Raw genomic sequence first — 133,870 nt, forward strand, 5'->3', positions numbered from 1 at the left:
AAGAGTCGGCCCGAGAATTGAACCCTGTTGCACCCCCATAGAGACCGCCAGAGATCCGGACAACAGGCCCTCCGATTTGACACACTGAACTCTATCTGAGAAGTCGTTGGTGAACCAGGCGAGGCAGTCATTTGAGAAGCCAAGGCTATTGAGTCTGCCGATAAGAATGAGGTGATTGACAGAGTCGAAAGCCTTGGCCAGGTCGATGAAGATGGCTGCACAGTACAGTCTTTTATCGATGGCGGTTATGATATCGTTTAGGACCTTGAGCGTGGCTGAGGTGCACCCATGACCAGCTCGGAAACCAGATTGCATAGTGGAGAAGGTACGGTGGGATTCGAAATGGTGGGTTATCTGTTTGTTAACTTGACTTTCAGGCAGAGCAGGATGGATATAGGTCTATAACAGTTTGGGTCTAGAGTGTCTCCCCCTTTGAAGAGGGGGATGACCGCGGCAGCTTTCCAATCTTTGGTGATCTCAGTCAATAAAAAAGAGAGGTTCAATAGGCTAGTAATAGGGGTTGCAATAATTTTGGCGGATAATTTTAGAAAGAGAGGGTCCAGATTGTCTAGTCCAGCTGATTTGTAGAAATCTCGATTTTACAGCTCTTTCAGAACATCAGCTCTGGATTTGGGTGAAGGAGAAGCGGGGGGGAAGTTGCTGCATGGGGTGCAGAGCTGTTGGCCGGGGTAGGGGTAACCAGGTGGAAAGCATGGCCAGCCGTAGAAAAATGCTTATTGAAACTTTCGATTATCGTAGATTTATCGGTGGTAACAGTGTTTCCTATCCTGGGTGCAGTGGGCCCTGAAAAGTTGCATATCGCGGGTGCTATTCGATACTAATGCAGAACGTCACAGGATGTTTTTGTGCTGGTCAAGGGCAGTCAAGTCTGGGGTGAATCAAGGGCTATATCTGTTCTTAGTTCTACATTCTTTGAATGGGGCATGCTTATTTAAGGATGTGAGGAAAGCACTTTCTCATTCTTGAGATCGAAAAACTGTGCAGTGGTGTAAAGTACTTAAGTAAAAATACTTTAAAGTACTACTTAAGTAGTTTTTTTGGGGTATCTGTACTTTACTATTTATATTTTTGACTACTTTTACTTTTATTTCACTACATTCACGAAGAAAACATTGTACTTTTTACTCCATACATTTTCCTTGACCACCAAAAGTACTCGTTACACTTTGAATGCTTAGCAGGACAGGAAAATGGTCAAATTCAAGCACTTAATCAAGAGAACACATGGCCATCCTTACTGCCTCTGGCCTGGCGAACTCACTATACACAAATGCATTTTTGTAAATAATGTCTGAGTGTGCCCCTGGCTATCCATACATTTTCCATACATTTTTGCCGTCTGCTTTGCTTAATATAAGGAATTTTAAGTGATTGATACTTTTACCTTTGATACTTAAGTATGTTTTAGCAATTACATTTACTTTTGATACAAAAATACATTTAAAACCAAATACTTTCAGACTTTTACTCAAGTAGTATTTTACTGGCTGACTCACATTTACTTGAGTAACTTTCTATTAAGGTATCTATACTTTTACTCAAGTATGACAATTGGGTACTTTTTCCACCACTGAAACTATTGAATGAAAATTTGGCTATTTGAAAAACGTTTCTCACACGCCTAATGCAAAATCACGTTTCAATATTGCTGTCTGACCTTTCGGAGTTCCGTAGGCGTTGTTCATAAGCTGTGATAACAGCGTCTACAATCCAAAGCAAAGGGCCCTTTTCTTCTGATCGTGTGAGGAAAAAGGTACATTTCCAGAAAACTATTCCATATTAGCTAGTTGTTTTTGAAAGAGAAATATAGCTAGTTATGATATTATTTTAGTAAACCTGTAGCTTGCATTACCTTATGACTGTTATTCTTCCAGCACACTAACGTTAGCTGGCAGCATGTAAGAATGCTTGCTACACTACAGTAACTACTAACGTTAGCGTAGACAAGTGTGTTGGTGTTTTCTCAGCAATAATCAATACCGATGTTATAATAAAACCCACACAATGGTGAAATCGTTTGTAAATTAGCTAATATAGCTAGCTTGGTCGATTGGCTAACTATATAGCAAGCCTATATGGATATTTTGATTAAGTAACGTTAGCTAGCTAACGTTAGTGTCTGGCTACTAGCTAATTCATCGCAGACTTCCACCGGGTTGTTTTTCTCATGGCGAGTTAGCTAACGTTAGCCAGCTAAATACGGATTGATTTCTGTTAACGTGACATAATATGTTGATAAAATATTTAATCTATTTATATTTGTTGCCCTCTGTTCCAGCCAGCTATAATTCAATTCAATGGGCTTTGTTGGCATTGGAAACATGTTTACATTGCCAAAGCAAGTTAAATGGATAAACAAAGTGAACCGTAAATAATACACTCACACAATATTACAGAGCCACCAAAAATGACAACAGCCGCGAGACCGACGTTTGAGCCAGCGAGAGGAGGGAGAGGGAAGGGAGAGGGCGATCTCAGTGCGTTGTCCAAACAGTACTCAAGCCGAGATCTGCCTGGTCACACTAAGATTAAGTACAGGTGAGTGACACAACACCACCTATCCTTGTGGCATCTTGGCATCAGTCTTTGCCCTTATGGCTAAGTCTTGCACCAGTAGTTGGGAACAGGTCCCTCTGGTTAAAGATAATGTGCTGTCTCATCCAGTATGTCTCCCTGTGTGATCCCCTCAGGCAGCTCACCCAGGATGCCCCCGAGGAGGTGCGTGCCCGGGACTTCCGCAGGGAGCTGGAGGAGAGGGAGCGTGTTGCTGTCCGGGAGAAGACTAGAGAGAGGGGACCGAGAGGTGAGTCTCCAGGCATACAAATAAACCCAGACCCGAGATACATTTTGACCTGAACGTAAAATATGTCTGTGTTTAACTGGGTGTAAAGAAGATCAATGGGATTTTTGCATCTGACATACTATTATGCCCAAAGTTTGTTTTGTTTTGTTGACATAGGTCATCTGCAGGGGATTCAAGCCAGCATCATTAAAATGGTGGTTTGTTTCTTTTCAATTTTCAGAACACACCACATCCTCATCCTCTAAGAGGCCCAGACTAGATCAAATCCCTGCTGCCAACCTGGATGCAGATGACCCTCTCACTGATGTAGGTGCCACCTGTTCATCCACCAGTCACCTTAAAGTCTGTGCTTTTTTTGAAAGCTCAGCCTCTAACCTTCATTGTTTTGTGGTGTAGGATGAGGAGGAGGATGATGACTCTGAGGAGGACAGTGATGACGATGACACTGCGGCTCTGCTGGCTGAATTGGAGAAAATCAAGAAGGAGCGGGCTGAGGAGCAGGAACGCAAGGTAAGTTGCTACAAGACAATAAATCGCTGCTGGGTCAGTCACGCCAGTTGAGTCCAACCAAGTGCAAATTAATTTTTCAGGTGTTGCTGAGTAGGAGCAGCGAATAGGGCTCTATTGACTTGTTAAATTAATGGATTGTTTCGTTTGATATTATCTCTGACATTTTCAGACTTTAAAGGTCATCTAATGTAGAGATGAGCATCTGTTGTGTAGATCCAGCCTATTTTACCTATTCATTTGGGATTGAGGCATTTAGCTAGAGTTACAAAACAGATTGTGGGGAATGTGAAATCATTCTTGATTTAGATCACTTTTGAGGTCTGAAAATATCGAACATAATTTGATCATGTGAACTGTAACATTCTAACGGTGTAATTAATACATTTCATATATGCTATCGCAGAAATAATAATTTGGCTGTGTTTATGAAGGTCTTAGGTAACATTAGAATCTGAAAAATATATATATTTCAAATAACACTAGTATTTGTATTAGTTTATGTTATTGTAGACTATATTTAAAAACACAAAGATTCAAGTGTTCAATCAGTTTTATTCGTGGAGTGCCTTTGGGCCCATTTAAAAAAATGACTTGCCCTCCTAAAACTGGTTATAGCTCCAGTTCTGTTTGTGATATTAATATTCTAACGACAGTGTGTTATACAGACTTATTTAGGAAAAATCATGACTTCAAACATTTTAGAGTAATAAAAAGTTGTAGTTTGGGCCTCCCGGGTGGCGCAGTGGTCTAGGGCACTGCATCGCAGCGCCAGCTGTGCCACCAGAGACTCTGGGTTCGCGCCCAGGCTCTGTCGCAGCTGGCCGCGACCGGGAGGTCCGTGGGGCGACGCACAATTGGCCTAGCGTCGTCCGGGTTAGGGAGGGTTTGGCCGGTAGGGATATCCTTGTCTCATCGCGCACCAGCGACTCCTGTGGCGGGCCGGGCGCAGTGCGCTAACCAAGGCAGCCAGGTGCACGGTGTTTCCTCCGACACATTGGTGCGGCTGGCTTCTGGGTTGGAGGCGCGCTGTGTTAAGAAGCAGGGGGTTGTGGTTGGGTTGTGTTTCGGAGGACGCATGGCTTTCGACCTTCGTCTCTCCCGAGCCCGTACGGGAGTTGTAGCGATGAGACAAGATAGTAATTACTAACAATTGGATACCACGAAATTGGGGAGAAAAGGGGGTAAAATTAATTTAATTTAATTTTTTAAAAGTTGTAGTTTATGAGCAGTCCAAATGACCGCTTTAGCAGTTCTAGCGTTAAACATGTTGACCTTTTTTGTAGATTTTAATTTTTTATTAGATCAGTTTTTTATAATTTTTTTATTAGATCATCTTTAATCAAGGCCAATCAGAAAGCGTTGCTAAGAGCAATACTTCAGCGAATGAGAGCTTTGCACCTGGTCCTCTCTGACCAACATGTTTCGTGTCCTGTGCCAGGAGCGGGAGCAGAAAGCAGAGGAGGAGAGGATCCGCATGGAGAACATCCTTAGTGGGAATCCTCTGCTCAACCTGGCTGGACAGCAGCAGCAGCAGCAGCAACAACAGATAGTCCCCACCCCGACTGCCTTCAGCGTCAAGAGAAGGTGTTGAGAGACACACACACACCACTGCTTAGGGCATGGCTGTGGATGACTGTTGTTTTACATCCTCTCCTGTCTCTTTCTCTCTAAGGTGGGACGATGACGTCGTGTTCAAGAACTGTGCAAAGGGAGTGGATGAGGCACGCCGGGAGAAACGCTTTGTCAACGACACTCTGCGCTCCGAGTTCCACAAGAAATTCATGGAGAAATATGTGAAGTAGGACTTGCAGCTCTGCTATGAAGGTGTTCCATTTCTCTCTGCTCTGTTCCCAGTTCTAAGAGGACAAGGAGGACGTGATAGAGATTGGTCTGAAAACATTGAATGAGCCTGAAGAATGGTGTCATCCGTTGACATGGAACACGCACAAAATCCTCTGTATATAAAGTAATCTAATGCCTGACCTGAAAACAAATTTCAACTAGTTTTGTTTCGTGTATAATAATTTTCCACCCCTGAAAGGAATGGTTGCAATAGTGACATCATCAATGTCAACTTGTTGTTATTTAACTTTTACCTTTTTTAAGCGCCAATGTCAATAAACAACAACAAAAAAGAAAACCCTATGTCTGTGAGAGGGCCTTGATGCTTTTTTCAATGATTTCAGCTTTGTGCCCGGGAGTTAGAATTCTGCAATGACTTCCATTAAAAGCTCGGCAGCAAGCCTTTTTTTCTGTCCTTTAAAAAAAACAAGGGCTTTTAATTGAGGAGATGAAGAGGAGGTTCAAGCCTTTCTGTAGAGGATGTTAAGTCTAACTGAAGTGAAGTTTATGTTCAATTTAGGCTAAGATTCAATCAGTTCTGGAGCTAACCCAGGATAACTGACAACTGCATAGAAGTTGCATTGTTATTATTTAGGCAATGTCGAGGTGTAACTGCGTTGAAACTATCAAATCTGTGAGCGGCTGCTCTTGTCATTGTCACGAAACCACATCCGTCCTTAAATCCCTCTCGCGTTAGAAGTTCAGAACGAGAAAGTGTAGGCTATATGGAAATCGTGAAACATAATAAGGGTTGATATCAGCCTAATTGAGGTGTAGATTACAACACACATTCCAGTGTTTGAACTTGTAACAGGCTGCGTGGGATTTATCCTAATGTGACTTGTGCATCCAATGTCAATGTCAACGATAGGTATAATGGGAGCCACTTGCTGATTTCACAGCTCCAACACAGTTACACACCCAACATCGCCTAAATAATAAACAATGAAACTGCTATGCAGTTGTCAGTTATCACGGGTTAAGGAGGATCTGATTGAATCAAGCCCACGCCTGTGAGCCCAGAATTAGGACTCTGGGGTAGACGTAACATAATAAATGTAAATCTGTCTCCATACATTTAGTATATGTTACATACTGTATGTATTAATTCATTAAAATTCCTAAGTGGTCCGTGATGAGATTCAAACACGCAACCTTTGGGTTGCTAGACGTTTGTTTTTCTACGCCCCCACCCTGACCAACCTCCCTCCTTTTTAGTTTTTGCCTCAAGTAACCTGTCTTATGTAACTATGTAACCAAATGTTTAAAAAAAATCTTTGTCCCCTTGAGCAAGGCACTTAACCGTGATTGCTCCTGTAAGTCGCTCTGCATAACTAAAATGTAAATGTAACGTGACATACTAATTTGAGTGTCCCGGATTTATATTTGCTATGTTATGTCTAGTCTGAGACCAGGCTGATATTGTTCACCACACAGTTCAACATTGCAGAGAAACATGAAAAGATTCAAAGAGAACTGTTGTCTGCTAAGCTGTTCCCACTGAATAATGGTCTTTTTAGAGCAAAGGTATGGTTTCTCGCATGTGAATTTAAGCTTGCCAGAAATAATTTTGTCTCATGGTGAAAATGGAAAGCCTCTGTATATTTGTATATATACTGAACAAAAATATAAACGCAACATGTAAAGTGTTGGTTGCAATGTGTAAAGTGTTAGTTTCATGAGCTGAAATAAAAGGTCCCAGAAATGTTCCATACGCACAAAAAATGTATTTCTCTCAAATTTTATGCAGAAAGTTGTTTACATCCATGTAAGTGAGCATTTGTCTTTCGCCAAGAAATCCACCTGACAGGTGTGGCATATCAAGAAGCTGATTAAACAGCATGATCATTACACAGGTGCACCTTGTGCTGGGGACAATAACACCACTCTAAAATGTGAAGTTTTGGCACACAACACAATGCCACAGATGGATTTGAAGTTTTGAAGGAGCATGCAATTGGCATGCTGACTGCAGGAATGTCTGCCAGAGAATTGAATGTTCATTTCTCTACCATAAGCCACCATACACAGTTTGGATAAGCCACCATACACAGCAATTTGAATGCTCAAACATACCGTGACTAGATCCTGAGGCCAATTTTTTTTTTTGTTGGTATCTGTGACCAACAGATTCATATCTCTATTTCCAGTCATGTGAAATCCATATATTAGGGCCTAATGAATTTTTCAATTGACTGATTTCCATATATGAACTGTAAAATTGTTGAAATTGTTGCATGTTTATATTTTTGTTCAGTATACTTTTTCAGCTCCTAGTGGAGCAAAGGTCCTCAGCGGTTCATCTTCACTCCAGTGAACTCTGTTCTACGCGGTTTTCTGGACTTCATTCCATGTGGTTCCTGCTTTCATCTTCTACTTACTTCAGTGGTAGTAGTAAAGAATGGTACACACTGTTTTCGGGAGTATGGGAGTATGTCTTTTGGCGAAACATAGCAAAATTGTTTACTGGCTGAATGCAACCCATGTTTTGGTTTGTTCAATTATGTTTTTCAGTAAATGTACAATGTTACTTTGCTAACCTAGTAAACAAGGTTTTCAACCATTTTCAGAGGAAATGGAAATAAAATAAGAGCGAATTCACTTCAGTTTATTCTCTAACCATGCACTTTGGTAGGTGAGGACAGTATGCTTTTTCCTTGTCACTTAACAGAAAAAAGTTTTGACTGATAATCTTTGGTATTCTAATACCCACAGTCCTCAGATGTATAGGAATCATTATATTCTCTTTTGTTCTCTTTCACTTTCACTCAAAGGATGATCACTAATCATAAAACGATTTGCTGCTTTAAAAAAAAAGATATAAAATGCCATTTAAATCGGTATAAATCAATAACTAATTCACCGTTTGTTACAGAAACATAACTATGTATGATTTATTCTATAAATGTCTAGCATACTTTTACAACCTTTGTTTTGAGGAAGAATTACAGTTTTGATTTAATAGAAAAACATAAAATCTATAAAATGCCATTTAAAGCGGTAAAAATCAATAACTAATTCACCGTTTGTCACAGAAACATAAAACTATGTATGATTTATTCTATAAATGTCTAGCATACTTTTACAACCTTTGTTTTGAGGAACAATTCCAGTTTTGACTTGATAGAAATACATAACATCTACAAGAAATCTGCATCCAGAAATGAAAGCTTCTTCCAAGTGGGTGTGTGACACACCTACTCCCATTGCCTGCTGCACTGCTGCTTGGATTCCACCTGGCGATCTGTTCACCGTCTGCCCTGGCCTGTCTCCACCAATCTGGTACAGGTACCTCCACCACACTCACCCCTCTCTCCCGAGCTTTCTCTCACCTCCAGCACACACTCACTGTTGGGGCGAGTGACTCTGAACTTGGCTAGCCCCAAGTCATTATATATATATTTTTTTCTTGTACATTTTGCTATTTGCCTCATAACCCCTGCATACTTTGTTGACTACAAACTTTCTTTACCCAACCGTGGGACAGACTATGTTCCAACACTCGGGACTCATACTCTCTATTGGTTACATGGACTTTTGGCCTCCCATCCTATTCTAACCACCTCTCGCCAACTTTTATATTCATGTTACCTGGTGAAATTGCTGTACAATATGATCTTGTTGCCATCTGATGCACATTGTCATAAATCAGCACTGCAGAGCTCTCCCTGTACTATGCCGTGCCTTGATTGTATTACTGTTGATGATATCTGGAAATGTGCATGTACACCCTGGCCCACCTACTGTTGCTAGCCCCAATTCTGACTTGTGCTCTGATATCTGCTTCACTGATTTCTGCTCTCGTAAAAGCCTGGGTTTTCTGCATGTTAACACTAGAAGCTTATTACTTAAAATGGATCAATTGAAAGTGTGGGTTCACAGCTCCAATCCAGATGTGTTGGTCATTACTGAGACGTGGTTAAGGAAGAGTGTTTTGAACACTGATGTTTACCTTTCTGGTTAAAACCTTCTTCGGCAAGACAGATCTTCCAAATGTGGGGGAGGGGAAATCTTTACCAAGGATCACCTTCAGTGCTCGGTTGTCTCTACCAAGTCTGTCCCCAAACAATTTGATTTGCTGGTTTTAAGCATTAAACTTTCAAATAGCTCTTTGTTGACTGTTGCTGGGTGCTATCGTCCTCCATCAGCACCGACCTGTACCCTACCTGCCCTAAGCTCTCTCCTGGCCCCTTACACTAAGTCTGAATTTGTCCTGCTAGGTGACCTAAACTGGGACATGCTTAAACCACCTGACCAAGTCCTAAAGCAATGGGACTCCCTAAATCTTTCTCAGATTATCACCAATCCCACAAGGTATGACTCCAAACACCCAGAAAAGGCTACTCTCCTCGATGTTATCCTCACAAATAATCCTGATAGGTATCAGTCTGGTGTTTTCTGTAATGACCTTAGTGATCACTGTTTTACAGCCTGTGTTCGTAATGGCTGCTCAGTGAAATGACCTGTCCTGATTTGTCATGGACCCTTGCTAAAAAACTTTCATAAGCAAGCCTTCCTTCATGAACTGGCCTCTGTAAATTGGTATAGAATCAGCTTGATCCCCTCTGTCGAAGACGCTTGGACCTTCTTTTTTGATATTTTCAGTGGTACAAACACCCCCATAAAGAACAGGTTCAGCCCCTGGTTTAACCCCTGGTTTGTCCGTGATCTTGCAGAGTTACTCCACATCAAGAATTGCATTTGGCGAAAGGCTCGGCACACGCATACTCAGGCTGACTGGCTATTGTTCAGGCAAATGAGAAATAAGTGCACTCAGGCTTTCCGAAAGGCCAAAGTTAGGTACTTTAAGGAGCAGTTCTCTCTCTGTGGGTCCAACCCCAAGAAGTTCTGGAACATTGTTAAAGACCTGGAGAATAAACCCTCCTCACAGCTGCCCATGTCCCTTAATGTTGATGATGTGGTTGTTACTGACAAGAAGCACATGGTTGAGCTCTTTAATCACCACTTTATTAAGTCAGGATTCCTATTTGACTCAGCCATGCCTCTTTGCCTGTCCAACATTTCCTCATCTCCCACCCCTTCTAATGCAACTATCCCCGATGCTTCTCCCTCTTTTTCCCCTGTTCCACTACAGTTTCTCCCTGCAGGCAGTCACTGAGTCCGAGGTGCTAAAGGAGCTGGGTCAGACGGTTTAGACCCTTTCTTCTTTAAGGTTGCTGCCCCTATCATCGCAAAGCCTATCTCCAATCTTTTAAACCTGTCTCTCCTTTCCGGGGAGGTTCCCATTGCTTGGAAGGCAGCCACAGTTTGTCCTTTATTTAAAGGGGGAGATCAAGCTGATCCTAACTGTTATAGGCCTATTTCTATTTTGCCCTATTTATCAAAAAAGTTGGAAAAACTTGTCAATAATCAACTGACTGGCTTTCTTGATGTCTATAGTATTATCTCGGGTACGCAATCTGGTTTCCGCACATGTTATGGATGTGTCACTGCAACCTTAAAGGTACTTAATGATGTCACCATTACCCTTGATTCTAAGCAATATTGTGCTGCTATTTTTATTGACTTGGCCAAAGCTTTTGATACGGTAGACCATTCCATTCTTGTGGGCCGGCTAAGGAGTATTGGCGTCTCTGAGGGGTCATTAGCCTGGTTTGCTAACTGCCTCTCTCAAAGAGTGCAGTGTATAAAGTCAGAAAATCTGCTTTCTCAGCCACTGCCTGTCACCAAGGGAGTACCCCAAGGCTCAATCCTAGGCCCCACGCTCTTCTCAATTTACATCAACAACATAGCTCAGGCAGTAGGAGGCTCTCTCATTCATTGATATGCAGATGATGCAGTCTTATACTCAGCTGGCCTCTCCCCGGATTTTGTGTTAAATGCTCTACAACAAAGCTTTCTTACTGTCCAACAAGCTTTCTCGACCCTTAACCTTGTTCTGAACACCTCCAAAACAAAGGTCATGTGGTTTGGTAAGAAGAATGCCCCTCTTCCCACAGGTGTTATTACTACCTCTGAGAGTTTAGAGCTTGAGGTAGTCACCTCATACAAGTACTTGGGAGTATGGCTAGACGGTGCACTGTCCTTCTCTCAGCACATATCAAAGCTGCAGGCTAAAGTTAAATCTAGACTTGGTTTCCTCTATCGTAATCGCTTCTCTTTCACCCCAGCTGCCAAACTAACCCTGATTCAGATTACCATCCTGCCCATGCTAGATTACGGAGACATACTTTATAGATTCGCAGGTAAGGGTGCTCTCGAGCGGCTAGATGTTCTTTACCATTCGGCCATCAGATTTGCCACCAATGCTCCTTATAGGACACATCACTGCACTCCTCTGTAAACTGGTCATCTACGTATACCCGTCGCAAGACCCACTGGTTGATGCTTATTTATAAAACCCACGTAGGCCTCACTCCCCCCTATCTGATATCTACTGCAGCCCTCATTCTCCACAAACAACACCTGTTCTGCCAGTCACATTCTGTTAAAGGTCCCCAAAGCACACACATCCCTGGGTCGCTCCTCTTTTCAGTTCGCTGCAGCTAGCGACTGGAAAGAGCTGCAACAAACACTCAAACTGGACAGTTTTATCTCAATCTCTTCATTCAAAGACTCAATCATGGACACTCTTACTGACAGTTGTGGCTGCTTTGTATGATGTATTGTTGTCTCTACCTTCTTGACCTTTGTGCTGTTGACTTTGCCCAATAATGTTTGTACCATGTTTTTGTGCTTCTACCATATTGTGTTGCTACCATGTTGTTGTCATGTTGTGTTGCTACCATGCTGTGTTGCCATGTTTTGCTGTTATGTTGTTGTCTTAGGTCTCCCTTTATGTAGTATTGCGTCTCCCTTGTTGTGATGTGTGTTTTGTCATATATTTATATTGTATTTAAAAAAAATAATAATAATAATCCCAGGCCCCCGTCTGCGCAGGAGTCCTTTTGCTTTTTGGTAGGCCGTCATTGTAAATAAGAATTTGTTCTTAACTGACTTGCCTAGTTAAATAAAGTTTAAATAAAATATATACAAATAAAATGGCATTTAAAGCTTTATAAATCAATAATGTTTTCACTGATTATGACAGAATCATCAAACTACGTATGAATTATTCTATAAATGTCTAGCATACTTTTACAACCTTTATTTTGAGTAGAAATTCCAGTTTTGACATGATATAAATACATAAAACCTATAAAATGCCATTTAAAGCGGTATAAATCAATAACTAATTCACTGTTTGTCAAATAAATATCAAACTAAGTATGATTTAGTCTATAAATGTCTAGTATACTTTTACAAACTTTTGCTTTTAGTATAAATTTCAGTTTTGATTTGATAGAAATACATAAAATCTCAAATATTGCATTTAAAGATGAAGAAATCTAATTCAGTGATTGTCTCAGAAAAAAAGTGAAAATATGCATACATTTGCAATAACTTTAAAGAAATTTTAATTTCAAATGCAATTTGTTCTATATGAAGTTAGACACTGTTTACATAAAGTTGTACAATGTTTACAATCTTAAATTGTATGCCAAATCAATTTTCGCATTTTGAGTGCAACAGTTCCACATTTTAAAGTAGTTTCAAGGCACAACAGTCATTTATTTATACGTCTCTAATTTAACAGCAAAGAGGCCCCTTCCAATCATTTTCTACTTTGCCTTTGTTGAAGTCCTTCTTTGTCATCTCCAGACAAGCTGAATTGTACCATCTCTGGCACACAGAGCATTCTATCTTCAGTATTAAAAACATAAAACAGGGTTATGTTTATTTACATGTAAATTACAGTTCTGGAATACCCACATTCTGTTACATGATTTTGCAATTAGGAACATTTTCAAATTGAATTGGATTTTTGTTAAATTCTTCAATTGACTTTAAATGACATGCATTTGACCACAACCCTGACAGAAGCACACATAACTGTGGTGTTAATCATCGTTGAGTATTCAGTCAATATAAATCAGATAGTAATAAAGGCATACATTTGCAAAAACGTATGTGTTGATAAAAAGGTATCACACATCAATGTTGTAATATTAAACATTACAATAATGGCAGTCTTTGAAGTCCAAATCAGTTTATTCGTCACTTGTTGCAGACACCCCTCAACCAGTATTCTACAAGAGCACAGACACAAGGGACAACAGACACACCGGTCTCTACATTGCAGATGAGCTGAAGGCAGTCATCAATGACCTTGGACCACAGAAGGTATTTGCACTGGTGACAGACAATGCTGCAAACATGAAGGCTGCTTGGTCTAAAGTGGAGGAGTCCTACCCTCACATCACACCCATTGGCTGTGCTTCTCATCCATTGAATCTGCTCCTCAAGGACATCATGGCACTGAAAACAATGGATACACTCTACAGGGGAGCCGAGGAAATGGTTAGGTATGTGAAGGGTCATCAAGTTATAGCAGCAATCTACTTCACCAAGCAAAGTGAGAAGAATAAGAGCACCACATTGAAGCTGCCCAGCAACACCCATTGGGGTGGTGTTGTCATCATGTTTGACAGTCTCCTGGAGGGGAATTGTCTCCAAGAAATGGCCATATCACAGTCTACTGATATGGACAGCCCCATCAAGAGGATCCTCCTGGATGATGTATTTTGGGAGAGAGTGGTAAGCAGCCTGAAACTCCTGGAACCTATAGCAGTAGCAATTGCACTGATTGAGGGAGACAATGCCATCCTGTCTGATGTTCAGACTCTGCTTGCAGATGTAAGAGAAGAAATCCGTACTGCCCTGCCCACTTCACTGTTGCTCCAAGCAGAGAAAACTGCAGTTCTGAAATACATCAAAAAGCGTGAAGACTTCTGCCTACACGCCGCAGCAGACATGTTGGACCCCAAGTATGCTGGCAAGAGCATCCTGTCTGGTGCAGAGATCAACAAGGCCTATGGTTTCATTACTACCATGTCTGGCCACCTTGGCCTGGTTGAGGGCAAGGTTCTTGCAAAGTACACTTCCAAGCAAGGGCTTTGGGATGGAGATGCAATATGGCAGTTGTGCCAACATATCTCATCAACCACCTGGTGGAAGGGACTTTGTGGATCTGAGGCTCTTTCCCCTGTTGCCTCCATCATCCTCCAAATCCCACCAACATCAGCCGCCTCAGAGCGCAACTGGTCCTTGTTTGGGAACACACACACCAAAGCACGCAACAGGCTGACCAATACAAGGGTTGAAAAATTGGTGGCCGTCCTGTTAAATTTGAGGCTTTTTAAGCCTGACAACGAGCCATCCTCAACAAGGTTGGAAAGTGACAGTGAAGATGAGGCCTCAGAGTCTGATATTCAAGAGGTGGACATTGATGAGGTCCAGGGAGAAGACATGGAAGCCTGAGAGGAAGACAACCAAAGCTTTAGTTTCGAGACTATCATTTTACAGATGTATGTTAAAAATGTTTTTGGGAGATGCGATGGATCATTGGGGATCATTCAATATTCCCTTTGTTTTGTTGTTCAATGAAATCATCCCATGTGAAGAGTCAACTCACTTAATTAAAGTTCAATTCGTAACTAAATAGTTTTTTTTTCTATTGGAAGGATTTAATAATTTGCAATTTGTCTACTTATGATAAGGTTAAAGGTTTATGTTTTTGTCTCCATATGATATGGTAAATATATCCAATGCAAAAAACATCTACATTTAAATGGTATTAATATTAATTTGCATATATTTCCGTGAATTTCCATATATTCCTATATATTCCCGTTAATTCCCATGGAAAGTTTCCACCTCTGAATATTCCCCAAAATGTGCAACCCTAGCAATAACACAAGGATAACCCTGATAAAAAAGTGTCAAGACAAAGTTTCATACTTCTAAATGTCTTGAAGGATGAAACTACATGAGTTTTCATAGCCTGCTGTTATATTACACCAAAACAAACCCATTTGGTCAGATGTTCATCAGTTTTCTCTGGATGATGCAAAGCACACATTGAGCAGTCTTGCTTCGCATTGAAGACTGGAAAAAAAGAGGACCACATTTTTATGCATTGTTGACACATTTAAAGATGCTTTCTGGAACGCATAGTTCAAAAAGTTGTGCTTCAAAGACAAAATCTGTCCCTCACAGTTGCATACTACATTGTTCTCTCACTGTCTGTGCTTTGCCCCCTTCCCACACCCTGTAGCAAAGGGTTCGCCAAAGATTGTCTTTCAGCTTTATACGACCCATTGGAGTCAAAAGTTTACCTGGAAAATACCTAGTCAATCTTGTTGTAAGCTACTGTAAATTTGAGAATCTCCCTCCTTTTTTCTATATTTCCTGTTAGGCTAATGCAGAATAAAAATAACACCTCCCCCTAGTGGCCAAGACATAAAAACAGCAAGGTTCCATGAGATCACCATGTGGGATTTAGAAATACAGTCGTGGCTAAAAGTTTTGAGAATGACACAAATATAAATTTTCACAAAGTTTGCTGCTTCAGTGTCTTTAGATATTTTTGTCAGATGTTACTATGGAATACTGAAGTATAATTACAAGCATTTCATAAGTGTCAAAGGCTTTTATTGACAATTACATGAAGTTGATGCAAAGAGTCAATATTTGCAGTGTTCACCCTTCTTTTTCAAGACCTCTGCAATCCACCCTGGCATGCTGTCAATTAACTTCTGGACCACATCCTGACTGATGGGAGCCATTCTTGCATAATCAATGTTTGGAGTTTGTCAGAATTTGTGGGTTTTTGTTTGTCCACCCGCCTCTTGAGGATTGACCACAAGTTCTCAATGGGATTAAGGTCTGGGGAGTTTCCTGGCCATGGACCCAAAATGTCGATGTTTTGTTCCCCGAGCCACTTAGTTATCACTTTTGCCTTATGGCAAGGTGCTCCATCATGCTGGAAAAGGCATTGTTCGTCACCAAACTGTTCCTGGATGGTTGGGAGAAGTTGCTCTCGGAGGATGTGTTGGTACCATTCTTTATTCATGGCTGTGTTCTTAGGCAAAATTGTGAGTGAGCCCACTCCCTTGGCTGAGAAGCAACCCCACACATGAATGTCTCAGGATGCTTTACTGTTGGCATGACACAGGACTGATGGTAGCGCTCACCTTGTCTTCTACGGACAAGCTTTTTTCCAGATATCCCAAACAATCGGAAAGGGGATTCATCAGAGAAATGACTTCACCCCAGTCCTCAGCAGTCCAATCCCTGTACCTTTTTCAGAATATCAGTCTGTCCCTGATGTTTTTCCTGGAGAGAAGTGGCTTCTTTGCTGCCCTTCTTGACACCAGGCCATCCTCCAAAAGTCTTCGTCTCACTGTCCGTGCAGATGCACTCACACCTGCCTGCTGCCATTCCTGAGCAAGCTCTGTACTGGTGGTGCCCCAATCCCGCAGCTGAATCAACTTAAGGAGACGGTCCTGGCGCTTGCTGGACTTTCTTGGGCGCTCTGAAGCCTTCTTCACAACAATTGAACCGTATCAGTATTTCCTTTTTCAGGCTTTTTTCCTGGTAATAGATTCAACGGTTCAACACTTACAGCCAAATGTTTAATACCCTGGGTATTCCCAGAACACATTCTGGAAAGTCTACAGATTCAGTCATCACTTTATTAGGTACAACCCCCTTTGCATCTGGAACAGTGTGAATTCAAAACAGTTGATGAAACTGGGAAAGGAGATAGACTGTTTTTAAGTCCAGTGTCACGCCCTGGCCTTAGTATTCTTTGTTTTCTTTATTATTTTAGTTAGGTCAGGGTGTGACATGGGGAATGTATGTGTTTTTGTATTGTCTAGGGGTTTTGTAGGGTATATGGGTCAGTGTCTTGTCTAGGTGTTTGTATGTCTATGGCTGCCTAGATTGGTTCTCAATTAGAGGCAGCTGTGGTTTATTGTCTCTGATTGAGAGCCATATTTAAGGCAGCCATAGGCATTTGGGTTTTGTGGGTAATTGTCTATGTTGTACGTTTGTAGCTTGTGTGTGCACTTACGTCTATAGCTTCACGATCGTTTGTTGTTTTGTTTCAGTGTGTTAAAGTGTTCGTTGCGTGTTTTTTCCTTTCTCTAAAATAAAAGAGAATGTATTTTGCACACGCTGCGCCTTGGTCCACTCTCTCTCAGCAAGACGATCTTGACAGAATTACCCACCTGAATCGGACCAAGCGGCGTGTCAAGCGGCAACAGGAGCAATACACACAGGATTTATGGCAAAGGGAGCAGGATATGGGCTACACTACGTGGGAGGAGATCGACAGGTGGGCGATCGACCCAGGGCGAGTGCCGGAGCCCGCCTGGGATTCTCTGGCGCAGTGCGAGGAGGGATACCGGCGAAATGGAGGCAGCACGAAGACGCGGTAGGAAGCCTGTGAGTCAGCCCAAAAAATGTATTGGGGGGGGGCTAAAAGGGAGTGTGGCGAAGTCAGGTAGGAGACCTGCGCCTACTCCCTGTACTTACCGTGGAGAGCGAGAGTACGGGCAGACACCGTGTTACGCAGTAGAGCGCATGGTGTCTCCTGTACGTGTGCATAGCCCGGTGCGGTACATACCAGCTCCTCGTATCGGCCGGGCTAGATTGAGTATTGAGCCGGATGTCATGAAGCCGGCCCAACGCATCTGGCCACCAGTGCGTCTCCTCGGGCCGGCTTACATGGCACCAGCCTTACGCATGGTGTCCCCGGTTCGCCTACATAGCCCGGTGCGGGTTATTCCACCTCCCCGCACTGGTCGGGCGACGGGGAGCATACAACCAGGTAAGGTTGGGCAGGCTCAGTGCTCAAGGGAGCCAGTACGCCTGCACGGTCCGGTATTTCCGGCGCCACCTCCCCGCCCCAGCCCAGTACCACCAGTGCCTACACCACGCACCAGGCTTCCAGTGTGTCTCCAGAGCCCTGTTCCTCCTCCACGCACTCGCCCTATGGTGCGTGTCTCCAGCCCGGTACCACCAGTTCCGGCACCACGCACCAAGCCTCCTGTGCGTCTCCAGAGTCCTGTGCGTCCTGTTGCTGCTCCCCGCACTAGCCCTGAGATGCGTGTCCCCAGCCCGGTACCACCAGTGCCGGCACCACGCACTAGGCCAAATGTGCGTCTCCAGGGTCCAGTATGCCCTGTTCCTTCTCCCCGCACTAGCCTTCAGGTGCGTGTCCCCAGCCTGGTACCACCTGTTCCGGCACCACGCACCAGGCCTACAGTGCGCCTCAGCCGGCCAGAGTCTGCCGTCTGCCCAGCGGCGCCTGAACTGCCCGTCTGCCCAGCCCCATCTGAGCCATCCGTCTGCCCAGCGCCATCTGAGCCATCCGTCTGCCCAGCGCCATCTGAGCCATCCGTCTGCCCAGCGCCATCTGAGCCATCCGTCTGCCCAGCGCCATCTGAGCCATCCGTCTGCCCAGCGCCATCTGAGCCATCCGTCTGTCCCGAGTCATTAGAGCCGCCCGTCTGTCCCGAGCCGTCAGAGCCGTTCGTCAGTCAGGAGCCGCTAGAGCCGCCAGTCAGCCAGGATCTGCCAGAGCCGCCAGTCAGCCAGGATCTGCCAGAGCCGCCAGTCAGCCAGGATCTGCCAGAGCCGCCAACCAGCCAGGATCTGCCAGAGCCGCCAACCAGCCAGGATCTGCCAGAGCCGCCAGTCAGCCAGGATCTGCCAGAGCCGCCAGTCAGCCAGGATCTGCCAGAGCCGCCAGTCAGCCAGGATCTGCCAGAGCCGCCAGTCAGCCAGGATCTGCCAGAGCCGCCAGTCAGCCAGGATCTGCCAGAGCCGCCAGTCAGCCAGGATCTGCCAGAGCCGCCAGTCAGCCAGGATCTGCCAGAGCCGCCAGTCAGCCAGGATCTGCCAGAGCCGCCAGCCAGCCATGAGCAGCCAGATCCGTCAGCCAGCCATGAGCAGCCAGATCCGTCAGCCAGCCATGAGCAGCCAGATCCGTCAGCCAGCCATGAGCAGCCAGATCCGTCAGCCAGCCATGAGCAACCAGATCCGTCAGCCAGCCATGAGCAGCCAGATCCGTCAGCCAGCCATGAGCTGCCGTCCCTCAGTCCGGAGCTGCCGTCCCTCAGTCCGGAGCTGCCGTCCCTCAGTCCGGAGCTGCCGTCCCTCAGTCCGGAGCTACCCCTCAGTCCAGAGCTACCCCTCAGTCCGGAGCTACCCATCCGTCCGGTGGCGCCCTCTGGGATGGTCTTCAGTCCGGGACTTGCTACAAGGGTCGCCGCTCCAGAGGCGCCACCAAAGCGGGTATTGACAATGGTGGAGTGGGGGCCACGTCCCGCACCCGAGCCGCCGCCATAATAAGGCCCACCCCGTACCCTCCCCTTCAATGTCAGGTTGTGCGGCCGGAGTCCGCACCTTTGGGGGGGGGGGGGGGGGGTACTGTCACGCCCTGGCCTTAGTATTCTTTGTTTTCTTTATTATTTTAGTTAGGTCAGGGTGTGACATGGGGAATGTATGTGTTTTTGTATTGTCTAGGGGTTTTGTAGGGTATATGGGTCAGTGTCTTGTCTAGGTGTTTGTATGTCTATGGCTGCCTAGATTGGTTCTCAATTAGAGGCAGCTGTGGTTTATTGTCTCTGATTGAGAGCCATATTTAAGGCAGCCATAGGCATTTGGGTTTTGTGGGTAATTGTCTATGTTGTACGTTTGTAGCTTGTGTGTGCACTTACGTCTATAGCTTCACGATCGTTTGTTGTTTTGTTTCAGTTTGTTAAAGTGTTCGTTGCGTGTTTTTTCCTTTCTCTAAAATAAAAGAGAATGTATTTTGCACACGCTGCGCCTTGGTCCACTCTCTCTCAGCAAGACGATCGTGACATCCAGTTGGAGTTTATTACAGTCAGTACAAACTGAGTGTTGGAATTATTACAAAAACAGTTTTGGAACTTTTCTGGTCACAAAAGACCATCACAGACTGTGCTGTCGTTTTGCACATTCTAAAGTTCAAACAGTAACAGAATACCTGAATACTTCTCTTCATGCTTTAGTGTCTAGCAAGCCAAGACCACTGGACTTGGTGTATGTAGGAGCAATTTATTTTCGTGAATAGGGTGGTGAACCTAATAAAGTGGCAACTGAGTGTAGAAATCACAAACAACTCCTTTTGACCAGTGTCTGTCTGTTATATGTTTGATCAATGGGTATAATGGTAAATATGATCCCCAAGATCCTCATAGGCTCACTCATATATAGATTTGGAGGTAAAGAAAAAAACATGAAACTAGGACATTAAAACACTGACAGAATTCTTTCATCCACATCCATTCACATAAAATATGTATTTTAAAGTATAAATACCCTTCTAAGACCACTGTCTTTCTGGACGTTTTAAAAAGTTTGCAAATAGTTATTTCTGCAAGGAATGAGAATTGAAAGGGATTTGGTAATACCTATGTAGGTGACGTAGTATAATGTGTGGTAGTTGCACACCTCTCTGCTGAATTATGTAAAGCTGATTTGGGCCAGTTGATTTTGTTTTTCATGATCTTTTGTGAAAAAACAAATTTCACATAGGCTTTGTGCAAGCAGTTTAAGAGAGCAAAGAGCATAGGGACAGCCTGGTTGAAGTCCTAGTTTTTAATGGTTAGTGCCAGTAGATTGCAGCGGGGTTCACATACAGTTCAGAGGCAAATCATAATGTATACATTTAGCCCAAAAACCAAACATGTAACATCTACCTCTTATAATAGTGCTTTTTTTTGTTATCCACCCTCTGGTATCTTTCAATACCCATGCTAATATATATATATACAATATACGTATGTTATGGTTGACTCTTAGTTTTCCTTATCTCCATTGTGGAATGTCCATGTTGATCCTCATGGTTATCTTGGTCCTCTTGATCCATTCACCTGTCTTCTTTGTTAGTCAGACCTGACCCCTTCATCCCATAGTTTTTTCATGTAATCTAATTGAATATGACTGAAGATGCAGAATTTTCTGCCAGGCCCCTTCCAATAGGGTATAACAGACTCGTTTGAACTTTTACCACACGCCCTCTAAACGGACCACACGCTCTCTAAACGGACCACACGCCCTCTAAACGGACTACACGCCCTCTAAACGGACCACACGCCCTCTAAATGGACTACACACTCTCTAAACGGACCACACGCCCTCTAAACGGACTACACGCTCTCTAAACGGACTACACACTCTCTAAACGGACTACACGCCCTCTAAACGGACTACACGCCCTCTAAACGGACCACACGCCTTCTAAACGGACTACACGCTCTCTAAACGGACTACACGCTCTCTAAACGGACTACACGCCCTCTAAACGGACTACACCCTCTCTAAACGGACTACACGCTCTCTAAACGGACTACACGCTCTCTAAACGGACTACACGCCCTCTAAACAGACTACATGCTCTCTATCAAATCTAAACTGGAATTTTTCCTCGAAACAAAGGTTGTAGAAGTATGCTAGACATTTATAGAATAAATCATATCTAGCTTGATGATTCTGTGACAAACTGTGAATTAGTTATTGATTTTTACATTTTAAATGGCTTTTGGCGAATGTCTGTTGAATGTCTGATGAATGTCTGTTGAATGTCCGAATGTGTGAAAACAAAACCAACTTTACCTCGGTAACAGCAACCGTCTAATCGTTTTTCTCTGACATTCGTCTTGGCACTCTCAAAATGAAGCCGGGAAATTAGGATAGCTTTTCTCAAATAGCTTTTTTTTCACCAAAACACACATTTCTACAAAGACAATCACCACTACATTAACTTTCTTTGCAGAGAATCCAATTAGATGTAGGAGCAATGCCATTAAAAAACGAAGAAATTGTTAAACTTACAGTTAAATCAAATGTTAAAACAAATTCAATTTGGTGGAAATGTTGGGTTTTTCCTACCAAGGTCATTGCTAAGGTTTACCAATTTAGAGCCAATCATTTCCAGACACTACATGTCTCTTAGCCGAGTACTTCAGTATTACAAAAGGAAAGGGATTCCATGATTTGTATTGAAACACAATTGGCCGGTCTCTCTCCAACTCAGTATCCTGTCCCCTTTCTGAGTTATCAAGGCTGAACTACAGTAAGACCACAGTGATCTAATGTCTGTCCCTCCTCGACTACCTGGGTCCCTCTGTCAGACCACAACAAACTCAGATGTTTTCCCTGCATATTAAACTCTACTATTACCTCCTCACTCCTCATAGACTGGTTTTTGCCCAGGCACACCAAGGTAAAGAAAAGAGTGTCACCTAGTAGGGATTGAACTCTGATTAAGGCTCTATTCAATCTGTATCACTGAAGCGTTATAGATTGCACGATGGACATCAGAAGGTCATTTCCTATTGAGGCAACATATGCAGCGTTTACCGTGAACGCAATCTCCGCTAACGTGGGAACATTGCCTTTCAATCACGCTGTAATGCTGACCGTCCGACCTTAATGCTGACCTTTCCTTTGTTTACATAGTAGGTTAGGATAACTAACATGGCAGGTTAGAGAACTAAAACAGCTGGTTATGTAAATTAAGGTAGCAGGTTATGGAAATGGGGTTAAGGTTAGGAAAATGTTTAGGGTAAGCTACAATGCTAAATAAAGGTTACAAAATATTTTAGTAAAAAGCTACAATGCTGTTAACAACTGTTGTCCCCGATGCGCCCACTAGATGGCGTAGTAGATTTAGGCTACTCCATCTAGCCACAACCATAAAAAAAAACTAAACAAACCATCTGTGGCGACAAATCATCAGTATCTTATTTAGACTATGTACAATCGGCCCATGTCTATTCATGTTGTTCCAGTCCCAATATATAATTTATCATGGCATTAAACAAGATTGTATGCTACTGATTACGGGATCCCATGGCCATTTCACAAAACAGTGAGGGAACTGTCCTAATATGAACCATATTAACTTTCCAAATGAGAAACTCAAGATCCTATTCTATAATCTCCCTGAAGTACCCATAGTCCTTCTCGGACTTTGCTATCAAAGCAGGACTCTTTGGTGTGCATGGACCTTGTGGATATCGATTACCACACGTAATTGCATCCTGGGAGGAACAACAATAAACACCTTAACCAGCTTACAGCAGATGGTTCATTCAACCACTTTCCCTTTCTTCAGGGGGCTGGAGGTCATACTCGAAGCCTCACCAGTCCCATTTGCGTTAGAATTTCCGTACGAGAAAGCGTAGGCCAGAGGTGTGGACTCGAGTCACATGACTTGGACTCGAGTCAGACTCGAATCACAAATATGATGACTTGACTTTGACTTTAACACCAATGACTCATGACTTGACTTGGACTTGAGCCTTATGACTCGACCTGACTTGATACCCTCCCCAAGCCCAAATGCTAAAAATGATGATATTAAAAAAAGTGTGCAGCGCATCAACTCTTCATTTAACGGATTACAGTTTGAATCGGACAGCAGCCAATCAAATTGTGCCAGCTGAGAAAAAGTTGTGCGGGAGTGCAGAGGAACGTCGGTGGGTGAATTCAGATGGAGCCCTTGGAAAGATGATACCTAAAATTATTATTTTCGGATATAAAGAAGATGCTGTATCAACAAAAAACGGATTGCAAGACTTGCAAAACATGCGGGAAGAAAATTACAGACGGAGGCGCAACAATTTCCAACTTTGTTCGACATTTGAAGCTGCACAAAGAACGGTAAGTCGTGGCTAATATAGCCGACAGCTATATATTTTATTACTTTACTGGTGTATCATGTAGTCTAACGTAACGTTAAATCAATGAGCCTCCACACAGTCAGTCAGTGCTGGAACGTGATCATTGCACCCAAGATTGAACTACAACTGGCTAGGCAGTTAAGCGGTGAGGCAAATTCTTTCTGTACCGTTAATTTAAGTGTTCAAAGTTCACAATCATTCACTAATCTCTCAGCTGTTCCTCGGATAGGACATGTGGTATCACAGATCCTGTGGTAATTGTGTATTGTATTATTTTGCATAATATCAATGACATTAGCAGCAGAAAAACCTGCCAAATTACATTTGGTTGATCTCCTATTTACAATCTCAGCAGTGTACAGTCGTGGCCAAAAGTTTTGAGAATGACACAAAGATAAACTTTCAAAAAGTCTGCTGCCTCAGTTTGTATGATGACAATTTGCATATACTCCAGGATGTTATGAAGAGTGGTCAGATGAATTGCAATTAATTGCAAAGTCCTTCTTTGCCATGCAAATGAACTGAATCCCCAAAAAACATTTCCACTGCATTTCAGCCCTGCCACAAAAGGACCAGCTGACATCATGTCAGTGATTCTCTTGTTAACTGACAAATCAACTGTAAATTTCGGTGTTCCTCACGGTTCCGTTTTAGGACCACTATTGTTTTCACTATATATTTTACCTCTTGGGGATGTCATTCGAAAACATAATGTTAACTTTCACTGCTATGTGGATGACACACAGCTGTACATTTCAATGAAACATGGTGAAGCCCCAAAATTGCCCTCGCTAGAAGCCTGTGTTTCAGACATAAGGAAGTGGATGGCTGCAAACGTTCTACTTTTAAACTCGGACAAAACAGAGATGCTTGTTCTAGGTCCCAAGAAACAAAGAGATCTTCTGTTGAATCTGACAATTAATCTTGATGGTTGTAAAGTCGTCTCAAATAAAACTGTGAAGGACCTCGTCGTTACTCTGGACCCTGATCTCTCTTTTGACGAACATATCAAGACTGTTTCAAGGACAGCTTTTTTCCATCTACGTAACATTGCAAAAATCAGAAACTTTCTGTCCAAAAAGGATGCAGAAACATTTATCAATGCTTTTGTTACTTCTAGGTTAGACTACTGCAATGCTCTACTTTCTGGCTACCCAGATAAAGCACTAAATAAACTTCAGTTAGTGCTAAATACGGCTGCTAGAATCCTGACTAGAACCAAAAAATTTGATCATATTACTCCAGTGCTAGCCTCCCTACACTGGCTTCCTGTTAAGGCAAGGGCTGATTTCAAGGTTTTACTGCTAACCTACAAAGCATTACATGGGCTTGCTCCTACCTATCTTTCCGATTTGGTCCTGCCGTACATACCTACATGTACGCTACGGTCACAAGACGCAGGCCTCCTAATTGTCCCTAGAATTTCTAAACAGCTGGAGGCAGGGCTTTCTCCTATAAGGCTCCATTTTTATGGAATGGTCTGCTGATCCATGTGAGAGACGCAGACTCGGTTTTAAACTTTAAGTCTTTACTGAAGACTCATCTCTTCAGTGGGTCATATGATTGAGTGTAGTCTGGCCCAGAAGTGTGAAGGTGAACGGAAAGGCTCTGGAGCAACGAACCACCCTTGCTGTCTCTGCCTGGCCGGTTCCCCTCTCTCCACTGGGATTCTCTGCCTCTAACCCTATTATAGGGGCTGAGTCACTGGCTTACTGGTGCTCTGACATGATCTTCCTGTCTGGGTTGGCGCCCCCCCTTGGGTTGTGCCGTGGCGGAGATCTTTGTGGGCTATACTCGGCCTTGTCTCAGGATGGTAAGTTGGTGGTTGAAGTTATCCCTCTAGTGGTGTGGGGGCTGTGCTTTGGCAAAGTGGGTGGAGTTATATCCTTCCTGTTTGGCCCTGTCCAGGGGGTATCATCGGATGGGGCCACAGTGTCTCCTGACCCCTCCTGTCTCAGCCTCCAGTATTTATGCTGCAGTAGTTTATGTGTCGGGGGGCTAGGGTCAGTTTGTTATATCTGGAGTACTTCTCCTGTCTTATCCGGTGTCCTGTGTGAATTTAAGTATGCTCTCTCTAATTCTCTCTTTCTCTCTTTCTTTCTCTCTCTCTCTCTCGGAGGACCTGAGCCCTAGGACCATGCCTCAGGACTACCTGGCATGATAACTCCTTGCTGTCCCCAGTCCACCTGGCCGTGCTGCTGCTCCAGTTTCAACTGTTCTGCCTGAGGCTATGGAACCCTGACCTGTTCACCGGACGTGCTACCTGTCCCAGACCTGCTGTTTTCAACTCTCTAGAGACAGCAGGAGCGGTAGAGATACTCTTAATGATCGGCTATGAAAAGCCAACTGACATTAATTAAGTCTTGAAAAAGAAGGGTCAATACTGCAAATATTGACTCTTTGGATCAACTTCATGTAATTGTCAATAAAAGCCTTTGACACTTATGAAATGCTTGTAATTATACTTCAGTATTCCATAGTAACATCTGACAAAAATATCTAAAGACACTGAAGCAGCAAACTTTGTGAAAATTAATATTTGTGTCATTCTCAAAACTTTTGGCCACGACTGTATTACATGTAATATGCCTCATAGGAATGGCCACCCAAACTCCAACACCTGTCCACTGCTTTGAGCTGCAGGTGACTAGTCCTCCTCCCTGGTACAATTATCTAATGGGATAATGAAATACATGTAATATATTTAGATTTATTCATGTTATGCTGAAGTCAGTCAATTTACAATATTTCACAGTGTGTGTGTGTACTTATGTGATTGGACTATCAAAATGAACAAATACCTGCAGAAGGAGCCACTGGCCTAGATTTGGTCATGAGTCACTGAAATTCAGAGATATTAATTGGAGTCAGATTATAATACCTTCAATTATAATAATTAAGTTTCAAGTAAAGTGAAATGTTTAACTTGCAAACCCTACCCAACCCTACCAATTGTAATAAAATAAGAAATAAGAGAGAAAGCTATATACAGGGTCAGTGTCAGTACCACATTTACATTGTGCAGGGATACTGGAGTATTTGAGGTAGTTGCAGTGCCTTCATACCAATTGTTTCTTCATACCAATTGATTTATTCAACGTGTTTCAGCCTGATTTCAAAATGGATTAAATTTATTTTTCTCTCTCACCGATCTACACACAAAATCTCATAATGACACATTCAAAATATGCTTTTAGAATGTTTTGCTAATTTATTGAAAATTAAATACAGAAATAACTAATTTAAATACAGTACCAGTCAAAAGTTTGGACACACCTACTCATTCCAGGGTTTTTCTTTATTTTTTACTCTTTTCTACATAGTGAAGACATGAAAACTATGAAATAACACATATGGAATCATGTAGTAACCAAAAAAGTGTTACACAAATCAAAATATATTTTATATTTTACATTCTTCAATGTAGCACCTCTTTGCCTTGACAGCTTTGCACTCTCTTGGCATTCTCGCAACCAGCTTCATGAGGAAGTCACCTGGAATGGATTTCAATTAACAGGTGTGCCTTGTTAAAAGTTAATTTGTGGGGCCTCCCGGGTGGTGCAGTGGTCTAGGGCACTGCATCGCAGTGCTAGCTGCGCCACCAGAGTTTCTGGGTTCGCGCCCAGGCTCTGTCGCAGCCGGCCGCGACCGGGGGGTCCGTGGGGCGACGCACAATTGGCCTAGCGTCGTCCGGGTTAGGGAGGGTTTGGCCGGTAGGGATATCCTTGTCTCATCGCGCTCCAGCGACTCCTGTGGCGGGCCGGGCGCAGTGCGCGCTAACCAAGGGGGCCAGGTGCACGGTATTTCCTCCGACACATTGGTGCGGCTGGCTTCCGAGTTGGAGGCGCGCTGTGTTAAGAAGCAGTGCGGCTTGGTTGGGTTGTGCTTCGGAGGACGCATGGCTTTCGACCTTCGTCTCTCCCGAGCCCGTACGGGAGTTGTAGCGATGAGACAAGATAGTAATTACTAGCGATTGGATACCACGAAAATTGGGGAGAAAAGGGGAGAAAATTTTAAAAATAAAATAAAAATAAAAATTTGTGGAATTTCTTTCCTTCTTAATGAGTTTGAGCCAATCAGTTATGTTGTGGCGATTTTGGCATGTAAGTCTTGGTGGGGGAAAAAATAATAATTGTGGAATGCATGCCAGAAAAGCCACAACACAACACTAAACAATACATTAATTGCACAATAAAGGTGACAAACGGTGCCCCAAAAACTGTTAGGCCCAACATGAAGCTGCCCCAACATCTTACCACTGCTACACCTGGCCATCAGCGGAGCCTTATCTGGCAGCGAGACAGTTCAATCAGCCTCATTTACTGATATGGCTGACTTGCTTAAACAAATGTGGTTTCTGAAGACAATTGAGAGAGATGTACAAACTATGGCATAAGGGGATGACAAGCGGATAAGAGGAAATCCGTTATTTCGATTAAGACATTAATGAGCGAGCTAGGACGTAATGTTCATCAATATAACTATTTATTTACCACTTTTGAAATGTACAGCGACAGAATTCAGAACATGGGCCATTCTTGCAGTGTACACTAAGTCAGAACCGTAGGATAAATAAAGGGGGCATATTAGCAGACAATGAAAGCTCTTACAATATTTGATGATTACATTTCTCTAAAACAGGTTCAAGACTACAGTAGAACAGTCAGAACAGTAGTCGAAATTAAGAGGGGTAAATAGACCAAATTATTAGGGTGAGGCACATGGGCTACTAACATCTTACTACACAACATACACTTAGTAACTTTCTTAGCTACAGTATACATATCTCCCTGGCATATTACATCATTTACGAAGCAGCATACAATACAAGTCCTGCTTCATTGACAGCATGGCCAATGTTGAATGTTTATCATTCTAAACTTGGAAAAAAGCACCTTTATCCCAGATTTGGGACCACACAGCCACTGTCACTGATTCCTTCCAAACCACTCGTTGAATTTGCGATTTCCAACTTGTTGTGTAGTGTTTATGTCCAATGGCCAATGAGCAATGATACGTTTTATCTATAATTTCTCTTCATTATTTATCTTCATATGACACAGATTAAAAAGGATTTGCCAGTAAATTGTCGACTTGATTCATGATGATGACTGCTAGCTAAGATTGTGAAAGTATGATGTTGATATTATCAGTCCAATCAAAGCTACTGTACATATAACGTGATTTGACGTCATTTATCTGTGGCCAATGACCTTGAGCCTTCTTGGATGGGCACTTTTATGGCAGCAGCCAAAGGGCTAAAATGTTCAAGGTCTCCTCTTACACATGGCAGTGATGTAAAGTCCCCGTGAGTGATAGAACACTGAGCCAATCACAGCGCAACGCTCCGTATTTTCTGTTGGCTTGCCCCACCACCACAGAAAGCACTGAGCTAAGCTGAAACACCTGCATTTAGGAGCTGCCTTACTCAAGAAAACAAAAAAGAGACCTGTTTGTATGCGGCTTTCAATGATATATATTATTTTTTACATTGTTTGCAAACTGATATGTGACACGTATTAATGCCAAAATAACATGCCAAACAGGCAAGCCACACCTGCCCTGAATGACGGGTCGCCATTGGTTGTGACAAGGTAGGGGTGGTATACAGAAGATACCCCTATTTGGTAAAAGACTAAGTCCATATCATGGTAAGAAAAGCTCAAATAAGCAAACAGAAACGACAGTCCATCATTACTTTAAGACATGAAGATCAGTCAGTACAGAACATTTCAAGAACTTTGAGTTTCTTCAAGGGCAGCCGCAAAAACCATCAAGCGCTATGATGAAACTGGCTCTCATGAGGACCGCCACAGGAAAGGAAGACCCAGAGTTACCTCTGCTGCAGAGGATAAGTTCATCAGAGTTAACTGCACCTCAGATTGCAGCCCAAATAAATGCTTCACAGAGTTCAAGTAACAGACACATCTCAACATCAACTGCTCAGAGGAGACTGTGTGAAACAGGCCTTCATGGTCGAATTGTTACAAAGATACCACTACTAAAGGACATCGATAATAAGAAGAGACTTGCTTGGGCCAAGACACACGAGCAACGGACATTAGACCGGTGGAAATCTGTCCAAATTTGAGATTTTGGGGTACTGTAGGTGTGTCCAAACATTTGACTGGTACTGTAACTTGTAACAAAATGTTTTTTTTACCCCCAACTTTGATGTTTTGAATACTTCTACTCTATTCATTGTAGCTTTAATAGCATTTGAAATTGCTTGAGATGTATTCTCAGTCCATCTGCCGTTATTTTATTTGCCCAAACACTGTCTTATCATTCCTTATGAATAACTGAACATCCAACCATAAATACCCTTTTGATATGCTGTAGTGCTGTCAGTTTTATGCTTGTGTGGGGTGATTTCATAATCAAAATGAACAACTTGAATCAGACTTCAATAAGCCTCTATTTTTATTTAAAAGAACAAAAACATGTTTAAAACACTTGAATATCCTTTGTCATACAGTACATTACCTATGAAATCAAAAGTGCGTGGTGATGTTACTTTACAAAGAAGTTGGGACAGTCAGTGCATAATTTTGTCTGTGGCATATAAGACACAAAAATAACAACCAACAGGACCATCCATCTACATTAATATGCAATTGAAATAAATAGCAACTAATATCTAACATCAATCATTATGAAACTGTATAAAAACAGACTAAGAGCAACATCTCATACTCATTTTCAAGGATTGCTTTGAAGTATTGCTAAATAACATTATTAACATAAATACTGCACCATTAGAGTAACACTAGCGACTTTCTCTACAGTCTCTTCCATTCCACATGCACTTTACACACAAACATGTTTTATACTTCAATGCACATTGGCTGCGTTTACACAGGTTGCCCAATTCTGGTCTTTAAACTAATCTGATTTTTTTGTTTTGTTGAGACGATGCAATTGCTCAAAAGACCAATTAGTGGAAAAAAAGATCCAAATTGGGCTGAATGCAGCCTTAGATACTTAGTCCTAGATTCAATCAGATCACGTGTTGACCGGCGATAGCTAACACCCACATAGCTGGTCTTTTCGCGGTGTCGGATGTGGAACTGCATTAGAGCTGTCAAATCAGAGCGGATGCTCGTGTGGTCATTGTCACGAAGCCACACTAGTCCCACTTACATTAGAAGTTCAGAAGGAGAAAGTGTAGGCTATATAGAATTAATGACACTCAAATTGAAAATCATTAAACTAAATAAGGATTTACACAGTGTACAAAACATTAGGAACACCTTCCTAATATTGAGTTGCACCCCCTTTGTCCTCAGAACAGCCTGAATTCATCGGGGCATGAACATTACAAGGTGTTGAAAGTGTTCAACAGGGATGCTGGCCCATGCTGATTCCAATGCTTCCCACAGGTGTTTCAAGTTGGCTGGATGTCCTTTGGGTGGTGGACTGTTCTTGTTACACACAGGAAACTGTTGAGTGTGAAAAACCCAGCAGCATGGCAGTTCTTGACACACAAACTGGTGCTCCTGGCACCTACCATATCCTATTCAAAAATCTTGAAAAGCTTAAATATTTTGTCTTGCCCATTCACCCTCAATGGTACAGATACATAATCCAAGTCTCAAGGCTTTAAAGTCCTTCTTTAACCCGTCTCCTCCCCTTCATCTACACTGATTGAAGTAGATTTAACAGGTGACATCAATAAGGTGTCGTAAGCTTTCACCAGGATTTACCTGGTAAATTATTGTCATGGAAAGAGCAGGTTCTCCTAATGTTTAGTACACTTAGTGTATATCAGCCTAATCAAGGTGTAGATTATAACACACATTCCTGTGTTCGAATTTGTAACAAGCCTGCATGGGATTATTATTAATACAACTCATTGCATCCAATGGCAATGTCCGCAACAGGTAGAATGCGGGGAGCCGCTTGCTGATTTGACACCTCCAACGTCGCTACACCTCCGACATCGCCTAAAAACAATGAAAGTGCTATGCAGTTGTCGGTTAAGCGGGTTAACGCAGAACTGATTGAATCTAGCCCTTAGATGTATTGAGTTACTCAGATCCCCAAAGAATAAAATAATCTGCTATTCCTTAGAAAATAAATGGTTCAATATAAATATGTTACCACTTAGGTACCGAGGCTGAAGTTTGCTGGTTAAAATGAGGGCAAGGCTTTGTTTATGTCGCTAGCAATATTAGATAACTAATCACAGCTTCTTTAATAAATAATGACCCAGTCTGACAAACACCTTGTATCTCTGGCAGTAAACACAGAAAGAGAGCATCTCTATGGGGAAACTGTGGACCAGAGTTCTATAAACAACTTTTGTTTAAATTCCAGAGAACAAATTAGTAGGGGCTTGATCGATCCTGATAAGAACAAAAGGTACAATTTTATTGTACTAAGGTAGGTACGGTAACATAGCAACACAGCACTTAAAAAAAACAAAAAAAAACAAGCTATTGATCAGCAGGTAGCCTAGTGGATAGGGCCAGTAACCGAAAGGTTGCTGGTTCCAATCTCCAAGCCGACTATGTGAAACATCTGATGACATGCCTTTGCGCAAGGCGCTTAACTCTAATTGCTTCTGTAAGTCACTCTGGAGAAGAACGTCTGCTAAATGACTGAAAAGATAAAGACCCTAGTTCACACTTCAGATCACTCTCTGACGTACGTCTATTCCACCACAGCAGGTCTTGTCCTTGTTGTCTTTCTTCAGCCCGTCGTCCAGCCACAATGTAGAAACATCTGAAAGGAAACAAAAAGATCAGACTGAACATCTCAATCTGGCCTATGGTGTGAGGAGGTTGACCATACCTGAAAGAGAGCGACTATCCAGTTGGGCTGGTCTGTGACTCACTGACACCTTTCCCGGTCAGAAGAACAAGGCAACCTCAGAGAACTTTATTTCTAGAGGACATATGAGATGGATCTGGTTCTATCCACGCACTCTTGTCCACTTGGAGAGAGACTGAATAGGCTCTGACCTGAGCAGGCAGAAGACCTGTCAGGTGTCCTGCCCCCTAGTAGCAGAGGTCACTGGGAGTTTGGGGAGACAGTTGTATGATCCTCATAGTCTCTCTGGCACCGTCAGGAGATGGGTGGAGTGAACTGCATGAAGTTATAAAACTCACAGGCAGGGGAATCTATAATAATACCAATCAATTTGTGAACCAATAACCTAGTCTACCCACCCACTCACACACCTCTCAGCTCAGAAGAGTTTGTGTCCTCCTCTCCAGGCTTGGTGCAGTCTTTGCTGTCCTTGTATGAAGTGGATTTTTTCCCATCCACCACATCTGTCTTCACCTGGCCCAGAGTCTGCAGCAGACACATAGTGTCAAAGGCCTCACCGCCTCCTTCCCTAAGCAGCTCCAGCACCTGTAGCAATACACCTCACATAAATAGACATGCCGATACCTCAATGTAATACCAGACATAATGTCTCTCTGGGATAACATAATTCCAAGCATATTTTCCCAAGTGGACACTACCCAAAGTTGTCCATTGTGGTTACAATGACTCAATTAGTTGGAGCACAACGCTTGTAAGTTATTACTTAAAAACCTAAAATGGGCAACATATGGTCACTGCTGAATGACCACCGGCCTATCATATGACTAAACATGTATAGTAGTGTTGTTACCCACCTGCAGACACTTATAGGACTTCAGCTCACTGAGGTTCTCCTCCAGGAAGAGCAGGTACACGCTGAGGTCGTTGTAGAAGGGTGTGTCCAGGTCCAGAGCTCCGAAGGCCGGCAGCATCTCGTAGGGCCGGAGGAAGCGGGAGCCCTGTCTGGCCGGGCCCAGGGCAGCGTACACCAGCAGGGGAGCCAGCAGGAGGTACACCCCCAGGTTGATGTAGCTTAGCAGCCTGAACACCCCCACCGCCACCAGTTTACACTGCACCAACACCGCACTGTTGTTCCTCAGCACCCCTGTCCGCACATCACAGGCAAACTCATCGGTGATGGAGGCTAGGCGAATGTAGTAGCCCAGGTAGAGGCAGGCTAGCAGCAGGGTGAGCAGGGTTAACAGCCGACACGCCAGGTATTTCACCACCAGCCAGCGGGAGAAACGCTTGGTCTTCAGATACTGCTCCACCAGAGGGTATTTAAAGCAGCCTTCGGTCAGGTCCAGGGCACTGCCATCACACAGGGAGATTAGGTGGGACAGGACAGTAGAAGTTCCAGAAAATGGGACCAGCACTCATGATGCAGTTGCGTCAATTTTGCGTATTTTTATTCTCCGAGCAGACACACATCAACTTCATTTTAGCGTATGTACGTATGTGTACAGAAAAATAAAGAAAAAGTCAACTTCAAGTGAGTGCTGGATCATTTTTAAATAATTGCACTATTGCACTTTTAAGAACTGTTTATTGAAGAAAATAAATGAGCATATTCTACCACTGCCCATTACTGATCTGATAAACAGCTCTGCCTATAATCACAGTTCAGACAGATACACACTGTATTTGACTGCTGACCCCAGCCAGGCTTAGTCTCCAGCAGTGCGAAGTCAAACGATTAAAAAAAATCCCTATTTAGTCCATTCGTCACTACCTGTGCTTCTAGCTAATAAGGTTTCGCTCTCCCTCTGCCTCTCAATGAAAATAGAGCATTTGATCTCATCTTCTATTCCCATGTACCAGTGTTTTCTGTGTGATTATATAGCGAGTGTTCCCGCTCTGGTATTGGCATGTGTACTCTGGCCAACAGCTCTGCAAAAACAGTACGGGTATCGCCCACATGAGATTATTATGGACAAAAGAGTGAGATTGTTTATTTGTCAAACGGCAGCCAAGCATAGATGATCATGTCACCAGAATAAGACCCTCTATATTTATTGTAAAGGAGCATCAAGCTTCACCATCCTGTGAAGTTCATCATTAATTTAATCTGTAGCCTAATAAACTGCATGCTTTTCCGACGAGTCATAGTGGGAGGACCACACAACATGTGTTTACTTCGATATGATGGTTATCATATCAATATATCCGACATTTCTCGCAGAATTTATTTTACAGACAAAAAAAATTCCACCTTGTCTAGCGTATTTTGTTTTGTTGACATTTGGTCATTTTTCAGACAAATTTTCTGTTTCCATCAGGCCTGTCGTGACATTTTGTATCTGACATGTACTTTACTCGCATAGAAATGTTGGATGGAAACCTGGTTACTGATATGAACTCATTGTCCTCTCATGGCACTACACTCTATAGATGGTGAACCTGCGGTTTCTCCCCCATTAGTTTCATTAATAGTATGGCTTGGTGTAGAAACAGCAGACAAACACAGCATGGCCTCTCTTTGCTACTCTAACTAGATCAACCCGTTTGACTGCATAGTTAGTGGGCTAGCCTAAGCAAATTAAAATTCATTTTATCTCTCTAGATTCCATTATTTGTCATTCTGTACCAGCCGTTATCACTAAACATCTTATAGTCTAACCTTTATTTACTTTTTTGTTCTTTTCCCACTGTGATTTTTTTTGGTAAACTCTGCACCTGATGCAAACTAGAGGTCGACCGATTATGATTTTTCAACAGCGATACCGATACCGATTATTGGAGGACCAAAAAAAGCCGATACTGATTATTGGAGGACCAAAAAAAGCCGATACTGATTATTGGAGGACCAAAAAAAGCCGATACTGATTATTGGAGGACCAAAAAAAGCCGATACCGATTAATCGGCCGACATATAATAGACAATTACAACAATACCGAATGAACACTTTTATTTTAACTTAATATAATACATAAATAAAATCAATTTAGTCTCAAATAAAAATGAAACGTTCAATTTGGTTTAAATAATACAAAAACACAGTGTTGGAGAAGAAAGTAAAAGTGCAATATGTGCCATGTAAAAAATGGCATAACATGAGAACATATGAAAGCTGGTGGTTCCTTTTAACATGAGTCTTCAATATTCCCAGTTGAGTAGTTATTATAGGAATTATAGGACTATTTCTCTCTATACCATTTGTATTTCATATACCTTTGACTATTGGATGTTCTTATAGCCACTATAGTATTGCCAGCCTAATCTCGGGAGTTGATATAATATTGAAGACTCATGTTAAAAGGAACCACCGTGTTTCTACACCTGCATTGCTTGCTGTTTGGGGTTTTAGGCTGGGTTTCTGTACAGCACTTCGAGATACTAGCTGATGTACGAAGGGCTATATAAAATAAACTTGATTTGATTTGATAGGCTTGAAGTCATAAACAGCACTGTGCTTCAAGCATTGCGAAGAGCTGCTGGCAAACGCAGGGATGTGCTGTTTGAATGAATGCTTACGAGCCTGCTGCTGCCTACCACCGCTCAGTCAGACTGCTCTATCAAATCCTAGACTTAATTATAATATAATAAACACACAGAAATACGAACCTTATATCATTAATATGGTCAAATCTGGAAGCTATTATTTCGAAAACAAAACGTTTATTCTTTCAGTGAAATACGGAACCGTTCCGTATTTTATCGAATGGGCGGCAACCCGAAGTCTAAATATTGCTGTGACATTAAACAACCTTCAATGTTATGTCATAATTATGTACAATTCTGGCAAATTAATTACGGTCTTTGTTAGGAAGAAATGGTCTTCACACAGTTCGCAACGAGCCAGGCGGCCCAAACTGCTGCATATACCCTGACTCTGCTTGCACTGAACCCAAGAGAAGTGACACATTTTCCCTAGTCAATATTGCCTGCTAACATTAATTTATTTTAACTAAATATGCAGGTTTAAAAAAAATACACTTGTGTATTGATTTTAAGAAAGGTATTGATGTTTATGGTTAGGTACATTTTTCGCGAATGCACTTTTGTTAAATCATCACCCGTTTGGCGAAGTAGGCTGTGATTCAATGATAAATTAACAGGCACCGCATTGATTATATGCAATGCAGGACAAGCTAGTTAAACTAGTAATATCATCAACCATGTGTAGTTAACTAGTGATTATGTTAAGATTGATTGCTTTTTATAAGATAAGTTTAATGCTAGCTAGCAACTTACCGTGGCTCCTTGCTGTACTTGCGTAACAGGTGGTCAGCCTGCCACGCAGTTTCCTCGTGGATTGCAATGTAATCGGCCATAATCTGAATCGGTCGACGTCTAATGCAAACGCTTAGTAAATTTGGCCACTAGGAGTCTTTGAGCTCAGGTGGAAGAGACAAATAAATAATCTAAAGAAGACAAGTCATCTAAAGTGGAAGGGAATAAGGCCCTTCATAGTGTTTACCTGGAGGAGTCGTCAGAGACATCTTTGGTGTCTATAGATGAGGCCAGGCTCTTGGCCAGTCTGATGGCTCGGTTATAGGAGCGGTCCAGCTCCTCCATGATGAAGTTGAGGTCAGAGGAGAGGTGTGGGGCGGCCGTGAAGCGCCAGAACAGAGCAGGGATGTACATGAGGATTGCCACCAACAGAAGGATGTAAGGGAAGAACTGGAGGAGGAGGGCAGAGGAATAAAAGAGGGTGAGAGAGGGAAGACAAAAGCAAGAATTGCATGACTGAGAAATAAGGACCAAGAAGATTACAATCCACATGAACTGATTGTAGAAAATACAGAACATTGGTGTGCCACACATTGGTATGACACACAGAAGTTTATTGTGGTGACAAGGCTTTTGGGAGCTTCCTTGTGACAGACCAAGTAAACCAAACTCATTCACATGTTCGCAGGAAGATGTTTAGAGGTGGGGGTGCTTTCATTTTGTAGACGGGGGGATTTTTTTATTTTGATTTATAAGCACCCCTACTTCCCGCGGCTATGCTTATACACCTGGACCTATGGCGATATCATCCACCTCGTCAAGAAATAGTATCTCTCCCAGTCGTCTGAGAAGAGGCTGCATAATTATAATTGTAAAGGGCTTTCATGTGGATGAAGAGGTTGACTACTCTGACAGTCTGGTCTGATTTAAAGTATGGCTTACTCCTGAGAGCTCCAAAAGGGGATCTCAATCATAAATATGCCAAATGTGATGCTGCGCCATGATTGCCAATGAGGAGTGTTATTCCCCAACTCCCCAGGCAGCCATAACTGTTAGAGCCACATTAACAGATCAATCTCACACTGACTGGCGCTGCCCTCTGGCCACTGACTGGATCTGCCCTCTGGCCACTGACTGGAGCTGCCCTCTGGCCACTGACTGGAGCTGCCCTCTGGCCACTGACTGGAGCTGCCCTCTGGCCACTGACTGGAGCTGCCCTCTGGCCACTGACTGGAGCTGCCCTCTGGCCACTGACTGGAGCTGCCCTCTGGCCACTGACTGGAGCTGCCCTCTGGCAACTGACTGGAACTGCCCTCTGGCCACTGACTGGAGCTGCCCTCTGGCCACTGACTGGAGCTGCCCTCTGGCCACTGACTGGAGCTGCCCTCTGACCACTGACTGGAGCTGCCCTCTGGCAACTGACTGGAGCTGCCCTTTTGGCTAACTGAGGGCTTGTACCTTGTGCAGCCATAGGGGGGCACCCTCGACGCCATCAACGCTGAGTTGCTGCTCCTGCACCGCCGCCCAACAGAAGGAGTCAACATAGGCTGCCTGTCGCCATGAGAAGTTGGTAGGGGCAAAACAGCTGATCTGGGTACCTGCATTCAGCCAAAGGGATTGGACAGGGTTAGAATGGGCCAGTCCAGAGTGGAAAGACTAGTAAGTGTACACAGCCTAATGTTCTTATTTTGAGTGAAGACAGGAAATAGGACCAGTGTGGGCTCCAGCTGTTATGTACTCCCAGTTTCCAGTGGACATTGAGTTTGTGAGTAACTGTCCCCTCCAGTTATTTATGTGGTTGTCCCATAGTGTATGGCATAAAACAATTAATTCGTGATTTCACTGTTATTTGCTTGATGTGTAACCTTTATATAACAACTGAAATGTTTTAATTATTGTTAGTAATAATAGGCTATTATCTATGTTATTACACATATTTGGACTGCACATCCACAACACAAATCAATTTGGTGAAACATATTGCCTGGATGGCCTATGGAAAGCACAGTCAGTCACTGCCACCCAAGTTCCATTGACCTCTGCCCAAACTGTCATGTAACAAATATTATATCTGTAGTCTGCTGGGGAATAGATTAAAAAGCAGGGACTCTTTACAGTGCTTATACCACAGAATTAAACTGAACATATACACTGAGTGTACAAAACACTAGAAACACCTACAAGGTGTGGAAAGCGTTCCACAGGGACGCTGGCCCACGTTGACTCCAATGCTTCCAACAGCTGTGTCAAGTTGGCTGGATGTCCTTTGGGTGGTGGACCATTCTTGATACGCACAGGAAACTTGAGCGTGAAAAACCCACCAGTGCTGCAGTTCTTGACACTCAAACCGGTGCGCCTGGCACCTCCTACCATACCTAGTTCAAAGGCACTTAAATCTTTTGTCTTGCCCATTCACCCTCTGAATGGCCCACACACAATCCAATGTTAATTGTCTCAAGGCTTAAAAATCCTTCTTTAACCCATCATCTACACCGACTGAAGTGGCTTTAACAGGTGACATCAATAAGGGATCATAGCTTTCACCTGGTCAGTCTGCCATGGAAAGAGCAGGTGGTCCTAATGTTTTATACATGGCTATACCCACACTGCCATGTGAGAATTATGACTCAGCATTAGGCTAAACTTATCTCCGTGGCGGAGATCTTTGTGGGCTATACTCGGCCTTGTCTCAGGATGGTAAATTGGTGGTTGAAGATATCCCTCTAGTGGTGTGGGGGCTGTGCTTTGGCAAAGTGGGTGGGGTTATATCCTTCCTGTTTGGCCCTGTCCGGGGGTATCGTTGGACGGGGCCACAGTGTCTCCCGACCCCTCCTGTCTCAGCCTCCAGTATTTATGCTGCAGTAGTTTATGTGTCGGGGGGCTAGGGTCAGTCTGTTATATCTGGAGTATTTCTCCTTTATTATCCGGTGTCCTGTGTGAATTTAAGTATGCTCTCTCTAATTCTTTCTTTCTTTCTCTCTCTGAGAGGAGCTGAGCCCTAGGACCATGCCTCAGGACTACCTGGCCTGATGACTCCTTGCTGTCCCCAGTCCACCTGGCCGTGCTGCTGCTCCAGTTTCAACTGTTCTGCCTGCGGCTATGGAACCCTGACCTGCTCACCGGACGTGCTACCTGTCCCAGACCTGCTGTTTTCAACTCTCTAGAGACAGCAGGAGCGGTAGAGATACTCTGAATGATTGGCTATGAAAAGCTAACTGCCATTTACTCCTGAGGTGCTGACCTGTTGCACCCTTAACAACCACTGTGATTATTATTATTTTACCATGCTGGACATCTATGAACATTTGAACATCTTGGCCATGTTCTGTTATAATCTCCACCCGGCACAGCCAGAAGAGGACTGGCCACCCCTCATAGCCTGGTTCCTCTCTAGATTTCTTACTAGGTTCTGGCCTTTCTAGGAAGTTTTCCCTAGCCACCGTGCTTCTACACCTGCATTGCTTGCTGTTTGGGGTTTTAGGCTGGGTTTCTGTACAGCACTTTGAGATATCAGCTAATGTAAGAAGGGCTTTATAAATAAATTTGATTTGAAATTATTTTCTCACGTGATTTTATGAATCAAATTATCTTTCTGCCACAAACCTGTTTCATTACCTATGCTACCTCTATTCAGTCACTATTCCATATGAATACCTTTTAAGGATAAAATATAACAGCCGAGGGGCGTGGATATGTGAGGTTGTGGAGCAGTGTTGCTATGTTCGTTGTTTTTGTACAAATTGGGCTAACTTTGAAAACGATGTCTCAGGTGAAAATGTATTGGTTGCGCGTTTTTGGTCTACTTTTAAGTTGCACCGTGGCCATCATGGCATTTCCCATTAAAAACATTTCACTGTGACCTGGTGCTGACTGTCTGGCAGTGTGGCAGGTTGTTGCTGAGTGACTGAGTGGTGTGCCACTTGTGTAACCTACCTGACAAACCAATTGAATAAATAGCCTATAAACTTCAGTTTATTGTTGTTGTAGACTTGTGTTATTATGCAATTATTAATGGACATGTTTAGTTAATTAAATTGGAAATGATCAAAACTCTATCGCAATTGCCAATCAGATGTTAGAACGGATTAGATTGATGTAACAGTGGTCAGATTAGGCTACAGGTAAAACAAATTTGAAAAAATTAACACTGGCTGTTGTTGACAAGCATATTCAGTTCATATACATATTATTCATATTTAATTCAGGGATTGAAATGATGACCCCATCCTCAGTAGCCTATTCCAGCTACCTCGAAATCACCTCGCTATTCATGTTGAATAATTTAGTCTGTTAATTTGAACTAAGCAAGCTGCTAAATTGTTCCATTTACATCTTGCCTACATCTTGTCTAGGCTAATGTAAACTATCTGAAATTAGATGTAGGCCTATAGGATACCTGCCTTTATCCAAGCAAACCATGGCAAAATTGAATGACAATCATAAACCAGATTTTAGACTGTAGCCTATGCCTATTGAAATGACAAGTCAATCTCGCAAATGGGCCATTTATAATGGTTCGTAGTCTCAACATCTGGCACATAATAATAGCACAATTGCCAGAAAATAACCTAGCATTAGTGTTTTTATACTCAGAGATTGAGAACCTCTGTCCAACTTTCATCACTCTCCTGTCGGATTTATCTATAGTTATGCACATGAGCAATGGGGATTTATTTACAATTATAAACCTGGTTCAAGCCCTGAATTTTGATTGGATGAAAGCCGTGGTATATCAGACCATATACCACAGGTATAACAAAACATGACTTTTTACTGTTCTAATTACGTTGCTACCCAGTTTATAATATCAATATGGCACACTTGGGGTTTGGGTATAGCTGTCTGGTATATATAGCTGTCTGGTATAGCTGTCTGGTCTGGTATATGGCCAATATGCAGCGGCAGGTAGCCTAGTGGTTAGAGCGTTGGGCCTGTAACCGAAAGGTTGCTAGATCGAATCCCTGAGCTGACAAGGTAAACATCTGTTGTTCTGCCCCTGAACAAGGCAGTTCGCCCACTAGGCTGTTATTGTAAATAAGAATTTGTTCTTAACTGTAACTGCCTTGTAAAATAAAAAATGTAAATACCATGGCTAAATCCAGGTACTCCTGGAACCCAAATTACTATCATATTCCTTCTTAATTGGCTCAATAACGTTATGGAAAATGGGTTTATTATATAAATATGCTAACACCCCTCTTGCTGTGAAAAAAAATTGTGTCTAGTTTTCGGGCATTCATGTTTTCAGTAGTCAATGAGCTAAAAATGTAACTTGACCTGCCAACCCTGTTGTGGAGTCATTTTCAAAGATCTACAATGTAACGGTTTCTTCACCGGGGCAGGCGGCGCTGTGGGCCTAATCTCGAACTCAAGACAATACACGAAGGCTACAATGTTACTACAACTGCATATTGAGAGACAAGCAACTCAGCTTTTCCAATAAATTAATAATTCTGCAATACAGGGCAGGATATTCCGGGGCGAAACAAATGCAATGCAATTAGCCTGTTTCCCGTTGACAGACGGCGGTAGAAATTGCAGTTATGAGGTTTATGGAGCAGACAAAGAACGACCCAGGGATTAGACATGTTTACGAGTTTATCTAATGAGAATCAAAAAATCCATTCGTTTTAGACTAACTAAAACAATTGAAGTAGGTTTTTATTCAGTCCTTGACTGCTCAAACCAAAAACAGAAAGCCAGAGTTTGTGCGTCGAGAGAAACCGATCATTTGCTCTGCTGTTACTGCTCAATTCAATTGGCTAGAGATAATACTATTTTATCAATTTCTGTTTGACCCTGATGCTTTTATTCGATATATTTGAACATGTTAGTTTAGTTTTAGTTCTGATAGTCTATCAGTAATTCAACTCACCTACTGACACCTCTTGTGCAAACGCGAGGGAAATGAGTAACAAAGGGAGACCAACCGCAATGAAAGTGACTATTTTGTCTACCGCAAGCTCCAGACGCACCCCTTTGTACTTCGACTCTGTTGGATCCTTCAATAAAAAGTCGGAGAAAACGTATTCTGTTGCAACGTGTGCAATCGCCATTATTCAATGTGAAATAGTCAGTGTAACAAATTTAAAATTAATAGTTATCCAGTTAATACAATTGATATATTATCTAAAAAACAAGCCGCGCTTTGTCCAAGTTTTTAGTCACATTATTTTCTATATAGATCTCGACAAATTAAGTTAACAAACATGTCACTGAGCCGAAAGTGCATCCAATAACGCCTGACTCATTAAGTGTGTTCGAATACTCATACTAATCGTATTATTTGTGACGTAAATTGAGTATGTATTATGCTTATTGGCCATAGTATGGATAGAGTTAGTATACCAAAAGTTCCCGGATGTCGTACTACATTCGCGAAAATACGAAGTATACAAGCAGTGCTCTTTTTGTAATGACCACCCAGAAACAGTGTTGCATCTTTTTTGGCATTGTATTCATGTAAGAAAACTGTGGCAAGACATCAGTAGATTTATAATTGAACACATTTATGAAGATGTTACACTATTGCGGAGAGATGTACTGCTTGGATTCTTTACATACGATAGAAATAAGCTGAAACATTTTTATGTAATTAATTTCATTATTCTTTTGGCCAAATGTCATATACACAAATATAAATTTACAAACAAAAAAACTAATTTTCTTACCCTACAAAAAGAAATTGAACTGTATTTTAAGACAATTAAATACTCTACTAACAAAAAAGCTGTTAGAATTATAAGTGTATGTATGTCCCTTAAGGTCCTTGTGTAATTGTAATGTGATATTGTACCCCCTAGCTCGATTGTCCATTGTATATAATCTATATATACTTGTGTTCCCTCATGTACTTTCTGTATTGATTTGTTGTTAATAAATAAAAAAAAGTTAAAAAATACAAGCAGTGGACACTATTTCCGTGCTTTTAGGGCCCATAATGCAATTCTTCCTAAATGGGCGTGGCTTCACAACGTTTTCAGATTTGAAGAAAATGTCGGAAATATGCAGCGAAATCCGACTACAGCGGATACAAATTAATTGCCTTAACTAATTGTGACACAAGTTAAGAAAATGTTGAGCTATGTAAAAAGTTATGACTTTTTAAATAAGTTATGCTACACCTTATGTTGGCTGACAATGTGTTGCCTACGCTATCCGTAAGAACCGCATAGCATATCATTACAGAAGTAGGTAGCATTTTGTTAGCTAACGTTACCTCCTTTAACGTAGTTGGCTACTAATAAATCGAATTTGCCAGTATATTAACAATATGCTATCTAACTAACTACCCAACGTTTATTGACTTATTCACGTCATTCTTAGTTAAGTGGTATAGTGGTGCGTTCTCACTGGACATAAATTCGCTCTGGCTATGTACTCCGATTTCAGAGCATACTCGTCTGTGTGCCAGACAGCGCAGAATAACTGATGAATTTATGAACGATCAACACCCATTGAATATATATATTTTTTTATTTAACTAGGCATATGGCCGGTGTCAGTAAATGTCGGCAAAAAAAGCATAATTAAATTGTTGCCAGCAGCACAGTTACAGTCACCAACCCTCTGGATAACATGAAAACAGCCTAACCAGCTCTGCTCGGGCGAATATAATGGTCAGAGTGAGGTGTTCTCTCATCTGTGTCTGGAAGTAGCTAGCCAGTAAGCTTGTGTGCTTGACTGCCATTGTGATGGTCAGAATGCTCGTGTCAGCCAGTGTGGGCAACCCTCAGAATTTAGAATGGACAATATGACACCGCTCTGAATATATGAGCGCACTCTGGCACTCCAGATTAAATTTAGAACACACTCGAATTCATAAAATGTCTAGCTAGTAATTTGTTATGCTAACAATCTATTTTCGATATTTTATTTATGCTAACGATCTAGCAAGAATGCTGCATAGCAACAGCATCAACTTCCAGTAGACAGGCATAGCAACAGGCGTAGCACTAGTATGCTCAACTGAAAGGATACTGTTCGTTTACAGTACACTAAAATGAACTAATAGTATGTAGTATATACTCATTAAGTATGTAGTATACAGTATGTTAGTATGGGTATTCGAACACAGCCATGGTCTAGACTTGCACGGATGGGCTACCGGCAAAGGAGCCATCGACAAGTGACACGTCTCAACATGCACAGCCTATAGCAGGGGTAATCAATTCTAACCTACGAGGTCCGGAGCCTGCTGGTTTTCTGTTCCACTGATAATTAATTGCATACACCTGGTGTCCCAGGTCTAAAGCAGTCACTGATTTAGAGGGGATCAATGAAAAAAAGCAGTGGCACTGGCTTCGATGTCCAGAGTTGAATTTGAGGGGCCTATAGGCAATCCTTCTTTAACAATGGAAGAGCAGTGACAGACTGCTAGTAACTCGCCTAGGGCCACGGCCTTATATGCACTCAAGGCCATGCACTGACTGAGTGTTATCTTCTCCAGAAATAAATTAGGTAGGTCAATTCTTAGCGTTGCATTGACAGTTTTATTTGATACACAGAATAGTGTTTTTTCCACTGCTGCAACTGTTGCCATGCAGCGGCTCGTGTGATGGTGTTGATGGGCAGGTACACGTTTCAGAATGTTTGAAGGTCCCCAGTGTGTTGGACTATCCTAGACCCGGCACGGCATGTGCAGCACCACGGGCAGTAGCTGGCCTCCCTCAGAAACTCACCCCAGATAAGGTTTACTGTCTCCGTGCTTGTTTTGGGTTTTGTGACTGCATCACGTTTTCCAGTATCCATCCCTCTATTAACCAGAAATAGTTTGAAAGTTCTTTCAAATCCCATTTACTGCAGGCCATGAGTGACCTTGTGTGTAAATGTGAAATACATTTGTGTAAACCTAGCCCCAAAAATACTGACAGACAAAGAGTTTCAGAGAGCGAGCTTGAGTTATTTAATGTGCTTGCTGAAAGCAAGACCACTAGAATTCTAACATATTCATATTATTCTGCCCACTAGTACAAACGATTTAAACTGTAAACACAAAACCAACTTAAATGTGCAGACAACCCCCACTTAGACTTCTTGAGAAAATGTTGAGAGCATTTACACTTTTTGTACTACAACAATATTTAAATGAGCCCACAATGCATTTCAATTGCAATAAAAGTGCCATAGACTTACTTGGAGAAACTTTGGGCACGCATCTCCTCTTACACCATTTAAGCTATCAACAACAAACCAACATTGACATGTTCTGACTGACCCAACTTATATTGTTTGTCGAAGGCTTTTTGATACTATTTATACTTTTTGAACTATAACCATTTAAAATTGGCATAGAAGCTCTATTGGCTAGAATTGTACATTTTTGATTTAGCACTGCTCTTCAACCGTTTAAGCTAATAGCACCAAACCTACATACAGACTGACTCAACTTAGATTGCTTGCCAAAGATTTTTGATACTATTCATACTTTTTGAACTATAAACATTTGCATAAATTAACATGGGTTTGAATGAGAACCATAAGAGTAGAGTGGTAGCTATCCAAAATGGTCCAGCTCCTTGGCCATTTCAGCTGCAAACCTTTGAAACTATCCTCACTTCAAATTCTCTCAAACCTTAATAAAATATCAAGCACAGATTTTCTTTAGGAAATGGCCTTTTCTAGTCTTTGAGGAAGACTTTGGTAAAACAATATATATATTTTACCTTTATTTAACTAGGAAAGTCGGTTAAGTTATTTTCAATGACAGCCTAGGAACAGTGGGTTAACTGCCTTGTTCAGGGGCAGAAGGACAGATTTTTACCTTGTCAGCTTGGGGATTCAATCTTGCAACTTTTCAGTTACTAGTCCAACGCTCTAACCACTAGGCTATCTGCCGCCCCTTTCAATAAAACAAATACATTTGGAGACTCGAAAAGATGTTGAGTTTTTATTATCTCATTTGCCTATGCAGACCTCCTACGCATTAGCAACTTTAAGTGACAGATTAATAGTGTAAATTACAAACGTTATATCCCCTTATATCCCGTTCAAACGTAGAGATTACATTAACATGACAACTTGACATTAACTTTCCTTTTTTCATCTGATTAATCTTTATGCAATGTCTTCAAAGAGGAATAATCAAAGAAAGTATATTATGATATATATCTGGTCTAACAGAAGAGAAGAAATTGCAATGAAACACTCAAATGTAGTTATGAGAGGGAGAGAAACATCTAGAAGGATTAGCTGGCCACGCTCTTGGTTGGTTGGGGCTGGAGGTCCTGGTGCCACTGTCTTAGACACTGTTGAACAGACTAAAGAAGTCATTCTTCTGGCCCTCAGGAGCCTCCTCCAGCTCCACACCCTCACAGAAAGATGGCAGATTGAATACTTCAGGGGCTTTCACCTCAGTGACCACTTCGGAATTGCTGTGAGAAGAAGAGAAAAATAACATTAACTTTTTGGGCATGCAAGTGTAGCGGACATGAGTCAGGCTCATTGTCTCGTGATATAGTAGCCCTGCCTGCAACTTCAAAATCAGTGTCATCTTCAGCACAATAGGACATTTCCTCTAGGTCTAACAGTCAAGACGTTGGTTTCTCCCGTGGGAGACCATACAAAACAAAATCTCCAAAATGTCTCAAATGCATCTAGTACTATGATATACCAAAGTATATAGTAGTAGCTATTATCCATTGCACAAGAAGGTTTCAGTGACCCTACAGCTGCATTAAACAAGTTAAAAGTATGCCACTCACCTGAAGAGGAGTGTCATGGAATCAGTTGAGTAGAAAGTGCTGAGTGGTAGACATTCTCCCACAGTAGTAGACAAAAAATACTGGCCTGGAGATCAGGCAGACAGACAGATGCTTTGATACATCCTAATAGCTTCACGATATAAACCCATGTTTACACCATTGCCTTCCAACATTATACTTCATTAATAAAAATCACATTTACAGGTTGACTCCTAATGCGTATCATACTCACCCTTAGTCTCTGGCACGGATCCCGTCCATATGTTCACTTTGATGTTCTCCTCCTGAACAGTGTCACTCCCCAAAAACAGCTCAACCTGATGGGCTGCACCAGTGGGGAGTTCAAGAGCGTGAGCATGAGAGTGCAGAGACATCTTCTTACAGGACTGGTTCTTCATGTCAATGTCATAGAAGACCCCCTGAGAGAGATGGTAGAGATGGAGGAAGCATCGGTTATGATGATGCTGTGTCATAACCATAGTAACAAGTGGGTTATGCAACTGTTATGTAGGCCATGTGATGTTATAAAGCAGCTATTCTGAATTACAATTGGGTTGAAATCTTGCCTTATATGTTTCTGTCAGTTGTCAGTGTTACCTCTTCAAATAGCATCAGGTAGTCCTCCAGATGTTCAGTCTTGTTGAGGTGCATCTCACTTTCAGTGAAACGTATCTTCTTGTCCGTAGAGTCGTAGCTGTAATGTCCAGTTGCCTTGATTTCACCTCCTGTAAGGGCCAGCTGTTTTATCAAGAGAGAAAATAGATCAAGAGAGAGATAACGATATATAGAGAGATTAATATGACCCAATTCTGTACCTGCAAAAACTAAGCCAACTGTGCCAATAGAGTTGTTTTTAGAAGAAAACATCAGTGGATAAAAACAGGGTTGCCTGAAAGGAGAGTCTGGTTTGGTTTAGAAATAATGCAATATAGCCACACAGTGTCCTAACATTACACTGGATATTGATAATGGTTAATGGACAAGAGGGCTACTCACCACAGTCAGGACCCCAGTCATATTAGGTGATGCTAAAAGACAAAGCCGGCAGTTAGACAGATTTTCAAACTCAGAGATCATGTGTAGACATATAGGTATACTTTAAGTTAGAAGAGACTGTTGATTTGATAAAACTTGACAATATTACCAAAATAGTCATACAAGTAACAGGAGTTTTCCACACAGTGCACAGCAAACATGAGCCTCAACAAGATATAAAGCAGATGATCCTTACTGCAGTGCTGTGGGCCGTGGGACTCTGCCAGGGTGGTGGCACCCAGACACAGCCAGATGGAGAGGGCAGCGACAGCAAAGGCCTGCATCTTCTCTTGGAGGGAGACTGAGGTTAACACTCAAACTGCACAACTCAGAAAGGATGATCACGACTCCAAGTGGTTCCAGGTACTGTGACAGGATGGATGGACACACTGGTCCTTTTTATCGGGTCTAACCACAGGATTAAACAGAACACCTCCATGGGTCCAACCCCCATAGTGTCTGTCTCAATGGAAGGATGTTGTGGAAAGAGACGGGGGTGGTTTAAACTGGCTGACTCTTCCACCTGGACCCTGACAAACAACATCTGCATAAACAAGGACTTAAGGACAAGCCACATGGAGTCACTGTGGAGCAATGGTCTGCTTTTTCATTGTGTCTCCTGTTCTGTCCTTGTGTATCCACTGTCCTGTCAGCATCTAGTGCTATAGAACCTATGCTATGATTCCTTGGGTACAGTCAACCCAGTTAGTTTGTAAGCCATGAGCCAATATTCAGCTCATAATGAAAGTCATGTTCAACAAAGACCAATTTATAATAATGCTTACTGCTTGCTCATAAATGTATTTTGATGTCCTTTCAACAATAAATTGTGTGGTATCATAGAACATGGTGCACTTTTCAAAATAGAACTGTGTAACTGTGTAAAATACATACCCTTTGTTCTTCTAAAACCTTACCAATGTGATGTTTATTGATAACAACCTTTTCATGCCCTTATATTAATAGTGCTTACTGTGCAGTTTCTGTCTCTATGGCCGTGAAAGATCCAGCCCCCCTCTGAAGAACTTAGGGGGGCGTCCAATCCAAACACTAAAGGCTCTGTTCAAATGAGGTCGGCCCTCTGTCGTCCTGCTGTCTGTCCTCTGTTTCCCTACAGCAAACAATATTAAACAATTTAAGACAAGATATTTGTTTTTCCTTCGAGAGGATGATTATGGTCACATCGCTGAAGGGGTTACATTCGACTAAATCTTCAACTTAAAAGGATTTGTTGAAAAAGTGGGTAAAATGGTGAGATCTAATTTTTACGTACAGCACATTTCACTGCTCCACAGCTCAGGTAACACAGCGTGTTGAGTGGTCTTTAATCAATGATCTGACATGACTCTGGATTCAATTCTGGATACATTGTAATAGATGGAATACAAATACTGTTATAGTTAGTAGTATGTGTACATGTACAACGTTTATACAGGATAAATATCAGACAGTACTGCCAATCAAAAATTCAGTCGCCCCTGGCATATAGAGAGAATGGATCATGTCCAAATAATAAGTTATCTCTCGGACAAGAAGAGTTTATCTTAGTGCATCTCGGCTCGGGTATGCAATCAGACTGAAATGGTTCCAGCACTCCCCCCAATGGATTTAGACTTACACTCAACTGTTCTTCAGCATTTGGACCCTCAACTGGAAGAACAACTGACAGAAACTCCACAATGATTTGTACTAAACGTTTTCCCAATACATTTCTCACTGTTACAAAGCCCCCGGAGAGGGATCAAAATTAGTATCCAAATGAATGTGGACAGTTTATGCTTGTTATGGTCTTTAGGGCTTCTCTATTCCAAATAATATGGCAGAGTATCGATGTACAGTGGGAGATTGAGATTGTAGAAAACCCTTACAATTGGCCATGAGTACTTCTCAGAACCCTCTCTCAAACTCTCTCTCTAGCCTTTAGAGATTAACTTTGGGACTTCTTATAGCTGAGGTAGGCTTCCAAACCCTGACCTCAGCCTAAAGTTCAAATGTCATCGCTAACTAGAGTCAAAAAGAATGCCTCAGCCCTGCTTGCTTGGTAGTCTCCCCAAGCGCTGTGTGGTATTACACTAAACAAGGCGGATTTCCTCTTTGGGTGGAATGCAACGAAAAGAGTCCGCAACCCTTAAAAACAGACTCCACCCACGAACACGCACACGTGTAGATCTATATATGTAAACCGTGACGCCGAGACAGTCCCGGGATCTAAACCGCCACCTCTTTCGGAGACCACCACATGGTGGCGCTCTTTTTCCGAGATTTAAGGAAATGGATTGCTGTGGTCAGGTACTGTCCACACACTGCAATAGAGCAGAGCAGAGCAAAAGTTTCAGTGTTCCGTGGTATCGTGAGTACCCTCTTGATTGCTAAAATTGGGAAGGAAAGGTAATGAAAAAAAAGAAAAAAGTACTGAAACTAAAAAGTGACCAAGAGATGGGGAATCTGTCAGTGTTCCTCCTAACTGTGAGAGCAGAGGGGGAAGTCACCAGAGTGAGGGAAGCCCTTCTGGAGAGTCATGATTTGAAAGGGGTAGTATGTACAGTATGTGATGCATATAGAGCTTCTCCCCCACAACACACACAAACATATACCAACATACTCCCGAGACCACATCCCTGTTAGGGTTCTCTGCTCACGAAAAGAGGAAGTAGGTACTGTATCTGTCCATCAGGACTGTTGTCCAGACCACTGACCTGTAGTTCACTGCCCACTTCCTCTCTCCAGGTCTGAACCTGACCTGTGTGCATGTGCCAGTTGGGCATAAACAGTAACTACACAGATACACACTCAGATAGTACCAAGGCTGTGTACAAAACTACTTGGCTGATTTTGACTGATCCCTAAGTCGATTAAGCAGCTTCTGTTTATTTTCCTATTCCAAAATCTCAATAGTAAATGTATATCTCTCGTTTGATTATGGTGATTTATGACCATGGGCCTTAGGGTAATGGCAGAGTGCCATTTCATCTCTACTATGGCTCTTAATAACAGAAAGTGGGATGGATAGTCATGATGGTCATGATGGTGGTGGTAATTATGGTAAAAATAGTGACGATGAAGTTCTGAGACATTCCCAGGGCTGCCCCCCTCCAGGCGGTTAATTCTGGGGCATCACCAGGAGATCGGCAGCACAGAAACTCCTCTCTCTGCTATTTCTGTCATGGTGAAATAATGGTGAATATGCCAACCAGTAACCACCTTCCACTCTCTGCACAACTGTGATGAAATGGCATGCTTCCACAATCAAGAAAATGACTAAGCTCTTTCTCTCATCATCACTCGCCCTCTGCCCCCCCCTCTCTAAATCCGCCCCCCCAAAATAACTGTTCAGTCATTCACAATTTGAAAAATTAAAACTAGTGAAAAGTCATTATCCAAATGCTCTGAAAATACATTACATGGCTAAAAGTATGTGGACACCTACTTGTTGAACATCTCATTCCAAAATCATGGGCATTAATATGGACTTGGTCCTCCCTTTGCTGCTATAACAGCCTCCACTCTCTGGTAAAGCTTTCCACTAGATGTTGGAACATTGCTGCGTGAACTTGCTTCCATTCAGCCACAAGAGCATTAGCGAGGTCAGGTACTGATGTTGGGCGATTAGGCCTGACTCGCAGTCAGACCGTCGGGTTGCCGGATGATGAAGCTAGATTAAATCACTCCAGAGAAAGCGTTTCCACTGCTCCGGAGTCCAATGGCGGCGAGCTTTACACCGCTCCAGCTGACGCTTGGCATTTCATGAAGCTATGAACAGTGTTGCAACCGAGGACAGACCATTTTAACCCGCTATAAGCTTCAGCACTCGGCGGTCCCGTTTTGTGAGCTTGTGTGGCCTATTACTTCGTGGCTGAGCCATTGCTGCTCCTAGACATTTCCACTTCACAATAGCAGCACTTACAGTTGCCGGGGCAGCTCAAGCAGGGCAGAAAGTTCCCGAACTGACTTGTTGGAAAGGTGGCATCCTATGACGATGCCACATTGAAAGTCACTGAGCTCGGGTGTGACTGAAATAGCCGAATCCACTCATTGTAATGGGTGTCCACATACCTTTGACCATGTCACGTATAAGGCGGTTCCAGAGAGAGAGAGCTGAGTCATTTTCTGGATACGGAAGCAGGCCTCTCTCTCTCTCATGAATGGGTGGTTGTCACTGTTGCCAAAGCAATTATACATGGACAAATATACACAGAAAGAAAACAACAGCAACAATTGAGAAAGTAAATCTACGAGGGCTAATGTGTATGACATGGTGGGAGCTATTGTCTCTCATATATTATAACAGGCCAGGACATAATCTGCTGCAAGATCTACTTTCTCTACGTTTTCTCCTAACAAAACGCAGATTTTCTCCTCAACAGGCAGTTCAAGAAAACCTGCAATTCTTTCTTTAAATTTCAGGAGATAAATACTTCTGATTGAGTGATATTAGAAGCAGTGGAGTAGGAAATGCTGCTCATTTTCTACATCACCCGACCCACAGTGCTTGCATAGTCTTTCTTCTATAACCTTTCATGTTTTTCTATGGTGTCCTGTCTCTATGTCCAGGCTATGGTCACTGAGTCTGTACATTGCTAATGTCTTTCTTTGAATTCTTTGATCTTGACAAAGTGTTGTGAAAATTTGATATCTCTATTTAGAATTTGGTAACATTGAAGTTTGTGATTAAATTGAGATTTCTATTCGATCTAATGTTGTTATTTGTGGTTGAATGGTTGAATTTAGTTGGTGCGTTTGCTAGTCTGAAGGGTCACTCTGGTTACGGTGTTTGCATAAAAAAGCCTTGTAATTCTAATATTCTGGATCACAGTGTGTTAGGTGAGTCCAGAATTTTGTGTCTCTTTTCTCAATTTGGAATGCCAGGGGGAATCTCCCAAGATCTGCACTACAGGCTAGGTTTGGGGCATTTCTGGGCACACCTAGAATATTTTGACAAAATTCCAGGTGTAAAACTTTGGTGGGGCATTTATCCCATGATGTATATTTTAAATTGTAAAGGGGGGCCCAAATTTCTCTGCCATATAGAAGGATTGGAGTTATGACAAATAATAAATCAAATAATTTAACCCAAATTCTAATTGGTGGGTTAAATTTATATAGGGTCTTTCTAATTGCAAAATATGCTCTGAGTGCTTTATCTGTTAGAGACTTTATGGCCATGTCAAACTGGCCAGATCATCTTCTAGTCAGACCAAGGTAAGCATAGCTGGTGGTGTTTCAGGGTTGTTTCTCCTAGGGTGAAATTATCTACTTTTCTGAGATCTGGACTTTTTCTGAAAGATCATTGCTTTGTAGTTTTTCCTGTTAATTCTTTCTCTCTCTTTCTCTCTCTATCGAGAGAGAAGAGAAAGGGAAGAGAGACAACTATTACTCAGTCAGACTGTGTATAACACACAGAGGTGACGCAATGCAATCTCAAGATGGCACTAACCTCTAGAAACCACTCATTTCGAGAGGGGTTGATTGTATCTGTTCTGTTCTACCATTCCTGGCTGGCAAAGTACCAGGATGTTGTCTCTATGTTTTCAAATTCAGTTCTCGAAATTCAGATTCAAAACCAATCTTAATGCATCTGAGGAGTTGAATATATGAAACTTTGGTAAACTTCAAATGATAGATTGTAAACTTGATACACAGACAATGAATGCAATGTCTACCATATTGAAACTGAATATATGCATTTTTTATTTAAATATAAAATATATATTCAATATATGTCAAACTAAATGCAATATTCATTCAAATCATGATATGCAAGTTCAATTTATGAATCCAATGATTCAATTTGTGCAAATCAATGTTGAGAAAGCAGAAGCAAAAATTCTGCTTTCTACACATTGATTTGACTATGCCAGGCAGACTTCGATATGACTTGTGCAGTAGGCTAGCGTACACTGCTGTTACTTGCCATGTGTACCATTTGATTAACTGTGCTGTCAGTCTCAAAGTAGTGACTTACTGTATTCTAGTGTGCATTGTATGGGAAATGCTTTTCATACTATATATCCGCCTAGGTGGGTTGTGCAGTATACATCAAAGTGTTATTGAATATAAGTCACTTTGGAAAAAAAGAGAACCTGAAGGAATAAAAATGAATATATAAAGTGTGTAGTATCTCAGCTTGGACAACCCACCCACTTATTTAAAAATGTCACAAGGATAGTGTGGTTTTGATTATACAGTTGAGACATTGGGGTGCTTCCCCATAGAGCACGCCACAACAACACAAAGTGTCGTCGATGAGAGTAGAGAAAAGAAACAACCAAAAAGATTGCGCAAAGGGATTTTCATTTCCGGGACTATTTTAGGCAGTGGTAAGTTCTCTATTTCTGGAACAAAATACTGTAATTGAGATAATAATGTTGTTTCATAATCTTCTTCTATAGCATCCATATAAATTAAGGTATAATAGTACATACATACACATTTATATATATACACATACATACATACACATTTATATATATACACATACATACATACATACATACATACATACATACATACATACATACATACATACATACATACATACATACATACACGCTATTATAAAGGGGTTTGTAAGTATGAAGGGATTTGTAAATAAACTGTTAACTATTAATTTTGAGTTTATACTACAATAGAAACCCGTTAGAAAATAATTTCACACGCTACTAATGTAAAGTATAAAGGAGTGATTATAGATATTTGAATCCCAGTAACTGATGAAGGGCAGGTAGCCTAGCTGTTATGAACGTTGGACCAGTAACTGATGAAGGGCAGGTAGCCTAGCTGTTATGAACGTTGGACCAGTAACTGATGAAGGGCAGGTAGCCTAGCTGTTAGGAACGTTGGACCAGTAACTGATGAAGGGCAGGTAGCCTAGCTGTTATGAACGTTGGACCAATAAGCAAAACGTCGCTGGTTCAAATCACCGAGCAGACTAGGTGAAAAATCTGTTCACGTGACCTTGAGTCGCTCTGGATAGGAGAATCTGTTGAATTACTAAAATGTTAAATGTCTACTAAACTCAGCAGAATATCATATATAATGACTAATTTGTCTAGATTGCATTTACACTGTAAAAAGTTACAGAACAGTTTGATAAAAATATGATAACATTGAGTAATTCTACAACAATGAACAATCATCATATTAGGCTCTATTCACCTCAAAATGATAGCGAAAAATGAAAAATGTAATTATGTGCTTACTAACCTCTACACTTAGGCAATTGGGCAGGTTAAATGAATCATATTGCTGAAACCGCTACACGAGCTGCTGAGAAAAACTCCAGACCACAACAGAAACTGAAGACATATATAAATATCAAAGGATGCAGCTAGGATGTGTCAATCACAGATTGCTATCTCTACAAGGTAAGTCTACTCTGTCTCTGTCCATCTCACTCTAGCTAGTGTTGAGCAGTACAGATGTTCCATAGCTGGACCACCGGTGGTAAACTCCTTTATCTCTATAGGGCTGGTTTAGATACTAAGAAGTCTGTGTTAGTGTGATAAGATAATGATACTAGCTGCTCTAGTCAATCTGTATAGTTGAAGCATGACAGATTATGCAATAGAAATGTAAAAGCAATTTCCAATTGAGCCGAAATATGCAGCTTTTACCGTGAATGCAGTCTGCTAACTCGGGAACATTGCCTTTAAATTTCAATCACACTAAAACTTCAGCGATATGGATTAAATAGAGCCCCGGTTAGAAAGCAAGGAATATGGAGCTTGGTAAATTCTCCAGTTTTCGATTGAAGGCTGGTGCTAAATTGTCCTGGATCTAACATTTGTATTGTGGTTGTTAAGTAATACATATAAGAGAGTTCCACAAGTTACCAACATGTATTGAGAATTGATTCAGATAAGGCTGGCTATATTTGTTCTGCATGTCGACTTTCATTCATTGACAAATGTTGACATGATTTTGCAATTTAGCAATCACTCATCCTGTCCCTGTCTCTTCCAGATGTCTGTTTGGTGGCAGGTTCTGTTTCTCCAGTTTTTCCTTACCCTGAGCTGTGTGTACCCATGTTGTGCATCCCCTCCAGGCCTACTCAAGTCCTACTCATACTCCCTCAAATCCATCAGATGCACCCACACTCGGGTACAGCAGCTGCTCAGGAGATATGTGAGTTGACTCCTCTGCTAGCCTCTATTACTGGTGGCTAGTCTGCTAGAGATTCTGTATGCCCAGAGATAACAGCTATCCTCCCCTGCTACAGGCTGTTATCATAATGTATCTTCATTTGTCTTGCCAGAAGGAGGAGCAGTTGGATAACAAGCAGTTTGAGGACAGAAGTCTGGAGTGGCAGACCCTACCCTCTCTCTCCACAGACTTCTACCACTGGCTTCAGATGAAGGTTTGTGTGTGACCTGTACCACCTGTTAACCTGCTGTGGTTTAATGCTTAAAAAATGTACCATAGAATAGGAGATTGTGATATTGTGAATAATGTTATGATCTGGCCTGTACAGGACTGGGAGCGTCTGAGTGCTGCCTCTCTAGACCTGCACACCTTCTGGGCTCACCTGGACACGAAGAGAAGGGAGATGGAGAGGGAGGAGGTTGGACAGGGGGCAGCCCACAGGATGGGGAGCAGGGGCAAGCCTAAACCCAGCATACCTGAGAGAATACAGCACATTCTGACAGACCTGCGGGATCTCATGACAAAAGTCAACTTTCAGGTACAGACAATGTGCGCCCTATACATGAACGAAGTGTATACTTATTGTCTCTGCGCACTATATTAGGTGTTAATGTAGCTACCCACTATGGCTACTCAGTAGCTACTGTATATACACTGTGGAGAAATGTTATGAGCGCAGTCTGATAAACCTCTCTGTGGTCTTTACAGTTGAGATGTGTGAACAGCTCCAATGTGAGACCCACCTCTCCCCCAGCCCTGACCCGTGCAGTGAGCCCTCCCTCCAGCCACCAGGCCCCATCAAAGTCCCTGTGGACCAGCCGCCTGGAGGGCTACGTCATCCTCAGGGACCTGGAGCGCTACCTCACCAAGCTGGCCAGAGACTTCATCCTCCTGAAGACCAAACACAGAGGTCCTCCAGGTACCTAGCCCAGGGGCAGATAGACATGGTATGCATGGATTCATATTCATAATGCAAACTAGTACTGCACTAGCCTGTGACGGGTTGTGGTTAGAGTGGCTTTTAACTTATTTTGTGGACTAGGGACATTGTTGGATGTGAGAATTTACAAATTGTAGTATTATGAATTATAACACAACAGTATTTTATGTAGTCAATGCACACAGTTTATTTCAGCAGTAACAAGGCAGCTAATAACACCAATAATAATGATATTAGTATTATTCATTATGATGATAATAATCAGCGTTATTATAAGGTGATAATAATGATATATTTCATTCAGTATTACTATGACAGAAATACAGTACTGTGACTCAATATTGCCAAGTGATGTCAATACCTGCTGTTGTTATTTCAACTGCATTAATGATAGGGTTCAATTAATCAGTAAGGCCCGAGGGGGTATAGTATATGGCCCTATATACCAAGGATAAGGGCTGTTCTTAGGCATGACGCATCCCAGAGTGCCTGGATACAGCCCTTAGCTGTGGTATATTGCCCATATACCACAAACCCCAGAGGTGCCTTATTGCTATTATAAACTGGTTACCAACGTAATTATAACAGAAACAAGTAGTTTTGCGTCATACCCATGGTATATTGTCTGATATACTACGGCTTTTCCGACAATCAGCATCCAGGAGCCAAACTACCCGGTTTATAATTTCTATTATTCCCTAAGATCATGATTTCTCATTGTTGTGAGATGCTCGGTTGACTTTGTTAGACTGAAACCAGGTTTACGCATAGTGTTACTGTATGTCTTACAGCCTTACTCTACTCTGGGTTTCTCCCTGAGTTTCCTTCTTTTCTTTCTCTCTCTCGCTGACTCTAACAGCTGAGAGCTGGAAGAGTGTTGAGAAACACTACCCAACATCCCCTTTCTCAACAGTCCTCACTTCACTGTACTTTCCAAAGATGCCTTTTTGCCTATTTATTTACTTATTTATTACTTATTTATTTGTAAAATGGTGTTTATTTTTGTTATTATGGAAATCTAAATATATATATATATATATTTTTTTTTACATACAAGAGCAAATATATTGTAAAGGACTACAAAATAAAGATGAAGCATAAGATTGAAAATGTGTTGTTTCATTTAATACGAGTTTTGTTAATAAACAACAAAGTATTATGAATTCCGGCAAAACCTCTGAATCCATTTATATAAGATAATATGTAATTTAAATCAATAACTATCTAAATTAAGATTTATAAGTTCAATTGTGCTAACGGAGAAAATAATAATTATCTTGTAGTAGGCAGTGTATGGCTGTGGTCTCACATTTAATGGAGAAAAATAACTTCTGTGTGGCTATAATCTGATTGGCTAAAGCAGGAAATCATCCTGTGGAATGATTGGTTCTCTGTGGATTACAGCGAGGTCATCATCTTGGGTTGAGTTGAGGGGCCGTCTGCAAAACAAGTCAATTCACACGAGGCCATTGTTAGTCCCTAATGTGGATTATTGGTCAAAACTTCCAGTGAAAATATAGAGATGAAAGAGGTAGCTATCTTTAATACTCTACTGCTTTCCATTTGACAATCCCAGCTCACCTCGTCCTCCATCTAGAAGTCCTCACCCTCCCTTCCTCAAGCCCTACTGTCCTCATAATAATACGTTTCCTCCTCTCCCGTCTCCTGACTCACCACCAGCAGGTGTCCTTTCTTGCCTTTGGCTACCTTCAGCTCTGGTCCACTGGTGAAATCAATGACCCCCTCCTTCCCCCGAGCCAACGCAAACTTAATACTGCACACAGACAGGAGGAGAGGATCAGAGAGAGGAAAGGAGTGATGGCGGTGAGATGGGATGAGAGAGAGGAGGGAATAAAATAGAAAGGTGTCATTAGCACAAACAGCGGATGACAGTTGGAAAGGATTGGCAAAAATTCTCTGAAAAAGGTAATGAAGCTATCCAGTGTCCAGATGATCAGAGAAGCTCGACCATAGAGATCCTATTCTAATTCCTAATTCTATGAGCCAGACCCACCTGTCCTGGCTGATGTTGACCTTGTTCTTCTTGTCCGCCATGGTGGCCAGCTTGGTCACCACCTCGATCACATGATCACACTGGAGCACCACATCACTCTACAGGGCAGACAAGGGGTCAGAGGTTAGGTACTGTACTTTATGGCACCATGGCAGTAAGTCACCATGACAACTGCTCGATAGAATAACCAGAATGAGGTCATCCTGTTACCTTCTGCTTGTTATCCTCACTGGGCACGTGCAGAACCATGAACCCATCAGTCAGAGAACTCACAGAGATGCCTGGAAAGAGAGGAATGGCACCCTGTTATACACTGCAAACACACTACCACTACCTTATAAGCAATGTTACTAAAAACTCCTGAGGCCTAACCATTTAAGTTCAACCCCCCTGCCCCCTGCTCCAGGCCTGCCCTCACCCCTCACCCCTGGCCCACCAGCCCCGGTCCCTCAATCCCCTATGGCTCCCAGCAGAGACTCACTCCTCAGGGCCACATAGTCGATCCTCTGCTTCAGCTTGGCCTCAGCCACCAGCACGGCAAAGGAGGAGGTGAGGAGCAGCTGGCGCGGCCGCGCCTTGTAACCCCTCCTATCATACTTAGTCACCGCAACTCCATACTGTCACAGACAGAAGAAGAGGGGGATGGAGAGAGAAAGAAAGAAGAGTGACAGTGAGAGAGAGGGAGGGGTTGTCATTTTTTTTACATTTACATTTTAGTCATTTAGCAGACGCTCTTATCCAGAGCGACTTACAGTAGAGTGCATACATTTTATTACATTTTTTACATTTCATTACATTACATTTTTACATACTGAGACAAGGATATCCCTACCGGCCAAACCCTCCCTAACCCGGACGACGCTATGCCAATTGTGCGTCGCCCCACGGACCTCCCGGTTGCGGCCGGCTGCGACAGAGCCTGGGCGCGAACCCAGAGACTCTGGTGGCGCAGCTAGCACTGCGATGCAGTGCCCTAGACCACTGCGCCACCCGTCATAAAAACCAAAAGTTGTCAAAGTTTCTGTATCAATATAGATTCAAAGCAATATATGACTTTGTAGATACAGTACACAGGAAACAGCCAATTAGCAGGATTTAAGTACTCAACCAACAACAAGAGAGTGACAGAGGTGAGAAGGGTCATGGTAGACTCCAGTCCAAACTGACACAAACACTCAGGGGGATAGTATTACAACATCATGTTACTCACTTTCACTTTGTCATTGCCCAGAGTCTGTATCACTTTGAGGTTGAACTCCTCACTGTCTGTGTACAGGAAAGAGCATCTGTCAGTGGTGTGTTTGTCAGGTCTGTGAAGTTTTGAAGTCTGTGTACCACAGGAGGCTGCTGAGGGGAGGACGGCTCATAGTAAAGGCTGGAATGAAGTAAATGGAATGGTATCAAACACGTGTTTGATGTGCTGGATACCATTCCATTTATTCCGTTGCAACCATTACTATGAACCCATCCTCCCCAATTAAGGTGCAACCAGTCGCCTGAGGTGTGTACCAAGTGTGTCAGTGAGTGTGTGTGCCCTACCTAGTCTGGAGGCCACAAACAGCTTGGGGACACTCTGGGGATAGCTGTCCTTCTGGTCCTGGAAGATCTGACTGGCTACCACCTTCTGCTCCATCTATAGAGACACAGAAGAGATACATGTGGAGTTGGAGAAAGAGACAGGAGGAGAAAAGGGGAGAAGGAATGGAGTAGGGAGACAGAGAGAGTGAGAGAGAGTGTGTGTGTGTAAGAGAGAATAAAATTAATAAAGTGGACAGAAATATCCTTTCTATGTGTTCCCGTCAGGTGAGTGACAGTAACAGACAGTAGTCTACCTGTTTCTTCCACTCTGGCTGGATCCTCCTGCAGTAGGCCCGCATCATGTTCTGCATACACAGCCTGCACAGGTGCTTTGACGCCTACACAGACATAGGGACAGATACAAATAAAACATTGACACATTGTATGTACAACAGTCAGACGCATTGCACCATCACACCTTAGCTTATGCTACATTTCCTTCAGTGTGTGTGTGTGTGTGTGTGTGTGTGTGTGTGTGTGTGTGTGTGTGTGTGTGTGTGTGTGTGTGTGTGTGTGTGTGTGTACTGTGGGGCTGCAGTACCTCAGTGAGGCTAGGTGGGGGGACGGGCCAGCTCTTGTCCAGGACACTCTTGGGCGGGTTCCTAACCAGCGTCATCAGGAAAGAGAAACGCTGATGGTCCAGGAAGTACTCATTCTCTGGACAGCGCTCATAGTGGCGGTAGATGAAGCCCTTGATGAACTTGCGTATGATTTCAGCAGCGTGTCTGCGGCGCCTTGCCTTACGGCGGGATTTCATCCCTCTCCAGGCAGACTGGATCACTAGCACTATATAGAGAGAAAACAATCAGTCATATCCCAGAAACACCCCAACAAGCTACAACTGTGCAGAGCTCAGAAGAACAAACAAAATCATATTCTCGGCCTTACTTCATTCAGCAGAAAGTGGCTGCAGAGTAATTGCTTGAGGAAGCAGTAATTGAGAAGCAGGTAAGAGTGTGAGCTGTTTGATCCCTCACCTGCGTTTCTGATGCGGTGGTACTTGGCCCTCTCTCTGTAGCCCCTCCATGAGGTCTGTAGGGTGAGAGCTAGAACAGCACAGGAACAGAGGAGACAAAATGGTGGACCACAGAACAGACTATATCAATTACATCCTTATTACATTTGCTTAGTGTATTATACATCCTCATACTTCTGCCAAGGGCAGTTCACTGTTTTCTACTGCTACTCTGCTGTTAATCATGTTATTTTCTTCAACACATTAATTCTCCCCAAACTAAACAGCCTTGTCATCGTCCTCTCTGCTGTATAGTCTCACCGAGGGCGGGCCTCCTGGCCTCCAAGGCATCTTCAGTGGTGAACAGAGTCTTTGGGAAGCGGATGAAGATCTTGGTCCTGCAAAGATATAGGGAATTACACATCAACAACATACCGTCTCATGTTTCTCCTCATAACATGACTAAGGCAAATGGAAGTCCCCTTACTTTCTGTTCTCCCTCCCTCCCCCTCTCTCTCTGTGTGTACATACTTTCCCAGTTTGTATTCCTCTGGTTTATAGCCCAGGTGTTGGACCAGAGTGGCAACTCCATCAGCCAGTCTGCCCTGCCAGTTAGGCCACGTCCCGGGACACAGAGACTTGTACCTGTAGTTAAATAAATGTATGTGGTTAATATAGAAACTGTGGTTATAGAAACGTGTAAACAGTCACATAATACAGTGCATTCAGAAAGTATTCAGACCCCTTCCCTTTTTCCACATTGTGTTACGTTACAGCCTTATTTTAAAATTGATTTAAAAAACAATTTTCCTCATCAAACTACACACAATACCCCATAATGACAAAGCCAAAACAGTTTTTTTTAAACATTTTTGCAAATTTATAAAACCATAAAAACATTTAAAAAATATATTTACATAAGTATTCAGGCCCTTTGCCATGAGACTCGAAATTGAACTCAGGTGCATCCTGTTTCCATTGATCATCCTTGAGATGTTTCTCCAACTTGATTTATTGGGCATGATTTGGAAAGGCACACATCTGTCCATATAAGGTCCCACAGCTGACAGTGCATGTCAGAGCAAAAACCAATCCATGAGGTCGAATTAATTCCCGTAGAGCTCTGAGACAGGATTGTGTCGAGGCACAGATCTGGGGAAGGGTACCAAACATTTCCGCAGCATTGAAGGTCCCCAAGAACACAGTGACCTCCATCATTCTTAAATGGAAGAAGTTCGGAACCACAAGACTTCCTAGAGCTGGCCTCTCGGGCCAAACTGAGCAATCGGGGGAGAAGGGCCTTGGTCAGGCAGGTGACCAAGAACCCGATGGTCACTCTGACAGAGCTCCAGAGTTCCTCTGTGGAGATGGGAGAACCTTCCAGAAGGACAACCATCTCTGCAGCACTCCACCAATCAGGCCCTTTATGGTAGAGTGGCCAGACGGAAGCCACTCCTCGGGTAAAAGGCACATGACAGCCCGCTTGGAGTTTGCCAAAGGGCACCTAAAGGACTCTCAGACCATGACAACCAAGATTCTCTGGTCTGTTGAAACCAAGATTTAACTCTTTGGCCTGAATGCCAAGCATCACGCCTGGATTGACTACTTGACTACTTTCTTATACCATTCTCTCTGGCACCAAAAGTTAAAAAAGTGTTGATAGGGGACAGAATGCGGTCGGATCATCACATAATTGGCATATATATTTCTCTTACAGAATTTCCACGTGGGCGAGGATATTGGAAATTTAATCAAAGTCTACTAGATGATAAATTGTTTAGAACTAGGACAGAAGATTTTATAACTGACTTTTTCAGACATAACATAGGTACAGCAGATCCCCTTATTGTATGGGACACTTTTAAGTGTGCCTTTAGAGGCCATGCAATTCAGTACTCATCTATAAAACAAAGGGAATTTAGATCAAAAGAGTCCATATTAACAAAGGAAATTGAAGGACTAACAGTACAGTTAGATAGCAATAAAAACAGTACCATAGAGGCACAGAATAAGTTAGAGGAAAAACAAAAAGAAATGGAGGAACTTATTCAAGAAAGATCCAGTGTAATATATTATAAAAATAAAGCGAACTGGATGGAATATGGGGAAAAATGCACCAAATTCTTTTTCAATCTTCAATATAGAAATGCTACCAAAAAAAATGTATTAAAACTTGTTACAAATGATGGAGTCACGCATGATTCACCAAATGATATTTTGAAAGAGGAAGTAAAGTACTTTAAGAATATGTTTTCGTTTCAGGCTCCTCCATCTCCACTAACTGAAACTAATTGTATGGATTTTTTTCCTATTAATAATGTAAAATTAACATCTGTACAGAAAGACTCATGTGAAGGCCAAATTACAGAGGAGGAACTGCTTGATGCAATTGGGGCCTTTAAGGATGGGAAAACTCCAGGGCTGGATGGCATACCAGTGGAAGTATACAAAACTTTTTTTGATATACTCAAAGGACCATTATTAGCTTGTTTTAACCACTCCTATATAAATGGTAGATTATCAGACACGCAACAAGAAGGTCTGATATCGTTATTACTGAAACAGGACCCAAGTGGTATATATAAAGATCCAGTCCAATTAAAAAATTGGAGACCTCTTACACTTCAGTGTTGTGATGCAAAAATCCTAGCAAAATGCTTGGCGCATAGAATAAAAAAAGTTTTGTCAGATATTATTCATCCTAATCAGACAGGTTTTTTACATGGACGATACATTGGAGATAATATAAGGCAAGTACTGGAAACAATAGAACACTATGAAATATCGGGGACACCAGGTCTGGTTTTCATAGCTGATTTTGAAAAGGCTTTTGATAAAGTACGACTGGAGTTTATATATAAATGCCTAGAATATTTCAATTTTGGGGAATCTCTTATAAAATGGGTTAAAATTATGTATAGTAACCCTAGGTGTAAAATAGTAAATAATGGCTACATCTCAGAAAGTTTTAAACTATCTAGAGGAGTAAAACAAGGTTGTCCACTATCGGCATATCTATTTATTATTGCCATCGAAATGTTAGCTGTTAAAATTAGATCAAACATTAATATTAATGGATTAGAAATCCGTGGCTTAAAAACTAAGGTGTCATTGTACGCTGATGATTCATGTTTTCTTTTAAAACCACAACTAGAGTCTCTCCACGGCCTCATAGAGGATCTAGATACCTTTGCTATCCTCTCTGGATTAAAACCAAATTATGATAAATGTACCATATTACGTATTGGATCACTAAAAAATACACATTTTATATTGCCATGTAGTTTACCAATTAAATGGTCTGACGGAGATGTGGACATACTCGGTATAAAAATCCCAAAAGAAAGAAATGATCTCACTCCAATAAATTTTTATAGAAAGTTAGCAAAAATAGATAAGATCTTGCTACCATGGAAAGGAAAATACTTGTCTATTTGTGGAAAAATCACCCTGATTAACTCTTTAGTCATATCACAGTTTACCTATTTGCTTATGGTTTTGCCTACACCTAGTGACCTGCTTTTTAAATTATATGAACAAAAAATATTCCATTTTATTTGGAACGGCAAGCCAGATAAAATTAAAAGGGCCTATTTATATAACGAATATGAATTCGGAGGGCAGAAATTATTAAATATTAAAGCATTAGACCTCTCACTAAAGGCATCAGTCATACAAAAGTTATACTTAAATCCAAACTGGTTCTCTAGTAAATTGGTACGAATGTCTCATCCTATGTTCAAGAAGGGCCTTTTTCCCTTTATTCAGATTACACCTGCTCACTTTCGGTTGTTTGAAAAGGAAATAATCTCCAAAATATCCTTATTTTTTAAACAAGCCTTAGAAAGTTGGTTGCAATTTCAGTTTAATCCACCTGAAAGGACGGAACAAATAGTACAACAAATATTGTGGTTAAATTCAAATATAGTAATTGATAAAAAAACTGTATTTATCGAAGAAATGTTTAAAAAAGGTATAATTTTTGTGAATGATATCATAAATAGGACTGGTGGAGTTATGTCACACATGCAGCTAACACAGACATATGGAAATGTCTGCTCTACCCAAAATTACAACCAATTAATTGCAGCATTACCACAAAAATGGAAGAGGCAAGTAGAAGGGGAAAAAAGTAAGGAACTTGTATGTCGGCCCTGTATTAAAGAACATAAATGGTTAAAGAAAAGTGTGATAAATAAAAACATATACCAATTTCATTTAAGGACCAAAAAACTGACAGCTGTGCCATATAAATTGCAAAATAGTTGGGAAGAGATTTTCGATGTACCCATTCCATGGCACATGGTTTATGAATTGATACGCAAAACAACGCCGGATTCAAAACTTCGAATTTTTCAATTTAAATTACTGTACAAAATTCTTGCAACTAATAGAATGTTATATATATGGGGTATACAATCTTCCCAGCTCTGCAGATTCTGTTGTGAGGAGGCAGAGTCATTAGATCATTTATTTTGGTATTGTCCATATGTAGCTCGTTTTTGGTCACAGGTCCAGGAATGGCTGAAGAATTGCAACATTTGCCTAGAACTAACGCTACAGATAGCAATACTGGGGGATTTGAAAAGCCATAGTCAATCAATCAATAATATAATAATTATTTTAGCAAAAATGTTTATTTTTAATTTACAATCTGTAGAAGCTATGAGAATAGGAAGGTTCAAATCTTTTGTGAAGCATCACAGCACAGTTGAAAAATATATGGCAAATAAAAATCCGAAATGGATGATGTTGGAAGATAGATGGGAAGGGTTGAGTGGAACTGAAGGGTGGGACTAATAACAAGATAAACAATGTAGGGCATACGGGATCTGTGAAATGTGTATAGGTGCGGAGCTTTTGTGAAATAGCACAGTTACAAGTGGAAATAAAATTGGATGGACAACAGAAATAGAGGAAGGACTAAGAACAAACAAGAGAGAACTATTATAAAGTAGTCTGTGTCTGTAAAATAGGTATAAGATGTATAAATTGAAGGTAAAAGCAGAAGTGTTTATTAGTTTACTCCAATTGGGGGAGCGGTGGTAGGGTTGCGGGGAATAATAATAAAGGTATATTCTTTAAAAAAGTATGTATGTCTATATAGGTATGTGTATGTATATATGTATATATGTATGCATGCGTGTATGGATATATATATTTACCCAAAAAAATATGGGGGATTGGAAATGATGCAGACAATTACATTGGAAGCAACATTCTTTCCGCAATATTAAGCTGATCCACCCCAATAAAAAATAATAAAAAATAAAAATAAAAAAAGCATCACGCCTGGAGGAAACATGGCACCATCCTTATGGTGAAGCATGGTGGTGGCAGCATCATCATGCTGTTGGGATGTTTTTCAGCAGCAGGGACTGGGAGACTAGTCAAGATCGAGGGAAAGATGAACAAAGGAAAGTAGAGAGAGATCCTTGATGAAAACCTGCTCCAGAGTACTCAGGACCTCAGACTGGGGCGAAGGTTCACCTTCCAACAGGACAACGACCCTAAGCACACAGCCAAGACAATGCAGGAGTGGCTTCGGAACAAGTCTCCGAATGTCCTTGAGTGGCCCAGCCAGAGTCCGGACTTGAACCCAATTGAACATCTCTGGAGAGACCTGAAAATAGCTGTGCAGCGACGCTCCCCATCCAACCTGACAGAGCATGAGAGGAACTCCCCAAATACCAAGCTTGTAGCGTCATAACCAAGAAGACTCAAGCCTGTAATCGCTGCCAAAGGTGCTTCAACAAAGTACTGAGTAAAGGGTCTGAATACTTATGTAAATGTGATATTTCAGATATTTTTTGGGTATACATTTGCTAAAATGTCTAATATAATGTTTTTGCTTAATCATTATGGGGTACCGTGTGTAAATTGATGAGGATTTTTTATTTATTTTTTTACCCATTTTAGAATAAGGCTGTAACGTAACAAAATGTGGAAAAAGTCAAGGGGGTCTAAATACATTCAAAATGCACTGTATACAGACAAACATACCTCTGTAGGAAGGCTTCGTAGCGTCGGCGGTAGGCAAAGCCAGCTCTCCTGACTCTCAGGTTCTCCATCAGACCCAGATATTTGACCTGGTGTCTGACCAGAGCCTCATCAAACCTCCCTGTTGAGAAAGAATATTACATTGACTGATTGATTGATTGACTGATTGACTGATTGACTGATTTTACAGTGTATGATTACCTGACTGCTTGGCATCGTTGGGTTTGATACAGCGCACATAGGATGGCTCCTTGGACATCAGGATCTCTATCAGTTTGGCCAGGCTGTTCTTAAACTGAGTGGCAGCCTGCAGAGGGCAGCAGTGAGGTGCGATATCAAACTATTTGTATTTGTGTGCATGTTAGCTGACTAAACTCAACTTTCAGCACCCAAAGAAAAGCCTGCATTTACACATGACATTGTCCCGTGTAAATGTGTGCTATTCTTTGTTGTGTAAAATAATTATTTGGGTGCTGAAATCCAGTCCGCCCACTCTAGTCGCTGCTCAACTCCAATGTAAATCATGGAGTTGAGTTTAGTCGGCTGTGTGTGTATATCTGTGTGTGTGTATGTCTGTGTGCGCGTATCTCACCGTCTCTGGCCGTTTTTGGGTGGTCACTTCCTCTCTGTGGAAGCACTGACTCAGGATTTGGTTATCTGACTGGCATATGACCTGAACAGAGAAAGCACAACACAGAACCATATAAACACACCACACCACACCTATGGACACTATACTGTATATACCTACTGTAGTGTACACACATAAACAGTGTGAGGGAGTTCTGAGAGAGTTCATGAGTGTGGTGAGTGTGAGAGTGTGGTCTGTGTTCTCATTTCTCTATTGTTACTCCAGCCTCACCTCTTTCAGGTTTCTGTAGAGCAGGTCTGTGTTTTTGGCCAGAAACCCTGTGATGCAGAGGAACATAAAATAATACAGACCGTATGTGTGTGGTTGAAATCAGTGAATTATTTCTTGCAGTTATACCCCAAATATTTCTGTGACCAACTTTTTATTTAGTTTGTCATTTTTTCAGAAGGGGGGGTTACAGGTACAGGTATAGCATTCAAAGTCATATTCATTCAGATATATTCATATATTCAGTTATCATGACACTCGAAAGAAGAAAAAAACACATCAGAAATGAATATAAAGATAAAGAACAATATCAACAGTTTTGTAATATTTTGTATGCAAGGAAAATAAACAAAAAAGTCTCCCCCTCCCAACCCATTCCCCCCTCAGTCCCCATCCACCAGTCCACATATTCCCTCCTCACCCGGAAACCATGTTTCCCACCCCAGTTAATAAAAATAGCAGAGGTTAGATGGGGTCACCTTCCTTGCTACTTCTACTTATTCTGAACAGAGCAGAGCAGGTATAGCCTGTTATCGCTGTGGCTGAGGAATTGGCATATAGTATTTTAATCATATGAATGAAATTGGAGCCAAGTCCCATATGCTCCAAAACCGAACAAAGTTATGACCATTCTAGTCTATAAAACGTTTTTTTTTGCGTTGAGAGATAGAACTGCATTTGGTTTCTGATGAAGCATGTAGGTTATCTTGTTTTTTAACAAACTGGCTTTTGTCTGGATGTACCAATTTGGGTAAGTAAGTTTTGAGACAGGACGACAGAATTTTTGGAAAATAGTTTATCAAAGCTAGAGGGCAATAGTGAGCACACTGAATGGAGTCCGTACCTTTTTTTATAAAAGGAAAATTAGTGCTGTATTCACATCCCTTCCAAATGAACCGTTGTGAATGTTCAGTGCGTGCATAATGTTTATCAGTGCGTGCGCAATGTTTATCAGTGCGTGCGCAATGTTTATCAATGCTTGCGCAATGTTTATCAGTGCGTGCGCAATGTTTATCAGTGCGTGCGCAATGTTTATCAGTGCGTGCGCAATGTTTATCAATGCTTGCGCAATGTTTATCAGTGCGTGCGCAATGTTTATCAGTGGGTGCGCAATGTTTATCAGTGGGTGCGCATGTTTATCAGTGCTTGCGCAATGTTTATCAGTGCGTGCGCAATGTTTATCAGCAGCATGGGACCCAGCTTCTCCTACCCGAACACTTAATAGAAAAGACTGCTCATGAAGAAAGTACCCGAACACTTAATAGAAAAGACTGCTCATGAAGAAAGTACCCGAACACTTAATAGAAAAGACTGCTCATTAAGAAAGTTGGGTTGCCTGCTTTCACACCAGTTTCAAGTCCAGTGACCCGTACATTTTTGAGTGATTCCGTTTTCTCTTTTAAGAGTTTGATTATCCATTCCAACTTAGCTCGCGCTGTTTGCAGGTCATGAGTCGTACCTCTGTCGCATTGGCTGTCTTCTCCAGACTTTTCACTTTAGTTGAAAAGGTATCCACTTCAGCAGTGAGCACTGCCAATGATTCATTTACAGGTTTTAATTGTAAGTCGAGTGCAGAGGTAATTTCCACACAAACAATCTCTCGTATAGTAGCAGCCAGCTTTTTCTGTTGTCTGGTGTTGAAAACCGCCATGTTCCCACAGTTGAATTGTGGATGGACAAATTCTAGTTGCTGAAGTGAAATAGACCTGCTAGTTATTTCTTGTCACACAATGAATGTCCCACACCTTTATATGATGTTTAGTATTGACAAGTTATAGGAAATAAGTCAGTTAATTTATAGTCATTTGCAAAAGAAAGCCACGATAAAGGCGATGCGTTTCAATGCATGCCACCGGAACTGGTTCCTCTGACACGGAACCAGTAGTTCTACTATTGACTGATTGATTAGCTAGCTCACCATTGACAGTGTAGTTGACCTCTCCAGCATAATGAATCAGTCTGAACTCCTCCCTGCCCACCGCCTTGCGTGTCTTCCCATTCGCCAATTTGTGACTGACAGACATAGAGACAATTCATATCTTAGATACAGAGTCACAAATATACACACAAATACATTTTGGGGTGATGGTGCAAATACACAAACAAAATATGACATGTGTGTGTGTGTGTGTAAGAGAAAGATTGGACTCACGTGACAAAATGAGCATGGCCTCCCAAAGTGTCCTCGAGCTTCTCCAGGAAGGAGATATCACTGGGCTCCCCTGGTCTCAAACACTCCTCATCCTACAACACATTTCACATTTATACATTAACATTCAAATAGAGAGAGGGAGAGGACAGAGGGAGAGAGATACTAGAGAGAGGAGAAAGACTACTAAACTGAAGTGAATGCCAGTCATTCTCACCAGGATGGAGATGAAGCCTTTGTGTTTCTCCTCCACCAGGTCACAGATTATCTTGTTGTCAAAGTACTTCACCGGCTCCCACTGAAATACACAGTTGCATTTAATGAACTACAACCTCATCACTAGTATATCTCTATTCTTGTTTTGTCTTTTTCTCTGAGTACACAGACTCACAGTGATGCCCTCTGCTTCGTATTCCTCCTGCTCAGACTTGAGGGTGAGCTTGATGAACAGCTGCTGCAGCTTCTCATTGCAGTAGTTGATGCAGAACTGCTCAAAACTACAGGGAGATGGTTAGGATTAGAAAGATGGCACAAAACAACTGTGCTACAATATGTTTATTAGGCTGCCTAATTCAGATCTTTGTTTCACTAATTGGTCTTTTGACCAATCAGATCTGATGTGAAAAGATCTGATGTGATTGGTCAAAAGACCAATATTAGAGGAAATAATATCAGAATTGGGTTGACTGTACAAACAAATGGCACACACACACACACACACACACACACACACACACACACACACACACACACACACACACACATCACACATCACACACACATCACACACACATCACACACACACACACACACACACACACACAGTAAGTTGACAGCTAGAATCTTTTCAGGTACCTATTGTGTTGGAAGACCTCAAAGCCGTAGATATCCAGCAGTCCTATGACTGATGACGAGCCCTTACTGCTGTTGTACACTTCATCCTGTAAATAGAACACAATCCACTCAGTTTTGGAGGTAGCAAGCAGCATTACGGTAGCTGGCAAAGAGAGAGAGCAATAACTAAGAGTAAATAATAAGTGAATCATGATTGATGTGTGTGAGAGACCTTGAAAGCCAGAGACTGGTTGATCTTCGCCACCAGCCAGGTGAAGGCACGGCCGTACACTGCTTTGGCCAAGGCATCACGGGCTGCCACAGCCTGCTCAAAACTCAACGGGCTTATCATCTGGAACATACACACACATAAGTACGCAGTACACACATATACGTACACACACATTGAAATAAAATACTTTCATGTTATTTCTGGGCTCAGCTGTACTATATCAGTACCCTCTCTTTTAAACAAATTAATCAAAATATTCATGCCATACACATCAGTGGCATACTGTATTACTTCTTGGTAAGTGGGATATTAGATTATATAAAATATATATAAAACTATATTAAAATTATATTTGCAGGCTACAGGCATAGTTTTGTATGAAGTGAAACATCCCACCAGACACTCACCTCTTCCCCTTTGGCAGTGAGTTTCTTATGAGTGAGAGCCTCTCTCAGCGCTGGTCCATCCACACCCAACAGCTGCAGAACAAGCAAGAAAAAATCAACATCTGCCTTTAAAATGGAGAATTAGGGAATGTGTCAGTCTGTAGGACTGGGTAGAGTTCATGTTAGAAGTTCTAACCTTGGACAGATATGTGAGCTGTGGCTCAGTGGTGATCTGGGTTTCTCCATCCTCCCCTTCTCCAAACTGAGTGTTCCCAAGATGAAGGACACTTGCGATTATATTCAACAGATCCTAGCAGGGAGAGAGAAGAGACACATTTAAACCATGACATTCTCACTGTTTTCAGAGTGAAACTTTGGGTGGGTATTTGCAGTGATATACAGTATGTACACCAGTGGAGGCTGGTGGGAGGAGCTATAGGAGAACGGGCTCATTGTAATAGCTGGGTGTGAACAATTGGAACAGAGTCAAACATGAGGTTTCCATATGTTTGATATTGTTCCATTCATTCCATTATAATGAGCCCGTTCTTCCATAGCTTCCCCCACCAGCCTCCTCTGATGTACACTAAAGTGTTTCTGACCTCCACCTCCTCTTCATGGAAGCCGATGACGGTCAGGGCTTTTCTCACTGTTTTCCAGTCATTCTTGTCATTGATGGAGCTCACCCTGGGACAGCAACCCTGCGAGGTACAGGACATCACTGTTCAAATCACTGCGCGCACACACACACACACACACACACACACACACACACACACACACACACACACACACACACACACACACACACACACACACACACACATACACACACACACATACACACACACACACATACACACATACACACATACACACCTTGACCAGGTAGTGGTATTTCTGAGCGTTTCTCTCCAGGCCCAGCTTGCTGAGCTGGTCTTGTTCTCCTCCCTCCAGCAGCTGGTAGAAGATATGGAAGTTCCTCTCTCCGTGGTTCTGGTGCACCACACGAGACTTCTCCAGTAGGTAGTTGAGGATGTGGCCTCCTATTGGCGCCCCCTAGGGGAGGTCAGGGACAGGGACAGTCAAGGTACTGTTGAGTGTGGTCCTACTAGAGCTTCTTTAGCTGCATCATGTTTTAGATTCATATGCTGTATGGTAAGCCATGAATGTCACATTTATTAGTCATGCACAATCTTTTGATGGAATGGCGTGCTGTAGAGATAGTATGGCATGAGTGTCAGCGATGGTAGACCTATGTGTGGGAAATCCCTCAATCCAGGAGCTAAAGGAAGGGAAAACAGGCTTACCCTGAAGTCAAACTGGACATCCATGTATTTTCCAAAGCGGCTGGAATTGTCATTTCGCAATGTTTTGGCATTACCAAAGGCCTGCAGAGAGAGACAGGAAAAGAGAGAGAGAGAGGAAGTGAGTGTGGGAAACAACAAAGATAAGATCAAACACAGCTGAGAGAGAGGAAACATTAACAGTACAGTAATAGCATCTTCACAGCAGCACCTATCTATTGTTATGGCTTTGTCAGAGATTGGTTCAAAATATGCAATGGATCAACATGCTTTCCCTCATCCACTAATAGAGTTACTTCTTTGAAGGAACATAATTTTGTAGTGGGCCATTCATTTATCTCATTAATGTTACACCAGTCTCAGTAACCCTGCTATAAATGTCCTTCCTCCTCCAGAGCCTATAGAGGTGCTCATAGGAAGAGATCCTGGGAAGGGGATCTTGGGAGGGGGCGGGGTGTGTACCTCCAGAACAGGGTTGGACTGCAGCAGCCGGTCCCGGATCGTACTCATGTGGTCAGTGACAGGGCAGGTAGTGGCGTAGTACTGGAGGATCTTCTTGGAGGCCTCGGTCTTCCCTGCTCCGCTCTCCCCAGAGATCAGGATACACTGGTCCCTCCTCTCAGTCCGCATGGCTCGGTACGTGTTGTCTGACACCGCATAGCTACAGGATAGAGAAACAGAGGGGTGGGATACAAACATGATGTCAGCTAGTGATTGGGCTCATACTGGTGTATTCACATACAGTGGACCACCATCTGATAGTAAACATAGACTACATACTGTAAATGTAATGTTCCAGAGCACATTCACATATACACACACTCATTCTAGTCCTGCTGGGTCAGAGAAAGGTTAACCTCTATGGGATCGGTGTCCTCCCCACGGGACGGTTAAGCTAACGTAGGCTAATGTGATTTGCATGAGGTTGGAAGTAACAAAAACATTTCTGAGGACATAGAAATATCTGAAATGGGCAGAAAGCTTACATTTTTGTTAAATCTAACTACATTGTCCAATTTACAGTAGCTATTATAGTGAAAGAATACCATGCTATTGTTTGAGGAGAGTGCACAGCTATGAACTCGAAAATGTATTAATAAACCAATTAGGCACATTTGGGCAGTCTTGATAGAACATTTTGAACAGAATTGCAATGGTTCATTGAATCAGTCTAAAACTTTGCACATACACTGCTGCCATCTAGTGGCCAAAATCTAAATTGTGGCTAATCAGGGGTCAGAAGGTGACTTACATGTGGGGTGATATCTCGTAGAAGCTGACCCCTCGGTAGCGCTCCATGTGCGCCTTGGAGTAGATCTCCAGGTCCTTGTATGGGTTCACTGATACCAACACTGACCCTATGTAGGTCTGACAGGGAGACAAGACCCGCACACTACAGTCACCAACCACTCTAATACAAAACCCACAAAAACACTGATATAAAAAAAATCAACCAATAGCAAACATTATGTTAAAGCTACAGATGTAGGATCTTCATTTCAGCCGGAAAACTATCCTGCGGCAACAGGAAATGTGAATTATTCTGTGGATTAGAATTATTGGACATTTCTTGTAGCGTACAAGGCAAATCAAGTCAAAACAATTTAAGTGGAAAATACAAACTTTAGAAGCCTTTTTAAACCTCGAATACACTACAGGTTTGCATTCCTGCCGAGCGGGAAAATTCTCAGCAACAAAAGAGTGATCCAATTGAGATCCTACATCTGTATGCAGAGCCATTTTTATGATAAGATTTCCATATAGCCTATATTATATGATTCTTTACATAGATGAGTTTCTCTCCAAAGCGCCGGCGCAGGTTCTCAATGAAGGCCGCCTCGCTAGTGTAGTTCTCCAACAGCACAAAGTCCTGCACCCCCACCCTGTCCCGGGCTGTCAGAGTACTCTCCATAACTCTATGAACTCTGCCCTCACCTCCCACCTCCTATAGAGAGAGAGAGAGAGAAAGGGAGGGGGATAGAAGGGGGAGACATCATTGCCTGCCGCTCTTTCCCAGATACATACAATAATATAATAATAATATAATAATAATAATAAATGCAATTTAGCAGATGCTTTTATCCAAATTGAAACCCACCACTATGCACTTCAACTACACCTGAAAAATTGTTCTTTATTTATTTTTATCCAATTTTCTCCCCAATTTTGTGACATCCAATTGGTAGTTACGAACTTGTCTCATTGCTGCAACCCAACGGGATCAGGAGAGGCGAAGACCGAGATATGCATCCTCCAAAACATGATCCGTCAAGACGAGCTGCTTCTTAACACACTCTCTTAAAGGTGCAATATGCAGAAATCGCTCCGCCATTTCCTGGTTGCTAAAATTCGAATAGTTTGCCTAATTTCAGTGTATGTGACAAAACAAGCATTCAGAGTGTAAAGAATCATTGTACCATCTAAACCGCTGTGAAATATATTTTCAATAACCAAGAATATTGTATTTTCAGCTGTTTGAAGCTGGTGTACACAACCAAAAGTAAAAGACGCAAAAACGAGACTTAAGCATGGGAAGCATAGAAATAGAGCACATAGAACAGATCTACCGCTTCTTAGACTTGCGTTCAATGAGAATGGCATATCTCTAACTCGCATTTCTATGTGAATTTTGTCAGATTTGGTGACATATTGCAGCTTTAACCCAGAAGTCAGCCGAACCAATGTGTCGGAGAAACCACCGTCCGACTGACGACCGAGGTCAGCTTGCAGGCGCCCGGCCTGCCACAAGGAGTTATTAGAGAGAGATGAGCCAAGGAAAGAACTGCCGACAAAACCCTCCCCTAACCCGGATGGTGCTGGCCAATTGTGCACCGCCTTTTGGGGCTCCCGGTCACAGACGGCTGAGATCGAATTCCAGGCTGTAGTGGCGCCTCAAGCATTAAACTGCTGCCCACTCAGGAGGCCGACCTGAAATAATTTGATAGGTATAAGCAATATGTAAAAATCCTCACCTTGCCCTTTTGATAGGCTAGGAGGAATTCCTCATATCGCGTACACCTATCCATACCTCTTAGATCTACACAAGTGCATGGAGGGTAGGGCAGAGGGTCGAGTTGGGATTGGGCGTATACTGACAACACCACAGCACTGCAAATAAACACCTCCACAAGAGGCTTGTCAGGAACAACCATATCAACCAGAGGAAAGCACACAGAGGACGTTCAGACATGCAGAACATAAATCAAACAATGAAGCCATTTCAATAATCCTTAATATAAACAGTGTCTCTAAGATCCTCTATTGTGTGATTGTGAGATAGCGTATTTGGATGTATATACAGTAAATACAGGCTTTAGCGCCAGTCAGGTTCTGACCAATGCTGCTAAAGAGGTGTGTGTACATGTAAACCCTGGTATTCTGATGACAAACAGAGCACAGACAGGGAAATAATATCCAGAGAAGTTCACCGACATGTTAATCCGAAAATATCAGAAGAGAACAGACACAAAAAATATACCTACCGTGAATTGGTGTGTGCATTATCCAGTTATGACTACTATTATCCACCAGTACAGAACAGAAATGTCTAGGCTACATCCTGCATTCCAGTACCATTCTACTACAACCAATCACCCTCTAGTCTGTTTGATCACTCACTGTATCAGGTGTAATCATTTGAAGTGCGTAAGCAAGCCCCCTAACACACACACCAAGACACACTGGGAGAGGAACAATGGGGCCAGGGGCTTTGGGAACATACAGTCCTCTCAGGGGTGTCGTTAGGGGTTGGTTAATGTCACTAACTGGTCGTTATCTCTGAACGCTTAATGGTGGAAAATCCTTGAAACAACACAAGGACAACAGTGGAGTGAAGCCAAGAACTATGAGCAGGGGAAAGCCAGGAGACACTTCCACTCTGCACTCCTACCCAGCCCCCCTCTACCTCAGAGTATTGTTCTTGCAGGTGGCCTTCCTGCAGAAAGTAAAACACACAGAGGAATCCCCTCACACACACACACACACACACACACACACACACACACACACACACACACACACACACACACACACACACACACACACACACACACACACACACACACACACACACACACACACACACACACACACACACACACACACGTATAGTGATTTTCCCGAAGGCATTTTAGAGTCAGGCTTAGGGTCAGGTCTTCAAGGATCTCCACTGAATGTGTCTTTTGTGTGTTTGGCTGTTTGTGTGTTTCTCTAAAATGCTGCCTCATCCTCTACGGGATCGGTCCCCCCCACCACGGGACGGTTAAGCTAACGTAGGCTAATGTGATTAGCATGAGGTTGGAAGTAAAAAGAACATTTCTGAGGACATAGAAATATCTGAAATGGACAGAAAGCTTACATTTTTGTTAAATCTATCTACATTGTCCAATTTACAGTAGCTATTACAGTGAAAGAATACGATGCTATTGTTTGAGGAGAGTGCACAGCTATGAACTCGAAAATGTATTAATAAACCAATTAGGCATATTTAGGCAGTCTTGATAGAACATTTTGAACAGAAATGCAATGGGTCATTGAATCAGTCTAAAACTTTGCACATACACTGCTGCCATCTAGTGGCCAAAATCTAAATTGTGGCTAACCTGGAATAGTACGTTATGGCCTTTCTCTTGCATTTCAAAGATGATGGGACAATTTTTTTTTACAGATCTAAATGTGTTATATTCTCCTACATTAATTTCACATTTCCACAAACTTCAAAGTGTTCCCTTTCAAATGGCATCAAGAATATGCATATCATTGCTTCCGGTCCTGAGCTACAGGCAGTTAGAGTTGGGTACGTCATTTTAGGCGAAAACTGAAAAAAAGGGTCTGATCCTTAAGAGGTTGGGTTGTGAGTGGACTCTCAAGTAGTGTAGGCCTAGTTACTGTGGCCCCGTGAACAGGGTCCTGTGGCCCTTAGAAGAGATGAGTGTTCTATATAATATAAGAAAAGCACAAGCCTCTGTGTAGAGTATCCATCGGCCCTGTGGGTAATGAAGTTTGATGGACCTTTGAGGATGTACAGTTGAAGTCGGAAGTTTACATACACTTAGGTTGGAGTCATTAAAACTCGTTTTTCAACCACTCCACAAATTTCTTGTTAACAAACTATAGTTTTGGCAAGTCGGTTAGGACATCTACTTTGTGCAGGACACAAGTCATTTTTCCAACAATTGTTTACAGACAGATTATTTCACTTATAATTCACTGTATCACAATTCCAGTGGGTCAGAAGTTTACATACACTAAGTTGACTGGGCCTTTAAACAGCTTGGAAAATTCCCGAAAATGACGCCATGGTTTTAGAAGCGTCTGATAGGCTAATTGACATCATTTGAGTCAATTGGAGGTGTACCTGTGGATGTATTTCAAGGCCTACCTTCAAACTCAGCCAAGACCTCAGAAAAAAATTGTAGATCTCCACAAGTCTGGTTCATCCTTGGGAGCAATTTCCAAACACCTGAAGGTACCACGTTCATCTGTACAAACAATAGTACGCAAATATAAACACCATGGGACCACACAGCCGTCATACCGCTCAGGAAGGAGACGCATTCTGTCTCCTAGAGATGAACGTACTTTGGTGCGAAAAGTGCAAATCATTCCCAGAACAAGAGCAAAGGTTCTTGTGAAAATTCTGTAGGAAACAAGTACAAAAGTATCTATATCCACAGTAAAACGAGTCCCTATATCGACATAACCTGAAAGGCCGCTCAGCAAGGAAGAAGCCACTGCTCCAAAACCACCATAAAAAAGCCAGACTACGGTTTGCAACTGCACATGGGGACAAAGATCGTACTTTTTGGAGAAATGTCCTCTGGTCTAATGAAACAAAAATTGTTTGGCCATAATGACCATCGTTATGTTTGGAGGAAAAAGGGGGAGGCTTGCAAGCCAAAGAACACCATCCCAACCGTGAAGCACGGGGGTGGCAACATCATATTGTGGGGGTGCTTTGCTGCAGGAGGGACTGGCGCACTTCACAAAATAGATGGCCACATGAGGAAGGAAAATTATGTGGATATATTGAAGCAACATCTCAAGACATCAGTCAGGAAGTTAAAGCTTGGTCACAAATGGGTCTTCCAAATGGACAATGACCCTAAGCACACCTCCAAAGTTGTGGCAAAATGGCTTAAGGACAACAAAGTCAAGGTATTGGAGTGGCCATCACAAAGCCCTGACCTCAATCCCATAGAATATTTGTGGGCAGAACTGAAAAAGCGTGTGCGAGCAAGGAGGCCTACAAAACCTGACTCATTTACACCAGCTCTGTCAGGAGGAAATGGGCCAAAATTCACCCAACTTATTGTGGGAAGCTTGTGGAAGGCTACCCAAAACGTTTGACCCAAGTTAAACAATTTGAAGGCAATGCTACCAAATACTATTTTAAACTCAGTTTTTCTATGTAAACTTCTGACCCACTGGGAATGTGATGAAAGAAATAAAAGCTGAAATAAATCATTCTCTCTACTATTATTCTGACATTTCACATTCTTAAAATAAAGTCGTAATCCTAATTGACCTAAGACGGGGAATTTTTACTAGGATTAAATGTCAGGAATTGTGAAAAACTGAGTTTAAATGTATTTGGCTAAGGTGTATGTAAACGTCTGACTTCAACTGTAGATGTTGTAGTCGTTGGTGTTGTAGTTTTGTGTGTTGCAATCCTATGGAGCAGTGAGTGCTGTGAGTGGAGTAGTCTTGAAAAGCAGTGAGGATTGTGGAAGTTGTAGTCCAATAGAGCGGTGAGGGCTGTTGTTGCTGCAATACTGTGCTATGTAGGGTGCGTTCGTATAACTGATGAATTTACGAACGCTCAACACCCATTGAATATGGCCGGTATCATTAAACGTTGGCAAAAAAGCGTAATTAAACTGTTGCCAGCAGTACAGTTACAGTCACAAACCCTCTGGATAACATGAAAACAGCCTAAATAGCTCTGCTAGGGCAAATAAAATGGACAAAGTGAGTTCTGTCATTTATGTCTGGAAGTAGCTAGCCAGTTAGCTAACTTCAGCCAGTTAACTTGGGTGCTTGACTGCCGCTGTGAGGTCAGAACGCTCGGATCAACCCTACTCCTTGGCCAGAGCTTCCAGTGTGTGCTCTGAACGCTCAGAGCGCGAAACACTCTGAATTTACGAACGGACAATCTGAAAACGCTCTGAATTTACGAACGCCCAGAGCACACTCTGAGGGCGCTCTGGCACTCCAGCGAGAATTTATGAACGCACCCGTAGTAGTGAGGGATGTGAGTGTTTTAGTCTTATGGAGTAGAGAGTCTTGTGGGTGTTGTAGTCCTATTTTGATTTGATTTATTAGTATCCACATTAGCCGACGCCAACGGCGACAGCTAGTCTTACTGGTCCGACACATAATGAGAAATGCATTAGACAGAATACTTCATAATTAACATACATTTAAAAACATTAACATGTAGTATGTGTGTGTGTGTGCATCTATCAGTTACACATACTGTACATGTCAGTACATACACACAACAAGTAGGTGAGGGTTGAGGGTTATGTAGTCCTATGGAGCCAAGAGGGTTGTGAGTGGTGCATCTATGAGAGGCAGCAGGGAGGCTTCAGCGGGACTTGGCTCTGGGCCCCTTAAGTCAGCAGCGCTGGGCTGATTCCCCTCAGTCTCTTCCTTATAAGGTGCCCCTCTGCTCCGTCCCCAGACATACCTACTATGGGTGGACACACACCAGCTCCACAGCTGTCTCTCCAGCATGGATGTGGTAGCACTGGACAGAGTGGAAAAATACCAGCCACCAGCTACAGTATATCCCAGGAGAGCCTAGTGCCAGTCCCAGGCAATGACTCATAGTAATGGTGGGAGAACTATAGTCCAAATGTTTGTTTCACAATCCTTGTGGGGACCAAAAAATGGATTCCCATTCAAAATCTCATTTTCCCTAACCCTAACTCTTCTTGAACTGCACTGTTGGTTAAGGGCTTGTAAGTAAGCACTTCACGGTAAAGTCTACACTTGTTGTATTCGGCGCATGTGACAAATAAAGTTTGATTTGATCTCTAGCATTAACTTTTAAGCCTATTTAATTGTTTTATTTTATTTAACCTTTATTTAACTAGGCAAGTCAGTTAAGAACAAATTCTTATTTACAATGACGGCCTACACCGGCCAAACCCAGATGACACTGGGCCAATTGTGCGCCGCCCTATGGGACTCCCAATCACGTCCGGTTTTGATACAGCCTGGACTCGAACCAGGGTGTCTGTAGTGATGCCTCTAGCACTGAGATGCAGTGCCTTCGACCGCTGCGCCACTCGGGAGCCCCAACCTAACCCTTATTCTAAACCTAACCCTAAAATAGCCTTTTTCCTTGTGGGGACTGACAAAATGCCCCCCCCCCCCCCCCCCCCCCCCCCCCCACACACACACACACCTATGACATGTTATGAGCAGCATGTAGAGAAGGGATAAGGATCTTACCCTGCCTCGGTACCTCATCCTGTCCTAGCTTAGTGTTGTTGATCTCCCTCTCTGGTCCTCTCTGGCGTCAGTGGTCCTCCCTCAAAATCAGGAAGACTCCCTAGGGGTTCTAGTGGCTCATCTACCTCCCTCTGTCCATGAGCAATAGATCCAGGTTACAGTTACTCTCTCCTTCACACACACTACATGCTGTCTCTGTTTCTGTCAGTCTGTTTCTCTCTTCCAAACACAGATACACACCCTCACACCATGCTCTCCCCGCTGTTCTCTCTGTCCGTTGTGCCACACTATGAGGACAAAGCACACAGCGTCAAGCCTAAATAAATACCAGCAGTTCAACTTGTTTACAACTTCAGCCCTGTAGTCCCATTGACAGGTCAAGTAAACATCCTCTCCTCCATTCGTCCGCAAGTCCTTAAATCACCACTGTGAAACACAGGCTGTAACTCCGCTAACACGTCACACACTTGGACCGGAGCACCTTCCAAAAAAGAGAGAGAGAGAGAAAAAAAGACGAGGGAAAGTATGCTGGCTGAGCCGGGCCAAAGAAAAGAGTTCAAAAGGTTTGGAAAAATCTGCTAACAGCCCATGGACGTTAAGAAACATGTAACCGTTTTGAAACTCTATAAAAAATGATACAAACAAAAATCACATGACGTGGCCCGAGTGCATTTTTTCTATCCCTCCCTCCTTCTCTTCTCTTCTTCTTCTCTTACAAGCTGAGACAGATTCATAGGCGATAATAGCAATAGAACTGTCACACCAACAAGATGAATTTCATACCTAACCCTCTCATTGGCTCTCTTCCCATCCATGGAAAAAAAACTATGCAAACACAAGATGTATCACTTTCTTACAACAACACCAGCGCAGATATGTCTCATTACTTTAGGCTTATGTAACTACTCTGCCACTATCTATATATATGAAATATGTTCGTAGAGTACTGGTATATATTCACACATTTGTTCACACGTTTTGTGAGTGTGTTAGTGATATATCCACTAACCCCATATGTACAGTACACACATAGTGGAGCAGCAGTGCACTTATTTGACAGTCTCTTTCACTCTACAGTGACCTCACCCCCTGACTTCAGTTTGAGGATGGTTAGTACTATCTTGGATCCTTGGGACATCCTTAACCTTACCCTTAATCATAACCCTTACTTAACCATAACCTTAACTATTTTAAATGTCAACTTCAATGTGGTGATGTCAGATCCCGGATAGCAGGGACCATTTGAGGACAGCGCCTCCATATCTGGTATGATTTTCAGTTACTAATACTATCATTTAAAAACCCAACACCAGAGCCCAACCAATATGTTTTTTGGGGTCCGATACGGATTCTGATTTTTTGGTGAGCAAAACTTCTGATAACAAAGTGGCATTTTCCCACACTGTTCTCATAAATTGTAGTGATGGGGGAAAAACTTGTCAGTATTTTTCATTCATAGCTTGTTCTCCATCTTTTACATTTACATTTTAGTCGTTAAGCAGAAACTCTTATCCAGAGCGACTTACAGTTTGTGATCTTAAAATTAATGCACTGTCATAGTAAGTACATTTTTCCTCAATAAAGCGGCTATCAGAGCTAGCTAGTAAGAGGGAAAATAATCAAGTGTGAGTGTTAATATACAAAAGGCTTTATTTTTATTGCTGCTGCAGATGGACAAGAGAGAGCCATGAGAAAACTAGTTTCGATTAGTCATGGGAATAACAAATTGGCTCCCTGTTTAAAAATAAGATGGAGAACAAGCTATTAAGGAGAAATACTGGAGTTTTGGGGCAAGAACAGCAAACTAGCACAACAATAATATTGCGATATTTTCAAAATGATACAATACATAATCGATACATATGTAACTGTATCGATTTTCCCCCCATCACTAATCACAATACATATACTGTAGAATCATGAGAACTGCATTACATACCGCATCGGCACCTAAGTACCACAATAATATTGTATCGTGAGGTCCCTGGCAATTCCCAGCCCTAATAAATTGCCATCCAAAAGAGGTATTGTCCAAGAAATATGCTCAAATGATGATTCCTTACATTGTGATAATGACATCTTTAGAAAAGTGTTTGGATAAGCATGCGATTACCTTTTTTTTTATTTATTTTTTATTTTTTAAATGTTATCCCATTTTCTCCCCAATTTTCGTGGTATCCAATCGCTAGTAATTACTATCTTGTCTCATCGCTACAACTCCCGTACGGGCTCGGGAGAGACGAAGGTCGAAAGCCATGCGTCCTCCGAAGCACAACCCAACCAAGCCGCACTGCTTCTTAACACAGCGCGCCTCCAACCCGGAAGCCAGCCGCACCAATGTGTCGGAGGAAACACCGTGTACCTGGCCCCCTTGGTTAGCGCGCACTGCGCCCGGCCCGCCACAGGAGTCGCTGGAGCGCGATGAGACAAGGATATCCCTACCGGCCAAACCCTCACTAACCCGGACGACGCTATGCCAATTGTGCGTCGCCCCACGGACCTCCCGGTCGCGGCCGGCTGCGACAGAGCCTGGGCGCGAACCCAGAGACTCTGGTGGCGCAGTTAGCACTGCGATGCAGTGCCCTAGACCACTGCGCCACCCGGGAGGCCCGCGATTACCTTTTTCATCCTATTTATTAAATATTGGTTATCGGTGGAATTATTGTCCTAAAGACCTATATCAGCAGTGAACGGATATAGGCTAATCGGTCGGGCTCTACCCAACACCCCCCAACTTCCCTCTCTCTACCCAACACCCCCCAACTTCCCTCTCTCTCTACCCAACACCCCCCAACTTCCCTCTCTCTCTACCCAACACCCCCCAACTTCCCTCTCTCTCTACCCAACACCCCCCAACTTCCCTCTCTCTCTCTACCCAACACCCCCCAACTTCCCTCTCTCTCTACCCAACACCCCCCAACTTCCCTCTCTCTCTACCCAACACCCCTCCAACTTCCCTCTCTCTCTACCCAACACCCCCCAACTTCCCTCTCTCTCTCTACCCAACACCCCCCAACTTCCCTCTCTCTCTACCCAACACCCCCCAACTTCCCTCTCTCTCTACCCAACACCCCCCAACTTCCCTCTCTCTCTCTTGCCAACATCATCAGATATCCAGCCTTGTGGAATTTGAATAATGTATTCCAGATGGAGCCTCTCTCTCTCTCTGTTCCCCTCTGAACAGGGTCACTTAAGGGTGGTGTGCAGAATTGTGAGCGATATCTCTCCACCCCATCCTAAGGGACCCACAGTGCATGATATTTCTCCACCCCTTTTTCACGCAATAACAATAAACCACAATGCTTTAAAACCCTTTTTAACATAACAGAATAGTGCCTAAATAACCTCCTGATCTTTATGTTCAGTCCTTCTCCTAGTAGCATAGTCTGCCAACCGCCTGACTGGAACTCCTGAAATGACATATAATTACATGACCAACTCAAAAACAGCAACATTGTGCATGATACTGTAGCCTCTATATCCAACAAATACACATGTTGATAAAAGCTACATGAAACAGCATTGATAGGCTTTAGGCCTATAGTCTATTACACTACAACAGCAGGACATGCTCTTTCCCCTCATTGTGTTTTTATTGCCGTTTTCCATCACTGGCATGCTGAACCATGGAGGAATGATAATGATCATTTGGGGCGGGGAAGACTGAGCAAGGCCAGAGGGGATTATCCCACTGGATGTCATTCTCTCACACACACACACACACACACACACACACACACACACACACACACACACACACACACACACACACACACACACACACACACACACACACACACACACACACACACACACACACACACACACACACACACACACACACACACACACACACACAAAATATTAATAGGAAGACCAGACGGACGTCAGTAACACAAACACAAGTACACACACACAATGTATGTGTGGTGAGTGGTGACAGCGTAAAAGAGGTAGACTAATGAGTATCAGGTATAATCCCTGGCACAGAGCAGTAAGCTCATCTTGATCTCTACATGCCAACTCTTGCTAGACATCTTTCCCTTTCTCTCAGCCTTTATTCTGCCACTCCTACTCCCCTTCACCCAGTTTGTTAATGTATTATACAGCACTGAAGCTTAAACAGTGTTCTGTGAGAGAAGTGCTTTGTCCAGAAAAAAGGTTATAGGTGCATTAGAAAGGAGGTCATTGTGAGGTTGTGTAAACAGCAAAAATAATAATTTTGCTACTATGCCTGTGGCTCTGTCTAGTCTATGAGTCTACAGTATCACACACCTTCTACTGCTCGCTGTCCATCTGTGTTGGATTCCCACAGCCCCCATCTGCTCCCTCTCCCTTTTAATCCCCCTCTTTACCTCCACTCAGCCTAAGGCACCATCTCCCTGACAAAACAATAGAGCTGTTCCTCTGAAGCCTCACCCACTCCCTACAAAAGCCTATTTCCTGGAGTGTCATTCACTCCCCCTGTCCATGGGATTGTCCTCCAGAGACACTCAGTGCAACACTTGCTATGTGTGCCTCCATCTGACTTATGTAGAGATTTAGCTTAAACCACGCAAACTCATATGGAGGTGAGTGACTACAGGCATTGTCAGGTTGAGGTTTCAGGAAACTACCATGGTTTGCCTTAAAACAGGAACTGGCAGAGAGGAGAGGAGGAAGTGAGCTCAGATCCGGCACCGGTGCATAGACAGAAACTCCCGAGTGGCGCAGCGGTCTAAGGCACTGCATCTCAGTGCTAGAGGCGTCACTACAGACCCTGATTCGATCCCGGGCTGTATCACAGCCGTCTGTGATCGGCTGTCCCCATAGGGTGGGGCACAATTGGCCCAGCATCGTCTGGGTTAGGGGAGGGTTTGGCTGGGGTATGCCGTCTTAACTGACTTGCCTAGTTAAATAAAGGTTAAATAAATAAAAATAAAAAAGACACTGTGCGGTATGTCTAAAAATAGGACATGGCTCATGCAAACACAAGCAACAAACAAAACAACAACAGATGCACTGTAGGCCTACAGTAAACAAGCAACTGAGTGACTCTACGCACATGTGTATATTTGAACGGCAGTTTAATAACTTTAGTTTAAGCAACAAAGTGCATGGTCAAATTTAATAAGCTATTAAGAAACTGGATCATTTTGCAGGGAGCTTGATCTTGGCAATACAGTTGCATGTTTGGACATTCCGCAGCTGACAGAAATACGTCAGATAATGTTCCCTCATGCACCACACAAAGAAAAAACATATCACCTTCCAGTGAGGAGGGAGGCTCATTCCGAGGTCAAGCTGATCTAACAGAGGAGGAAAACACAGTCCACACCCAGCTGGTTAGGCACAGAGATCACAGACCACCACATACCTCCTCCATGTCCATAAGGCTTGAAGGGACATTGGAACGAAATGTTTAAATGTTAGCTCATAACAAGTTATAAGTGGTTAATAGGAGAAAGGGGTTATGGCAAGTTATAAGTAGTTAATAGGAAGGGGATGGGTTACAAAGTCATCACATACTTTCAATGTTGTGTGTAAACAGTTGACCATCTGCTGAAGACAGAGGACAGAACTGAAGTTTACAGCAGAGACAACAGTTTAGAATCAAGTCTACATAAGGCTATCTAACAATGATGGTAGCAATATACTGCTCCATTGCATAACTCTTGTTCCTCACCTGTCAAAACTATAACCTAGGCATGATTACAAAACGTAACACACTGTGAAATTGTCTATAAATTCAATAGTTGCTTGAAATAACCCAAACATTTTTGGGCCAGCGGGAGAATATAGCAGTTTGGTTAGATACATTTTTATTCTTGCAAATAAAATACAATCTTGTATTCAATACATAAGACAAAAGTGCTTAACTTATTGGCAAAATTATACAAGTTGCAAAGTAAAAACACGAGCAAAAGTGTGTTCGTTTTACAATGATTAATTATTAGGTTACTTCAATACATTTTGAGTGTGATTTTAATGATAAGAATTTAGCCTACGAATAATTAATAATACAGTGCCTTCAGAAAGTATTCACACCCCTGGACATTTTCCACATTTTGTTGTGTTGCAGCCTGAAAATAAAATGTAGATTTTTGGTTACTGGTCTACACACAATACCCCATAATGTCAAAGTTGAACTATGTTTTTCACATTTTATACAAATGTATAAAAAATGAAAAGCTGTAATGTCTTGAGTCAATAAGTATTCAACCCCTTTGTTATGCCAAGCCGAAATAGGTTCAGGAGTAATTGTGTTCTTAAGTCACATAATAAGTTGCATTGACTCACTAGTTGAAATAATGTTTTAACATGATTTCTGAATGACTACCTCATCTCTGTACCCCACACATACAATTATCTGTAAGGTCCCTCAGTCGAGCATTGAATTTCAAACACAGATTCAACCACAAAGACCTGGAAGGTTTTCCAATGCCTCGCAAAGAAGGATACCGATTGGTAGATGGGTAAAAATAATCCCTTTTAGCATGGTAAAGTTATTCATTACACTTTGGATGGTGTATCAATACACCCAGTCGCTATAAAGATACAGGCAACCTTCCTAACTCACTTGTCGGAGAGGAAGGAAACCGCTCAGGGATTTCACCATGCTGCCAATGGTGACTTTAAAACAGTTAGAGTTTAATGACTGTGATAGGAGAAAACTGACAATGGATCAACAACATTGTAGTTACTCCACAATATTAACCTAATTGACTGAGTGAAAAGAAGGAAGCCTGTACAGAATAAAAATATTCCAAAACATGCATCCTGTTTGCAACAAGGCACTAAAGTATTCATGTAAAACATGTGGCAAAGCTATACACTTTTTTTCCTCAATAAAATGTCTGGGGCAAATCCAATACAACACATTACTGAGTACCACTCTCCATATTTTCAAGCATAGTGGTGTTTGCATCACATTATCGCTATGCTTGTAATTCTTAAGGACTGGGGAGTTTTTCAGGATAAAAAATAAACGGAATGGAGCTAAGCACAGGCAAAATCTTAGAGGAAAACCTGGTTCAGTCTGCTTTCAACCAGACACTGGAAGATGAATTCACCTTTCAGCAGGACAATAACCTAAAACACAAGGCAGAATCTACACTGGAGTTGCTTACCAAGAAGATAGTAAATGTTCCAGACTTAAATCTACTTGAAAATCTATGGCAAGACCTGAAAATGGTTGTCTAGAAATGATCAAAAAACAATTTGACAGAGTTTGAATAATTTTGAAATGTTGCACAATCCAGGTGGAAAGAGACTTACCCAGAAAGACTCACAGCTGTTATCTCTGCCAAAGGTTTTTCTAGAAATTGACACGGGTGTAAATTTCTTTTTCAATAAATTTGCAAACATTTCTAAAAACATGTTTTTACTTTGTGATTATGGGGTAGTGTGTTGATGGGTGAGAAAATTATATTTATTCATTTTTGAATTCAGGCTGTAACACAAAACGTACAATAAGGGGTATGAATACTTTCTGAAGACACTGTAAATGTTCCACAATGTAACAATTCGGAAGCCTATGCAATACAAGCTTGGACTGATAAAGGGTAATTGTGTTGACCATTATTATAAAGCTATCAAATGTTGCACTCAGCTAGCTACAAAACACCATAGTTAGCTAGGCCTGATAGTCCAGAGGGCAGGTGAAATAATTGTTCCATTTTATGATACAAGTATCAAACCTGGTACACTAATACTAAATACCTTAAGGAACATTTTAAAGATTGGAGGCAGCCTGGGAAGACTGTCAGTTAACCAGGGTGGCCATTTTTATAAAATGGCTGCCATTCAAATTTCCTGTTAGTTATCTACCCACTAAATAAACCTCACAGATAAAATAGACAATAATTCAGAGGTCATCACGTCTACTTGAAAATGTTTTGGAATTTGTGATAGAGCCACCCAATTCACACAGCAAGGGCATGTCTAAATAAGTATTTTTGGCTATAGTGCGATTGCAGATTTAGTCCATTACCCTCCTGGCAGTGATTTCCAATATGCCCATTGGAAAATAGGGTAAGAGACCCAAGATAGGTAATTGGTTGGATAGATGTCACTAGGGGCTCCGGTCAGAGAGCAATCAGAGAACAGAGACGGTGCCAAAGTTCACATATTTACTAAGGACTTGTGGTTGGACATGGTAAAGTTGGATTTGTGTGTGGTTCTGCAACAAAGGAGACACATTATAATCATGTTGCATAACATACAAGGTAAAGGTAATAAGGATGAATCTATTAAACCATGTAAGGGGTGCGTACTGGCGGCAGAGAAGTCAAGCGCAGGAGAACAAAAACTGTGTTTACAACGGAGCAGTTTAATAATAAAAACCACCGGAATCAGAACAAACAATCAATGGGTACACAACCCGTCGCACACCAGATAAACGTGCACATACACTTACAATAAACAATCACGGACAAGGACATGGGGGGAACAGAGGGTTAAATACAGAACATGTAATGATGGGATTGAAACCAGGTGTGTGGGAAGACAAGACAAAACAAATGGAAAATGAAAAGTGGATCGATGATGGCTAGAAGACCGGCGACGCCGACCGCCGCCCGAACAAGGAGAGGACCCAACTTCGGAGGAAGTCGTGACAGTACCCATTCCTTGACGCACGGCTCCAACACGTCCTCGACCGGAACCCAGCACCTCTCCTCCGGACCGTACCCCTCCCACTCCACGAGATACTGAAGGCCCCTCGCCCGACGCCTCGAATCCAGTATGGAGCGAACGGAGTACGCCGGGGCCCCCTCGATGTCCAGAGGGGGTGGAGGAACCTCCCGCACCTCAGACTCCTGGAGCGGGCCAGCCACTACCGGCCTGAGGAGAGACACATGGAACGAGGGGTTAATACGGTAATCGGGGGGAAGCTATAACCTATAACAAACCTCGTTCACTCTCCTCAGGACTTTAAATGGCCCCACAAACCGCGGACCCAGCTTCCGGCAGGGAAGGCGGAGGGGCAGGTTTCGGGTCGGTGTTCGCACCGGGGCCTCACTGCGGTGACCGTCTGTGTTATTTTTTTGGCGCACCACGGCCCGCTGAAAGTGAATACAGGCAGCTTCCCATGTCTCCTCCGCGTGCCTGAACCAGTCGTCCACCGCAGGAGCCTCGGTCTGACTCTGATGCCAAGGCGCAATAACCGGCTGGTACCCCAGTATGCACTGGAAGGGAGAGAGGTTAGTGGAGTGGCGAAGCGAGTTCTGTGCCATCTCGGCCCAGGGCACGAACGCCGCCCACTTCCCCGGCCGGTCCTGGCAATAAGACCGCAGAAACCTGCCCACATCCTGGTTTACTCTCTCCATCTGCCCATTACTCTCGGGTTGAAACTCCGAAGTAAGGCTGATCGAGCAGAGGGAAGAGACGATAAGACTTAGAGAACCGATCCACAACGACCAGGATCGCGGTGTTACCTTGTGAGGGGGAGAGATCGGTAAGAAAATCCACCGACAGGTACGACCAAGGCCGCTGTGGAACGGGTAAGGGGTGTAGCTTCCCTCTGGGCAGGTGCCTAGGAGCCTTACACTGGGCGCACACAGAGCAGGAGGAAACATAAACCCTCATGTCCTTAGCCAAGGTAGGCCACCAGTACCTCCCGCTCAAACAGCGCACTGTCCGACCGATCCCAGGATGACCAGAGGAGGGTGACGTGTGGGCCCAATAGATCAACCGGTCACGGACAGCAGACGGGACGTACAGACGCCCAGCGGGACACGCGTCCAGCTCCCACACTACCGGCGCCACCAGGCAGGAGGCTGGGAGTATGGGAGTGGGATCCATGGGCCGCTCCTCTGTGTCATACAGCCGGGACAATGCGTCTGCCTTCACGTTCTGGGAGCCTGGCCTGTAGGAAAGGGTGAACACAAAACGGGTGAAAAACATGGCCCACCTTGTCTGGCGAGGGTTCAGTCTCCTCGCTGCCCGGATGTACTCCAGATTGCGGTGGTCAGTCCAGATGAGAAAAGGGTGTTTAGCCCCCTCAAGCCAATGTCTCCACGCCTTCAGAGCCTTTACGACAGCCATCAGCTCCCGGTCCCCCACGTCATAGTTTCGCTCCGCCGGGCTGAGGTTCTTCGAGAAGAAGGCACAGGGGCGGAGCTTCGGTGGCGTACCCGAGCGCTGAGAGAGCACGGCTCCTATCCCAGCCTCGGACGCATCCACCTCCACTATGAACGGCAAAGAAGGATCCGGATGGGCCAGCACGGGAGCCGAGGTAAACAGAGCCCTCAGGTGACCAAAAGCCCTGTCCGCCTCAGCCGACCACTGCAAACTCACCGGGCCCCCCTTCAGCAGTGACGTAATGGGAGCCGCTACCTGACCAAAACCCCAGATAAACCTCCGGTAGTAATTGGCAAACCCAAGAAACCGCTGCACCTCCTTTACCGTGGTGGGAGTCGGCCAATTACGCACAGCTGAAATGCGGTCACTCTCCATCTCCACCCCCGAGGTGGAAATGCGGTACCCTAGGAAGGAGACGGACTGCTGGAAGAACAGGAACCTCTCAGCCTTGACGTACAGGTCATGTTCCAACAATCGTCCAAGCACCCTGCGCACAAGAGACACATGCTCGGCGCGTGTAGCGCAGTATATCAGAATGTCATCAATATACACCACTACACCCTGCCCGTGCAGGTCCCTGAAAATCTCGTCTACAAAGGCTTAGAAGACTGATGGAGCATTCATCAACCTGCATGGCATGACGAGGTACTCATAATGAGGTGGTACTGAATGCCGTCTTCCACTCGTCTCCCTCCTGGATACGCACCAGGTTGTAAGCGCTCCTGAGATCTAGTTTGGTGAAGCGCGCCCCGTGCATTGACTCAATCGCTGTGGCGATGAGAGGTAGCGGGTAACTGTATCTCACCGTGATCTGATTTAGACCTCGATAGTCAATACACGGGCGCAGACCTCCATCCTTCTTCTTCACAAAAAAGAAACTTGAGGAGGCGGGTGATGTGGAGGACCGAATGTACCCCTGACGCAGGGATTCGGAGACATATGTTTCCATAGCCACCGTCTCCGCTTCTCCGGATAAACGTGACTCCTGGGAAGTGAGGCGTCTACCAGGAGATTTATCGCACAATCCCCCCGTCGATGGGGTGGTAATTGAGTCGCCTTCTTCTTAGAGAAGGCAAGAGCCAAATCGGCATATTCAGGGGGGAATGCGCACGGTGGAGACCTGGTCTGGACTTTCCACTGTGGTAGCACCAACGGAAACCCCTAAACACCTCCCTGTGCACTCTCGCGACCACCCTGTGAGAGCCCTCCATTGCCAAGAAACAGTGGGGTCATGACAAGCTAACCAGGGAAGGCCTAGCACCACGGGAAACGCAGGAGAGTCAATGAGGAAGAGACTAATTCTCTCCTTGTGACCCCCCTGCGTCACCATACCCAGAGGAGCGGTGGCCTCCCTAAGACAAAACAAACGGAAAATAAAAAGTGGATCAATGATGGCTAGAAGACCGGCGACGCCGACTGCCGCCCGAACGCCGCCCGAACAAGGAGAGGAACCAACTTCGGCGGAAGTCGTGACAAACCAATACATCTCAAGTAATGAAAATAAGGAAATTACATGACATCTTAATGTTATGACAACTAAAATATACATGGAAAATAGGAAATAAATGTACTCTTAACTGTGATGCACACAACTGGAAAGAAACTGAGGAATGGCTTGGCAGGATTTAAATACAAACTAAAGGTTATCAGAGCAGTCTTGATAATTAGTAACAAATGTGTGGCATTGAGAGAGAGTCAACAGGTGAAATCAACTTGGTTGAAAAAGTTCATATCAGTAGTGTCACGCCCTGCCCTTAGAGATCCTTTTAATTCTCTATTTGGTTAGGTCAGGGTGTGACTAGGGTGGGCAATCTATGTTTTCTATTTCTTTGTTGGCCGGGTATGGTTCCCAATCAGAGGCAGCTGTCTATCGTTGTCTCTGATTGGGGATCATACTTAGGCAGCCTTTTGCCACCTGTAGTTTGTGGGATCTTGTTTTTGTACTGTTGCTTTCCAGCCCTACAGAACTGTGCGTTTCGTTTTGTATTTGTTGTTTTTTCGGTGTCATCAATAAAAGAAAGATGTACGCCTACCACGCTGCACCTTGGTCCGATCCTTCCATCAACGAGCGTAACAAGTAGTATGCTGCTCCACTCTGAAGGCTCCACTCTACAGCCCAATGATGGCTTAAAATGTTTGAGGGGGTCTGGAAAACACAATACAATTGCCCAAAGATGCCATACCTTTGACATTTTTTGTAGAAAAGTGGTGAAAATGTGTGCCAATTTACTGTTTTTTATAAATGTTTTTATGGCTAGTTCCAATAGTTTAAATGTAAACACTCCAAAAAATGATATGAGCGTTCCCTGAAGTCTACTGATTGCAATGATATATAATATGTTATACTATGGCATTGTTGAATACTTGTCTCTGACTGGCTTGAAGAGCATTCTAGAGCATGCATTATTTCCCTATAACTCACGGGATATCAGCACGGTAGAATTCAATGGCTATAGTCAGGGATTAGCCAAAATGGCGTAGCAGTCGGTCGTGTGTTGTGTTTGTCTTCCCATATCCCATGTAAATAAACGTAATAAAAAAAAAAAATTGTATACATTTTAATCTCACTTTCTATCTACGAACTAAATATACTTTCCTGCAACCCGCCTCACCCAATGTGGTACGGATCTGCTATTTTTATTCCTTATAACTGGAACCTCCGTCAGGTGCTAGCCAGCTAACTAGCTACTAGTCTTTGTTAGCCACGGCTAGCGGTTTTCACCTTTTAGCTCGGACACCACCAGCTTTAGCTCGGACAATACATGCCAGTCTGCACAGCGCAATATCAACCCAGAGCATATCAGACTGCTTCTCCCTACCACATCACCGGATTCCTGCCGCTCTGGATCATTACACCGGATCATCGCAGCTAGCTAGCTGCTACCGAGTGGCTACTGTTAGCTAACGCCTCTGTCCCGAAGCAAGCACCAGTTAGCCTTGAGCTAGCCACGAGCTAGGCCCATATACCAGCTAATTCTAGGGCTACAATACCTCTATTGCCAATTGGCCTGGACCCTTTATTGTCAACGCGGAGCCCTGCCGATCCATCACGACTGGTCTGCCGACGTGGTCGCCCGATGTGGTCTCAACGCCAAAGAACCATCTTCTTGCCCCGGCCCGCTAGCTTTCTAAGCGCCGTGTCTCCCACTCGCCAAAGCTCTGTACTGACTACTGAACGGCTCCCTGACTCACCTATTGCTGTTCTTTGGACCCTATGATCACTCGGCTACACAGCTGATGCCCCCTGGACTGTTTCAATAACACGGTACCTCATTTTGTTAATCTGTCGGCCGCAGCCTCGAACTCAGGTCCTGTATGTACTTAACTGACCCGCTCTGCCCATTCATCTCCATTTACCCGTTGTTATCTTAACTCTCCCGATCAACGCCTGTGACTGCTTTATGCCTCTATCTAATGTCAATATGCCTCTCTCTAATGCCAATATGCCTGGTTTCACTGTAGAGCCCTCAGTCCCAATCACCTTGCCTTAGATAGCTCTTTTGTCCCAACCCCCACACATGCGGAGACCTCACCTGGCTTAACTGGTCCCACCAGAGACGAAACCTCTCTCATCGTCACTCAACGCCTAGGTTTACCTCCTCTGTACTCACATCCTACCATACCCTTGTCTGTACATTATGTCCTGAATCTATTTTCCATGCCCAGAAATCTGCTCCTTTTATTCTGTTCCCAACGCACTAGGCGACCAGTTCTTATAGCCCTTAGCCGTACCCTTTTCCTACTCCTCCTCTGGTGATGTAGAGGTTAACCCAGGCCCTGTAGACCCCAGAACCACACCTATTCCCCAGGCGCTATCATTTGTTGACTTCTGTAACCGTAAAAGCCTTGGTTTCATGCATGTTAACATCAGAAGCCTCCTCCCTAAGTTTGTTTCATTCACTGCTTTAGCACACTCTGCCAACCCTGATGTCCTAGCCATGTCTGAATACTGGCGTAGGCCACCAAAAATTCTGAAATTTCCATCCCCAACTACAGCATTTTCCGCCAAGATAGAACTGCCAAAGGGGGCGGGGTCGCAATCTACTGCAGAGATAGTCTGCAGAGTTCTGTCATGCTATCCAGGTCTGTGCCCAAACAGTTCGAGCTTCCACTTCTAAAAATCTACCCTTCCAGAAACAAGTCTCTCACTGTTGCCGCTTGCTATAGACCCCCCTCAGCCCCCAGTTGTGCCCTGGACTCCGTATGCGAATTGATTGCCCCCCATTTATTTTCAGAGTTCGTACTGTTAGGTGACCTAAACTGGGATATGCTTAACACCCCGGCTGTTTTACAATCTAAGCTAGATGCCCTCAATCTCACACAAATGATCAAAGAACCTACCAGGTACAACCCCAAATCTGTAAACACTGGCACCCTCATAGATATCATCCTGACCAACCTGCCCTCTAAGTACACCTCTGCTGTCTTCAACCAGGATCTCAGCAATCACTGCCTCATTGTCTGCGTCCGTAATGGGTCTGCGGTCAAACGACCACCCCTCATCACTGTCAAACGCTCCCAAAAACACTTCAGCGAGCAGGCCTTTCTAATCGACCTGGCTCGGGTATCCTGGAAGGATATTGACCTCATCCCGTCAGTAGAGGATGCCTGGTTGTTCTTTAAAAGTGCTTTCCTCACCATCTTAAATAATCATTCCCCATTTAAAAAATGTAGAACTAAGAACAGATATAGCCCTTGGTTCACTCCAGACTTGACTGCCATTGACCAGCACAAAAACATCCTGTGGTGCACTGCTTTAGCATCGAATAGCCCCCGCGATATGCAACTTTACAGGGAAGTTAGGAACCAATATACACAGTCAGTTAGGAAAGCAAAGGCTAGCTTTTTCAAACAGAAATTTGCATCCTGCAGTAGAAATTCCAAAAAGTTTTGGGACACTGTAAAGTCCATGGAGAATAAGAGCACCTCCTCCCATCTGCCCACTGCACTGAGGCTAGGAAACACTGTCACCACCGATAAATCCACGATAATCGAGAATTTCAGCATTTTTCTACGGCTGGCCATGCTTTCCACCAGGCTACCCCTACCCCGGCCAACAGCTCTGCACCCCACGCGGCAACTTGCCTAAGCCCCCCCTTCTCCTTCACCCAAATACAGACACTGATGTCCTGAAAGAGCTGCAAAATCTGGATCTCTACAAATCAGCTGGGCTAGACAATCTGAACCTTCTCTTTCTAAAATTATCTGCCGCAATTGTTGCAACCCCTATTCAATCCTACCCCTGTTCAACCTCTCTTTTGTATCGTCTGAGATCCCTAAAGATTGGAAAGCTGCCGCAGCCATCACCTTCTTCAAAGGGGGAGTCACTCTAGACACAAACTGTTATAGACCTATATCCATCCTGCCCTGCCTTTCTAAAGTCTTCGAAAGCCAAGTTAACAAACAGATCACCGACCATTTCGAATCCCACCGTACCTTCTCCACTATGAAATATGGTTTCCGAGCTGGTCATGGGTACACCTCAGCCACGCTCAAGGTCCTAAACGATATCATAACCGCCATCGATAAAAGACAGTACTGTGCAGCCGTCTTCATTGACCTGGCCAAGGCTTTCGACTCTGTCAATCACCGCATTCTTATTGGCAGACTTAACAGCCTTGGTTTCTAAAATGACTGCCTCGCCTGGTTCACCAACTACTTCTCAGATAGAGTTCAGTGTGTCAAATCGGAGGGCCTGTTGTCCGGACCTCTGGCAGCCTCTATGGGGGTGCCACAGGGTTCGACTCTCTTCTCTGTATATATCAATGATTTCGCTCTTGCTGCTGGTGATTCTCTGATCCACCTCTATGCAGATGACACCATTCTGTATAATTCTGGTCCTTCTTTGGACACTGTGTTGACAAACCTCCAGACAAGCTTCAATGCCATACAACACTCCTTCCGTGGCCTCCAATTGCTCTTAAATGCTAGTAAAACTAAATGCATGCTTTTCAACCGATCGCTGCCCGCACCCGCCCGGCCAACTAGCATCACTACTCTGGATGGTTCTGACTTAGAATATGTGGACAACTACAAATACCTAGGTGTCTGGTTAGACTGTAAACTCTCCTTCCAGAGTCACATTAAGCATCTCTAATCCAAAATTAAATCTAGAATTGGCTTCCTATTTCGCAACAAAGCCTCCTTCACTCATGCTGCCAAACATACCCTCGTAAAACTGACCATCCTACCGATCTTTGACTTCGGCGATGTCATTTACAAAATAGCCTCTTATACTCTACTCAGCAAACTGGATGTAGTCTATCACAGTGCCATCCATTTTGTCACCAAAGCCCCATATACTACCCACCACTGCGATCTGTATGCTCTCGTTGGCTGGCCCTCACTACATATTCATCGCCAAACCCACTGGCTCCAGGTCATCTATAAGTCTTTGCTAGATAAATCCCCGCCTTATCTCAGCTCACTGGTCACCATAGCAACACCCACCCGTAGCACACACTCCAGCAGGTATATTTCATTGGTCATCCCCAAAGCCAACTCTGCCTTTGGCCGCCTTTCCTTCCAGTTGTCTTCTGCCAATGACTGGAACGAATTGCAAAAATCACTGAAGCTCGAGACTTATATCTCCCTCACTAACTTTCAGCATCAGCTGTCAGAGCAGCTTACTGATCACTGCACCTGTACACAGCCCATCTGTAAATAGCCCACCAAACTACCTCATCCCCATATTGTTATTTATTTTTGCTCTTTGCACCCCAGTATCTCTACTTGCACATCATCATCTGCAAATCTATCACTCCAGTGTTAATGCTAAATTGTAATTATTTCGCCACTATGGCCTATTTATTGCCTTACCTCCCTAATCTTACTACATTTGCACACACTGTATATAGATTTTTCTATTGTGTTATTGACTGTATGTTTGTTTATCCCATGTGTAACTCTGTGTTGTTTGTGTCGCACTGCTTTGCTTTATCTTGGCCAGGTCACAGTTGTAAATGGGCCAGTTGGGCTACACTGCATGTTATTACATTGCACACTTTCTGCCTGTGTACATCTGTTCTACAATGTGCCAGCAGCAGAGAATGAGACCCTTTGTTGGCTGTACACCTGGCATACCCCTTTTTATCCACCTTATCCACGGAAAGTGTGTGGTGTTCCTTTTCACCTCTACTGGCATCCAGCTTAAGCCAGGCCCAGCTCCAGCTACACTTGATACCTGAATCCACTTGTTAAACAAGCAAAGCCTCATTTTCACCTAATCCTCTCATTCTGAAATGAACCACATAGATGGAAAACATTAGTTCATAGATAGCTAACTAATTAACTACGTTAACACAGATTTCCAGAGTCCAGTGAGCAATTAACGTTATAGCTTGAGGAACGGCAACGAGTCGTATACCAGTTCATACTGTAGCTAATTGGTTCCTCGAGTTAACGTTACCTCATCTGATGTTGAAACGTTAATTTATCTAATTTTCACATTATAAACTAAATTATTTGATCAGCTAAGTTAGCTAAAGTTGCTCAACATTTGCTAGCTAATGGAGAATTTGATCCAGGTACTGTAGCAAGATACTTAACAATGCTAACAAGTATTGTTTCACCACACTTGCTCCCTAACCTCAAACTTTCCAAATGCCAGTTGTTTTTCGGTTACAGCTCATGAAGTACGCTTCATCACCTTCTCACCTCCATCTCCAGGCTTCTCACCTACCTCTTCGTTGTTGATCAGGTGACGCGCTAGTGTGTTGTAACTGGCAAACTGCCTTTCCACTCTCCGCTGTCTTTCCAGAGCGCGTTCTGATGCTGTAATTAAGCTAGCTGGTTGTCTCTTCTTTCAGTCGCGTGCTGCATTCTGTTATGCGAGCCCAGGCTCGAGCCTTGGATACAGACAGTATTGCTCAAAACACGCATCACTGGTTCGCTTACAGCCATTAGTGACCCAAACGCGCATATTAGAGCCCCCCCAACATTTATTTTTTTATCAGATCTACACGAATCACGTAGCTGACCTATTCTGGATTAAAAACAGTGAATTTGGCGAAAGGTGACTAGTTTGCATCCCTGTATAGTTCATTCTTACATGCTCTATGTTTGATCTGCTTTTGAAAGCAAAAGTCGAATTGAAAACATTAATTGCATTGTTGAATTCGATTTTCATAATAGCAAGCTATGACTGATGGTTTGGATAGCTAAACTAGCAATTCTGTTTGTTTGGTTACCAAGGCTACTACTGTACCTATCTAGTTAACTTGCTACCTACTTCAGTGGATATTTAACACATTTTTACCTGCAAATGAACACATTTTTTTGCGTCAAATGTGTTAAATTATAGCGATAATATAAAAAGGGATAATCAACTCAGAGCTTATATGCGTTTGCTGGAAAATAATGCAACTCCATGTCATTCATTATTTTCCATTGCCCCTCGTTGATTATCCCTTACATATTCTGTTTAGTTTCAATTTTAAGAAACGTGACAGGAAACCTGCCCTGTACACGTCACTTTAGGTGAAATACAATACCAGCAGAGAAACAGGTAACCCATTATTAAACATGTAACCCCATCAATAAAAATTTTGTCCAGACTAAAACAGTTCGTCAAACAAAAAACAGTTGCTTAGTAACCGGATACCATCATCAAAGATTTTTATAACTAAACCAAAATAGACCACAACCTGTCATTTCAAATGGGAACAAATGAGCCATAGTGGGCAGAACAAGCAAGGAGGTGGGAAGAGCCAAGCACGAGCTAGCGAGATCCTATTGGCGCATTCTAGCAATAATTTGCATATTTCCGTTAGGGGACGCCTACTCTGTAAAGTGCGGTGTGCTCAATTCGCCTTTGTACGCCTTCTAAACAACGCAATTTTTTAAAACTTTGGCAAATGGTAGTTTACAAAAAAAGTATACAAAAAAACTAAGTCCACTCTGTTCATAATATATTATAGTTTTGGGGACAGAAAACTGAATTAAGATCAAATGTTTAATCGATGAGTAAATTCGCAGCATGTGGGCCAAAATCCATTTTGTTCATCGTCTCTCCCTGCCGGCCACTGGGCTTCCTCTCACTACCATATTTGGTAGTGAGTGAAACTGTCAACCGGATGCTTCACATTTATACATCCGGTGAAATATCTGTCTCATTGTTCTATCTGTGCCATGTTCTGTGGAGAAAAAAAGTGATAGTTCAAATATTTGCATAATCGTTGTGATTGGAGGATATCTGTGAAGGTGATCGAATCAGCATCAAATCTTCTGTTCTTCTAGAGCTCATTAATGATAGAATGTTCATATTTGAAGATGGCAGAAAGGCCCATCTCTTTGGTACATGGAGTACAGGGAGTGGACTAACTAAAGAGACTTGTACCCAGGCTAGTATTATTGTACCAAGTTTGATACTTGTATCATAAAGTGGAATTTATCGGTATCTATCGTGTTTTTATCCGCTGGATTATGACGAGGTCCTCCTTTGAGTAGCCTGTTGCCTTCACTATAAATGTAATATCTCATCTAATTGAAGCAATGCTTTAGCCAAAGAAGAAAATGCTGGAATTAAATCTTACCTTGAAGTTGTATCTTTAGTTAATGTTCCCGTTATTTATGCAATCACACGAGCTCCGTAATCCTCTCAAACTAGCTAGCCCATTAGAAAAGTGGCAGACGAACTGTAACCATGGTGTTCTGTCCTCTCGTTCCAATGCTTCTATTGCCTCCCCGTGCGCAAATAGTTTTGGAAGTACGTCATCAATGATCAAATATATAATTTTGGTGTGGTGTGTGCAGCTCTGACGGAATTTAAAATGTATATATTGCATATATTCGACCTGTCTTCGAACTAAATTGTTACTTGCATTGTAGTAGCACTGGCCCCATGCATATAGACTTGTAAAAACTTTATTTACAAATAGGCCTACAAGTACACAACAGTAGGCTACACCAGGGGGCAGCAATAGCCTATAAAATGTAATCACAATAATAGAAACCCCCAAGATGCGTACATTGTAGAAAATAATAACTTAATGACAAAGCATTTTTATTTGGATAGGAAATATTATTTTTAGACAATGTTAAAATGTAGGCCTATTGTTTCACTTTTAGATATAACTGTTATGGAGTGGTTTGCTGTGTGTTGGATTCAATGTATTGGACTATAGAGAAAGGTTGTTAATTAAGGTAATTGTATCATTTTGACGAAATCATCAGTTGAAGTGTTCATGTCAAATGTGTGTGTGTGCAGGATGGATGACTTTTATAGTTTCCTATGAGGCATGAAAGTTCCGGGGGATACTGTAAGAAAGATGGAGAAGGTGCAAAAGTGTAGGTTAAATCAAGATAGTGTTGTTTACCTGTAATCAAGCTATTGTGAGCAGCAGTGCTGATCCTTATCACATGAAGAGTTCAGGAAGAGTTATTTTCTTTCCTGCATTAGATTGATGATAGTGTGCTTCCACACATGAGTGATGAGCAGCTGCGCACCTACCTACCATCCTATGAGGATGGCCTTGCCATTCTCACATACTGCAGGCAGAAGACAAAATGCCCTTTGAAATGAAAAGCAAAACTGTTTGACAGAGCCATCAGTCAAACAGAGCAATCAGTCAACAGATCAGTCAACAGATCAATCGCCACAGGAAGCGGGCTCATGTGGGGAGACAAAATCAAGAAATGCTCTGCAGAACAACAGAAAAATGTAAGTGGGGTGGATTATGTATCAGAGGAAGAAGAAAACTTTTGTGCAAGTCATTGCCAGGTGAGGTGGGGGGACTCGCAAATGTGATGTCCCCAAGGACTGTAGAAAAAAATAACTAAAAGAAATGGCAGAGAATTTATATTTTCCAAATGGAGAACATTATCATGGAAAAACCTAAGACTTTGATCTGACTGATACAAAGAGCATTCAAATGTACAAAAAATATTAAATCACAAAGGGTAATATAATGAGGTTCTACCTGACAACAAAAGTATGTGAAGAGGCAAATTAAACTAATGAAAGAGAAGAAGCAAATGTTGCTGCTGATGACAATGAAACACCCTACCACCAATGCAGCAAAGAGTAGAACCCTAGTTGCCCATTGAGAACAAAGTACTTAAGGAACTGATCCACCATTTCTGTGATGACACCACTTGAAGCTGATGTTCAGATCAAACTCAGTCTTCCTGATGGAAAGTACGAACAGGCCACTGATGAGGGCGGAGTTCTGAGGGACTGTTTATCTGAGTTCTGGGAGTTTTACAACCAGTGTACCATGGGTAGTACATTCAAGTTGCCATTTCATCGATACGACTTTGGGGAAAAGGAGTGGCAAAGTGTAGGCCACATTATTGCAGTAGGATGGAAAAAGGAGCGATACCTACTTTTGAAAGTGGCTCCAGCAATATTGGAACAAACAGCTTTTGGATAACTTCTTGAAGTACATAACCGAAAAGAAGCACTTGACCTTAGAGGTCTATCGGTCGGATTTCAGCAGTGTAGATCCAGAGGCGTTGACAGAAATCCTGGATATTAACAGCTGTCAAAAGAAGGCTAAAGCAGACAACCTGGAAGAGGAGTTGTTGCACAAAACTCTGATTCAAGAGCCAGCATACATCATAGAGCAGTTGGCTACTACACTCTATCCACTGAAACAGGAGATGACAGAGATCTTTGGTGCTTAGGAAGACCTACAGCCAACGGGAAGAAAAGTGCAGAATTCCATGTTTTTTCCAACTACCATGACACACAGGAAAGGACATCCAGCGATATACAGTTCATTCAGATTATGGATTAAATAAATCATTTAACTTCCCAATGTACACACAATACCCCATAATGACAAAGCGGAAACAATTTTTGAAATGTTTGTGAATTTATTAAAATAAAAAAACATAAATACCTTTTTTACATTGGTATTCAGGCCCTTTGCTATGAGACTCAAAATTGAGCTCAGGTGCATCCTGTTTCCGTTGATCATCCTTGAGATGTTTCTACAACTTGATTGGAGTCTACCTGTGGTAAATTCAATTGATTGGACATGATTTGGAAAGGCATAGACCTGTCTATATAAGGTCCCACAGTTGACAGTGCATGTCAGAGCAAAAACCAAGAAATTAGGTTGAAGGAATTGTCCGTAGAGCTCAGAGACATGATTATGTCGAGGCACAGATCTGGGGAAGGGTACCAACATTTTTTTTAAATGGAAGAAGTTTGGAACCACCAAGACCCTTCCTAGAGCTGTTCCCCCGGCCAAACTGAGCAATCGAGGGAGAAGGGCCTTGGTCAGGTAGGTGACTAAGAACCTGATGGTCACTCTGACAGAGCTCCAGTTTGCCAAAAGGCACCTGCTTGGAGTTTGCCAAAAGGCACATAAAAGACTCTCAGATCATGAGAAACAAGATTCTCTGGTCTGATGAAACCAAGACTGAACTCTTTGGCCTGTATCCCAAGTGTCACGTCTGGAGGAAACCTGGCAACATCCCTACTGTGAAGCATGGTGGTGGCAGCATCATACTGTGGGAATGTTTTTCAGCGGAAGGGACTGGGAGACTAGTCGGGATCGAGGGAAAGATGAACAGAGCAAAGTACAGAGAGATCCTTGATGAAAACCAATTTGGATAATACCTCTGTTAGAACAAAGGTAGTTGTATGTTTCCTGGTCAGATCTAGATATATTATAGCCTATTCTTCACGATTCAATGGGTACGTACAGTATCGGCAGGTAGCCTAGTGGTTAGAGTGTTGGCCCAGTATGGGAAAGGTTGCTGGATCGAATCCCCGAGCTGACAAGGTAGAAAGTAGTCATTCTGACCCTGAGCAAGGCATTAACCCACTGTTCCCCGGACGCTGGATGTTGATTATGAGGGGTTGTATTAAATGCGGAAGACACATTTCAGTTGTACAACTGACTAGGTATCCTATCATTAATTTATATTCCTATTCCTATCATTAATTTATAAGTAAAAAAAATGTATGTAGCAACTGCAAGATTGGCCTTTTAAGTGAGAGAAGAAGCTATAATCCTCAACACCCAGTCCATCAAGGATCATTTGATGAAGTCTATAATTTCATACATACAGATCATCAGACATTATAAGGTGGTGTTCTGCCATGAGTTCAACACAAAGGTGAAACACATCCTCATTACAAGTGAGGTCTTTAAAAGCACAGTCCTCCCGACAAGTATCAGCTTCCCTACGGTCCACAGGTTGTAAGTAGTTCTGGGCTCCGTACAGGTTGGGGAACGCATACATCATTATTGGCCGACCATTGGGAGCCAGAGTGTTGTGGGATGGCCTTATTCAGTGGTTGCTCCATGCATAAACCACTTGATCCAGCTCCTCCTAGACAGAGGAAATAATGTGGGATTCCACTGAGCTTGCACATTAGTTGACACTGATTTGACACATAGCTGAAGAGAGGCTTAAAAAGTTGCTTACCAGGAGACAATGTTATTGATACTGTACATAAAGTTGGAAATTCATAGGGTTATAAAGGATACTCAAATTAAGTTAATTTGCACATGTACTGGAATACACACAGTACAATGACATGCGTACTAAATCAGACTACTCAAAACTGGATCAGAAATGTGTCTAGGAAAATGTGTGCAAAGTGCCCATCTCCTCTAAGCTGGTCAAAATGGTCCATCCAAAACTAGCAACATTTGCTTCTCAGAGTGAGCCATAAACGCTCAATTCTTTGATTTCCAGTGCTGGGCCCAAAGTGACACAGTCTGTTCCAGCCTCATCCACAGAGTGACGCAGACATTTTTGCATCTCTGCAATATGGGTATTTTCAGTTCCATGATCAAGCCTCAATCTATGGGGGCATCCGTTACTGTCACTCACAGCATCCATGAAATACCTAGCGATGATCTTAGGGTCATTGTTTGTCTTGTAGCCTTCTAGCCATGTAATTTTGCATGAAAACCAGTCAAATGGGCCACAACCATTATATTCTCAACTTCTCAGGTGGTTCCTTGCTCCCAGGTTGTCACCCTCACCATCCAGGAGGCACAGAAGTTGACTGACAGTTTCCCTGTCGGTAACTCTTCAGGCCATCCAACATTTCTGGTGCATTCACCAGTAGCCATGCTGTCGACCTAATGTTTGAAGCTGCTGTTGTATGAAAGAGAGCACCTCTGCTCCATCGGTTTTGTTTTTAACCCGCAAGAGCTGATTCCTACTTAGAACTCTCTCTATGATCTGAAAACGTATTGTTATGTTGTGTGAATCCAAGCCGGAAGTAGTCCTCAATGATATTGTCCATTGCCGATGTAAGAAATTAAGAAAATTAGGTGCTTATCAGGGCCACAAATACACCCCAACCAATCAATGTATAACAATAGACATGGGGAGTCTTGAGACATGGACAAAGTAGGTAACCCCCCGCCCCTCTAATTACACATATTACAATATCAGCTAAGCCACAGAAAAGAATAACCCAAATTATCATAAAAAGCAGCACAATATTATCAACTCTGTCAGATAACATATACATTTTATATTTATTGTCCTAAACAGGACATTGACACACACACACAATGTGTAGCTTAATGGACCACAGGAATGTCTTTACCTGGAAGGTTATTGCTGTGCTGATCTATGCAACATGAATAGATGGAAATCACCACACAATGCTACAAATGAAGAAACATATCCTATATCTCGAAATGTTTAGATAGTATTTCGACATTTTTAGGTAGTATCTCGAATTAGTATTTCAAAATGTTGACTTGATATATCTAAAAATCTTGAGATAATATCGACTTTAAAAAATGTTTTGGGTGGCGGGAATGGGCTTCTATAAAAACTAGACAACAACTGCTATTGGACAATATAGTGCATCATGTGGGCCTTTTGCATCTGTAATTAAAAAGTTACTCAAACAGTATTTAATCACTATTGTGTTGATTGATTAATTCCAGTCAATCATTTTGGATTGATAAGGTCCAGGTAGCCTAGCCACCCGAGGTTTGAATTTGAACTAAATTTGATCACATTCACATTTCCTCTTAACACAAATAAATATGCCTGATTTAGGCTATAAATACGTGCCTTACCACTTCCCCTGGTGCATAGGCTTCTCTAACCTACCTAAAGCTGTAAAAATATAACAAATAACAATTATCTCACAAAAGTAATGCTCAAATGTTTAGGATAGGATCTCGAAATGTTTATATAGTATCTCGACATTTTTAGTTAAGTATCTACAAATGTAGAGTAAGTATCGACCCAAAAAATTGTGGTGGAATGGCCTTTCATAGATTAGCCTAATAATCATTTAAAAAAAGATTACGCCTACTATGATGCATTGGGTGAATTTAGAGTAGGACGCAATATTAATAGAATAAGACAAATATATATGGCCTACTAAAGCAGGTGATGCCAATAGAGAAAAGCATGAATGCAGCCTAAGTGGTCTTGACACAGAGATACCAAAGCCAATTTAATTTATGGGAGCTTGACATATGTTGGCTAAAGTCATATTTATAACAGTGATGGCGATTACGCGTGTCGGCATGACAGCAGCGTCTCGCCTTTGTAAATACTGTACGTGCTGCAGTTGTGTGTGCGCGCCGCTGGGCGAGTCTCCTCCGCGTCTGTCTCCGTAGCTGGTTTTTTTTTTTCAGAGAAAAGGAGAAGAGAATTAGCTCTGGGAGAAGGGCCGTCGCCATTATTGGGAAGCTGGAAAAAAAACACTTTCACACAAGCCATCTCTTGTTAAATTGATAAGGACGTTACCAATTTGTTGCATTAGGGCTGTTTAGAAGAAACATTGTACAGGAAGTGCAGCAAACTCGACCGGTGTCCCGTGCATGATCGATCCAGTATAATGTTGCCACAACAATGGACATAATAATTCGTCAAAAGCAACGTGGTGAAGCAAGGAGAAGACGGCGAAACAAGCTTTTATACGACTTTCATTTTTAACAAGGAGAGAAAAAGAAAAAAATATGTTTTTACCTTTGTAGTTTTATTATCACAAAAAGACGAACAGATCAATGGATTACAAAACCATCGAGATGTAGATTTACAATTAATATGTAAGCAAACAATAATAACCTACTTAGTTCTGTCTGGGAATCAGGAGAGCCACGTTATTTTTGTTTCTTATGTCCATGCATATCAGGCGACCAGGGCTGCGTCAAGCGCTGGCCTGACGGATGCAGGGAGAATGCGATGGTATGTATTCACTTTCTCCCCATTTTAATCTGAAACACGGATTGAAACCAGTGTTCGAGGTAGACGTTCTCATGATCAATTTACCCACAATTGTAACAATTGTCTGTTACAAATGTATCTTTGAGTGAAACTGGTGATTTTAAAAAGTCCAAGTGGATTCGGAAATACGAGGTAAATGTGTTTTAGTTACGAGTCGGCAATTTATTCTGTGGACAAGAGGCCTGGTGTGGCCAGTCCTTTCCATGAACATTCATTCCAAAACATTTGCTAATCCATTACAATATGCATATGGAGTTGTAACCCGCTATATTGACGATTTTGAACAATTTGACGCAAGTGTGTGTGTTCTTCTGAATTTAGAAAGCGATGTATCTTTACAATCACAGGGTAGGATAGTGACTTGCTTGTTTTCACTTCCAAAGAATTTGCCTGTTCAATCTGGTTGTCTGTCAGGCCTAGCTCAGCTGAGCGCAATTGACTTCCCACTGTGCCTTTGCTGGGGAATGTAGACATGGTTTGAATGGTTTGAATTTTCTATATGTTTAGAATATGAGATGCCGAATTTTGTAAACAATAATAACGTTTTATTGAATGGCAGTAGCCTATGTTAACACATTTCATTTCAATATTGAAACAGTACACACACCACACACACACACACACACACACACACACACAGTATGTATATGTTTCTATTTACATGAGTGATTGTATCACAATAATACAGTGTGGTTGTTTTCTGGTTGTACTTTGAGCATCCTCTTGCCTAAACATCAGTATGTTACCATGGTTACCCCATGGATATTCAGTCTGAAAGAAGTCTGCCTAAAAAGACAATCTACAAGCCATAATGTTGAATAAAATGATATTTACTCTATCGGTTGTCTGTGCTGTTGGTCCTTTTGACAGTAGGAGGTGGAGGTGGGGTATCCACAGGAAAGTGTCGCATACCCTAATTTCTCTCGGAGGTTCTCTCGCTTGTATTTTCAATCTCCTGACGCATTGAACATTATGCACAATAATCCGAACAATAGTCAAACATAGTCGACCGAAGCGCGTTTCCTCTCAATCAGCTGGAAGTGTTTGTGGAATTTGCCATATGATTACGTGGGACAACGTTCGGTCTGTGGTTCGGTTAGGCTCAGCCATATTGTGCAAGTGTTTGTAGGGTGCAAAAAAACATGATACAGACCAGCGTACTGAAGGTTGGGTTGATAACGCTTCCCTGTGGATATTTTGTCTCAGATTACCTTTGACATGGGGGCAAAATTGTCAGGTAAAGTAAATTGAAATTAACTTTGTTCAACATTCTGACTTGCAATGGGACTGTTAGGGAATGCTGAGCCTACATGTTAGAGATGAGGGTGTATTTCACTCTCGATTTCTAAAAGAGACTAAGTCTCGTCATACTTTGCTTTTCCTGTTTGTGCATTGGTTCTAGTTATGGAGCATCCCCAGTATGGCCCCTTCCTCTGTGTATAAAATATACTGCTTGGCAACTTGACAAACAATATTACCCCAACTTACCTGATTCTAAAGGCGTCAGCATGCTTCAGAACCTCTTATTGAGCTGGCGGCTAGCCAATGTTGGCTAGGCAAACCGAACGAGTGTGCTCGCATACACCCTTAAAAGACATTCGCTTGAAAAAAGTGGATATTGTCTTGTTTGTCCATTTTGAGATGCCATAGCCAGTATACAATCGTGGCCAAAAGTTTTGAGAATGACACAAATATACATTTTCACAAAGTCTGCTGCCTCAGTTTGTATGATGGCAATTTGCATATACTCCAGAATGTTATGAGGAGTGATCAGATGATTTGTAGTTAATTGCAAAGTCCCTCTTTGCCATGCAAATGAACTGAATCCCCCAAAAACATTTCCACTGCATTTCAGCCCTGCCACAAAAGGACCAGCTGACATCATGTCAGTGATTATCTCGTTAACACAGGTGTGAGTGTTGACGAGGACAAGGCTGGAGATCACTCTGTCATGCTGATTGAGTTCGAATAACAGACTGGAAGCTTCAAAAGGAGTGTGGTGCTTGGAATCATTGTTCTTCCTCTGTCAACCATGGTTACCTGCAAGGAAACACGTGCCATCATCATTGCTTTGCACAAAAAGGGCATCACAGGCAAGGATATTGCTGCCAGTAAGATTGCACCTAAATCAACCATTTATCGGATCATCAAGAACTTCAAGGAGAGCGGTTCAATTGTTGTGAAGAAGGCTTCAGGGCGCCTAAGAAAGTCCAGCAAACGCCAGGACCGTCTCCTAAAGTTGATTCAGCTGCGGGATCGGGGAACCACCAGTACAGAGCTTGTTCAGGAATGGCAGCAGGCAGGTGTGAGTGCATCTGCACGCACAGTGAGGCGAAGACTATTGGAGGATGGCCTGGTGTCAAGAAGGGCAGCAAAGAAGCCATTTCTCTCCAGGAAAAACATAAGGGACAGACTGATAATCTGCAAAAGGTACAGGGATTGGACTGCTGAGGACGGGGGTAAAGTCATTTTCTCTGCTGAATCCCCTTTCCGATTGTCTGGGGCATCCGGAAAAAAGCTTGTCCGGAGAAGACAAGGTGAGCGCTACCATCAGTCCTGTGTCATGCCAACAGTAAAGCATCCTGTTACCATTCATGTGTGGGGTTGCTTCTCAGCCAAGGGAGTGGGCTCACTCACAATTTTGCCTAAGAACACAGCCATGAATAAAGAATGGTACTAACACATCCTCCGAGAGCAACTTCTCCCAACCATCCAGGAACAGTTTGGTGACGAACAATGCCTTTTCCAGCATGATGGAGCACCTTGCCATAAGGCAAAAGTGATAACTAAGTGGCTTGGGGAACAAAACATCGATATTTTGGGTCCATGGCCAGGAAACTCCCCAGACTTTAATCCCATTGAGAACTTGTGGTCAATCCTCAAGAAGGGGGTGGACAAACAAAAACCCACCAACTCCAAGCATTGATTATGCAAGAATGGGCTGCCATCAGTCAGGATGTGGCCCAGAAGTTAATTGACAGCATGCCAGAGTGGATTGCTGAGGTCTTGAAAAAGAAGGGTCAACACTGCAAATATTGACTCTTTGCATCAACTTCATGTAATTGTCAATAAAAGCCTTTGACACTTATGAAATGCTTGTATTTATACTTCAGTATTCCATAGTAACATCTGACAAAAATATCTAAAGACACTGAGGCAGCAGACTTTGTGAAAAATTAATATTTGTGTCATTCTCAAATCTTTTGGCCACGACTGTTCACTTCCTCAAAATAGTCAGAATTAATCTAAGATAACTCAAGAAATCTGTAATTAATTTACTCAGGTCTCTCCAGAGAAGATTTTCAAGTCCGGGCTCTGGCTGGGCCACTCAAGGATGTTCAGAGACTTGTTCCGAAGCCACTCCTGTCTTGGCTGTGTGTTTAGGGTTGTTGTTCTGTTGGAAGGTGAACCTTCACCCCTGTCTGAGGTCCTGAGCGCTGCTGCTGAAAAACATCCCCACAGCATGATGCTGCCACCACCATGCTTCACCGTAGGGATGTTGCCAGGTTTCCTCCAGATGTGAAGCTTGGCATTCAGGCCAAAGAGTTCCATCTTTGTTTCATCAGACCAGAGAATCTTGTTTCTCATGGTCTGAGTCTTTAGGTGCCTTCTGGCAAACTCCAAGCAGCCTGTCATGTGCCTTTTACTGAGGAGTGGCTTCTGTCTGGCCACTCTACCATAAAGGTCTGATTGGTGGAGTGCTGCAGAGATGGTTGTCCTTCTAGAAGGTTCTCCCATATCCACAGAGGAACTCTGTAGCTCTGTCAGAGTGACCATCGGGTTCTTGGTCACCTCCATGACCAAGGGCCTTCTCCCCTGATTGCTCAGTTTGGCCGGGTGGCCAACTCTAGGAAGAGTCTTGGTGTTTCCAAACTTCTTCCATTTAAGAATGATGGAGGCCACCTTTTTAATGCTGCAGACATTTTTTGGTACCCTTCACCAGATCTGTGCACCCTCACAATCCTGTCTCTGAGCTCTAAGGACAATTCCTTCGACCTCGTGGCGTGGTTTTTGCTCTGACATGCAGTGTCAACTGTGGGACCTTATATAGACAGGCCTGTGCCTTTTCTAAAAATGTCCAATTGAATTTTTTATGAATTAAATGTTTTATTTAACTAGGTAAGTCGGTTAAGAACAAATTCTTATTGACAATGATGGCCTAGGAACAGTGGGTTAACTGCCTTGTTCAGGGGCAGAACAACAGATTTTAAACTTGTCAGCTCGGGGATTCGATCTAGCAACCTTTCGGTTACTGGCCCAATGCTCTAACCACTAGGCTACTTACCACAGGTGGACTCCAATCAAGTTGTAGAAACATCTCAAGGATGATCAATGGAAACAGGATGCACCTGAGCTCAATTTTGAGTCTCATAGTAAAGGGTCTGAATACTTAAGGTATTTCAGTTTTTTTATACATTTGTAAAAAAAAAATAATAATAATAATAATTAAAACCTGTTTTCACTGTCACATGGTGTATTATGTGTATATTGATGAGGATTTTTATTTAATCAATTTTAGAATAAGGCTGTAACGTAACAAAGTGGAAAAAGTCAAGGGGTCTGAATACTTTCCTAATGCACTGTAAATGTTTGTCATTCATCCATGATCAAGGCCTTAATTGAGAGCATTTCTACTTAATAGTGACCACTAAAGGTCCCGGTTGGCAAGGAAACCAACACCACTGCCCAGCTCTTTGTCCGAAGTGGTCCTTGGCCACCCTCGAGATGGATGACTTATCTGCATAGTTATGAGGGACACCGAGACCATCCATCCCTTCAATGGTCTTGGCTAGCAATAGGTAGGGTGGGATTCCAATTAGTGTGAAGAGTGCTTCTCCTCTTCCTCCACTCCCCTCCCCTCCCTGCTCACACTACGAAACCTGCCAAGTCATGAGTAGTGTGAAAAAGTGCCAAAATGAAGATAGCTCTGGGCAGAAGTACAATAGACCTTTATGGCTAGGGAACCAGACTACTTTACTAGCAGGTTAATGATTCAATCCCAAGCTGGCTATAGGGTATTGTAACCCTGATTTGATTCACTTGACAAGACCAACATCAAATCACGTTTTATTGGTCACATGCGCCGAATACAACGGGTGTAGACTGTACTGTGAAATGCTTACTTACGAGCCAATTCCCAACAATAGAGTTAAAAAGTAAGAAAGATTTGCTCAATAAAAATGGTAACAAAATAACAACGAGGCTATATACAAGGAGTACCAGTACTGAGTCAATGTGCAAGGGTATGAGGTAGTTGAGGTAATTCAGTATGTACATGTAGGTAGGGGTAAAAGTGACCAGGCAATCAGGATATATAACAAACAGAGTAGCAGCAGCGTGTGTGGCGTCAATATGCTTGTGTGTGTGTTGGAGTGTCAGTATAGTGTGTGTTGATGGAGTATAGTGAGCGTGCATAGACTTAGTTCAAGAGTCAGTGCAAAAACATTAAGATATAAATAATACAAGAGGTCGGAGCCAGTGTAGTAGGATTCGATCTCATTCCTGTATTGACGCTTTGCCTGTTTGATGGTTCATTGTAGTGTGTAGCGGGATTTCTCATAAGCGTCCGGATTAGAGTCCCGCTCCTTGAAAGCAGCAGCTCGAGCCTTTAGCTCAGTGCGAATATTGCCTGTAATCCATGGCTTCTGGTTGGGATATGTACACACGGCCACTGTGGGGATGACGTCGTCGATGCACCTATTAATGAAGCCAGTGACCAATGTGGTAAACTCCTCAATGCCATCGGATAAATCCCGGAACATATTCCAGTCTGTGCTAGTGAAGCATCCGCTTCATCGGACAACTTCCGTATTGAGCGTGTCACTGATACTTCCTGTTTGAGTTTTTGCTCGTAAGCAGGAATCCGGAGGATAGAGTTATGATCAGATTTGCCAAATGGAGGGAGAGCTTTGTATGTCTCTGTGTGTGGAGGAAAGGTCATCTAGAGTATTTTTTTTTCTTCTCTAGTTAAACAGGTGACATGCTGGCAGAAATGAGGTAAAATGGATTTCAGTTTTCCTGCATTCAAATCATTGGCCATTGGATGTGCCGCCTCTGGAAGAGCATTTTCTTGTTTGCTTATGGCCCCATACAGCTTGTTGAGTGTGGTCTTAGTGCCAGCATCAGTTTGTGTTGGTAAATAGACAGCTATAGTATGGTAAATAGTATGGTCTGCAGCTTATCATGAGGTATTCTAACTCAGGCAGGCAGAACCTCGAGACTTCCTTAATATTATAGATTGCTCACCAGCTGTTGTTAACAAAGAGATCTTACCGGGCTCTGCCCTTCTGTCCTGCCGACGCATAGAAAAACCAGCTAGATGTATATTGTCCTTGTTCAGCCATGACTCAGAGAAGTATAGTATATTACAGTCTTAATGTATTTCACCTCCATCTCATTGAAGTAGAAGGCCTCGTCCAAATCGAGGTTAGTGATAGCTGTTCTAATGTCCAAAAGCTTTTTTCGGTCATAGGAAATTATGGCGGAAACATTATGTACAAAAAAAGTTAAGATCAGTGGGGGGAAAAAATAATACACAAAATAGTGCAATGGTGTACTGTAAGTATTGAAGGAACTATACTATAATGGTTCTATATTCTCTTGGCCAGACTAAACAAGTTATGTTCCCTTAAAATGTCCACTTTCCAATGCAGCGCCATTATCTCCATCACATGTATTGTAGTTGTTGTGATCCTTTTGTGGGCTTGTCAGTAGCCTATATGCGATACACTTGTCATTGAGGTAAATAATGTGGACCCATGGCTGAGCGGTCAGAATGGTGTGACTCCAGTCCCATGTAGAATCCTTTCAGGTGACACCTCTCATACAAGGCAAGGAAAGAAAATTAAATCTAGTTTTACTACATACCCCCTCAACATACAGTGCCTACAGGAAGCACGGCACCATCCCGACGGTGAAGCATGGTGGTTGTAGCATCATGCTGTAAGGCTGTTTTTCAGGATCGAGGGAAAGATGAACGGAGCAAAGTACAGAAAGATCCTTGATGAAAACCTGCTTCAGACCTCAGACTGGGGTGAAGGTTCACCTTCCAACAGAACAACGACCCTGGGCATACAGTCAAGGCAACGCAGGAGTGGCTTCGGAACAAGTCTCTGAATGTCCTTGAGTGGCCCAGCCAGAGCCCTGGACTTGAACCCGATCGAACAGCTCTGGAAAGACCTGAAAATATCTGTGCAGCAACGCTCCCCATTCAATCTGACAGAGTTTAAGAGAATCTGCAGAGAAGAATGGGAGAAACTCCCCAAATACAGGTGTGCAAATGTTGTAGCATCATAACCAAGAAGACTCGATGCTGTAATTGCTGCCAAAGGTGCTTCAGGAAATTATTGAGTAAAGGGTCAGAATACTTATGTAAATGTGATATTTCAGTTTTGTATTTGTAATACAGTACCAGTCAAGGGTTTTTCTTTATTTTTACTATTTTCTACATTGTAGAATAATAGTGAAGACAAACTATAAAATAACACACATGGAATCATGTAGTAACCAAAAAAGTGTTAAACAAATCCAAATATATTTGAGATTCTTCAAAGTAGCCACCCTTTGCCTTGATAACAGCTTTGCACACTCTTGGCATTCTCTCAACCAGCTTCATGAGGTAGTCACCTGGAATGGATTTCAATTAACAGGTGTGCCTTGTTAAGTTAATTTGTGGAATGTCTTTCATTCTTAATGTGTTTGAGCCAATCAGTTGTGTTTTGACAAGGTAGGGGTGGTATACAGAAGATAGCCCTATTTGGTAAAAGACCAAGTGCATATTATGGCAATAACAGCTCAAATAAGCAAAGAGTAGCGACAGACCATCATTACTTTAAGACATGAAGGTCAATCAATCCGGGAAAAGTCAAGAACTTTGAACGTTTCTTCAAGTGCAGTCGCAAAAACCATCAAGCGCTATGATGAAACTGGCTCTCATGAGGACCGCCACAGGAAAGGAAGACCCAGAGTTACCTCTACTGTAGAGGATATATTCATTAGAGTTACCAGCCTCAGAAATTGCAGCCCAAATAAATGCTTCACAGAGTTCAAGTAACAGACACATCTAAACATCAACTGTTCAGAGGAGACTGCGTGAATCAGGTCTTCACTACTAAAGGACACCAATAAGAAGAAGACTTACTTGGGCCAAGAAACACGAGCAAAGGACATTAGACCGGTGGAAATCTGTCCTTTTGTCTGTAGTCCAAAAATGTTCTGTAGTCCAAAACCAAAAATTTGAGATTTTTGGTTCCAACTGCCATGTCTTTGTGAGAGCAAGAGTAGGTGAACGGATCTCCACATGTGTGGTTCCCACTGTGAACCATGGAGGAGGAGGTGTGATGTGTGGGGGTTCTTTTCTGGTGACACTCAGTGATTTATTTAGAATTCAAGGCACACTTAACCTGCATGGCTACCACAGCTTTCTGCAGCGATACGCCATCCTATCTGGTTTGCGCTTAGTCCCACTATCATTTGTTTTTCAACAGGACAATGACCCAACACACCTCCAGGCTGTGTAAGGGTTATTTTACCAAGAAGGAGAGTGATGGAGTGGTGCATCAGATGACCTGGCCTCCACAATCACCCGACCTCAACCCAATTGAGATGGTTTGGGATGAGTTGGACCACAGAGTGACGGAAAAGCAGCCAACAAGTGCTCAGCATATGTGGGAACTCCTTCAAGACTTTTGGAAAAGCCTTTCAGGTGAAGCTGGTTGAGAGATTGCCAAGAGTGTGCAAAGCTGTCATCAAGGCAAAGGGTGGCTACTTTGAAGAATATAAAATATATTTTGACTTGATTAACACTTTTGTTGGGGGGCTACTACATGATTCCATGTGTTTTTCATAGATTGTCTTCACTATTATTCTACAATGTAGGAAATAGTAAAAATAGAAACTCTTGAATGAGTACGCGTGTCCAAACTTTTGACTGGTACTGTAAATTGTCTTGAAAATATACGTTAAGATGGCTGTCTAGCAATGATCAACAACCAACTTGACAGAGCTCGAAAAAATAATGTGCTAATATTGTACAATCCAGGTGTGCAAAGCTCTTAGAGGCTTATCCAGAAAGACTCACAGCTGTATTCACTGCCAAATATGATTCTATTTGTGAATACGTAAAGTAGTTATTTCTGTATTTAATTTTCAATAAATTTGCACAAATGTATAAAAACCTGTCATTATGGGGTATTGTATGTAGATGAGTTTGGGGGAAAGAAAATCTATTTAATACATTTTAAATTCAGTCTAACACAACAATGTGGAATAAGTCAAGGGGTATGAATACTTTCTGAAGGCACTGTATTTGTATTTTAGGTCTCACTTTATTTGCAGGGAATATTGAGTTTTTTTCTTTGTATATCTCATTTGCTGTTCTATTTGAGATGAGATTAGAAATGAATGTCCCTACTCACTGTTCTCTTATTAAGTTGAAGGGAAATTATTCTTAGTGTTGTCTTCTTTTAACCACTTTGTGAAGGTGTTTGACTGTTCTTTTTTTTGATGAGAGCAGAAATTAGGTTAACTTTGCTCAAACTAATATTTGTTCTTTTTTAACATAAATGTAAGATTTGGTTTAGCTAATTCTTATTTTTGTGCTCTTTTATTTTGTCTGGCAGGGTCATAGCTACATTAGGAATGACTGAGAGAAGCCTCTGTCTTTGCTACACCCCTGCACTGTTGTTGATAGAACATGTACCACACTAGAGGAAACGGCAGCTAAACTTAAAGAAGCCCATTGTGCTGGTCCCATCCCCACTGCCACTTTATGGACACACGTCCAAGTGTACTCTCTGATCGAGTGCCTGATTATGGCAGGATGAGTGTCAGCTGATGATAATGATGGCGAAAAAGCACGATGTTAAGTCACCCACATACAACCTTATTGTGGTGGGTTTGTCAGGGACTGAGAAAGAGAAGGGCCAGTGTGGAGTGGGTAAGTCCTGCCTGTGTAACCGCTTTGTGCGCCCCAGTGCTGATGACTTCTATCTGGACCACACGTCAGTGCTGAGCACCAGTGACTTTGGGGGTAGAGTGGTTAACAATGACCATTTCCTGTTCTGGGGGGAGGTGGGGCGGGTGGTGGAGGAGGGGCCGGAGTGCAGGATGCATGTGGTGGAGCAGACAGAGTTCATTGATGACCAGACGTTCCAGCCACACCGCAGCACTGCCATGCAGCCCTATATCAAGAGGGCGGCCTCCACCAAGCTGGCCTCTGCAGAGAAGCTGATGTACTTCTGCACGGACCAGCTGGGGCTGGAGCAGGACTTTGAGCAGAAGCAGATGCCTGAGGGCAAGATACAGGCTGACGGGTTCGTGCTCTGTATGGACGTCAGTAGGGGGATGAACCGCAACTTTGACGACCAGTTGAAGTTTGTCACAAACCTTTACGGTCATCTGAGCAAAACAAAGAAGCCCATTGTGCTGGTCTTAACCAAGTGTGATGAGGGGGTTGAACGCTACATCAAAGATTCTCACACCTTTGCCATCACTAAAAAGAGTCTTCCAGTAGTGGAGACTTCTGCACGCTCTAACATCAATGTTGACCTAGCCTTCCTTACTTTGGTGCAACTCATTGATAAGAGCAGGGGCAAGCCCAAGATCATTCCTTACTTTGAGGCCCTCAAGCTCCAGAGTCAGCAGATAGCCTTGGCTAAAGACCGATACGAATGGCTAGTCAACCGCATAGTGAAGAACCACAACGAGACCTGGCTTAACACCAGCAGACGCATGCACACTGCTTCAGAGTTCAATGAATACGTCTTTCTGGAGGGTACAGCAAAATGCAAAAAGCTCTTCCAGCAGCTTGTGTACCGTCTGAAACAGGAGCACATTGAGAGACGTCGGAAAATCTATCTGAGCACTCTTCCTCTAGCACTTAGCTCCCTGGTGCCTGACCTGGATGAGATCGACCAGCTGAGCTGGTCTGGGGTTCAGAAGGTCCTGGAGTCTAAGCAGCACTTTGCCCACTGGTTTGTAGTTCTGGAGGACTCTCCATGGGAGGACACGTCTCACATAGACAACATGGAGGATGAGCGCATCCCCTCAGACCTGCTGGAGACGTTACCAGCCGAGGACATTTTCGACGCCCACCTGGAGCACCTGAGGAATGAGTGCAAGCGGGCTGAGATGAGGCAGGAGTTCAAGCACAAGTTGGCCTGTTCTCCCTTTGTCACGCCTGGCAAGCCCTGGGAAGAGGCCCGCAGCTTTATCATGAATGAAGACTTCTACCAATGGTTGGAGGAATCAGAGTACCTGGACCTCTACAACCGCCACCAGAAAGAGATCATCGGCCACGCTAAAGAGGACTTCCAGGAGCTTCTGCTGGAGTACTCCGAGCTTTTTTATGAGCTGGAGGTGGACGCAAAGCCCAGCAAGGAGAAGATGGGGGCCATCCAGGAGGTTTTAGGGGAGGAGCAGCGGTTCAAAGCCCTGCAGAAGCTTCCAGCTGAGAGAGATGCTCTGGTGTTGAAGCATATTCACTTTGTCTACCACCCAACCAAGGAGACCTGTCCCAGCAGCCCACAGTGTGGAGACTTCAAGATAGAGCAACTCCTGGCCTCACGTTTCCCAACATGCTACCCATTCTTCAACGTGAAGTCTTATTTTGGGGATATTAAAGCGGACCGAATCAACCTTGTGATATTGGGCAAAGACGGACTGGCTAGGGAGTTTGCCAATGAGATCAGAGCTCTCTGTACCAATGACGACCGGTATGTGTTGGATGGGAAGATGTATGAGCTCACCCTACGACCTATCGAGGGCAATGTACGACTTTCTGTTAACTCCTTCCACACTCCCACCTTCACACCCCATGGGTGCCTGTGTTTGTACAACTCAAAAGAGTCCCTAACCTATGTCGTAGAAAGCATTGAAAGGTTGCGGGAGTCAACAATCGGTAGAAGGGACAGCCATATAGCTCAGCTTTTAACATCTCTGCTCTTGGTTACTAAAAGGGGTGTAGGGACCTATGCAGATATTGGGGGAGAAACTGCTTTAGGTCTGATAACACAGGGACAGCAGGTAGCAAGGAGACTGCAGTGTAGCTTCCTCGACCCAGCCTCCCCTGGTGTGGGCTATGGGCACAATGTGAATGAGAGTCAGATCAACCAAGTATTGAGAGGTCTTCTGGACTCTAGAAGGAGCTCATCTTTCAGTAGCAGCTCCCCACCTCTGCCCCCTCAACCTCCAGGTCCCAGAGACTCTCCTCACCAGCCCAGCCCAGAGGCAGACATCCGCATCGTCATGTGCTTGATGTGTGGAGACAACTATGACGTGGAACAGCTCCTCTCTCCCTTCCTACTGCCTCAGCACTGCAGGCCAACATCCAACAGTGGAACCTCGGTGATACTGGAGCAGACAGTGGGACCTCACAAACAGGTGATTGAGCTCTCCCTCCTTTCCTACCATGCCTCCTTCTCCCTGAGGAAGAGCAGATTAGTGCACGGCTACATCGCTGTGTACTCAGCCCGCCGCAAGGCCTCTCTGGAAACCCTGTGTGCCTTCCTATGTGAGGTCCAGGACATCATTCCTGTTCAGCTGCTGGCTGTGGGGGAGAGCCAGGTGGAGCTCACAGAAAGTGAGTCTGCCAGAGAGCAGCTGGTCCAGGGAGAGGAGCTGGCCCAAGAGATAGAGGGCAGGTTCAACAGTGTGGTGTGTGGGTCAGGAGGGGTGGTGGGTGGCCTGCACAGGATGGAGATGTTTCATCCCTTCCTGATGGAGGTGGTGGAGAAACGCAACATCGTGGAGGCCACTCACATGTATGATAACGTGGCTGAGGCCTGCATTAACGAGACTGCCTACTCCCCTCGCTGTAGCTCACCCAGCCCCGGCACCATGTTCCTAGACTCTGACATGGATGACGTGGAGCCCTCCCCACCTTACTACGACGGCACACTCACCTCCCATGGGGGGAGCTTCAACCTGCCTGACCTGGACTCCAGCGATGTCTCTGTCATCTCTGACATCAGCTCCTTTGAGAACAAGCTCAATAGCAAAGCCACGCCCCAGGTGAGACCCAAGCCCTCTGTGACCTTTGACTTCCGGAAGGTGGGCAGAAACCCCTACAACACAGACACCATGGGCCACCGTCGCTCCCTGCCCTCCGCTGTGACATGGGTGCCAGGTGGGGACGGAGGTTACGACCCCTCAGACTATGCAGAGCCCATGGATGCTGTGTCCAAGCCCCGGCCCAGCAACGAGGAGATCATCTACTCTGTGCCCCATGACAGCACGCAGGGCAAGATTATTACCATCCGCAATGCCAATCGGATGCACGCCAACGGGAACGGCTCAGACAGTGAGGCGGACAGCAGCTCCCTGGAGCGCTGCAGGAAGTTCTCGGCGGCGGGGGTGAAGCCACGGCTCTACCGTGACCGCTCTAAACGCCTGGGTAAGTTCAGCAGCTTCCGCACCAGCTTCATTGGCAGCGACGACGAGATGGGGGCTCTGCCAAAAACCAAGGAGGATGAGTTCGGAACCCTGAAAGGAGACATCATCAACGAGGAGGGAGAGGACCCCAAGAAGAGGAACATTCTGAAGAGCCTGCGGCGAACTGCCAAGGTATGTGTTGCTTCAGTTAGTAGTCTCCCCTTAACTCCTAATGCATAAACACTATTCTTTTCAGGCTTGAAAGACTATTCTCTTTCAATTGTAGGTAATTGGCCAGCTTTGATACGATAAACGTGGTTAAGTAACGACAAAATGGTTAATATGATTTTACATGTAATCTCTTTGCTTGTGAAAACTTTTTTGATGGGTAATTGCTTGATTGTTTTACTAAACTTTTCCTCCATGCTAATATGCTATTCATAGAAAGTAAGTTATTCACGTGAAATTCCAAAGTGTGTTGGAATTTTAAGAAGAAAGCAGCCTGTATTTCAGAGTTACTGAGACACTTGAAACGACAGCTGTTGATTCTGATGCTGAATACATAAAGGCAAATCTTGCAGCTGAATAAACATAGTGTTGACATAATGTACAAAAATCTAATGTAGACGTCTGTGGTCATTAACAATGTCAACATTTCTGTGTTTCTCTGCAGAAAACCAGACCAAAGCCTCGGCCCTCTATTCCCAAGCCCCTGGAGAGCAGCTACTTCGGGGTGCCCCTGGTCAACGTGGTGTCCCCAGACAGACCTATCCCACTCTTCATTGACAAGTGTGTCCGCTTTATTGAGACCACAGGTGGGTCACTTATTTCGTTCTCCTCTTCTCCCCTGTGTTTGTTCATCTGTATTTTTGTCTGATTCATTATGTTATTTGACTTGGATGCTGTGCAAAACATACAAAGAATATTATTCATTGATAATAAGTTAATTCTGAGGTAATTCTGTGTTGCTGAAGGATTAAACTGTGTAATGTCTTATTGTTGCACTGTGATTGTTTTTCCTTACAATACTCACATTATGTGGTTGTGTAATTTCAATATGACTTTAAGTCGTTCTGGGTGAGGGCGTTATTTTTCTTCTATTTACATTTAATAAGCCAAGAAGAACTAACTACACTACAGCAAATGTAGCCAATGATCAACTGCTGTACTGCAGCAGTGTCCTGTACTGTACTGCAGCAGTGTCCTGTACTGTACTGCAGCAGTGTCCTCATTGACTTTACTGGAAATGGCTGATGACATAATGCAGATGGTGGTTTCCATCTCTGTCTCTCTGCAGGTCTCAACACAGAGGGGCTCTACAGGGTGAGCGGGAACAAGTGTGAGATGGAGAGTATGCAGAGGCAGTTTGACCAGGGTGAGTTGCTGTACCTAGTCATGTCTGTCTGGTCTAAAACAATGTATCAGACCCATAGAGGGATCGACTGTACTCGCCACACTGTCTGTCCCCAGTACCTGGACTAACCCTGGTTAGTTATGTGGCTAATCAATATATAGACACATGAGCTGCAGAGGAAATGATGACGTAAACTAAATATATTTAGAACAGTGACAAAGTGACTACCTCTGACACACTATCCCTATCCTTTTCTCTTCCCCCCCCCTCTCCTTCTCCTCCCTCTATTTTTCTCCCCCTTCCCTTCTATCCCTCACCTCCCTCTTCTTCTCTCTCTCCTCTTTTTTTTCTTCTTCTACATCTCACTTTCCTTTACGTCTCTTCTTCCCTCTTTATCTCCCTCTCTACCTCTCTCCCCCTCTAGACCATGGGCTGGACCTGGTGGAGAAGGACTTTGCCATCAACACGGTGGCTGGGGCTCTGAAGGCCTTTTTCTCTGAGCTGCCAGAGCCTCTGGTGCCCTGCATCCTGCAAGTGGAGCTGCTCGAGGCCTTCAGTAAGACACGGGACTGGTTGGGGTTAAGGAGTGGTTTTGTGGTTCTGGAGGGTTCAGTAAGACATGGAGCTGGCTGGGGTTAATGAGGGGTTTTTCTGGTTCAGTAAGACATGGAGCTGGCTGGGGTTAGGTATGGGGGTAATGGGGTTCTGGATGGGGGTACTGGGGTTCTGGAGGGTTCAGAAAAACATGGAGCAGGGTGAGATATTCTTGTGATTGTGAAAGTATCAGGTTATTACAGGCTAAGGGTTTGGGGAGGACCTCTCATAGAGGGGTGGGATGAGGATATACAGTTGAAGTCGGAAGTTTACATACACCTTAGCCAAATACATTTAAACTCAGTTTTTCACAATTCCTGACATTTAATCCTAGTAAAAATTCCCTGTCTTAGGTCAGTTAGGATCACCACTTTATTTTAAGAATGTGAAATGTCAGAATAATAGTAGAAAGAATGATTTTATTTCAGCTTTTATTTCTTTCATCACATTCCCAGTGGGTCAGAAGTTTACATACACTCAATTAGTATTTGGTAGCATTGCCTTTAAATTGTTTAACTTGGGTCAAACGTTTCGGGTAGCCTTCCACAGGCTTCCCACAATAAGTTGGGTGAATTTTGGCCCATTCCTCCTGGCAGAGCTGGTGTAACTGAGTCAGGTTTGTAGGCCTCCTTGCTCACACACGCTTTTTCAGTTCTGCCCACAAATTTTCTATAGGAGTGAGGTCAGGGCTTTGTGATGGCCACTCCAATACCTTGACTTTGTTGCCCTTAAGCCATTTTGCCACAACTTTGGAAGTATGCTTGGTGTCATTGTCCATTTGGAAGACCCATTTGCGACCAAGCTTTAACTTCCTGACTGATGTCTTGAGATGTTGCTTCAATATATCCAGATAATTTTCATTTGTCATGATGCCATCTATTTTGTGAAGTTCACCAGTCCCTCCTGCACAACATGATGCTGCCACCCCCGTGCTTCACGGTTGGGATGGTGTTCTTCGGCTTGCAAGCATCTCCCTTTTTCCTCCAAACATAACGATGGTCATTATGGCCAAACAGTTCTATTTTTTGTTACATCAGACCAGAGGACATTTCTCCAAAAAGTACGAACTTTGTCCCCATGTGCAGTTGCAAACCGAAGTCTGGCTTTTTTATGGCGGGTTTGGAGCAGTGGCTTCTTCCTTGCTGAGCGGCCTTTCAGGTTATGTCGCTATAGGACTCGTTTTACTGTGGATATAGATACTTTTGTACCTGTTTCCTCCAGCATCTTCACAATGTCCTTTGCTGTTGTTCTGGAATTGATTTGCACTTTTCGCACCACAGTATGTTCATCTCTAGGAGACAGAACGCGTCTCTTTGCTGAGCAGTATGACGGCTGCGTAGTCCCATGGTGTTTATACTTGCATACTATTTTTTGTACAGATGAACGTGGTACCTTCAGGCATTTGGAAATTGCTCCCAAGGATGAACCAGACTTGTGGAGGTCTGCAATTTTTTTTCTGAGGTCTTGGCTGATTTCTTTTGATTTTCCCATGATGTCAAGCAAAGAGGCACTGAGTTTGAAGGTAGGCCTTGAAATACGTACACAGGTATACCTCCAACTGACTCAAATTATGTCAATTAGCCTATCAGAAGCTTCTAAAGCCATTACATCATTTTATGGAATTTTCCAAGATGTTTAAGTCAACTTAGTGTATGTAAACTTCTGACCCACTGAAATTGTAATACAGTGAAATAATCTGCCTGTAAACAATTGTTGGAAAGATTACTTGTGTCATGCACAAAGTAGATGTCCTAACCAACGTGCCAAAACTATAGTTTGTTAACAAGAAATTTGTGGAGTGGTTGAAAAACGAGTTTTAATGACTCCAACCTAAGTGTATGTAAACTTCCGACTTCAACTGTCTGTTTTTTGTTCTCGAGAAAGCTGTACACAATATACTAATATGTATGTAGGTATGTACACTACATGACCAAAAGTATGTGGACACCTGCTTGTTGAACATCTCATTAAAAATCATGGGCATTAATATGGAGTTGGTCCCTCTTTGCTGCTGTAACAGCCTCCACTCTTCTGGGAAGGCTTCCCACTAGATGTTGGAACATTGCTGCGGGGACATGCTTCCATTCAGCCACGAGCATTACTGTGGTCGGACACTGATGTTGGGCGATCAGGCCTGGCTCACAGTCTGCGTTCCAATTCATCCCAAAGGTGTTCGATGGGGTTGATATCAGGGCTCTGTGCAGACCAGTCAAGTTGTTCCACACCGATCTCGACAAACCAGAATGTCATTGTATTTCCCTTCAGTAGAACTATGGGGCTTATCCTGAACCATGATAAACAGCCCCAGACCATTATTCTTCCTCCACCAAAGTGTACAGTTGGCACTATATATTGGGGCAGGAAGCGTTCCCCTGGCATCCGCCAAACCCAGATTAGTCGGTCGGACTGTCAGATGGCGAAGCATGATTCATCACTCCAGAGAACGCATTTCTACTGCTCCGGAGTCTAATGGCGTCGAGCTTTATACCACTCCAGCCGACACTTGGCATTGTGTGATCTTAGGCTTGTGTGCTGCTGCTCGGCCATGGAAACCCATTTCATGATGCTCCCGACGAACCGTTCTTGTGCAGACGTTGCTTCCAGGGGCAGTTTGGAACTCGGTAGTGAGTGTTGCAACCGAGGACAGATGATTTTTACATGCTAGGTGCTTCAGCACTCTGCGGTCCCATTCTGTGAGCTTGTGTGGCCTACCATTTCGCGGCTAAACAGTTGCTGCTCCTACACATATCCACTTCACAATAACAGCACTTACAGTTGACCGGGGCAGCTCTAGCAGGGCAGAAATTTGACGAACTGACTTGTTGTAAATGACATATGACGGTGCTAAGTCACTGAGCTCTTCAGTAAGGCTATTCTACTGCCAAACGTTTGTCTATGGAGACTGCATGGCTGTGTGGCTGAAATAGCTGAATCCAATCATTTGAAGGGATGGCCACATACTCTCGTGTATATATAGTGTATGTATGTAGTGCTGCATATGGAGTAACAGATGGAGTAACAGTGTTGATAACATATGAGTCATAGTGTTGACCCCTTCCCTCCTGTGCGTGTGTGTGTGTGTGTGTGCGCACGCGCGCAGAGCTCAACGACAGGGAACAGAGGCTGTACACCATGAAGGATGTACTGAGGAGGTTCCCCAGGGAGAACTATGACGTCTTCAGATTTGTCATGAGCCACTTACACAAGTGAGTGCAGATCAGACTGGCTAACTGTTCCATTCTATGACCTTGGCCCTGACTGCATTGTGACTGAAACCATTTGCATGTTTTGTAACATGTATCATCAAGTAGCTCTTACACCTGTGTAATAATGTTATTACACTAGTAGCTGTTGTCATGCTGTTGTTGATGGAGGTGTATTGTGTTGTCTCTCCCAGGGTGAGCCAGCTGAGCAGACAGAACCTGATGACCAGTGAGAATCTGTCCATCTGTTTCTGGCCCACTCTGATGCGGCCAGACTTCACCACCATGGACGCCCTGACGGCCACTCGGACCTACCAGACAATCATCGAGACCTTCATCCACCAGTGTGCTTTCTTCTTCTACAACCAGCCCCTCCTGGACTCCCCCACTGGCCTGGCTGGCTTCCCTGCCTCCCCCACCACCACCCTCACCGGGGGCTCTGCCAATTCCTGCTACCACTCCTCCCCTCCCTCCACCGCCACGCACTTCAGCCCTCTGCAGCAGTCGCCCCCCACCACCCCCCAGTCTCCCCTGCAGTCCCTCCTGACCCCCCTCCACCATACCCCCACTGAGCAAGAGACACTGTGAGAGACACTGAGAAGGGAACAGATGGTGCACCCCTGATCTGATGCTGCTGCACACCTGATCTGATGATGCTGGACCTTAGTCACTTACACACACACAAAAACATACATACTGACAGTACATTGTTCGGTCGTTGATAATAACATGTAAACAGAGAGAGGAGACGAGGAGTGTTTGACAAATAAACTTGCCACTTGTGAACAGCATCCTGCTGCCCCGCCCCTGTCACCTGTGTGCCAATGCAGATCACCATGCTGACCCGTCCACTCCACCCCCTATAGCCCCTGATAACCTGACTCTACGACTCACTCACAGGAGGGCTGGGGGCAGAACAGAGTGGGTGTCATTGTTACAGTAAGCATCTCTCTGCCAACCAACCGTTCTTACCCTAACAATACACTACGATTTAAAAAAAGTCCAAGCCTCCATGTCAAGCTGGAAGATATGATTTGTGCCCATCACCATGTTTTTATTTGTGTATAATATTTTTTAAATGTTCTGTTTGTTAATGAAAGTAGCCACTGGATGTATGGACTGTGCCTCTCTCAGGGCTGTAGTTGGTAACGTACACACAGCAGTGAGGGGAGCCTCCCTGTCTGCCTGTAGGGCCCCTGCTAGGGGGTTGGGGTGGGGACATCCAGGGATGCACTTTAATGGTCAGAATGTTGTAGGGGTTTTGTTTTTAAAAGGGGGTTGTTAGGTCAGAATGTTTTAGTGTGTTGAGTTCACAGCTCAAGGAACCATACCCATTGCCTCTCTGAAGGGTCCTTCGCAGATCAAAACGTTGTTTACATCCAAACCCTTGTTTTTGTATCCTCATACTTATCTGAAGCACTTTTAAATTATAGTGTTAAGTTCCATGAAATGCAACCTTGATCAATTGACTAGTTTGTTTTAATGGCCGGGTGGGTGTGGCAGTAGTAAAGCGACTCGTTAACACGATCCTGTTATTATAGAAGTGTTAAGTGATTCAGGACTCACTTTATAACCCCATGGAAAACCCAACCATAATATCGGTTTCATATTCCTCTTAGCCATGTTATAAATAGTTCTGAGCATGCAGGTTTGAATAGCCTGGAGTTTCCCCTCTTCTAGGACTGCTGTTGCTTTACTGATGTTTTGACTAAGGAAGTCACCTGGTTTGAGTGGTAGTGTTTAGGAAAGTGAGTTTGAGCCAGGGTCAGTTAATCAGACCCTTTAGGATCCAGGAGAGGAATGCTCTTGGTTGAGATGTCAGATCCACTCCATAAGTTAGGGGTTGATGATTAAATTGGCCACATTGAAGATTGATTATGGGAATGATTGACAGTAACATCAGACAGTAGCATGACAAGGGTGAGGTTAGTCATACTGGGGGTGGAAGGTAGCCTAGTGGTTAGAGCGTTGGACTAGTAACCGAAAGGTTGCAAGATCGAATCCCAGAGCTGACAAGGTAAAAATCTGTCGTTCTGCCCATGAACAAGGCAGTTAACCCACTGTTCCTAGGCTGTCATTGAAAATAAGAATTTGTTTTTAACTGACTTGCCTAGTTAAATAAAGGTAAAACAAAAAAAATACCAGGCCAGGCCTCTACATGTACTGTGTCTGTTCCACTGTGCTATCTGGTGGCCATGGAAACCACTGCCCTATTGCAAAATGATAGGTTGCTGGATATGTTGCTGTGGGTATCTAGCCAATTGAGCTCTTTGTACTCATCTAATATTAACGACCTTAAAATGAGGCAAGGTGTGCATACAGAATACACTGCCACTGCAATTAACTACAGTATAGTAATAACAGTATAGTATATCCTATAGAGATGGAGCACGTGTGTTTGGACTCATGCTCAGGAATGGCAAGAGTAACTACTGTAGCTCCAGTATACTATGGGGTTTATGTTGGTGTTTAACTGTCCTCTCTCTTGTAGAAAACAAACATGCAGTCAATGTAAAGTAGTTGAATGAATACTCCTACTATATTCTGGATTCTTCTATCAGATAAATGTTGCCCCATAAGAGTGCCACAGGCATCTTCTGGGGATGACGGAGGATTGGCCAGGAGGCATGGCTGTACTCGATGTCAGCCATCTTGTGGGGATGACGGAGGATTGGCCAGGAGGCATGGCTGTACTCGATGTCAGCCATCTTGTGGGGATGACGGAGGATTGGCCAGGAGGCATGGCTGTACTCGATGTCAGCCATCTTGTGGGGATGACGGAGGATTGGCCAGGAGGCATGGCTGTACTCGATGTCAGCCATCTTGGATGTTGCTCATGCTGCCAGTTCAGAACAGATCAGTCAAAGCTATTGGTTGTATTGAGGGTCAAATAATTAATACTTGGGATCACTCACTGGTACTTATCTTTGGGGTTTTCCTGCTGTGGGAGCCAGTTATCTCTGATGGACTAATGCTGCAGTTACTCCTCACCCAGTCCAGGGCAGTGCAGTACAGTATTACCACACGCACAAAAGATCAGATGGGAGATTGGTAGGAGAACAAACTGTCCCAGTAGAATGTGACTTTGGCTCAGAGAACCTACGTGGCTGCATCACTTCATTTTTGACACAACTCTGACAGATCTGCTGGGAAATGAGAGAGAAAAAGAAGAGCATACTATAGTAAAATGGTTGTTTATTTGTATGTTAGGGGGTCTAACACTTTGCCCTTTAGTCAATGGTAGAAAACATTTTTTGTGTGTATTTCAATGATTGAAAGTCAATTTTTACAATTTTGTGAATGGTTTAAGGCCACTTCAGTTTAGTGCATGATTTAAGAACACACCAAGGGAGAAGGTTCAACCATTTTCATTATTTTAAAACATGAAATTAGTATGAGAACAATGAAAGTGAAATACAGTAGCTTAAAACAAGTGAAAGATGAAGTACTGTGCATCTACAGCAAACCATGGGATTTGTCTGACTGAGAATGGTGTAATGAAGATGAAGGCCTTATGTGATCTGTATCATAGTTAATAAATTAAATATTGTAACATTGTCCAGACCTCCTGTGATTCTCTGTGTGTAGGTGTGAGTGAACACACCACTTCCCTAATCATGGGGCAAAATGTACAGGAAGATCTCATTGCGTGCTTCTTCTATTATCATTGTATTGCCTATTTAGCTGTCATTCTGTGACAGGAGATTTATTTGTGATATTAAAACAAAGTATATGTGTACACATTGCACACATTAACGTTATTTCACTATAAGGTATTGCATCTCAATCTCAAACCCATATTTCTAACCTTAGGTATGGTTATTTCAGAGAGAGCGAGAACCCCATTGAGGTAAAGAGGTGAAACTCTGCTAGAGTGCCTAATGTGGGTTAAATAATTGGGTTAAATAACCTGTGGGTTAAATAATTGGGGACCATTGAAACACATCAATAATTCACTGTTGACATCTACAGCTTGTCAAGCGTGACTGCTCTGGGTAACTACTACTCTGTCTCATCAGGTTTCACTTTTTACTAACTAAATCATCTGATGCCACCTGGTGGTTGTATAACTATAGTGCCGCACCACCATCATACTTAAAAAAAATATATATATTTAACCTAGCTATGATGTCACTGAATCATACTGAGGTGGAGTGCTTACGGACATATTCAATCTCTCCCTATCCCAGTCTGTTGTCCTCACAGTTTCAAGGCATCCACCACTGACCCTGTACCCAAGAAAGCAAAGGTAACTGAACTAAATTACTATCGCTCCATAGCACTCACTTCTGTCATCATGAAGTGCTTTGAGAGACTAGTCAAGGATCATATCACCTCTACCTTACCTGGCATCCTAGACCCACTTCAATTTGCTTACCGCCCCAAAAGATCCACAGACGATGCAATCGCCATCACACTGCCCTATCCTATCTGGACAAGAGAAATACCTATGTAAGAATGCTGCTCATTGACTATGCTGCTCATCTGAACCCCACCCTGTGCACCTGGGTCCTGGACTTCCTGACGGGCTGCCCCCAGGTGTTGAAGGTAGGAAACAACACCTCCACAAGGATGTGTGCTCAGGCCCCTCCTGTACTCCCTGTTCACCCATGACTGCGTGGCCACGCACGCCTCCAACTCAATCATCAAGTTTGCAGACGACATAACAGTAGTAGGCCTGATTACCAACAATGACGAGACAGCCTACAGAGAGGTGAGGGCCCTGGGAGTGTGGCGCCAGGAAAATAACCTCTCACCCAACGTCAACAAAACAAAGGAGCTGATCGTGGACTTCAGGAAACAGCAGAGGGAGCACCCCCCATCCACATCGACGGGACCGCAGTGGAGAAGGTGGAAAGCTTCAAGTTCCTCTGTGTACACATCACTGACAAACTGAAATGGTCCACCCACACAGACAGTGTGATGAAGAAGGTGCAACAGCGCCTCTTCAACCTCAAGAGGCTGAAGAAATTTGGCTTGGCACCTAAAACCCTCACAAACTTTTACAGATGCACAATTGAGAGAATCCTGTCGGGCTGTATCACCGCCCGGTATGGCAACTGCACTGCCCGAAACCGCAGGGCTCTCCAGAGGGTGGTGCGGTCTGCCCAACGCATCACCGGGGACAAGCTACCTGCCCTCCAGGACACCTATAGCACCCGATGTCACAGGAAGGCCAAAAAGATCATCAAGGGCAACAACCAACTGAGCCACTGCCTGTTCACCCCGCTATCATCCAGAAGGCGAGGTCAGTACAGGTGCATCAAAGCTGGGACCGCGAGACTGAAAAACAGCTTCTATCTCAAGGCCATCAGACTGTTAGATAGTCATCACTAGCACATTAGAGGCTGCTGCCCTATATACATAGACTTGAAATCAATGGCCACTTTAATAATGGAACACTAATCACTTTAATAATGTTTACACATTTTGCATTACTCATCTCATATGTATATACTGTATTCTATCCTATTCTACTGTATCTTAGTCTATGCTGCTCTGACATTGCTCATCCAAATATTTATGTATTCTTAATTCCATTCCTTGACTTTAGATTGTGTGTATTGTTAGATATTACTTGTTAGATATTACTGCACTGTTGGAGCTGGAAACAAGCATTTCGCTACACCCACAATAACATCTGCTAAACACGTGTATGTGACAAATTCAATTTGATTTGAGGTAACCTATTTTGTTGACTGATTCTTCATGATTGCTCACAGTGCTTGACTGGTACATCCTTAGGCTCCTATGGAATAAATGACTTGGAAATGTCTTCCACAAAAGATGTCAGGTGTATGAAGTTCAACCATGAGTTTAAAGGGGAGACAGTTGAGTTCCAGACATACCAGTATATTGATACGATAGTAGCATAGATCCAGTCTCTTTAATTAGCATGCCTGTGTAATGATCACTGGCGTGATCCTGGACAACACCCTGTCGTTCTCAACTAACATCAAGGCGGTGACCCGTTCCTGTAGGTTCATGCTCTACAACATTCGCAGAGTACGACCCTGCCTCACGCAGGAAGCGGCGCAGGTCCTAATCCAGGCACTTGTCATCTCCCGTCTGGATTACTGCAACTCGCTGTTGGCTGGGCTCCCTGCCTGTGCCATTAAACCCCTACAACTCATCCAGAACGCCGCAGCCCGTCTGGTGTTCAACTTTCCCAAGTTCTCTCACGTCACCCCGCTCCTCCGCTCTCTCCACTGGCTTCCAGTTGAAGCTCGCATCCGCTACAAGACCATGGTGCTTGCCTACGGAGCTGTGAGGGGAACGGCACCTCCGTACCTTCAGGCTCTGATCAGGCCCTACACCCAAACAAGGGCACTGCGTTCATCCACCTCTGGCCTGCTCGCCTCCCTACCTCTGAGGAAGTACAGTTCCCGCTCAGCCCAGTCAAAACTGTTCGCTGCTCTGGCACCCCAATGGTGGAACAAACTCCCTCACGACGCCAGGTCAGCAGAGTCAATCACCACCTTCCGGAGACACCTGAAACCCCACCTCTTTAAGGAATACCTAGGATAGGATAAAGTAATCCTTCTAACCCCCCCCCCCTTAAAAGAGTTAGATGCACTATTGTAAAGTGGTTGTTCCACTGGATATCATAAGGTGAATGCACCAATTTGTAAGTCGCTCTGGATAAGAGCGTCTGCTAAATGACTTAAATGTAATGTAAATGTATGATGGTTGGCAGAAGGGAGAGCTTGTGCATGTTAACCACGTACATTATCAACTAAAATGGCTCTGAATAGAATGGTATGCACACACTGTGTGTGTCTGTAGCAGCAATAT

At 43.1% G+C, this 133,870-nt stretch overlaps 6 protein-coding genes across 8 annotated transcripts; 3 read left to right on the plus strand and 3 right to left on the minus strand.

The window, feature by feature from the left end:
* The first annotated feature begins 1,690 nt into the window (after nt 1-1,690).
* LOC120056545 (protein CWC15 homolog) lies at nt 1,691-7,028 on the plus strand. Its single transcript, XM_039004728.1, has 7 exons — nt 1,691-1,774; nt 2,418-2,559; nt 2,712-2,824; nt 3,045-3,130; nt 3,221-3,334; nt 4,773-4,918; nt 5,007-7,028. The coding sequence occupies exons 2-7, from the start codon at nt 2,429-2,431 to the stop codon at nt 5,134-5,136; spliced, it is 720 nt and encodes a 239-aa protein (XP_038860656.1). The 5' UTR covers nt 1,691-1,774; nt 2,418-2,428; the 3' UTR covers nt 5,137-7,028.
* A 24,139-nt stretch (nt 7,029-31,167) lies between these two features.
* Nucleotides 31,168-42,994, minus strand: LOC120057147 (pannexin-1-like). The gene is made up of 6 exons (XM_039005604.1): nt 42,603-42,994; nt 38,186-38,325; nt 36,975-37,177; nt 33,369-33,864; nt 32,925-33,099; nt 31,168-32,466 (listed from the first exon to the last, which is right to left on the minus strand). Exons 1-6 carry the CDS (start codon nt 42,781-42,783, stop codon nt 32,372-32,374), a joined length of 1,290 nt encoding a protein of 429 aa, XP_038861532.1. The 5' UTR covers nt 42,784-42,994; the 3' UTR covers nt 31,168-32,371.
* A 3,603-nt stretch (nt 42,995-46,597) lies between these two features.
* Nucleotides 46,598-51,723, minus strand: LOC120057148 (ependymin-1). 2 transcript variants are annotated; one of them, XM_039005607.1, is made up of 6 exons: nt 48,662-51,723; nt 48,427-48,458; nt 48,028-48,168; nt 47,663-47,849; nt 47,431-47,515; nt 46,598-47,100 (listed from the first exon to the last, which is right to left on the minus strand). In XM_039005607.1, the coding sequence occupies exons 1-6, from the start codon at nt 48,747-48,749 to the stop codon at nt 46,968-46,970; spliced, it is 666 nt and encodes a 221-aa protein (XP_038861535.1). In that variant the 5' UTR covers nt 48,750-51,723; the 3' UTR covers nt 46,598-46,967. The 2 variants fall into 2 exon arrangements, with proteins under 2 accessions (XP_038861535.1, XP_038861534.1); XM_039005606.1 differs by having other exon boundaries at nt 48,028-51,723.
* Nucleotides 51,724-56,379: 4,656 nt separating this feature from the next.
* Nucleotides 56,380-57,534, plus strand: LOC120056694. The gene is made up of 4 exons (XM_039004901.1): nt 56,380-56,589; nt 56,720-56,821; nt 56,936-57,145; nt 57,316-57,534. Exons 1-4 carry the CDS (start codon nt 56,380-56,382, stop codon nt 57,532-57,534), a joined length of 741 nt encoding a protein of 246 aa, XP_038860829.1.
* A 181-nt stretch (nt 57,535-57,715) lies between these two features.
* LOC120057149 (unconventional myosin-Ic-like) lies at nt 57,716-102,116 on the minus strand. Of its 2 annotated transcripts, none has more exons than XM_039005609.1 (31): nt 101,917-102,116; nt 75,648-75,806; nt 75,114-75,229; nt 74,324-74,522; nt 73,865-73,945; nt 73,434-73,613; nt 73,157-73,255; nt 72,751-72,864; nt 72,576-72,647; nt 72,169-72,288; nt 71,958-72,043; nt 71,494-71,599; nt 71,320-71,400; nt 71,106-71,197; nt 70,872-70,966; nt 68,957-69,003; nt 68,687-68,767; nt 68,296-68,401; nt 68,098-68,215; nt 62,626-62,739; nt 62,416-62,492; nt 62,117-62,185; nt 61,681-61,925; nt 61,394-61,477; nt 61,101-61,194; nt 60,772-60,827; nt 60,043-60,178; nt 59,772-59,842; nt 59,562-59,659; nt 59,222-59,321; nt 57,716-58,986 (listed from the first exon to the last, which is right to left on the minus strand). In XM_039005609.1, exons 2-31 carry the CDS (start codon nt 75,771-75,773, stop codon nt 58,960-58,962), a joined length of 3,090 nt encoding a protein of 1,029 aa, XP_038861537.1. In that variant the 5' UTR covers nt 75,774-75,806; nt 101,917-102,116; the 3' UTR covers nt 57,716-58,959. The 2 variants fall into 2 exon arrangements, with proteins under 2 accessions (XP_038861537.1, XP_038861536.1); XM_039005608.1 differs by lacking the exon at nt 101,917-102,116 and adding an exon at nt 82,322-82,801.
* Nucleotides 102,117-118,273: 16,157 nt separating this feature from the next.
* On the plus strand, nt 118,274-129,084 carry LOC120056546 (rho GTPase-activating protein 35-like). The gene is made up of 6 exons (XM_039004729.1): nt 118,274-122,116; nt 122,598-122,739; nt 123,222-123,299; nt 123,703-123,834; nt 126,973-127,078; nt 127,270-129,084. The coding sequence occupies exons 1-6, from the start codon at nt 118,388-118,390 to the stop codon at nt 127,661-127,663; spliced, it is 4,581 nt and encodes a 1,526-aa protein (XP_038860657.1). The 5' UTR covers nt 118,274-118,387; the 3' UTR covers nt 127,664-129,084.
* The last annotated feature ends 4,786 nt before the right edge of the window (nt 129,085-133,870 follow it).

The sequence above is a fragment of the Salvelinus namaycush genome, chromosome 12 (assembly GCF_016432855.1).
Source record: "Salvelinus namaycush isolate Seneca chromosome 12, SaNama_1.0, whole genome shotgun sequence".
NCBI classification, from domain to species: Eukaryota; Metazoa; Chordata; class Actinopteri; order Salmoniformes; family Salmonidae; genus Salvelinus; species Salvelinus namaycush.

What these genes read in the sequence shown, in the direction of transcription:
- LOC120057148 (XM_039005606.1), bottom strand. Translation starts at nt 48,297, where the DNA reads ATGTTTTCTTCTAAAAACAACTCTATTGGCACAGTTGGCTTAGTTTTT. An exon ending in ATCCGTGCCAGAGACTAAGG is followed by an intron (nt 47,516 to 47,662) that starts GTGAGTATGATA and finishes CCTGATCTCCAG; the next exon opens with GCCAGTATTTTTTGTCTACT. An exon ending in TCCATGACACTCCTCTTCAG is followed by an intron (nt 47,101 to 47,430) that starts GTGAGTGGCATA and finishes TTCTTCTCACAG; the next exon opens with CAATTCCGAAGTGGTCACTG.
- LOC120056546 (XM_039004729.1), top strand. Translation starts at nt 118,388, where the DNA reads ATGATAATGATGGCGAAAAAGCACGATGTTAAGTCACCCACATACAAC. An exon ending in GCCTGCGGCGAACTGCCAAG is followed by an intron (nt 122,117 to 122,597) that starts GTATGTGTTGCT and finishes GTTTCTCTGCAG; the next exon opens with AAAACCAGACCAAAGCCTCG. An exon ending in GTCATGAGCCACTTACACAA is followed by an intron (nt 127,079 to 127,269) that starts GTGAGTGCAGAT and finishes TGTCTCTCCCAG; the next exon opens with GGTGAGCCAGCTGAGCAGAC.
- LOC120057147 (XM_039005604.1), bottom strand. Translation starts at nt 42,783, where the DNA reads ATGGCGATTGCACACGTTGCAACAGAATACGTTTTCTCCGACTTTTTA. An exon ending in TGCACAAGAGGTGTCAGTAG is followed by an intron (nt 38,326 to 42,602) that starts GTGAGTTGAATT and finishes GGCTGAATGCAG; the next exon opens with GTACCCAGATCAGCTGTTTT. An exon ending in GTCTCTGACGACTCCTCCAG is followed by an intron (nt 33,865 to 36,974) that starts GTAAACACTATG and finishes GTGTGATGGCAG; the next exon opens with TGCCCTGGACCTGACCGAAG.
- LOC120056545 (XM_039004728.1), top strand. Translation starts at nt 2,429, where the DNA reads ATGACAACAGCCGCGAGACCGACGTTTGAGCCAGCGAGAGGAGGGAGA. An exon ending in TAGAGAGAGGGGACCGAGAG is followed by an intron (nt 2,825 to 3,044) that starts GTGAGTCTCCAG and finishes TTCAATTTTCAG; the next exon opens with AACACACCACATCCTCATCC. An exon ending in GCCTTCAGCGTCAAGAGAAG is followed by an intron (nt 4,919 to 5,006) that starts GTGTTGAGAGAC and finishes TTTCTCTCTAAG; the next exon opens with GTGGGACGATGACGTCGTGT.
- LOC120056694 (XM_039004901.1), top strand. Translation starts at nt 56,380, where the DNA reads ATGATTTTGCAATTTAGCAATCACTCATCCTGTCCCTGTCTCTTCCAG. An exon ending in AGCAGCTGCTCAGGAGATAT is followed by an intron (nt 56,590 to 56,719) that starts GTGAGTTGACTC and finishes TTGTCTTGCCAG; the next exon opens with AAGGAGGAGCAGTTGGATAA. An exon ending in TGACAAAAGTCAACTTTCAG is followed by an intron (nt 57,146 to 57,315) that starts GTACAGACAATG and finishes TGGTCTTTACAG; the next exon opens with TTGAGATGTGTGAACAGCTC.
- LOC120057149 (XM_039005608.1), bottom strand. An exon ending in GAGGTCTTCCAACACAATAG is followed by an intron (nt 71,600 to 71,957) that starts GTACCTGAAAAG and finishes ATCTCCCTGTAG; the next exon opens with TTTTGAGCAGTTCTGCATCA. An exon ending in CAACGATGCCAAGCAGTCAG is followed by an intron (nt 68,216 to 68,295) that starts GTAATCATACAC and finishes CTTTCTCAACAG; the next exon opens with GGAGGTTTGATGAGGCTCTG.